This window comes from Microcaecilia unicolor, chromosome 4, assembly GCF_901765095.1.
Source record: "Microcaecilia unicolor chromosome 4, aMicUni1.1, whole genome shotgun sequence".
NCBI lineage: Eukaryota > Metazoa > Chordata > Amphibia > Gymnophiona > Siphonopidae > Microcaecilia > Microcaecilia unicolor.
Window position 1 is genome coordinate 19,233,799 of NC_044034.1, and position 144,179 is coordinate 19,377,977.

Below are 144,179 nucleotides of genomic sequence, written 5' to 3' on the forward strand. Positions count from 1 at the left end.
CCAAGTTTGATTTGTCCCTGCCTTTCTGTGCTCTGAGAAAGGCAGGGACAACTCAAACTCGGGTATACATATAAAGTATCACATACCATGTAAAATGAGTTTATCTTGTTGGGTAGACTAAATGGACCGTACAGGTCTTTATCTGCCGTCATTTACTATGTTACTCTTTGGGGTTCTACATGGAATGTTGCTACTAATTGGGATTCCAGAATCTTCAGAACTTTTAGTACAAGAACAGTGCTGGGCAGACTTACATTTTAAGGGGTTTCGATGTTAGCTTCAGAGCTTAGTAGAAGAACAGTGCTGGGCAGACTTCTACGGTCTGTGCCCTGAGAAAGGCAAGGACAAATCAAACTCGGGTATACATATAAAGTATCGCATACCATGTAAAATGAGTTTATCTTGTTGGGCAGACTGGATGGACCGTACAGGTCTTTATCTGCCATCTTTTACTATGTTACTCTTTGGGGTTCTACATGGAATGTTGCTACTCATTGGGATTCCGGAATCTTGTAACTCTTTAGGATTCCAGAATCTTCAGAACTTTTAGTACAAGAACAGTGCTGGGCAGACTTCTACGGTCTGTGCCCTGAGAAAGGCAAGGACAAATCAAACTCGGGTATAAAGTATCACATACCGTGTAAAATGAGCTTATCTTGTTGGGCAGACTGGATGGACCGTTCAGGTCTTTATCTGCCGTCATTTACTATGCTACTTTGTTACAACGTTACTATGATTTGCGCCCAAATTTGGGCAACTATTGTAGAATCTGGTGGGAAAAGACCAAAAAATGCTAAATGCTGCGGGTTGATTATTGTCCCTGGTTATTTATGGTGTTTGGAAATAAGAGGACTTTTTTTCATATTTAAATAAACTTGGGTTAATTGTTTGGATTAGGACACGGTTATGGGATGTATTAATACATATGGCATAGGGTGTTTGATGTTTTTTTTATTTCTGTAACCTGCCTTGAACCTACACTGGTAAAGCAGGCTCAAAATTATTCTCTGTTATTTCTTTTGAACCTTGCTAAGAGTCTTTTGGAAAAGCTGGATTCTAAGTTGAAAAAATGAATACATATTGGGCTGTTTCTGCAGTCCAGCTCTTTAAATGCACAGGCCTTTTCCCAGGGGGGGGGGGGGGGGGGGGTGTTCCTCTTACTCCAGACTGTCTTTCTGGTTTGTTTGTTTTTTTCTTTCAGCTAGGCACCATGAAAATAATGTCAATTATAAGTACAGCTCTGTGCATGCGGAGGGAAGGGGTACCAGGCAGAGCAAGGCTGAACTGACCATCTGATTCTGCACTCAGGAAGGCAGGATCCCTTAAATGGGAAAACAAGAAGCAACCCTCCTCCTTTTCCTCCAGCAGCTGCCAGCCTGAACTTTGTCTCAGACAGTTGCCTCGCCTCTCCTCTGCACACTGCTGCACCCAGAAGATGCACAAATTTCAATAAAACAACCACCAGGCAGGTAAGTCCGTGATTTTCAGTGATCGGCTGGAAGGGGGGGGGGGGGGTCTTTCTCGCAGCTGGTCTTGTACTTTCTTGATTAGATTTCTTTGGTCTGTTTTATCAACAGAAATCAAACAAAATAAAACATGGAAAAGAAAATAAGATGATACCTTTTTTATTGGACATAACTTAATACATTTCTTGATTAGCTTTCGAAGGTTGCCCTTCTTCCTCAGGGAAATAAGCAAATGTGGTAGCAGATAGTATATATAAGAGAAACATCAAAGCATTACTTTGACAGTCTGACAGAGTGGGGGTGGGTAGGAGGTATGCATGGGGACATCAAAGCATATCATTGATATTCTACTTTGGTCTGTTTTGAAAGAGTTTGATCTTCAGCTGCACAGAGGCCGTGAAATGTCACCTTAACGTAACAAACAGGTAGTGAAAATAAAAATGTCACTGTTCTTTTATAGTGTACATAATATTCCTTTCTCTAGCAGCCTGCTAAAACGTTTCTTAGCCAGCGAAGAAAAGGGTAGGGACCCTGGATCAGCTCCTGTACAACATTTGTCTCTTATTCAGGGAGGAGAAGCGGTCACTTAACTGAGACTTTCTAAAAATGTCATTTTCACATGTAAATGCTGGGTTTTCTCATGGAAATTGTGCATAAGGGCTTCCCAAATGACCCCTTAAGGCTGTTAAAATAACAGCACAGGCTGGTTACAGAGAACCAATGCAGATACCCCAGGGGCCAACTTTTCAAAACAACTGGGAGGGGGGGGGGGGTAGAATGCAACAGAAATGACCACAGTATTGAGGTTGTCTAAGCAGCTACTGTACCCGGGCAGAGCTGCAACCTATGGCTGCCACTGTCATTGTAAGTAGAACTGACATAAAGAGATGCATATTTACTGATATATATATATTTTTTTAATTTTATTTTGCTCATGCTTTTTCAGTAATAGTTCAAGTCCAGTTTCATTTAGGTACAGTAGATATTTCGCCCCCAGCCTTTGCAATCTAACTTCATAGCTGCAAATACATAAAACCAAGCAAATTTGAAGGTAAAATTCTTTTCACATTCCTTCACCATCTATGTAAATTGTATATAAGTGGAAACTCCCTAAGAGCCAGAAGATGCTGGCATGGAGCCCGCCTCTCTGTTTTTCAGAAGAAGAACCATCTGGTTGGATTGCTCTTTCCCATGAACCGGAGAATGGCTGCTGAACCCATCAGATTGTTATTTGCACATCAGTCCGTGGTCTGGTTGCTGCAAACGTGGCTTCTGCTTCCTTTATCTTCATTTTTACTGTAAGCTCCATTGTACTTTGCTAGTTATTATCATGTAAGAAAGCTACTTGTCTGTGAGTGAAGCATCACTTGATTGTGTAAAGATGTGAGGCTCTATATTTAACACGATTTAAATCATGCTACCTGGCCCAAACTCGGATATTTGTACTTGTCCCCTACCGGACTTGGCGAATGCTTTTACGGTACTATACAAGCCACATTGAGCCTGCAAATAGGTGGGAAAATGTGGGATACAAATGTAACAAATAATAATAATAATAATATTCAGCATCACTTTCCCAGATAGTGCCACTATATATCCAATCACTGGGTAAATCTCTCATATCCGCACCCTTCTCCTCCACCACTAACTCCAGACTCCAGACTCCGTTGCTTTTATCTTGCTGCACCATATGCCTGGAACAGACTTCCTGAGCCGGTACGTCAAGCCCCATCTCTGGCCGTCTTCAAATCTAAGCTAAAAGCCCACCTTTTTGATGCTGCTTTTAACTCCTAACCCTTGTTCACTTGTTCAGAACCCTTATTTTATCATCCTCACTTTAATATTCCCTTATCTCTTGTTTGCCCTGTTTGCCTCTCCTGATTAGATTGTAAGGTCTGTGGAGCAGGGACTGTCTCTTCATGTTCAAGTGTACAGCGGTGCGTACGTCTAGTAGCGCTATAGAAATGATAAGTAGTAGTGTTTGGGATTGCGGAATCTTGCTACTGTCTGGGATTCTGCACAGAATCTTGCTACTGTTTGGATTCCGGAATCTTGCTACTCTAGGATTCTGGAATCTTGCTACTCTCTGTCTTTATCCCTTATTTGTCATGTTTGTCTGTCCTAATTAGATTGTAAGCTCTGTGGAGCAGGGACTGTCTCTTCATGTTCAAGTGTACAGCGCTGCGTACATCTAGTAGCACTATAGAAATGATAAGCAGTAGTAGTAGTAGTAGGGGGGGGCAGGGCGGTAAGATTCCCCTGGGCCCAGCCTCCAAGGAGGGCCCGGCGCCAGGGTCTGTCTCTCTTCTGCTCCTGACAGGAGCAGGAGAGAGAAACTCCAGTGCTGGGCCCCCCTTAGAGGCTGGGGAGGAGCAGACACAGGGCTTCGGGGCCTCTGGTTTGGCTGGGGGGGGGTCCTCAAGCTCCGCTAGCAGAAACCTTCCTCCAGTGCTATTCTCTGCCGCATTGCCTGCCCTATGGCTGCTTTTCCCCCTCGCATCACGCATGTGTGGCGTGAGAGGGAAAGCAGCTGCAGAGTAAGCAATGCGGCAAAGAACAGCGCTGGAGGAAGAACCCCCGCGAGCCAAGGTATGTGGATTTGTGGTGGGGTTAGAGAGGTGGGACAAAATATGTCCCACTACTTTGGGCTCCGCCCCCCCCCCCATTTTTGTGGTCTGGCTACGCGGAGGTCTGGGGGTGGTGGTAGTGGCGGTCCTGGGGGAGGGGGCCCAGAGTAATGGCCTTGCGAGTGTGCATCAGAGATTCACTGAGTGTTTTGTTCTAGAATGAAAAAGGTGTGAATCGGATCTATTTAGCAACACTCCTTTTTCTGGAGCCATATGGTAACCCTAGCCTGAGGGGAGACTCAGTCTCTCAGCGGCCCTGCCAATCAGATGGCTGCAGCATTGCTCAGGTAGTGCAGGGGTGGATCTGATGTGGGCCCAGGAGTTTATTTATTTAAAAGATTTCTTAGCCACACAATCCCATAGCACTCGGCGGCAAACAAATTGACATCCATAATAAAAGTATATAAAACAAAACTATTTCAAAACTATGCCATTCACAAAAGATTTCACTGAAACAAATATGTTATTAAATTATGTTTAAACTCAGCGCAATTCTGTAAGCCTCTACTACTTAACATTTCTAGAGCGCTACTAGGGTTAAGCAGCGCTGTACAGTTTAACAAAAAGGACAGTCCCTGCTCAAAAGAGCTTACAATCTAATGGGCGAAATGTCAAGTTGGAGTTGTTTCCTGAATAGAGGTGTGGTGGTTAGGTGCCGAAGGCGACATTGAAGAGGTGGGCTTTGAGCAAGGCTTTGAAGATGGGTAGGGAGGGGGCCTGGCGTATGGGCTCAGGGAGTTTATTCCAGGCATGGGGTGAGGTGAGGCAGAATGGGCGGAGCCTGGAGTTGGCGGTGGTGGAGAAGGGTACTGAAAGGAGGGATTTGTCTTGAGAGCGGAGGTTACGAGTAGGAACGTAAGGGGAGATGAGGGAAGAGAGGTAGGGAGGGGCTGCAGATCGAGTGCATTTGTAGGTTAGGAGGAGAAGCTTGAACTGTATGCGGTAGCTGATCGGAAGCCAGTGAAGTGAGTATATTGGTCCAGGCGGAAGATAAGGCGTGCGGCAGAGTTCTGAACGGACTGAAGGGGGGATAGATGGCAAAGTGGGAGGCCAGTGAGGAGTAGGTTGCAGTAGTCAAGGCAAGAGATAATGAGAGAGTGGATGAGAGTTCAGGTGGTGTGCTCAGAGAGGAAAGGACCCCTCAATGAGGGTGGCAATTCGTTCCAAAGCTTTGGTCCCAAAATCTTAAACACTGAGGACCGGTTCTCCATAAGTCTATTCTGCTTGAAAGATGGACCTTCTAATAAATTTAAATTGACCGATCTAAACGCTCTAACAGGTTGGTAAATTTTCAAAGTTGAAACAATGATGGGTGAACCTAACTTGTTAAGGTCTTTGAACACCAGCAGCCATAAAATTGTGAAAGTGATTCTTCGTTGAATCGGCAGCCAGTGAAGCTCTCTCAAAATCGAAGTAACATGACAAGATTGTGGAAGACCCAAAACAACTCTCGCTGAAGAATTCTGAGCGATTTGCAAAGCTTTCGACCGATTCTTGTTCAAACCCATCAGCAGGCCAACATGGCATCACCGTACTCTGAGGGACAAAGAAAAGCTTGAAGCCTTCGTACTGTCTTCAGTGTCATAAAAACTCACTTTACCACACGCATAACCTGAAGAGAGGAATCAAAGAACACCCCCAGATTATGAACAGTATTCACAATCGGAATTTTAACATCATTAAACTGTTCGGGTACATCTCCACTTGAACGACTAGACAACAAAAATAATTTGAGTTTTTGTTATGTTAAGATTAAATGGTTCTAAATAACCATTGATTAATTGTGCTTAAACAAAGGATTTGCAGTTTATCCTCTGGCGATCTATCAATTGCAATCAAAAACTGAATATCATCTGAATATAATCTGAATGTCAAACCCACTGGCGATATTGAGTGTCGGTGCCTAGATAACTATCCGGGCATGTAGGACCCACAAAAATAAGGGTCATGACTAATGTTTCCTCTAAGGATTGGCCTGGGGTGCAAAAACTTTTTTTCTGTGTGAGTGACAATTTTTTAAAAACTAACAATTTTTTTAAAAACTTGTTTACATCGGGTTGTTTAAAGATTTAGTTTTATCATTTTTGTTTGAAAGAAGGGTCTGTATTTTTCTGTTAGGCGAGTCTATGACCACCAGTGGTTTTCCTTGGTCAGCTGCCACCCGGGGTGGATCGACGCTACGCATCTCCCCTCCTGTGTGCATTGCTCTTACCTCCTGGGTTGCTGGGAACAGTCGCATGGCTGTCGCCTCCGCCGGTTCCCTGCTCCCTCTGCCCCGGGACAGGAAGTAACATCAGAGGAAGCATGGAACCAGCGGAGCCAACAGCCACATGGCTGCTCCTGCACCCCCCTGCAGCGTGCACCCGGGGTGGACCGCCCCGCCCTCGGTACGCCACTGATGCCCACCATGCTGCTACATCTGTCACCATCTTCCCATCTGTGAAATTATTCATACAAGAGCTGTCTCCTTTAAAAAAAACCCCAGAACCTCATCCCCACCAAATAGTCCTTAAATCCCCTCCCACAACCCTCTACTCACTGTTGCCCCACAATTAAGTACTATCACGTAGTAACGTCCCCCTCCCCCCCAATCATCCAATCTCCCTATACCATAAATAGAAAAGTAAAATTCTCATGTATCAGGCAAGGCATTGAGGGAAGGCAGGGTCCAGAGCTTCCTGCCACCAGTCCTTAAGACAAGATCCTTCGGCACGCACGTACCCGGAAGCTGGAGTTGGCCAGCACCGAAGCAGCTGCAGAGACACAGACTACTGCCCTGAGGAAGGTCGCAGGACCCGACAGGAAGGCTTGTCCGGGTTTAAAGATGGATACCGATTCTTAAGTTTACTTTCATAGCATTTTTTCTCATGGGTTAGGTTTGGTGTCCCGACTTTCCAGGTGTGTCGGGGGAGGGACGTGATAGTTTGTGAGCGACCATGTAAAAAATGTGATCGACGCTCTTGAAATGTATGAGCGATCGCTCACGTGCTCACCTTAGAGGGAACGCTGGTCCTGACTTGCTCAGATATGGTCACACCTCTCCTTAAGAAGCCTTCACTTGACCCTACTTGTCCCTCTAATTACCGACCCATCTCCCTCCTTCCTTTTCTCTCCAAATTACTTAAGCGTGCTGTTCACCGCCGCTGCCTTGAGTTTCTCTCCTCACATGCTATTCTTGACCCACTACAATCTGGTTTTCGCCCTCTCCACTCAACCGAAACTGCGCTTACTAAAGTCTCCAATGACCTATTACTGGCTAAATCCAGAGGTCAATATTCCATCCTCATTCTTCTTGATCTTTCCGCTGCTTTTGACACTGTCGATCACAGCATACTTCTCGATACCCTGTCCTCACTTGGATTCCAGGGCTCTGTCCTCTCCTGGTTCTCTTCCTACCTCTCCCTCCGCACCTTTAGTGTTCACTCTGGTGGATCCTACTTCTATCCCTCTGCATGTCAGTGTACCTCAGGGTTCTGTTCTTGGTCCCCTCCTCTTTTCTATCTACACTTCTTCCCTTGGTTCATTAATCTCATCCCATGGCTTTTCCTACCATCTCTATGCTGATGACTCACAAATCTACCTTTCTACCCCTGATATCTCACCTTGCATCCAAACCAAAGTTTCAGCGTGCTTGTCTGACATTGCTGTCTGGATGTCTCAACGCCACCTGAAATTAAATATGACCAAAACCGAGCTTCTCATTTTCCCCTCCAAACCCACATCCCCGCTCCCCCCGTTTTCTATTTCTGTTGATGGCTCTCTCATTCTCCCTGTCTCCTCAGCTCGAAACCTTGGGGTCATCTTTGACTCTTCTCTCTCCTTCTCTGCTCATATCCAGCAGATCGCCAAGACCTGTCGTTTCTTTCTTTACAACATCCGTAAAATCCGCCCCTTTCTTTCTGAGCACTCTACCAAAACCCTCATCCACACCCTTGTCACCTCTCGTTTAGACTACTGCAATCTGCTTCTTGCTGGCCTCCCACTTAGTCACCTCTCCCCTCTCCAGTCGGTTCAAAGCTCTGCTGCCCGTCTCGTCTTCCGCCAGGGTCGCTTTACTCATACTACCCCTCTCCTCAAGACCCTTCACTGGCTCCCTATCCGTTTTCGCATCCTGTTCAAACTTCTTCTACTAACCTATAAATGTACTCACTCTGCTGATCCCCAGTATCTCTCCACACTCGTCCTTCCCTACACCCCTTCCCATGCACTCCGCTCCATGGATAAATCCTTCTTATCTGTTCCCTTTTCCACTACTGCCAACTCCAGACTTCGCGCCTTCTGTCTCGCTGCACCCTACGCCTAGAATAAACTTCCTGAGCCCCTACGTCCTGCCCCATCCTTGGCCACCTTTAAATCTAGACTGAAAGCCCACCTCTTTAACATTGCTTTTGACTCGTAAACACTTGTAACCACTCACCTCCACCTACCCTCCTCTCTTCCTTCCCGTTCACATTAATTGATTTGATTTGCTTACTTTATTTATTTTTTGTCTATTAGATTGTAAGCTCTTTGAGCAGGGACTGTCTTTCTTCTATGTTTGTGCAGCGCTGCGTACGCCTTGTAGCGCTATAGAAATGCTAAATAGTAGTAGTAGTAGTCTCTTGTAACCAGAGCTAATATTGTGATGTCATAATGCCTCAGGCCACCAATAACAGCCAACCTCATCAGTGATGTCACAATGGCTAGATTGTCCTATACTTGGCTCACTTTTATTACATAGCTCTTTGAGCAGGGACTGTCTTTCTTCTATGTTTGTGCAGCGCTGCGTACGCCTTGTAGCGCTATTGAAATGCTAAATAGTAGTAGTAGTAGTAGTAGTAGATATCAATATCAGCTGGCACCCAGATATCTTTCAGCTGTCACAGATGTGGCAGCAGCAGAGCAGCTTGTTCACCATCCCCCTGATTCTATAAAGGTCGCAAAAATTGCACGCGCAAATTTAGGCACGGTTCCAATTTGCTTGTGCATTTTAATTGAATAACAAGCCAATTAGTGCCAATAACTGGCTTTTTAACAAGCAATTATTGGCACGAATTAGATTTAATTGGGTGTTATATACGTAAAGTTAGACACGGGATCCGTGCCTAAAATTTACGTGCGGACCAAAAAAATGGGGTATGGAAAGGGGACAGTCATGGGCATTTTGGGGTGAAATAGGGGCGTGGTTTTGAGTTACGTGCATAATTACAGAATAGGGGTGCTCCGCGTGTAAATTTAGGTGCAGGGCATTTGAACCACATTTTCGTTGGTGCAAATGGTCATGCCTACATTTACGCACGACCGTAACGCTTAAGCACTATTCTATAAACTGCGCCAAACTTTAGGCACAGCTTATAGAATACTGCTTAAGTGGTTTTTTTGTGCCGTTTATTTATTTATTTATTTTTATTTATTTGTTACATTTTATCCCACATTCTCCCACCTATTTGCAGGCTCAATGTGGCTTACATAGTACCGGAGGCATTCGCCAAGAACGGTAGGGGAACAAATACAAGGTGGTATTGTTTACCGAATGTAGCCCCATATGAAAAAGATTTAAGTCAGCCACATAAAAACAGGAAGGATTGACAGATTGCCATTGCAGTGTTGGTCCCCAGTACAAAGTAGGGGACAGGGCATGGCTGTCAAATACAAACATTCAGCTCTTGCTATCTACCTCCAAATTGGGCCAAAAATACATTGGCTGTTAAAAAGTACAAGAAATGCTTGTTACCATTTGCATAAAATTACCACCCTCCCTTCACATCCCTAATGTATTTCATGTGTCTCTGATTAAGCCAGTGCACAACTTTAGGATAGGGACATTACCCCCAGGCCAGTCATTGTAACATAGTAGATGACGGCAGAGAAAGACCTGTACGGTCAATCCAGTCTGCCCAACAAGGTAAACTCATATGTGCTACTTTTTGTGTATACCTGACCTTGATTTGTATCTGTCATTTTCAGGGCACAGACTGTAGAAGTCTGCCCAGCACTAGCCCCGCCTCCAAGCACTAGCCCCACCTCCCACCACCGGCTCTGCCACCCAATCTCGGCTAAGCTTCTGAGGATCCATTCCTTCTGAACAGGATTCCTTTATGTTTATCCCACGCATTTTTAATTCCATTACCGTTTTCATCTCCACCACCTCCCACGGGAGGGCATTCCAAGTATCCACCACTCTCTCCATGAAAAAATACTTCCTGACATTTTTCTTGAGTCTGCCCCCCTTCAATCTCATTTCATGTTCTACCACCGTCCCATCTACGGAAAAGGTTAGTTTCCGGATTAATACCTTTCAAATATTTGAACGTCTGTATCATATCACCCCTGTTTCTCCTTTCCTCCAGGGTATACATGTTCAGGTCAGCATGTCTCTCCTCATATGACTTGTAATGCAAATCCCATACCATTTTTGTAGCTTTTCTTTGCACCGCTTCAATTCTTTTTACTTCCTTAACAAGATACGGCCTCCAAAACTGAACACAATACTCCAGGTGGGGCCTCACCACAACTTACACAGGGAATCCTGAACATGAGATTCAAATTATTTTAGCCTCTTGACACTTCCAAGGCAAATTACAATATTTAGTACACTTGAAAAGATATGAGCCAGAAGAAAAATCCTGGGTTGATGCTACCTTGCCCATGTCAATCAACTTGCTCATTAATCTCATGACCATAATCCTATGATGGCTCCCTGCAGACAAGGAGCTACTGTCACACACTTACCTCTCAGGAGCCAGGCCAGCTCCTTTGAGCATGGACTGTCCTTCTTTGTTAAACTGTACAGCACTGCGTAACCCTAGTAGCGCTATAGAAATGTTAGGTAGTAGTAGTAGGCCCTGCATAGGAAGTGAGCTCAGGCCTCTTACTATCTCTTACATTGTTACTGGTCTCAGCTTTGTTATGTGACACTACATGATTGACCCTTCTGAATAATGATTGGCATCCCTGTGTAACCTACATAACCCTGGAATTCCCAACTATCCTCAGATAGGTCTCTCTTGAGAGCTCCAAATTCCTTCTTCTCTGACTTGTAGAGCCTTAACTTCTAGTTGCTGTTCAGATTTAGTTCTACACCTCCTTCTTCTCCTGCCCCAAAGTCAGCTGTCCAGCCTTTTCTGCTGCTGTCCTGCCATGCAGTCCGTTTGATTGCTGTTTCTTATCTGGGGTGTGTTTGAGTATGTGTTATATTTATTCTCTTTCCTATTTTATTATAAGGCATTCCTTTCTGACATGTTGTTTTTTTTTCAGTTGTAAACCACTCTGCTATGGGTATAGTAAATTCTAGTAAGCCATAAAATATAACACCCTGCTTCAAATCCTGGCAGCTTCTGAGGACTGGAGGGCTCAACCCAAAGGCAGGTCAAGCTTCGCTTCCTAAGAGGCCAGTATTCCCCTAGAGTGAACCTGACCATGACATCATCCATTATGTTGCTGTATAATTCCAGAATTCTCTTCATTATCATTACTGTTCTTATTACCCTCCACTGCTGCAGACAGCTTTCCGCCTCCGACCTGGCAGTGCTGATTCCACATTAGATCCTTCTGGGGTAATACATTTTTTCTGTTTGGCTGTGCTGTCCCTGGCTCCCTCCCTCCTCTTTACAGGCTTTTAATTTCTTCACATCCATGAATTCCCTTTTCTTCTTCCTATCTTTCACATGCCCAAGGGTCGTCTTTTTTTAATATTGCCATATTGAGCTCAGCTTGGTGGTGTATTTTTAATTTACCTTGTCCATCAAACTTTTAAAGAGACTTAACAGCAGGGCTTTTTTTGAGGGGGTAACATAGTAACATAGTAGATGACGGCAGAAAAAGACCTGCATGGTCCATCCAGTCTGCCCAAGACAAACTCATATGTGTATACCTTACCTTGAATTTGTACCTGTCCTTTTCAGGGCACAGACCATATAAGTCTGCCCAGCAGTATTTCCCGCCTCCCAACCACCAGTCCCGCCTCCCATCACCGGCTCTGGTACAGACCGTATAAGTCTGCCCTCCCCTATCCTCGCCTCCCAACCACCACCCCCTCTTCCCCCCAACTGCTCCGCCACCCAATTTCAGCTAAGCTTCTGAGGATCCATTCCTTCTGCACAGGATTCCTCTATGCATATCCCACGCATGTTTGAACTCCGTTACCGTTTTCATCTCCACCACCTCCCGCGGGAGGGCATTCCAAGCGTCCACCACCCTCTCCATGAAAAAATACTTCCTGATATCTTTCCTGAGTCTGCCCCCCTTCAATCTCATTTCATGTCCTCTCGTTCTACCGCCTTCCCATCTCCGGAAAAGATTCGTTTGCGGATTAATACCTTTCAAATATTTGAATGTCTGTATCATATCACCCCTGTTCCTCCTTTCCTCCAGGGTGTACATGTTCAGGTCAGCAAGCCTCTCTTCACATACGTCTTGGAACGTAAATCCCATACCATCCTCGTAGCTTTTCTTTGCACTGCTTCCATTTTTTTAACATCCTTCGCAAGATACGGCCTCCAAAACTGAACACAATACTCCAGGTGGGGCCTCACCAACATCTTATACAGGGGCATTAAAACCTCCTTTCTTCTGCTGGTCACTCCTCTCTCTATACAGCCTAGCAATCTTCTAGCTACTGCCACCGCCTTGTCACACTGTTTCGTCGCCTTCAGGTCCTCAGATACTATCACCCCAAGATCCCTCTCCCCATCCGTGCCTATCAGACTCTCCCCGCCTAACACATACGTCTCCCTTGGATTTCTACTCCCTAAGTGCATCACTTTGCATTTCTTCGCATTGAATTTTAATTGCCAAACGTTAGACCATTCTTCTAGCTTCTTCAGATCTTTTTTCATGTTTTCCACACCCTCCAGGGTGTCCACTCTGTTGGAAATCTTTGTGTCATCCGCAAAAAGGCAAACTTTACCTTGTAACCCTTCGGCAATGTCACTCACAAATATATTGAACAGAATCGGCCCCAGCACCGATCCCTGAGGCACTCCACTACTCACCTTTCCCTCCTCCGAGCGAACTCCATTCACCACCACCCTCTGGCGTCTGTCCGTCAACCAGTTCCTAATCCAGTTCACCACTTCGGGTCCTATCTTCAGGCCGTCTAGTTTATTTAAGAGCCTCCTGTGGGGAACTGTGTCGAAAGCCTTGCTGAAATCTAAGTAGATGACGTCCATAGCACGTCCTTGATTTAATTCTCCTGTCACCCAGTCAAAGAATTCAATGAGATTCGTTTGGCATGATTTCCCTTTGGTGAAACCATGTTGTCTCGGATCTTGCAACTTATTGGCTTCCAGGAAATTCACTATCCTTTCCTTCAGCATGGCTTCCATTACTTTTCCAATAACCGAAGTGAAGCTTACCGGCCTGTAGTTTCCAGCTTCTTCCCTATCACCACTTTTGTGAAGAGGGACCACCTCCGCCGTTCTCCAATCCCTCGGAACCTCTCCCGTCTCCAAGGATTTATTAAACAAGTCTTTAAGAGGACCTGCCAGAACCTCTCTGAGCTCCCTCAGTATTCTGGGGTGGATCCCGTCCGGCCCCATGGCTTTGTCCACCTTTAGCTTTCCAAGTTGTTGATACACACTCTCTTCTGTGAACGGCGCTCTATCCACCTCATTTTCAGGTGTACTTTTGCCAGTCCCTCTCGGTCCTTCCCCAGGGTTTTCTTCAGTGAAAACAGAACAAAAGTATCTATTTAGCAAATTGGCTTTTTCTTCATCATTTTCTACATAGCGTTTTGTTGTATCTTTTAGTCTCACAATTCCCTTTATAGTCTTTCTCCTTTCACTAATATACCTGAGGAAGTTTTTGTCTCCTCTCCTTACATTTCTAGCCATTTGTTCTTGGGGGTACTGAGTGCCGGCACCTTTTCCATTGTGTGCTAAAATTGACTCATGGACCCCAAGTTTTAATGAAAGAGCTCAGGCTCTACACACCAATTCTGCCTTGCCATAGATTCTGTGACTGGTTGCAGGGTCCTGGCTATTGTGGGGTGGGTCCGTCAGTGATCACCCCCACCCCTGAAGAGTTGCCTAGCATTTGAGTACTGGCACCTTTTTTGCTAGAAAAATCACACTTCTTAACAGAGAACAGAAGCAGGCAATGAGAGAAGTATTTTTCATAAAACATAATGCTAAGGAAGTCAGGAGTCCAATCTTTCTAATCTGAGAACGGTTGATATTTACAGGAAGTGCCCTGGCGTATGACACTAAATAGATCTGGTATGTCCTGGTACTCAGGAGAATTACAGTGAATAATTGTAGCAGCAAAGAGTCTGGTGCTGGATGGCACCCCATCTAGTGTTCTCTGTTTTTGGTTACCTCTCCTGGCACAAATGGGTCAGTTTTCAAAAGTTGTTCAGTGCCTAAATTTAGCGTTTGAATTTAAGGAGAGTTTCAGCCACAAAGAAGAACCTCATTTTTTTAATATTGGGTGTTTGGTCTCTTTTTATAACCTTTGTGAGATCTGAAGAAAAACAGAGCCTGATTTATTAAGATATTTTCCACACTGAAAAGACAAACCTTAATTAAACAAGCCAATAAGCATAATAAAAATCATTATAGTCTAAGAGAATCCGGTGGACAGAGAGGGTACGCCAAAGAAACCATTTAAAAAATTCTCACCAGAGGCCTTTTCTTCATATACTTAAGTACTTTTAAACATCATCTCTAATTAAGATCTCATGGGCCGATGCTCAGAACTCCTGCGGTAAGCCAACAGCACAGAAACCATACCACTGGAATAGCGCAGAACCCTAGTTCGCCAATGCTTAAAGGAAATTAAATTTTATTTCTACATTGGACGCCTAACACCTTAGTGGTCTATTAAAAATTAAATTTAAAAAACGGGAACTTATCTGTATCAAAGTATGTTACCTTATCGCTTCACAACTGATTTCAACGCGTTTCAAGGGGAGGCCAATCAGTTGTGAAGCGATAAGATAACATACTTTGATACAGATAAGTTCATGTTTTTAGATTGTAAGCTCGCTTGAGCAGGGACTGTCTCTTCTTCATGTTCAATTGTGAAGCGCTGCGTACGACTAGTAGCGCTATAGAAATGAGTTGTAGTAGTAGCAATAGCACATACAGAAAATTAAGAGACCCGATGAAAGAAGTGCTATACCACTTGGCAAAGAAATGTATTGCCTAAAAAAAGTGGTTTTTGCTGAGGGCTCTCTTTCTCTCTCTCTCACACACACACACACACACACACACATATCTATATCTATCTATCTATCTATATACAAAAAAGCAATTAATATTATTGTTTTGTACACAATAGGAGACATCTGGATCTGTATTGCAATTAGCCAGGGTTATAAGCAGATAACGAGTCTTGGTTTTTTGCTCTTGAGTTTCTCACGGTACCATAGACTCAGGGATTTGTTTTGAGAAATACATATATTCCTATGGGCATCTCTAGCGTTTAGCATGTGCTAGAAATGCTACCGTGCCTTTGTAAAACACCCTCTAAATGCAGCCCATCAGATCTCACGGTAGGCGGGAAACACAAAGTCATAGTGGTCATGGTAAGACTGACGTACAAAAAAATCTAATGTTCTCACCTGCGACTTACTTTTCTTCCTCTTCCTCTTATTTTTCAGAGAGTGTAAACACATGGCCTTATTCAGCCTCTCCACATACCCAAGGTCTAAGCCTGTAGAACAGCGACGTGGTACTTGGTCTATGTTTTAATGCTGTCATCATACAACTGTTTAGGTTTTATTGGCTAGGACCGCTGGGTCCACCACAGCATTTCACACTACACCTGGCCAGTATTTTGCATGTGCAACCTGCTTGTTCACTATACTGCACCAGGTCACTGGGCGAGCATGCCATCTCAATCAACTAGAGAGTCACTGAGTGATGGTGATATTTTGTGAAACTCAATAAACCACCCAGGGCACTCGTTTGAAGGTGTTTATTGTGGGGCCACAGATTAATAGCAGCTGCTAATCAAGCTCTAGAAAATGTATTTACACTTACAGCAGAAGCTCAAGTACGTTCTAACATTTTATATTCTGTTTTTTTTTTTTCAAGTGATAATGACGTCCAGCGTGGCCACATCTGCAGTGCCTGAGAGGACCAAGCTTTTTAAGCTGGAGTTGGACGGAATCACGTACAGGATCCCTGCACTGGTCTACATTGAAACTGAAAAAACCTTTGTAGCCTTTGCCGAAAGGCACAGGAAAGTGAAAGATAAGGATGTGACAGACCTGGTGATGAAGCGCGGCTTCTACAGAAACGGTTATGTCGAGGTACCGCTAACTAAAGCAACAGTGATCTCTGATTGTGGTTTAGAAAATGTGTTATTTCAATTAAAGAATAATGGATGGGGGATTGAGCTGAACCATAATCATTACCACTTGGGGTACAGGTGACATCATTTGGAAGTTGAAGTTTTGGCTCTTATGTGGCCCAGCAATTCTTTCCTGGAGGAGGAGTAGGCCTAATGGTTAGTGCAGCGGACTTTGATCCTGGGGAATTGTGTTTAATTCCAACTGCAGCTCCTTGTGACTCTGGGCAAAGTCACTTAACCCTCCATTACCCCTGGTACAAAATAAGTACCTGAATATATGTAAACCGCTTTGAATGTAGTTGCAAAAACCTCAGAAAGGCGGTATATCAAGTCCCATTTCCCTTTCCCCCTTTCCCTTATGACATCACAATATCAGAAGTGAGCCAAGTATCGGGCAATCAAGCCATTGTGACATCACTGATGAGGTTGGCTCTTATTGGTGGAATGAGTGGAGGAGTTGCCTAGTGGTTAGTGCAGCGGACTTTGATCCTGGGGAACTGAGTTCGATTCCCACTGCAGCTCCTTGTGACTCTGGGCAAGTCACTTAACCGTCCATTTCCCCAGGTACAAATAAGTACCTGTATATACTATGTAACTGTTTTGAATGTAGTTGCAAAAACCACAGAAAGGCGGGATATCAAGTCCCATTCCCTTCCTACTCCATTAGGACATTCACCTCAGGCAGGACCAGCCTTTATTTGCAACTACTCAGATTTTATTCTTTTGTTTTCTATCTCTCCCCAGCCATCACAGCCACCGTCGTTGGTCAAGGGCCTCAAACCATAGCATTCCTAGAATTTATACGCAGTGTTTCAGACTAAATGGTCTAGTCTGCCAAATCATAACTTGTACTGCTGTCACCAAATTACTGATCTGGTCTAGCCCAGTCTTCTATTTTGTAAAATCTAGTATAGTAACGAGTTAGATACAGGGCCTTCCTTGCACTGAGAGGGAGAGAAAGATACAAAGAATGCCAATGTGCTTAAGTAAACTAGATCAGGTCAAGCACTAATGCTTTAGCAATCTCAGTTTGGGAAATGTATACTTTTGTTTACTATAACTCAAATTGTGCTTTCTTGTGTTTCTCAGTGGGAAGGCACCCAAACGTTACATCATGCAGCCATGAAGGACTGTCGCACCAAGAATCCTTGCCCGGTATATGAGGACAGTTATAAAGTGCTATTTCTGTTTTTCAACTGCATACCTAATAAGATTTCCGAGAACCAACAGAAATGTAGGGGCAACTCTACTCAGCTGTGCTACGTGTACAGTAACGACTATGGAGTAACCTGGAGCCTCCCCATTGACTTGACAAATATGGTTAGCAAAGCTTTTCCTAAGCTGGTTACTTTTTCTGTGGGGCCTGGGCACGGTATCCAGATGCAGTCCGGCAAACTTATTTTACCTGCTTATGCTCATGTTGCAAAGTACATGTGCCTGTGTATCTTCCCATGCTACGCCCAATCAAGGTCTTTTTACATTTTCAGTGAAGATTGTGGAAAGACTTGGCACGTATCCAAGGGCATCCAGAAGTTTGAGACCTCAGAGTGCCAAGTGGCAGAAATTGTCAGTAAGGATGGCGAGAGCATGATATACTGCAATGCACGAAGCACAGGCAAAAGCCGGATAGAAGCACTGGGCCAAGTAGTTGGGGCAGAATTCCAGTATGTAGAGAAAAGTAAGAAACTGAAGGAAACAAACACCGGATGCCATGGGAGTGTGATCAGTTTCCTCGGCAAGGAAAAACCAAATCAGGACCCCAAATGTTGGCTGTTATATTCTCATCCCACCACAAAAGATCAACAAGATTTAGGGGTCTGGTTTAACATATCTCCCGAGCGGTCCAAGGGCTGGTCCACGCCTCATATCATTTACCAAGGCCCCAGTGGTTACTCTGACCTGGCTCACTGCAAAGACCCAGACATATTTGCCATCATATTTGAGTGTGGCAGTCAAACGGAGTATGAAGAGATTAGTTTTTGCCTTTTTACACTAAAGGATGTTATGGAAAATGCAAAAAAGAAGAAAGGCTTTTTTGCAAGACTCTGGAAATGATTTATTTTTTAAAAAGTGCATCGTAAGATATTTTTTGAGTGTCCATAATTCTGCCATTTTTATGAATCCTTTGGCACTGATGGAAGATTTAGTGGGGAGCAACTAAGATGTGGATCTTTGGTAAAAGCACAGAAATTAGCCATCAGGATCCTGTCACTCCCACTGATATATAGGATTCTGGGAAGTCACTACTTTCGCTTCCATCCCCATCATTATCCACCCGCTTGCCAACATCACTTGCTCTACAGACTTCAATAAGGTCTCCATCTTTAATACTGCATTTAATCTATTTTAATGTTCTATGTAATGCAGATAAAAATAAAATGTTATTTTGTCATGCTGAGTATCTTGTACTTTTGCTTTGTTCAGACCACACTGTGGTGTCCTAACACATTCAAGCAAAGAGACTGCAGGAGAGGCACATGGGGACACCCTGCTAACTATCGTCACAAACCCATGCTCTCCCAAGGCTTTTGCCCATAACCCATAAATGCAACAAAGTTGTCAATTTAAATGTAGGCATTGGTTCTCTAAGTTTTACAGCACATTAAAAGGCATATTGGGATATCATGAGGGATTGTCTGTTAGTAATGTTCCAAATTTTCATCTACATACAAATCTTCCTCATCCCACCCCAACCCCTTGGCAACCAATAAGACCATCATGCACTTCTAGCAATGATCTGTCTCCTATTGTAGAAGAAACAAGATCCTACAAGTACACCAGAAACTAGCAAAAACATAGGTAACAAGCCTCCTTCCCCCCACCCTCCATAAAGATAGTGCCATCCTAGACTTGGGAACCTAACACACCAGGTTGTGCAACTTCTCCTCCACCCCTGCTACACACTAACTCCCGGATTCTGTAGATGGTGCCAATCCAAGATGTGTGCCCAACTAAACTGGCCAACAAGCCAATTAGTGCCAAACAGTGCTAATTGGCACTAATTTGGATTTGCACACAGAAATCCCATAGAGTGCAACCCAAAAGGGGCATGGTCATGGGAGGTGCATGGGCAGGTCAAGGGCATTCCCAAAATTTGCACGCAGTGTTATAGAATTCTGGGGATGTGCACCCTAATTGGTGGGTTTCAGCAGGTATAAGTCCTGGCACCGAAATTGACACTGAATGAGCTCTCTATATAAAAGGCAAAACCAACGTTCTATGAAGCCTCCAGCCGGAAGTGTGAAGGGGGCGAGATATCCGGTTTCCCTATGAGTGTCTGCCCCGCCCTCTCTGTAACACAGTCAGTGAAGGAAAACAGCAGAGCACGAAATCAAATCGCTGGCTCTGTAACACAAACAGTGAAGGAAAACACAACAAAGCACGAAATCAAATCGCTGTCTCTGTAACAGTGAAGGACTCAGAGGGGGGAGGGAAGAGAGGGCAGAAGCCCTCACTATCTCTGTAACAAACACAGCAGAGCAGGAAACTTAACACTGAAGGACTCGACTCCAAGGGGGGAGGGGACAGACAGCACAGGGGAAGGGAGAGAGGGCAGGGACACACACACTCCCACATGCACACAGAAGAAAACATTGCTAGCCCCTGTTTCATTTGCATCAGAAACGGGGCTTTTTTACTAGTATTCTATAATGGGTGCTCATCTTTAAGTGACTGCCATGTTTTTTTGGCAGATTTTTGAGTCAAAACAGCAACCAAACACAAAAGTGGAGAAACTGGATCCACTATGAGGGGAATACAAGGACAAAGGAGTAGCGTGATCAACAGGACACTTCCAAATACGACCCCGGAGACAAGAGATGGAGGAAATATCCTTTATTGGTGAATAAAATACAGTGGATAAGACTCGACATGGCACCATGTTTCAGCGAACGCCTGCCTCAAGAGTCAGCGAGTTAAAATAAAACAGTAAGTACATAGAGTCATATAAAACAGGATAATATAAATAATAAGAATAAAAATATAAAATAGTCTAAAATGAATTCACATGTATTACATGGATATATAAAACAAGCAACAATCAATGGCAAAATCAACAGAGAGCATATGGAGTAATTCCATGGTAACTAGGACTATGTCAAATGGTGCTGACCTGTATCTGAAGATCACTTGTAGATGCAATAAAGGTGAGCAAACCAGTGATTTTTGAGTGCCATTTACTGAATCTAGCCCTAAATACCCATCTTCAATTATTCTGGCGGATTCAAACCCTAAGTAACAACTTTGTAGTTCTGGCCTTAGGAATTGATTTGAAAGGCTTCTTGTGGTTTTGCAGTAAATAACCTCCCAGCAGGCAGCTGATGGACAAGATGTGAGATCCCTTTAACATTTTATGTCTAGAAATCAGAAAAAGGAGAAGGTGATCCACCTAAGTGGATGAACACTCACTCCCACGTAAATGTAGCAGTGTAAAGAGAGTGGGAAGTGGACCAATGACTCCAGGGAAACGGGATATACGATTTCAGAGTACCACTTTATTAAATGACTCGACACAGAAACTGTGTTTCGGCCACAGGCCTGCCTCAGGAGTCTTGGATGATCCTTGTGGTTCAAAAAAAGAATCTTGAAATAGAGTGGTCTTGGATGATTCGTGTGGTTCAAAACATGGATCTTGAGGTTGAGTGGTCTTGATAAAGACCTTTGTAATTGTCTGCTGGCGTAGTGTCTCAATATAGGCTGTATGATTATACTAATCATACAGTCTATATTGCTTTATACTTAACAAGGACTCTAAACAAAGATCTAATGATAATGAATTCCACAAGGATGGGGCCAAACAACTGAAGGGTTTTTTTTTTTCGAGAAGAGTCCAACCTAAGGTTAGCCATCATAGGGACAACCGTAAGATTGGCTGGGGAAGAGCAAAAAGTGCAGCATAGCTGATATCAAAGAAAAGGGGACAGATAAAAGAGGGATCCCTGTATAATATACACACAATGGGCAAGCATCTGAATGTTAAACCAGATCTTACTGCTAACAGATAACCAATTAGCGGCATGACATGGTCCAGCCTGCACACATGGAACTCTCCATTCATGAAGAGACTAATGATTTTTGTTATTAGTTGTTTTATAATCAAAATGATGCACACAAAAACTCACATTAGATCACGGTAGCATGATTTTAATACAATACAAGGTTATAAAACAGAAAACTGAATGATTCTGAACATGCACATATACAAACGGTGTCAGTCAGTGCTTTGGATCTCTTTCCAGTCCCACACATGCAAAGACCCATCAGATGCTGAAGATAACAATGTCCTGGGCTTACATGGATGCCACACATGAGCAGTGACTAACAAAGCCTCTCCTGGGCAAGTGATGGCATGTCCCTTATGAATGAAGATGGGCTCCACTTCCGCTGCTGACACATGCCAAGCTTTTGAGTCATAGATTTGCACAGTTCCATTGAAACCTTCGACACAAAATAAGAAAAAACACTTTTTAGCATAAACTATAAACTGACAATGTACATATTCTGCTCCCCTTTGACCCCCTTAACCTCATCAAGGAAAAGGAAAACTCAGGCCCACCCCAGCTCTTGAAACCTCCAAACACGTCCATCATCAGGATACCAAAATATTGAAAGTAATCTGGTCATTAGACCAAATATATGCCAGTATTTCGGCACCAGAAAAGCAAACTTGGAACATCGAGGACCACAATTAATGTTTTAAAAACACTAACAAACAAATACTATACTTTTAGGATGCAGAAAAGTGTTACAGTAATAACCTCACATCCAGCTTGTGGTAGAATGTCATGGCATGCTGATAAGATGCACACATTTCCTAATTTATGCCAGGACTGGGCAGCTCCCATCTTTAAGGTTAAATCAATGCACGCCTGTAACTAATTCCTTTCAGATTCATGCTATGGAAAATTATTGCATACAGATTTTGCAACCAGATATGAATTGCTGGTCACTGGTTTACACTTATAAACAGTCAGGAGCAATGCAAATTTGTTTTTTTGGTTTCATGAGGAAAGAGTGAAGATGGAATCAGGGACTCCAAAAATAACAATGTAAAAGTTCCATATGCATCTTGGTTTCTCTTCCGATCCTTTCCCACTTCCTCATTTACAGCAAAAATTGAAAAACAGGTTAGATCAGAAATAACAGGCAAGACCGACCTATTTTTAGTGTGATGTTTAAAATGCTTTACCACATTTGTCTCAGTCACTGCATTTCTCTTCTTGTCATCTGAGGCTTAGACCAGCATTTCCCAAGTCCGGTCCTGCAGGTCCGGTTTTCAGGATATCCAATATGTATAAAAGAAATCTGCTTATAATGGGGACCAATGCAAGTCCAAGTTCATGCATATTCACTGTGTATCCTGAAAACCTGACTGGCAAGAGGTACTCCAGGACCGGACTAGGGAAACACTGGCCTAGACAATGTTACCTGAACACTTACAATAAGAAATGGACCTGGGAAAGCATTGGGCTGTTGATTGTCTGCTGGTAAGGGCTAGATCTGAAAACTTTATTGGGTTACTGCTTCTTTATTGCCCCACAGATCTGAGCAAAGGTACAATGAAGCACCTACAGCAATTGCTCCAGGAGATTAGTTCGAGGTCCCCTGTGCTTGCGGTGACAGCTGATTTTAATCTACATTGATTTACTAAGTTGCACAACTGTCAAGAATTTCCTTTTAACATTACCCTCGTGTCCTCATTCAGACAGTGAATGTCCTCAAACACGTAGGAACTGTCTAGGGAACTGATCATAGGATCTTCCTAAATCAGTACTAAAAGCTTAAATTTGGAGGGGGCCTTAATGGTGCCCTGGTCAGATCATCAAGTGTTTCTCCTTTTCAAATACTATTATAGTAACTCAGATTAAGGGCAGTGGTTTGGAAATTAATAAAAAAGGGAACATTTACACAGATCTTAGGGGGTCCTTTACTAAGCGGTGGTAAGCCCAGCTCTCAAAAGCCCAAACCTGTCAAACACAGGGGCTGGAGGTCCATGGGACCACCAGGCCCCAACTACCCCTGCCCCGAGCAACGGGGGCTGGAGGTCCGGCGGAACTCCGGTCCCCCCGACGATTCCCCCCCCCCAGGTTCAAAGAGGGCTGGAGATCTGGTGGGTTTCCAGCCCCCCCCCCCCAATCCCCCAGCAAAGGGTCCCTGGTGGTCCAGTGATCAATCCGCCCCTCCCCCCTGATCCCTGCCTACCCACCCACCTCCCTACCTTGTGGGTCGTCGGAGGGAGGTAGCCAGCCTGCCTGCCTGCCTCCCTCCTCCGACGCTGCAAAATGGTGGCGCCTAGCCCTGCCCAGTGTATCCTGGGATGCGCTGGGCGGGGCTACACACCATATAAGGTCTGCCGGGCCCCCCTGGACAGCTGCCCTGCAATACAGTTACAAGTAAAGGCTTATGGCACCACTACTCCAGTAGAGATTAACTGTAATTGAATTAAACCCAAAAGGAGCAAGACGTAAATCCATACTAATGTACAAGCAAAAAAAAACAATGCTCATTTTATTATAGCTACCTGAAATAGAAAGGCTGTCATCCAAAAGTGGAGCCCAGGCGATGCACATCAAATCCCAGTTTGAACCGGGCTCTTGAATACTGCAGTTTGCCCTTTTCACAGGAACGGAGAAGTTTCGCACATCCGTCAGTGTCATTCGCCCTTCAGAGGAGAGACTTGCAACCGAGGGCCCAGTTGTGCTCACTCCCTGTAGTTCATGTTTGACTCCCATGCACCACCGTTCTCCTGACAGCGTTGAAGGTGTTGCACGACTTTTCATCACACTTTGTGCTTCTCGTGTATCTGCCAGGTACAGTTGTCCCTTCACGGTGCACACAAGAAACGTGCAACAGTCCAGGAAATTAAGGTTGCTGATGGCATCGCTACTGTTCTCTCCTGAGGACAATGAAAGACGGGGAATGTAAAAAAAATAAAATAAAATACAACCACCAGCACTATGCTGAAATAGATTCAGAATAAAACGGATTCTAAATCTAGCCCCACAGAATACGGCTAGTTGAACTTCATAACAAATGCTAGAAATTCACCATACTTTTATTTGAAAATTAAAAACTGTTTTGACGGCAATTTTCAAAGGGGTCCTTTTACTACGAAGCCTTAGAGGGGCATAATCGAAAGGGACGCCTAAGTTTTCCTGAGGATGTCCTTGCCGGCGAAGTGCTTTACTTGCCACATGGCCAATTCCTGCAGAAAAGCAAGACCTATCTTTTTACCAAGCTGCGGCAAAAGGAGGCCTGCGCTGGCGTGCCGAGGCCCCCTTTTACCGCAGTGGGTAAAAAGATAGGTCTTGCTTTTCTGCAGGAATTGGCCATGTGGCAAGTAAAGCACTTGCCGTGAAGCCATTTCAAGGGGGAGCTCTTATCTCTACCAATTGAGGCGGCAGTAAGGGCTCCTGTGCTAACCTGGCAGTGATTACCGCAGGGTACACACCGGCACTACAAAATATATATTTTTTTGTAGTACCGGATAGCTGCTGCGGTAGCCCGGCGGTTCTTCCTTTTTAGCGAGAGGAAAGCCCGCGTTGGGCCCCACTGCTCTGCTGAGATGTCTGTGTGGCCAGGTTACTAAGAATCCTAGACCAAAAAGATAGACACACTGAGCACAAAAAGAACTAGCAAATGGCCTTCTTTCTAAACAAAAAGATAGATCTTCTTCAGTTTCGAAAATCGCTATATTCCCCACTTGAACTTTGGACATTTTAAGCAAAACAGCCAAAGTTGGATTTAAATGTCATATCGAAAATGCCCCTTCAGATTTATTTATTTAGATTTTGCTCACACCTTTTTCAGTAGTGGCTCAAGGTGAGTTACATTCAGGTACTCTGGATATTTCTCTGTCCAAGGAGGGCTCACAATCTAAGTTTGTCCCTGAGGCAATGGAGGGTTAAGTGACTTGCCTGAGATCACAAGGAGCAGCAGTGGGATTTTGAACTGGCCACCTCTGGATTGCAAGACCAGTGTACTAACCACTAGGCCACTCCTCCACACAACAACATTCCATGTAGAATCTCAAATAGTAGCAACATTCCATGTTCCACTGCACTAACCACTAGGCCACTCCTCCACTATGTACTGCCTATGTCAAAGGCACAATACTCATATGCCTTGAAGATGATTATTATTAGTATTATTACTATTAAGATTTATTTACTCTACCTAAACCATGCCTCTTTCAAATATGTGTACGCCATCAGCATTTTACCTATAACTAGTGGCTTTCCTAAAATTGTCATTATACCTGTGTAGCAATTTACACATGTAAATCAGCTTTTAACTTATGCCATTGCTGCCCAACCATTCCGAAATCACCTTCTGGATGTATCTCTTTACTTACATCACACATCCCTTTAAAAAAAATTCATCTCTGATCCTGAGTTTGCTTTCCAATATTTCTGTTCTAGATTTGTTCTGTGATCTACAGTTAGGATGACAGTCAGAAATACCAGGATCCCAACCGAAACTCATGATGGTGGGAGTAGCTAAGAAGCAGAAGCTTTCAACATTCTTCATCTCTCTTTCGAAAGGAAACACCGTTCAATAAAACAAATTACAGCAACGACTCTTTTAACCACCACCCAAAATAGCTCTGTATTTATTCTCTCTCTGTTTTCAGTCACTGTAGATGGAAGAAGTTTCAGTGTAACCCCATAGTTCATATTAACGGAAGTCTCTAACTGTATCTGTTTGAATCCGTGCTTCAAACATGGGAGGGCTAAACTCCAATCCACACGGGACGGATGAACTCTGGAATAACTTTGCTGGCATCAACAGCATGTTTTTCAAGCTAGCGGCAAACGCATTCGTGTGCGAGCACAGGGAGAAGGAAAAGAGAACAGCAAATGAGGAGAAGGAACTGATAGGAGCCAAAGCCTCAAACAATTTAGAAGCAATACCAGGGTTAGAGGAAATGGCTTCTTTAATCATTCTTTTTACGACTTTGTAATTCTTTATACTATGTAAGCTGCATTGAGCCTGCCATGTGTGGGAAAGCGCGGGGTACAATGTAATAAATAATAATAATAATTCTTTAGTTCCAGGTCAGAAGGATTAGCGTACCCAGCTGACACTTCTCCCGCCTCCTCCCCTTTAATTTCATAAAGCGTTTTACATACAGAAAAGGGCGCTTATAAAACCACGTGGCTGAATAAGTGCACACCAGCTCCTCGTGACCCTGGGCAACTCACTTAGGGGCCCCTTTTACAAAGGGGCGGTAAAAGCCCAGCGCCAATCCGGAGCTACCACCAGCGTAGTTCCAGCCCCACAACGCACTATTTCCCACACTAGCGCAAATATTTAAAAAAAATATTTCTGCAGGTGCTAACCCGGCGGCAATCAAGCAGCGCCATGCGTTACCTGGTTACTGCTGGGTTAGCGCGGGAGTCCTTAACACCACCTCATTGGTGGCATTCTGCTCCCCCCCGTATGGCCATACGGTAAGTGAAATCTTACTGCATGGCTATGTATTTTTTTGGCCTTTTTACCCACTGTATTAAAAAGGGTCTCAGGGCTCGGCAAAAATGGCTCCCGTCACTAGCGCAGGGCCTTTTACCGCAGCTTGTTCCTCCGATCCCATTCCTACTCACCTTCTTAACACCATCTCTCCTGCTCTCACCCCTTTTATCTGTCATATCCTCAATCTTTCACTTTCCACTTTGACCGTTCCTGATGCCTTCAAACATGCCGTAGTCACACCACTCCTTAAGAAACCTTCACTTGACCCTACCTATCCTTCCAACTATCGACCCATCTCCCTCCTCCCCTTCCTCTCCAAGATACTTGAACGTGCTGTTCACCGCCGCTGTCTTGACTTTCTTTCATCTCAATCTGTTCTTGACCCACTTCAATCTGGCTTTTGCCCTCTTCATTCTACTGGAACTGCACTTACAAAAGTTTCCAACGACCTGTTACTGGCCAAATCCAAAGGTCTCTATGCTATCCTCATCCTTCTTGATCTATCCGCCGCTTTTGACACTGCTGATCACAGCTTATTCCTTGATACGTTGTCTTCACTTGGATTCCAGGGCTCTGTTCTTTCCTGGTTCTCCTCCTACCTCTCGCTTCGCACCTTTAGTGTACAGTCTGGTGGATCCTCTTCCACTTCTATCTACTACTACTACTACTATTTAGCATTTCTATAGCGCTACAAGGCATACGCAGCGCTGCACAAACATAGAAGAAAGACAGTCCCTGGTCAAAGAGCTTACAATCTAATAGACAAAAAATAAATAAAGTAAGCAAATCAAATCGATTAATGAGAACGGGAAGGAAGAGAGGAGGGTAGGTGGAGGCGAGTGGTTACAAGTGGTTACGAGTCAAAAGCAATGTTAAAGAGGTGGGCTTTCAGTCTAGATTTAAAGGTGGCCAAGGATGGGGCAAGACGTAGGGGCTCAGGAAGTTTATTCCAGGAGTAGGGTGCAGCGAGACAGAAGGCGCGAAGTCTGGAGTTGGCAGTAGTGGAGAAGGGAACAGATAAGAAGGATTTATCCATGGAGCGGAGTGCACGGGAAGGGGTGTAGGGAAGGACGAGTGTGGAGAGATACTGGGGAGCAGCAGAGTGAATACATTTATAGGTTAGTAGAAGAAGTTTGAACAGGATGCGAAAACGGATAGGGAGCCAGTGAAGGGTCTTGAGGAGAGGGGTAGTATGAGTAAAGCGACCCTGGCGGAAGATGAGACGGGCAGCAGAGTTTTGAACCGACTGGAGAGGGGAGAGGTGACTAAGTGGGAGGCCAGCAAGAAGCAGATTGCAGTAGTCTAAACGAGAGGTGACAAGGGTGTGGATGAGGGTTTTGGTAGAGTGCTCGGAAAGAAAGGGGCGGATTTTGCGGATGTTGTAAAGAAAGAAACGACCAATCGGTGTACCTCAGGGTTCTGTTCTCGGTCCTCTCCTGTTCTCCATCTACACTTCTTCCCTTGGCTCTCTGATATCATCCCATGGCTTTCAATACCATCTCTACCCTGATGACTCCCAGATCTATCTCTCTACCCCCGAAATCTCATCCAGCATTCAGACCAATGTATCAGCCTGCCTATCCGATATCGCTGCCTGGATGTCTCAACGTCATCCGAGACTTAACATTGCCAAAACTGAGCTTCTCATCTTTCCCCCTAAACCCACCTCTCCTCTCCCCCCTTTCTCTATTTCTGTGGATGGCACTCTCATTCTCCCTGTCTCATCAGCTCGTAACCTTAGGGTCATCTTCGACTCCTCTCTCTCCTTCTCTGCTCACATTCAGCAGATTGCCAAAACCTGTCGTTTCTTTCTCTATAACAACATCAGCAAAATCCGTCCCTTCCTCTCCGAGCATTCTACCAGAACCCTTAGCCACACTCTTATCACCTCTCGCCTAGATTATTGCAACCTGCTTCTCACTGGCCTCCCACTTAGCCATCTCTCTCCTCTTCAATCAGTCCAAAACTCTGCTGCGCGACTCATTTTCCACCAGAGTCGCTATGCTCACAGTAGCCCTCTCCTCAAGTCACTTCACTGGCTCCCTATCCGTTTCCGCATTCAATTCAAGCTTCTCTTACTGACCTATAAGTGCATTCACTGTACTGCCCTCCCCAGTACCTCTCCACTCTTGTCTCTCCCTACGCCCCCCCTCGGGTACTCCGTTCTGTGGATAAATCTCTCTTATCTGTCCCCTTCTCCTCTACTGCTAATTCCAGACTCCATTCCTTTTATCTCGCTGCACCTCATGCCTGGAACAGACTTCCCGAGCCTGTACGTCTAGTCCCGTCTTTGGCCGTTTTCAAATCCAGGATAAAACCCCACCTCTTTAACGCTGTTTTGGACTCCTAACCACTATTCACTTGCCCTGTACCCTTTTATCCCCACCTCCTGAATTCCCTTACCTCTTAGTTATTCTGTCTGTGTGCCTATCCCTATTTAGATTGTGAGCTCTTTGAGCAGGGACTGTCTTTTTCATGTATGGTGTACAGCGCTGTGTATGCCTTGTAGCGCTATAGAAATGATAAGTAGTAGTAGTAGCTTGGTAAAAGGATCCCTTAACCCTCCATTGCCCAGGTACAAAACCTTAAGAGTGTAAGTCCACTAGGGACAGAGAAAGTACATGCCTATAATAAACATAAACCACCCACCTTAACTTCAGGAAAACACTAAAAACCAACCTGTTCAAAAAAGCATACCCCACCGACCCAACATAAATACCTACACTCTGCAACACAGCATAACCAAAGCTCGTAATGGATACTATATAACCTTTCCTCTCCTCGATCCCCATTGTACCTCTATTGGACCACAACATCACCTTGTATTTGTTTCTCTACCGGACTTGGCGAACGCCATTACGGTACTATGTAAGCCACATTGAGCCTGCAAATAGGTGGGAAAATGTGGGATACAAATGTAACAAATAAAAAATAAATAAAGGCTGCATATCGAATCCCATGACCTCGCCTTCACCCTTCCCGTGTGTAGGCATTCACAGGGATGCAATCTGGGCAACCACCAGCACAAAATCCGAGCACACAATTATACCTTCAGAGCATGAGCACTGCTGGGATCCAATGTACGTTCGTTTCAGAAAGGCACAGAGGCGCCTATGCTGCCTTTAAAAAAAAATAAACAAATCATTACCCTGTTACATCAGCTTCCCTCAACTTCAAAAAAACAGCTTATGAAACTTCCCTCTATGAGTCTTTGCTAATATTCACAGGGACCAGCTGCCAGCAGATAAGTTTCATAATGTCTTTGATGCTGTGTGCAGTTTAGAAGCTACTGAAGTTGTGAAGATATAAAATTGGACCGATGATGAAGCGACCACAGAAATTCCAACACAAGGGCAAGTAATAAAATACAAAATAAATAAATAAACGTTGACTCAACACAGTTGTGGGATTCGGCGTAAAACACGCCTCCCTCAGGAGTCAATACTATCAAATCAGCAATTTGCAGAACCAATCAGGGAAGAGAGCTATAAATTTAACACCATTGGCAATCCTAACAGCTATTGAATGCTGGATGCCACAAACTGAACCACAAAGATGAGTGGAGGAGTGGCCTAGTGGTTAGGGTGGTGGACTTTGGTCCTGAGGAACTGAGTTCAATTCCCACTTCAGGCACAGGCAGCTCCTTGTGACTCTGGGCAAGTCACTTAACCCTCCATTGCCCCATGTAAGCCGCATTGAGCCTGCCATGAGTGGGAAAGCTCAGGGTACAAATGTAACAAAAATAAATATATTGCTAAAAAGGAATGTGACAAACAAAATCGGAGCAGCGCTGACCCAGCAGCAGAGACTGCGCTGCTCCTTTGAGGATTTTGTTTGTCACACTGCTTTTCAGCAATATACACCTTTGTGGTTCAGTCTGTGGCATCCAGCGTGCGAGGAGTAGCAGCCTAGTGGTTAGTGCAGTGGACTTTGATCCTGGGGAACTGGGTTCAATTCCCACTGCAGGCACAGGCAGCTCCTTGTGACTCTGGGCAAGTCACTTAACCCTCCATTGCCCCAGGTACAAATAAGTAACTGTATATACTATGTAAACTACTTTGAACATATTTGTAAAAATCACAGAAAGGTGGTAAATCAAGTCCCATCCCCCCCCCCCCTTATGTTTACAGATCAATCTTCATGGCTTCAGATAAGGAAACAGCGTCGTTGCATCTGGGTGCAGTGGCCTGAGAAGCAGGGAACCGGGCTCAATTCCCACTGCGGCCCCTTGCGATCGTGCCGACTCCTTAAGCTATGCTCGGCTGGAGCTGTGCCTCGCCGAAGTCAGGAAGGAGAACTCGACTAAAAAGCTCGACACTGCTGCTCTTCGGTGAGGCACAGCTCCAGCAGAGAGTAGCTTAAGGAATCGGCACGATCGCTTATTTGTTCTAAAAACTGCAAGTTCTTTTACCACATTGACATCCTTTAGAAGGCTCCTGAGGCATGCTCGATAGGCCAAAACACAGCTCGTGTCGAGTTTTGGATGTTGTTCAATACGTAGTAACATAGTAGATGACGGCAGAAAAAGACCTGCACGGTCCATCCAGTCTTCCCAACAAGATAAACTCATATGTGCTACTTGTTGTGTATAACTGACCTTGATTTGTTTCTGCCATTTTCAGGGCACAGACCGTAGAAGTCTGCCCAGCACTAGCCCCGCCTCCCAACCACTAGCCCCGCCTCATTAGAAAACATTCTCACCCACTCCTTCCAAAAGTGGTAAACAAAAAGCATATTCCCACTACATATGCACGTAGGTGCCCTCCTGCCACAGTCTCTCCATCACTGACTCTTCCGAGATGGGAAAGTTGGAGCCAATCATGATGGGGACATATATCACCCATAAAGAGATTTTATCACCCATTCTCCACAAAGCTCACAGAGATGGACAGTTGAAAAGTATTCTTGGAGATATGTGACCAGTCTTGATTAGAGAGTGAAAGGCCCAAATCTCTACAAACTTGGGTACAAACTTTGGAACATCATCTGATTATTCTTGGAGTCACCTTCACTGTGCTTGGTTTTGTGACTGTGAAGGCTTCGGTTCGTCTGTATTTTCATCTGTAATGAAAGCAGTCAATGATCCTTCAAATACGGGCTAAAGCGTACCTAACTTATAGACACTCTTCTTGGACTCAAGCTCTGTAATATGTATGTTGTTGACCGCTGAGCCGTGAAGGACACATGATGAATTTGTTGAGGTAGTTGCAATTTTAGTCCAATTGTTCTCCCCTTTACTTTCAGCGTAGATATTACTTATGGGTTTAATAGCATCTATTTGAAAAGAAAAAAAAAAGATGTCAAAACTACATCCTATATAATAATTCTCACCTCCAACGTTCTGAAGTTGACTGGGACCGTGGCTTCCGCCAGAGGTGGTCTGCTTCATGCAGTAGATAACACTGACGTCACTGGCCTGGAAGCATTGAAGAGCGAGTAGGCTCAGCGATTCTGCTGCCTTCCCTTCTGTTCGCTCTGAGCTGTGACTCTGGTCCCATCCTTGCAGAAACAGGAAATGAGGGCAGGACCAGAGTCACAGCTCAGAGTGAACAGAAGGGAAGGCAGCAGACTCGCTGAGCCTACTCGCTCTTCAACGCTGCCGCCGGGACCCCGGTAAGAGAGGGGGAGAGGGGGTTGGCGATTTTGGAGGGGGGGGGCGACATGCATGTTGGGGGATGGGGGGAGGGACGGAGGGGGGCCTGGAACTCAGAGGGAGGACTAGAACTTGGAGGTAGGACAGAGTGAAGGACAGTGACAGAGGGAGGGAGGAAGCGATGGAAATCGGAGGGGAGGAAAGGGGGCCGTGGGACTTGGAGGGGACACAGGGAGAGAGCAAGGGAGGGTGGAGGAAAACCTTGCTACTGCCCGTTTCCTTTCATACAGAAATGGGCCATTTTTTACTAGTATTATATAAAAAGTTTACATTATAGCGAACAACAGGACTTTGAAAGCAGCTTATTCAGAAGGGCTTCTACTCAGAGAACACAATTTAAAACCATTTATACAGGTAAATAGTGATTTATTTCTACACACTTTTATCCCACATTACCCGAATTTATATATCCAGTTCAATGTGGCTAACAATCAATAATAACTTGATGCGCTGGAATTTTAACAGATACACAAAAGTGATGGCATGAAGAAAAAACCCCCCAAGATTTCTAGACAATGGAGAGAATTAGCATTTCTAATTTAACAGTTGCATTAAACATCTTAATATAAGAACTTATTGAAAAGGAAGGCATTCAAGAGCTTCCAGAATGACAAGCAGTTACTAATGAGTCTAACTTCGCTTGGGATAAAATTCCACCATTTAGTACCCAGATGAGAAAAATCTCTAGTCAGTACAGATTTATACTTAATATTTTTGTAACTGGGGAAGTGCAGAGTAAGTTAGTCCCTTGCACCTGGTATAGCAGGTACTTCCCTCGCCCTTAATTGTCTTGTCTGTCTGTAGTTTTAGATTGTAAGCTCTATTGAGCAGGGACTCTCTCTGTGTCAGTTGTTCAGCGCTGCGTGCGTCTGGTAGTGCTATACAAAAGCTAATAAAAATAATAATAGCATTAGAAATGGGAAGTTCTACCATGTCCAGCATGGTAGAACTTCCCAACCCACAGATGATTTTGTAGATGAATGTACAAGTTTTAAAGATAATTCTTGCTTTTATAAGAAGCCAATGCAACGGAGTGGAGGAGTGGCCTAGTGGTTAGGGTGGTGGACTTTGGTCCTGGGGAACTGAGTTTGATTCCCACTTCAGGCACAGGCAGCTCCTTGTGACTCTGGGCAAGTCACTTAACCCTCCATTGCCCATGTAAGCCGCATTGAGCCTGCCATGAGTGGGAAAGCGTGGGGTACAAATGTAACAAAAAAAAAAAAACCAACATGTTCTGGGGCTTTCACACCTGCATTTGGTACAGGTAGATTTAGTTACAATAATATGTGATTACTTTCCCATCCTGCCCAAAACATACCAGTGGAAGTGAATTCCTTAAAAGCATTTAAAGCACATGCAGTGTGGAATGCTGCATGTTTTTAGTTTTATTGAGTGAAGACATTTATCAGATAACTAATTTGCATATGTAAATTAATGATGTAACTAACTATAGACCAGTTGCATCAATTCCCTTGTTTGTGAAAGTCATGGCGGGCTTGGTTGCCAAACATCTAATGGAATACCTCTCCCACTCCTCCTTGTTACATAATTCACAGTCAGGGTTCAGACCATCGTACAGCACTGAAACAGTGCTTACCACACTTTTATCCAAATTCAAAAGAATGGTGAGTACAAGAAGTAAAATCATCATTTTACAATTTGATATGTCTAGTGCGTTCGATATCGTTGATCATGACATATTAACACTGCTGGATGACTTAGGTATCTGTGGGGCTGTCCTTGAATGGTTTGAGGGTTTCCTCAAATCCAGAACTTGTCAAATTAAAATGTCAGGATCTGGTTCTTCAACTTGGTCACCTAATTGTGGAGTACCTCAGTTTCTCCTATCTTCTTCAATATTATGATGGAACCTCTAGGCTGGTTCCTTGAGGCCAAAGATTTCAGTTCATTCATAAACGCAGACGATGCCACCATCTATGTACTGTTTGAAAATCAGATTCAGGATATCCTAAATATGTTTTGTGAGATCCTGGATACGATGGAGGACTGGGCATCTACTTTCCATCTTAAACTAAATAGAGACAAAACTAAATTCCTTATTATATCTAACCCCTATAAGATACTTGAGCATAACAGTTTCACAATTACACAACTTACCCACTTTAGCCTAAACTAAAAATATTAGGGGTCATCATTGATCAGTACCTGTGAAGACCATGAAGGGCATAATCGAAAGGGACGTCCAAGTTTTGTTGAGGACGTCCTCGCAAAACGTCTCGATGGAGGGGTGGGGAAACCGTATTATCGAAACAAGATGGACATCCATCTTTCGTTTCGCTAATACGGTCTGGGATGTCCAAATCTTGAAATTTTGGTTGTCCTTAGAGATGGTCGTCCCTAGACTTGGTCGTTTATGATTTTCGGCGATAATGGAAACCAAGGACGTCCATCTCAGAAACAACCAAATACAAGCCCTTTGGGAGGAGCCAGCATTTTTAGTGCACTGGTCCCCCTGACATGCCAAGACAACAACCAGGCACCCTAGGGGGCACTGCAGTGGACTTCAGAAATTGCTCCCAGGAACATAGCTCCCTTACCTTATCTGCTGAGCCCCCCAACCCCCCCCTAAAACCCACTACCCACAACTGTACACCACTACCGTAGCCCTTATAGATGAAGGGGGGCACCTAGATGTGGGTACAGTGGGTTTCTGGTGGGTTTTGGAGGGCTCGCTGTTTCGTCCCCAAACGTAACAGGTAGGGGGGGATGGGCCTGGGTCTGCCTGTCTGAAGTGCACTGCACCCACTAAAATTGCTCCAGGGACCTGCATACTTCTGTCATGGACCTGAGTATGACATTTGAGGCTGGCATAGAGGCTGGCAAAAAATATTATGAAAGATATTTTTTGAGGGTGGGAAGGGGTTAGTGACCACTGGGGAAGTAAGGAGAGGTTATCCATCCCCGATTCTCTCCAGTGGTGATCTGGTCATTTTGGGGACATTTTTGTGTCTTGGACGTAAGAAAAACACAACCAGGTAAAGTCATCCAAGTGCTCATCAGGGACGCCCTTTTTTTTTCATGATGGGTCGAGGACGTCCATGTGTTAGACACGCCCAAATCCCGCCTTCGCTACGCCTCCGATACGCCCCCTTGAACTTTGGCCGTCCCTGCAACGGAAAGCAGTTGGGGACGTCTAAAATCGGCTTTCGATTATACCAATTTGGACGACCCTGGGAGAAGGACGTCCATCTTCCGATTTGTGTCGAAAGATGGGCAACCTTCTCTTTCGAAAATGAGCCCGCAAGTCAACTCTGTAATCCCCAATGCATTTAAGACCATTGGAGATTAAAGAGAATCAGACTTTTCTTTCCAACCTCTACCTTTCGACTCCTTGTATAAACACTTGGAGGGGCATTTTCGATATTACGTCTAAGTGGGACTTTGGATGTTTTTTGTTAAATGTCCAAAATTGGAATAGGAAATGCAACCATTTTCAAAAAAGCAAAACATCTATCTTTATTTTTTCTCCAAAAATACCGTTTGTAACAAGGTTTTGTGCGCAGTGCATTTATTTGTTTCAGGCCATTTTGGGGAAAAAAAAAAAAGTACAAGTAAAAAATGTAGAAAATCAAGCCATTGGGATGTAGGAGGGGTCACAATTTTTTTTAAGCAGACTGGTCCCCCCAGTCATCCCAGGAGAGCAATGGGGCACCATAGGGGGCACTGCTGTGGACTTCATATAAATGCTCCCATGTACACATCTCACCGTTGCTCCCTTATCTTGTGTGCTGAACCCTCCAAAACCCACCACCCTCAACTGCACAGCACTACAATAGGGGACACCTATATGTGGGTACAGTGGGTTTCTGGTGAGTTTTGGAGGGCTCACAGTTTCCATCACAATTGTAACAGGTAGGGGGAGGTGTGGGCCTGGGTCCACCTGTCTACAGTGCACTTCAGTCACCACTACAGTACTCCAAGGGCCTGTATGCTACTCTAACGGACCTGGCTGTAACATTTGAAGCTGGTGAGTTCTATATTTATTTACATATTTTCAGGGTGCGAGGGGGTCAGTGACCACTGGGGAAGTAAGAAGGAAGTCATCCCTGATTCCCTCCAGTGGTCACTGGGTTATTTAGGGCACCTTTTTGTGCCTTATTTGTTGTGAAAACAGGTCTAGACCAAAACGCTGAAGTTGTCACCCTAGACGTTTCTTCGTTTTGTTCCATTATGACTGTAAAACATCCAAATGTTAGACACGCCCCAATCCCGTCTTCAGAACCCCCCCTAACACACCCCCTTCTGATTTGGACGCATTGCAGACAAAATCTTAGATAAACGTCTGCAAAACAGATTTCAAAAATACCAATTTGGACGTTTTGAGAAGAAATAAATGGTTCTTTATAGCACTTTTTAAACGTTTTTTTTTCTTTTTCGAAAATGAGCCCCTTGTTCTCTCACAATGCAGTGTATCTAGGCACTAAGGAATGACAACTGTAAATACTGCTGCTTGACTGATCTACAGAGTTTATAAATTTTACAGGGCATCTCCACTCCATATTAATTTTTGTTTTGTTACATTTGTACCCCGCGCTTTCCCACTCATGGCAGGCTCAATGCGGCTTACATGGGGCATTGGAGGGTTAAGTGACTTGCCCAGAGTCACAAGGAGCTGCCTGTGCCTGAAGTGGGAATCGAACTCAGTTCCTCAGGACCAAAGTCCACCACCCTAACCACTAGGCCACTCCTCCACTGTTGCTACTATTTCAGATTCTACATGGAATGTTGCTATTCCAACATTCCATGTAGAAGTCGGCCCTTGCAGCTCACCAATGTGGCCGCGCAGGCTTCTGCTTCTGTGACTCACAGAAACAGAAGCCTGCACAGCCTTCTACATGGAATGTTGCTAGTGGAATAGCAACATTCCATGTAGAATCTCCAAGAGTAGCAACATTCCATGTAGAATCTCCAATAGTATCTATTTTATTTTTGTTACATTTGTACCCTGCGCTTTCCCACTCATGGCAGGCTCAATGCGGCTTACATGGGGCAATGGAGGGTTAAGTGACTTGCCCAGAGTCACAAGGAGCTGCCTGTGCCTGAAGTGGGAATCAAACTCAGTTCCTCAGTTCCCCAGGACCAGAGTTCACCACCCTAACCACTAGGCCACTCCTCCACTGTTACTACTATTTGAAGTCGGCCCTTGCAGATCACCAATGTGGCCGCGCAGGCTTCTACATGGAATGTTGCTAGTGCAATAGCACAATAGCAACATTCCCTGTAGAATCTCCAATAGTAGCAACATTCCATGTAGAATCTCCAATAGTATCTATTTTATTTTTGTTACATTTGTACCCTGTGCTTTCCCACTCATGGCAGGCCAATGTGGCTTACATGGGGCAATGGAGGGTTAAGTGACTTGCCCAGAGTCACAAGGAGCTGCCTGTGCCTGAAGTGGGAATCGAACTCAGTTCCTGAGGACCAAAGTCCACCACCCTAACCACTAGGCCACTCCTCCACTGTTGCTACTATTTGAGATTCTACATGAGGACAGTGCTGGACAGACTTTTACGGTCTGTGTTCCACAAATGAGAAGACAAATAGACTAGAGTGGGCTTCGACAGCAACTCCAGCAGTTGGAATATAAGGATAGGGACGGACAGACTTCTATGGTCTATGTCCCAGAAATGCCAAAGAGAGAGCATAATCAACTATATAATATCGCGTTGATTGTCGATCATTAGGCATACTGGATAGACCATTCAGGTCTTTATCCGGCGTCACTTACTAAACTACAATTAATCCTCTCTGCTCCCGGGCTGATGCGCTGACCTCAGCTCTGACAAAGGCACAAGCATCAGATGTCACCTGACCTACTGGAGCGTGCATGTGACAGACCTCTCAGCATACAGTGCCAGTGAATCAGAGACGAGTCTTACATGTGCGCACCAGTGTTCCAACTTCCAACTTCCATTCCTTCCTTGCCTGCAGTGCTGTGGCTCGAACCCACAGAGACTGAAAGAGTCGACTGGAATTTTTTTTTTTTTAATATACCATTAAATTCTTGCCGGACTGGGTGGAAATGGGTTACATTCTTGTGGGGACGGGTTAAATTCTTGCAGAGATGGGTGGGGATGTGTAAGATTCCAGTGGGGACAGGTGGGGATGGGAAAGATTTCTGTCCCCGTGCAACTCTCCACTTTGAAATATTCATTCGTTTAAGTATACATGCAATCTCTTTGAAACTTGATTAAAAGTTTGCAGCCAGTCTGAAAACGGCCCTCTTTATAGATATAAGGAGTTTCAAACTTTATTTATAGTTTAGTTACAGAAACTGCAATGAGAAATTCCTTAGTAAAATGATCACATTCAACAGATTTGTATGACGTCAAAACCATGTTGACAGCCTTATTCTGCTGTGAATCTGCTCAGTCTCACTCACTGTCATTTACTTCCAGGGATATCAGAGGATAAGGTACTAAAGACCTTCTTTCAGGGCCATCAAGCGTTTGCCTCACAATTTAGACCTCTTCCCCTCCTAACCTACACACCATGGCTCCAGTCTCCTGGCTAAGAAGAAATTAATGTGGATGCATTGGAGATGGTACAAGTATGCTCCTGAGGAAACCTATACACATCTATGCAATATGATTGGGGCACTCTACTACTTATCATTTCTATAGGGCCACTAGACATACACAGAGCTGTACTCTGAACATGAAGAGACAGTTCCTGCTCGACAGAGCTTACAATTTAATCAGGTCAGACAAACAGGACAAATAAGGGATAAAGATATAGAGTAGCAAGATTCCGGAATCCCAAAGAATAGCAAGATACTCTGCAGAATCCCAAAGAGTAGCAAAGATTACGGAATCCCAAGACTACTATTACTACTACTTATCATTTCTATAGCGCTACTAGACGTACGCAGCGCTGTACACTGGACATAAAGAGACAGTCCCTGATGGACAGAGCTTACAATCTAATTAGGACAAATAAGGGATAAGGGAATTACTAAGGTGGGAATGACAAAACAGACATGGTTATTGAACAAGTGAGTAAAGAGTTAACCAAGGAGTAGTGCCCCCCGGGTGCACGGAGCCACCACTAACATGGCGCCGTGCCCCGATGGGCATGCGCACAAGTGCCAGCGGGGTGCGAGCTGGGAACGGTACGGAATTTTCCCGCCGTGCAGAAGCACCCCGCTGAGGTGGGTGGGGAGACAAGGGGGGTTTATAACTCCAGGGCGGAGCCCAGACGTCCGGGCTTCTGGGCATCAGCCAGCACCCAGCCCCCCTCCCGAAATGAAGTTGACGTAAACATATCTGTATTATGTCGCAGCTTTGGCGGGGTACCCAAGCCTGAGGGAGTAAGCTAGGCAGCTGGGACAGCTGCGCTTACGGTTGAGCTCCCTTGCTGTGCGGCGGGGAGCTCTGTATATGATTGGTCAGTCTTGCTAATGGCGGCGGACTGGGTTGGCTAGTAAGCTGGAAGGTTTGATTGGCTTGGGTATAACCAGTGGAATGGTGTTTGCATTTATGTGTCAACATTGTTATTGATGATTCCACCTGGTAACACATCCATTAGAGTACATACACAACAAATTGTAAAGCTATCGTTCTTATGTACATTAATCTTAAGTTGCGATCATCAGTTTTTGTTTTTATAACAGTACCCTCTCTTATCCCCCTCCCCCCTTACTACCTTCACTTTTGCCATGTACACTGAAAGAAACAATAGTCAGCATGTTACATTAAACTCAAACCGTAATTCCAGTAGTAACACCTTACATTATTCCGTGATTGAAACCCCTTGTTACTATTATCCCCCCTCCCCTCCCACTCATCCCCTCCCCCCCGTCTTTCTAAAAACTCCATGCTCATTCGTAATCCTTTCATGGTCTAGTCCTAGCCAACCTCTTCATTTTCCTATATTTAATGTGTTGATAAAGGTTCACTGCCTTACTGGTGCTTCTTAAAGCTCTATATACCATTATCCTCTCTGTCTATTGTATTCCTTGTCCACACTTCCCCCCCCCCCCCCCAAAGATACCCTGAGCCTCCCTCTCATGGTGTTTGTATTTAAAATAAAGCTGCAGCCAAGTTGTGCCATGTTAAGAAATACTGTGAGTCCTGTTATTATTTCGTTATCACAAATCCCCGGTAAGCCTGAGGGGTCTCGGCTGCCTATGTTAAAAAGCAGCATCAGAAAGGTGTGCTTTTAGCCTAGATTTGAAGACGGCCAAGATCTGTGATTACTGCCTCCAAAATGCACCCAATCTTCCTGGTCAACATGCAGGAAGGTCTGCTAGGAGACCTGAATCCTGTTTTGTTTTTTTACTTGGTAACGGTGACAGCTGGACAGCGCATGAGCATTTTTATACGGATACCTAAAATTCTGTGACGTAAAAAAATAAATAAATCTGTCAAATCAACATTATAGCTCACTAAATTCTAATAAGAGCTGAGACTTCCAACGACCTCTTTTCTCTTTTACCCACAATCTGTTTTATTTATCTTATTGTTAAAGCCAAATAAGCCAATGCACAGCTTAATTCTGGTATGGGCAAGAGAAAACTTTTCGCAGCTATGTAAATGTTTGTTTTATATCATCATGGTGCTATTTCAGGACACTGCACCAGTATGTTTTACAGCTAGTGTAACTAAAACATGCTCTGTTTAAGACAAAAAAAAAAAACGCTGGATGATAAATAATGACTTCTTACGCCTGCAAAAGGAGCAATGCCTGAAGCTCACCAGTGAAAAGAGGAGGTGGCTGGAACCAAGAGGTATGGAGGGAAGGAGAGAGAGGAATGGGGATGGCTTTTTCAGAAGGACACTATAAATGCTACCAATAATCGCAGTGGTCCTGCGGGGTGCCATTATAGCCTACTGTAGTATGAAAAATAGGAAGAAGGCGGCAGGCATCCTGAATTTGGAGCACCAGTTGCAAAAGGCAAAAAGAATACATCTTCACCACCCCACACCAGTCTCCTTAGAGAATCTAAAAGCCATTCAGGCGGCGTTAAATAGCCTATTACATGAAAAGGAGATGAAGTCCGCCCTGTTTTACAAATATAAGTTGCAGAGGTTTGGTAACCGGGCAGGCAGAATGTTAGGTAGGTTGATTAGAAATTTGGGAGCCCCAAGGACAGTGACTGCATTGAGAGATGCAAAAGGGAACTTAATAACAGATAGTCGAAAGATCGGGCAGGCCTTTACAGAGTACTTTAAAACATTAGACCTGTCGCTTCTTCCTCTATAATATTAGCAAAATTCGCCCATTCCTCTCTGAACAGACCACCCGAACCCTCATCCACTCACTCGTTACCTCTCGTCTTGATTATTGCAACCTTCTCCTCGCTGGCCTCCCGCTTAGCCACCTATCCCCCCTTCAATCTGTCCAAAATTCCGCCGCACGCCTTATCTACCGCATGAACCGATACTCTCATATCACCCCTCTCCTCAAGTCGCTTCACTGGCTCCCGATCCGTTACCGTATACAGTTCAAGCTTCTCCTACTGACCTTCAAGTGCACTCAATCTGCAGCCCCCCTTTACCTCTCTACCCTCCTCCCCGTATGTTCCCACCCGTAACCTCCGCTCTCAGAACAAATCACTCCTATCTGTACCCTTCTCCACCACCGCTAACTCCAGATTCCGCCCCTTCTGCCTCGCATCACCTTATGCCTGGAACAGACTTCCCGAGCCCATACGCCATGCGCCCTCCCTGCCCATCTTCAAGTCCTTACTCAAAGCCCATCTCTTCTCCCTTGCTTTTAGCGCCTAACCACCTTCCCCATTCATGATACCTACACTGACTACATAGTTTGTTACCTTTAGATTGTAAGCTCTCTTGAGCAGGGACTGTCCTTCCCACGTTTAAACTTGTACAGCGCTGCGTAACCCTGGCAGCGCTATAGAAATGCTAAGTAGTAGTAGTGATAATACATCAAGAGACTCTGGAGCGATATCAATGTCGACTCCTTAGATTAGAAGCTTTGCCTCAGTAGGTTTCCCCAGCTTCCCCTTCAGGATTCCAATCCTTCGATAATGTGACTCCGTGGACACAGCACTGGGCCCTCAGTAAACACAGGTTGAAAGGAAAATATTTATTTACAGTGGGGGAAATAAGTATTTGATCCCTTGCTGATTTTGTAAGTTTGCCCACTGACAAAGACATGAGCAGCCCATAATTGAAGGGTAGGTTATTGGTAACAGTGAGAGATAGCACATCACAAATTAAATCCGGAAAATCACATTGTGGAAAGTATATGAATTTATTTGCATTCTGCAGAGGGAAATAAGTATTTGATCCCCCACCAACCAGTAAGAGATCTGGCCCCTACAGACCAGGTAGATGCTCCAAATCAACTCGTTACCTGCATGACAGACAGCTGTCGGCAATGGTCACCTGTATGAAAGACACCTGTCCACAGACTCAGTGAATCAGTCAGACTCTAACCTCTACAAAATGGCCAAGAGCAAGGAGCTGTCTAAGGATGTCAGGGACAAGATCATACACCTGCACAAGGCTGGAATGGGCTACAAAACCATCAGTAAGACGCTGGGCGAGAAGGAGACAACTGTTGGTGCCATAGTAAGAAAATGGAAGAAGTACAAAATGACTGTCAATCGACAAAGATCTGGGGCTCCACGCAAAATCTCACCTCGTGGGGTATCCTTGATCATGAGGAAGGTTAGAAATCAGCCTACAACTACAAGGGGGGAACTTGTCAATGATCTCAAGGCAGCTGGGACCACTGTCACCACGAAAACCATTGGTAACACATTACGACATAACGGATTGCAATCCTGCAGTGCCCGCAAGGTCCCCCTGCTCCGGAAGGCACATGTGACGGCCCGTCTGAAGTTTGCCAGTGAACACCTGGATGATGCCGAGAGTGATTGGGAGAAGGTGCTGTGGTCAGATGAGACAAAAATTGAGCTCTTTGGCATGAACTCAACTCACCGTGTTTGGAGGAAGAGAAATGCTGCCTATGACCCAAAGAACACCGTCCCCACTGTCAAGCATGGAGGTGGAAATGTTATGTTTTGGGGGTGTTTCTCTGCTAAGGGCACAGGACTACTTCACCGCATCAATGGGAGAATGGATGGGGCCATGTACCGTACAATTCTGAGTGACAACCTCCTTCCCTCCGCCAGAGCCTTAAAAATGGGTCGTGGCTGGGTCTTCCAGCACGACAATGACCCAAAACATACAGCCAAGGCAACAAAGGAGTGGCTCAGGAAGAAGCACATTAGGGTCATGGAGTGGCCTAGCCAGTCACCAGACCTTAATCCCATTGAAAACTTATGGAGGGAGCTGAAGCTGCGAGTTGCCAAGCGACAGCCCAGAACTCTTAATGATTTAGAGATGATCTGCAAAGAGGAGTGGACCAAAATTCCTCCTGACATGTGTGCAAACCTCATCATCAACTACAGAAGACGTCTGACCGCTGTGCTTGCCAACAAGGGTTTTGCCACCAAGTATTAGGTCTTGTTTGCCAGAGGGATTAAATACTTATTTCCCTCTGCAGAATGGAAATAAATTCATATACTTTCCACAATGTGATTTTCCGGATTTAATTTGTGATGTGCTATCTCTCACTGTTACCAATAACCTACCCTTCAATTATGGGCTGCTCATGTCTTTGTCAGTGGGCAAACTTACAAAATCAGCAAGGGATCAAATACTTATTTCCCCCACTGTACATGCGGGGAAATGCATAATCCTTTCTCGCCACAGGTCCGCAACCCACTGTACTAACCGTTAGGCCACTCCTCCACCAAGGTAATGTAATGTAATGTGGTGCTGCCCATGGATGTTCCGGAGATGAGGATTTGGATGATCTGTGGGCAGCTGCTTCTAACAGATATCCCAATGAGACCATAAGAACATTGAAAAGGACCGGGGATAGTGAAGAACCCCAGGGAACCTCACAGACTGCATCCCATTTCTCAAGAGTATACTCCCTCCAACTTCACCGAATAGGTTCTTGCTGTAAGAAAGCCTCAGAACCAATTCAAAACATTCCCTGTGATACCTATATTATTTAAGATATGGAATGAGAGGGCATAAGATGAAGTTAAGAGGAAATAGGCTTAGGACGAATCTGAGGAAATACTCTTTCACGGAAAGGATGGTGGATGCGTGGAATGGCCTCCCAGTGGAAGTGGTGGAGACGAAGACTGAGTCAAAAGTTTAAGAAGGCGTGGGACACATGGAATCTCTTAGGAAAAGGAGGAGTTAGTGGTTACTGTGGATGGGCCATATGGCCCTTATCTGCCGTCATGTTCCTATACGATCCACGACATCAAATGCACTAGATCAGTCGAACTGGATTATAAGGGCCTGTTTTCCCTCACAATAATAATGTACATAATAATGTCTCTGTACTGAAGTTAGATCGAAATCCTAATTGCGAATAATGCAAGATACTGAATTTATCTAAGTACAATGTCAATTGAGTGGTAACTATAGTCTCCATAACCTTGATGAAAAATGGAATTGAAGCAACATGTCTGTAGTTACTAGCCCTTGCTTGGGATTCCGCTTTATTTTTAAGAATGGGAGTTAAGATGATGTCACCCAAATAATAAGGGGAAAGAACCACTGTAAATGTACCCACTGGTCCCCAGGTTCAGGGTAAACCTCTAACACCAAGCTCACTGGGTGGTTACTTTTCACAGTGATGTCCGTCACTCCTTCTATGGTGCTGGTGTCATCTTCCAGAAGCACCTCATTCAACAAGTCAGCTAACTGCGTCTCCACCTCTGGGGTATTGAATTGACTATCCAGTATCCGTCAGGTTTCACACTTCCTGACCTGATACTTTCAGTTCCGGTAGGCCAGGCAAGGTCTATGCTGGGTGAACTAAATAGGTTTTGTGCTGTGTCTGACATTTATGCATTCTGCGCTGGACACGTGTTGGAGCTGATATACAAAGGAGGTATTCAGCCAATGGCACTTGGCCTGAACAGTTGCAGAGCTGACATGCTTACCTTTTTTCAAGCACTTTGGAAGAGGTTGATAAAGCCATCTTTACATCAGGCACTCAAAGAATGGATACAATGAATGCCTAGAAACCTCTGAGGAAGCACGTACCAGTTTTAATGACACTTAGAGGCTCATTTTCAAAGCACTTAGCCTCCCAAAGTTCCATAGAAACCTATGGAACTTAGCCTCCCAAAGTGCTTTGAAAATATGCCTCTTGGTAGTCTTCGAGTATGACTCAACTTTTGAAGCCACTGGGGGTTCGGGGTCATTCTACAGAAAATTCTAGACTTGTATGGAGAGAACTTGAAGATCCCCTTTTCATCCTTCTGCATTTAAAGCAACCTTTTAGCATCATAGTGATGAGAGAGGCAATCTGCTCCTGCTCTAAAAGGCATCCAAGCATAATATTTGTATTTGCTCTATTTATGGTCCGCACCCAAGCAAATTAAGCACTTGAAGTGGCGTCAAAGCTCTGGATCTTTCCGCCATGTTTTGGGCATGGACAGAATCTATAGATTTTGGAGCCATACAACTTATAAAACAAAACAAAAAACAACAGATAAAGTTTTAATCTGAAGACAAAAAAATTGTCAAGAGAGCTTTGTTTAGTATCTGTTCGACTAAGTGGAAAAATAAAAACTGAGGAGCTGAAGGGACTGATGAACGCAGGAAGGGCCATGTATCCTCAGGACTTTACACCAAGTTCTGAACTGTGGGAGAGTTAAGCCTTCCCAGTGACAACTGAGGAGATCATTCAGTTGTACCTGATTCAATCCTGCTTGTTGATGGAAAAGAGAAGAGAAATGGGGTCAGGCATGGGAGTGGAAAAGAAAGTGGTGCATAATGTAGTCAGGCCTTTGGAGGTGGAAGGTGAAGAGTGCTGGTTTTGACCTGCATGGTGGGATGGAGTGGAAGCCTGGGAGGAGAGTGCTGGGGGTCAGACCTTGGGGTGTGGAAGAGGTAGAATGCTGTTTGGGGTTTATGGAAGGAAGAGTGCTCTAGGTTCAGACTGGAGTGAGGGAAGGCAAAAGTGCTGCCATCAGGCCTTGGGGAGAGAAGAAAAGAGAAAATGGGAGGGGGTGGATGAGTGTTCTGGAAGATGGTGAGAAAGGGGGCGTGAATGAGTGTTGGGGAAGATGGTGAGAAAGGGGGAAGGTGAATGAGTGTTGGGGAAGATGGTGAGAAAGAGGGGGGGTGAATGAGTGTTGGGGAACATGGTGAGAAAGGGGGGGTGAATGAGTGTTGGGGAAGATGGTGAGAAAGGGGGGGTGAATGAGTGTTGGAGAAGATGGTGAGAAAGGGGGGGTGAATGAGTGTTGGAGAAGATGGTGAGAAAGGGGGTGAATGAGTGTTGGGGAAGATGGTGAGAAAGAGGGGGGAATGAGTGTTGGGGATTATGGTGAGAAAGGGGGGGGTGAATGAGTGTTGGAGAAGATGGTGAGAAAGGGGGGTGAATGAGTGTTGGGGAAGATGGTGAGAAAGAGGGGGGGTGAATGAGTGTTGGGGAACATGGTGAGAAGGGGGGTGAATGAGTGTTGGGGAAGATGGTGAGAAAGGGGGGTGAATGAGTGTTGGGGAAGATAGTGAGAAAGGGGGGTGAATGAGTGTTGGGGAAGATGGTGAGAAAGGGGGGGTGAATGAGTGTTGGAGAACATGGTGAGAAAGGGGGGTGAATGAGTGTTGGGGAACATGGTGAGAAAGGGGGGAGTGAATGAGTGTTGGGGAACATGGTGAGAAAGGGGGGGGTGAATGAGTGTTGGGGAATATGGTGAGAAAGGGGGGTGAATGAGTGTTGGGGAGGATGGTGAGAAAGGGGGGGGGGGGTGAACACCCTCATCCTCCCCGTCTCATCTGCCCGCAACCTCTGAGTCATCTTTGACTCCTCTCTCTCCTTCTCTGCGCATATCCAGCAGATAGCCAAGACCTGTCGCTTCTTCCTCTTTAACATCAGCAAAATTCGCCCTTTCCTCTCTGAACACACCACCCGAACTCTCGTCCACGCTCTCATTACCTCTCGCCTGGACTACTGCAACTTACTCCTCACCGGCCTCCCACTTAGCCATCTATCCCCCCTTCAATCTGTTCAGAACTCTGCTGCACGTCTCATATTCCGCCAGAACTGATATACTCATATCACCCCTCTCCTCAGGTCACTTCACTGGCTTCCGATCAGATACCGCATTCAATTCAAGCTTCTCCTTCTTACCTACAAATGCACTCAGTCTGCTGCCCCTCACTATCTTTCTACCCTCACCTCCCCTTACGTTCCCGCCCGTAACCTCCGTTCACAGGATAAATCCCTCCTCTCAGTACCCTTCTCCACCACCGCCAACTCCAGGCTCCGCTCATTCTGCCTCGCCTCACCCTATGCTTGGAACAACCTTCCTGAGCCCTTACGCCAAGCCCCCTCCCTGCCCGTCTTCAAGTCTTTGCTTAAAGCCCACCTCTTCAATGCTGCGTTTGGCACCTAACCCTTACCGTTCAGTGAATCCAGACTGCCCCAATTTGACTGCCCCTATCGGACCGACCGTTCACTTGTCTATTAGATTGTAAGCTCTTTGAGCAGGGACTGTCTCTCTTTGTTAAATTGTACAGCGCTGCGTAACCCTAGTAGCGCTCTAGAAATGTTAAGTAGTAGTAGTATCAAACCTATAAATGGCAAGTGACCAACTCACCTGCAAATGCGCAGTAGAGACTTCCCTCTCTGTCCCGCCCCCGCGTCAAGACGGGATGACGGGGGAAGGGGGGCGGGACAGAGAGGGAAACTGCGCTGAAGGGGAGGGAGGGAACCGCTGACGTCGCTACCGCTCCCCCCCCCCCCAAGGTAGCTGCTACCGCCCCCCCCACCCCCGGAGTCGCCACCACCCCCCTTCACCCGGCCCGGGCCCTCTCTTCGTTATTGAACTTACAGCAGCGCCGAAACAGCAGCAAGCAGCTCAGCTTCAGCTCCCGTCGGCCTTCCTTCCCTGCCTGTGCCCCGCCCTCGCCGACGTGACGTCACACGAGGGCGAGGCACAGGCAGTGAAGGAAGGCCAACGGGAGCTGCTGCTTGCTGCTGTTTCGGCGCTGCTGTAAGTTGAATAACGAAGAGAGGGCCCGGGCAGGGTGAAGGGGGGGGGGGTGGTGGCGACTCCGGCGTGGGGGGGGGGGGGGGGCGGGTAGCGGCTACCTTGGGGGGGGGGAGGGGACATGGGACGTCTCAGAAGGAGAGGGGCCTTGGAGCTGGGAGGGAGGGAGGGAGGGAAGGGGGCCTTGGGAGCTGGGAGGGAGGGAGGGAGGGAAGGGGGCCTTGGGAGCTGGGAGGGAGGGAGGGAAGGGGGCCTTGGGAGCTGGGGGGGCCTGGGGCCTTGGAACTGGGAGGGAGGGCGGGGGGCCTTGCAGCTGGGAAGGGGGGGAGGACTGGAGCCTTGGAGATGGGAGAGAGGGCAGGGGGGCCCTTACAGTTGTGAGGGAGAGCAGGGGGCCTTGGAACTGGGAGGGAGGGAGCTGGGGGGGCCTTGGAACTGGGAGGGAGGGAGGGCGGGGGGCCTTGCAGCTGGGAAGGGGGGAGGACTGGAGCCTTGGAGCTGGAGGGCAGGGGGGCTGTTACAGTTGTGAGGGAGAGCAGGGGGCCTTGGAACTGGGAGGGCGGGAGGGAAGGGGGCCTTGGGAGCTGGGGGGGAGGGCCTGGGGCCTTGGAACTGGGAGGGAGGGAGGGCAGGGGGCCTTTGGAGCTGGGGGGGAGGGCCTGGGGCCTTGGAACTGGGAGGGAGGGAGGGCGGGCAGGCAGGGGGCCTTGCAGCTGGGAAGGGGGGAGGACTGGAGCCTTGGAGCTGGGAGGGAGGGCAGGGGGGCCCTTACAGTTGTGAGGGAATGGGGCCCCTTACAGTTGTGAGGGAGAGCAGGGGGCCTTGGAACTGGGAGGGAGGGAAGGGGGCCTTGGGAGCTGGGGGGGAGGGCCTGGGGCCTTGGAACTGGGAGGGAGGGCAGGGGGCCTTGCAGCTGGGAAGGGGGGAGGACTGGAGCCTTGGAGCTGGGAGGGAGGGACAGAGGGGGCCTTGGAGCTGGCAGGGAAGGAGGATGGCAGGGGCTTTGCAGCTGCAACGGGAGGGGGGCCTTGGGGAAAAAAACATTCCAATACCCGCCCGTTTTTACGGGCTTAACGGCTAGTATGCACATATAACAGCTCATACATACTTACCACTATCTTCTGCTGCTGTTTCCCAGACTTGGATGGAATTCTCTGCTGGCCCACTTGTTAGTAACAAACTACAGACAAAAACAGAATAGGTCCCACATATCAAACAGAAATTACGTCAAGCTCCATCCCTGGCCGCCTTCAAATCCGGGCTAAAGGCCTACCTGTTTGATGCTGCTTTTAATTCCTAACTTGTCACCTGCTCATAATCTTTATCTTGTCTTCCTCTCTTCAATAGTCCCCTTTCCCTATGTGTCCTATCTGTCTGTCCTACCCTTATCCCTTATTGGTCCTGTCTGTCCTGATTTAGATTGTAAGCTCTTTTGAGCAGGGACTGTCTTTTCTTCATGTTCAATTGTGAAGCGCTGCGTACGACTGGTAGTGCTGTAGAAATGATTTGCAGTAGTCGTAGTAGTAGAAATTACTACTTGGTAGGTTTCTAAAAAAGCCCTCGGCAAACAAATTATAGGTAATGTTTTGCTGACTCAAAAATATACTTCTAAATACATCTATGCATATCTACGGCTGGTAGACCTGTAATAAGGAAGATATGCCCCTGGTTGATGCTTCTGGTGTCATGTTTGTTTTTCACTGGACATTCTCCCTGAAGAAGCCTTGTCCGTGAAGTCATGTTGTTGGAGAACATTTCAAGGAGTTTGTTCTGCCTGGTACCAATCTTGAATGGGGATTTTTTTTGAGACTGCAAGAACCACAAGTTCTTGGGAATGAAGACGGACATTGAGCTGCGATGGGCACAAGTTTTTATCTTATTTTTGGAAAAAGGTTATTTCTTGCAAGTGATTAAAAGTGATGACTTAGCAGTTAACTATTATTCCAATGTTGTCATTAGTCCAAGTATATTTTTATTTTTGATGGTAAAATTTATGAAATAATTTATCAAAATGTGTATATATATTATGAGAGATTTATACTGCCACCCGCCTTGTTGCCTTCCCAGATACAGTACTTATTATTCTATAACAGTCATCTCTTCAGGGAGAATAAAATTTATTACCATAAAAACGTAAAAATCAGACCAATGGTCCATCCAGCCCAGTATCCTGTTTCCAGCAGTGGCCAATCCAGGTCACATGTACCAGACAGAAACCCAAATATTGGAATCATTCCATGCTACCAATCCCGGGGCAAGCAGTACTTTCCCCATGTCTGTCTCAATAGCAGACTATGAATTTTTCCTCCAGAAACCTGTCCAAACCTTTTTTAAAACCCAGATACACTAATCGCTGATACCATATCCTCTGGCAACAAGTTTCAGAGCTTAACTATTTGTTGAGTGAAAAAATATTTTCTCCTATTTGTTTTAAAAGTATTTCCATGTAACGTCATTGAATGTCCCCTAGTCTTTGTACTTTTTGAAAGAATAAAAAAATCCATCAGACTTTCCCCTCATTTCCCCTCTTCCATCACCCATTTATAATGTCATTACCACTGACCCCAGTCCCAAAAAAGTAACACAATGTTCTCCTAGCCCAGGGGTTCTTAACCAAAGGGATGTGGAAATCTGAGGCAATTTACTGAAACTTTCTAGATAAGGCAACTATTAGGACAGTTTTCAAAGAATTTGGGAAAATTGCTTGGGCTGAAAATGTTAGCAGTCAACATTATTAGTGGCTAACTGTGATATATGTAGGTGTCAACAGCCACCTAGTGGATATTTGGTTTAGGAAGGGGGTGTGAGGGTTTTATTGATCAGCTAAAGGGGTGATGAACCAAAAAAGGTTAAGAACCCCTGCTCTAATCCAGGGGCGTAGCCAGACCTCAATGTTTGGGGGTCCGGAGCCCAAAGTGGGGGGGGGGCACAGTTTGGCCTAGTTCTCTGCCACAACCACTGCAATTCCACATATCGTGGAGGTTCCCAATTCCCACCAGCTGAAGCCTTTCTCCAGCGCTGTTCTCTGCACATTGCCTGCCCTGCTTTTCTCTCATGTTGCGTGCATGCTCGGTTTTAGTGAAATTTAGCATGCGCGACCGCTGGAGAAAGGCTTCAGCTGGTGGGGTTGGGGACCCCCGCCAGCCAAACCAGGGGCCATGGATACAATTTGGGGGGGGCCCAGGCCCCCCGTAGCTATGCCACTGCTCTAATCTCAATGCTGCTGATTAGCACTCGGTAGGACTACCAATGAAAAACAGTGCTTGGGGTACAAATTTGGAGACCCTTATAAACATTTCACTGAGTGACCCTAAACAAATGGCAACTTCCCTCTGCTCAAAACTTCTTTCCTAACTCCTTTGGAGACAGAAATGGGGAGGAACAGCCTAATGGTTAGCACAGTGGGGAACTGGGTTCGATTTCCATGGTGGCTCCTTATGATCCTGGGCAAATTACTTAACACTCCATTGCCCCAGATACAAAAACTTAGATTGTGAGGCCACTAGGGACAGAGAACTTAGCTATATATAATAAAAATGTATACCGCTTTGGTTGTACCACAGAAAGGCAGTATATCGAATGCATGACCCTTGACTTCATTAGGTAACATAGTAGATGACAGCAGATAAAGACTTGTACGGTCCATCCAGCCTGCCCAACGGGAAAAACTCATATGTGCTACTTGATTTGTCCTTGCCATTTTCAGGGCACAGGCCGTAGAAGTCTGCCCAGCACTAGCTTTGCTTCCCAGTTACCGGTGTTGCCACCCCATCTCCGCTAAGCTTCTGTGGATCCGTTCCTTCTGAACAGGATTCCTTTGACTTCCGTTACCGTTTTCATCTCCACCTCTATGTGTGTTCAGGGATAGAGTTTGGGTGGTCATAATGTGCGTATTGTTTATAAAATATATGTATACTTTGCGCATAAACATTTATGCCTGTTTTTGAGCAGATGCAGTAAATGGCGCTCAATGCTATTATTAATTTATTTACTTACAAACATTTATAATCCGCCCATCCAAAAAATCTGGGCAGAGTACAATAAAACAAACTCAATCGGATCACATAAAACACCATCAATACACTCAATAAACATAAACAGAACCTCAATATGAGCACTCATTATAGAATGACACTAGGACGTAATCCTGCTGAAATCAGGTGTAATTCCCGGTGCCCAAGTTGGGCGCACATCCCCAGTATTCTAGAACACTGCGCGCAAATTTTACGAATGCTCCTAGCCCACCCATGCCCCTTTTATAAAAGACACCACCTATGTCTAAAGGTGCTTATTATAAAATTACCCCCCATCCCCCAGATTCTAGATATAGGCGCCAAAATCGGCATGGATTCTATAACACCACATGTAACTTAATTGGCTTGACAAGCTGAGCGCTGATAACAGCACTTAATCAATCATGAGCACTAACTGGCACTGATTAGAATTTAGGCGCACAACTCGCTAAGCGTATTCTGTAACAATGTGCACTGAACTTCTAACGCATGCAGGCAAAAAGAGGAGGCGTGGATATGGGCGGGGTCATGGGCGTTTCATGGGCGTTCCAAAATGTAGGTGCCCAGTTATAAATCTACGCGCTGAGATTTACACCAGGTTTTTGTTGGCGTATAGAATACATTTAGTTGGCACCGATTTAAGCGCCAATTTTTGAGGCGCCATATACAGAATCTCCTCCCATGTGTGTACCAGTATGCACCATCTTGTCGGTGCACGTATTTATTAAACTGCATAGCTGAATATGCGTACTTAAGAACCATGCTTCACACACAGGAAATGAGCCTAAAGCAGGGGTGAACATGTTCAATCCTCAAGGGCTGCTTACAGATCGTTTCTAAGCTATCCCTAATGAATATGCATGAGGTAAATTTGCATGCATACTACCCTCTTATGCATTGCTCTCAAGATTTTCTTAAGCACATGCATATTCTTAAAACCTGGCCTGTTTGTGGCCTTGAGGACTGAACTGGCTCACCTGGGATCCATACTGAACCCAAACTTATTTGGGATAATGTGGGATACAAATGTCATAAATAAATAAATAAAGGTTCACAGTTTAAGTATTAGAGAGAAATGGGGCCAAAAAAGTACACAGTATATAAAGTCAGTTTACTTCTATAAATTTGAAATAGAGAATCTTTGGTTTAGGAATCTAATTTCCTGCAACTTCAGGTCAGGAATGAAATCCTCAGAAAGATACTGGCAAGCAAAAACTTCTTCAAAATGACTGTGGAACTTTTGCCTGAAAGTACTGTATTTAAGACTCGGACAAATGTTCTAAAGTTCTTTAAGAAGATGTTCTTTGTATGATTAATTTTATACATTTTATTTCCTTTCCAGAAGTTGAAGGAAATTAAGGTCCCAATTCACAGAGGCCCCCCCCACCCGAGGTCACCCCCTCCACCCGCCATCGGGCCCTCTCTCCACCCCCGGGCCCTCTGCACTGACCTTAAGCGCCTCACCTTCGAAAGCGCAGCAAGCAGCGGCAGACCACTCCTTCCTTCCGTGTCCCGCCCTCGCGGAAGTTACATCAGGCGAGGGCGGGACACGGAAGGAAGGAGTGGTCTGCCGCTGCTTGCTGCACTTTCGAAGGTGAGGCGCTTAAATTCAATGCCAGGGAGCGACGGAGGGCGGGCGGGTCGGACTGCGGCGGTGGCGCCGGCCCCCCCCCCCCCCCGGAGGCCCGGGCCTGAGGAATTTTGTCCCCCCCTCTCGGCAGCCCTGCCTAATACAGGCATTTTCTTTTTTTTTACCTCAAACGCTACAGAAAGCGGAGGTGCTTACCTGTAACAGAGGCTGCTACCGAGAGCAGGGGAAATGCAGCCACAGCTTTCTTACGCATCTTTCCATTTTTTTCTAATTGGTGGATGTGCTAAGATAAGGACTGACGTGAAAGGCAAGGAGCTGCGATTTGCATGACAGCACCTGTGCATGCTCTGGGACCTTTCAAACAGCACCGCACACAGATCTGTCCAGAGGACATCAATAGCAAGTATGCCCTGCATATCCCCCTCGTCAACGGAGAGCTAATTATGGAGTCCTTTTACTAAGCCGCGTAAGCGTCTACGTGCACCAAAATGAAGTTACCGCCCGACTACCGCATGACTCTTGCGGTAATTTCATTGTTGACGCCAGGGGCGTATCTGGAATCCGGCGGTAGGGGGGGCCAGAGCCAGAGAGGGGGGGCACATTTTTGCCTCCCTCCCCCCCCCCCGCCGCCGCCGCCTCTCTCCACCCCCTCCCCGCCGTCAACCCTCCCCCGCTGCTTACTTTTGCCAGCCGAGGTCCGACCCGCAATCTCCATATTTCGTCTTCCTCCGTGGCCATGTGCTTCAAGGAAGTAACGCTGCAGTGCTGATTGGTTGAATCCAGTTCGGCGTCTGACATCGCAGCGACGTCAGACGCCGAACTGGATTCAACCAATCAGCACTGCAGGCTGCAGCGTTACTTCCTTGAAGCACATGGCCACGGAGGAAGACGAAATATGGAGATTGCGGGTCGGACCTCGGCTGGCAAAAGTAAGCAGCGGGGGAGGGTGGACGGCGGGGAGGGGGGCCAGGGCGAAATCTGCGGGGGCCCAGGCCCCTGTGGCCCCACGCAGATACGCCCCTGGTTGACGCGCATCCGATACGCGCATCTGAAAAATCATGTTTATTTTCGGACACACGTAACGGACGCGTGCCAAATGGCATCTGACGCGCATAGGTCCTTACCGCCCAAATTCTTTACTGCTAGGTCTATGGCTAACGGTAAGGTCAGAGACCCAAAATGAACGCGCAGCAATTTTGATTTTGCCGCACGTCCATTTTTGAGGGGGAAAAAAAGAGGTCTTTTTTTTACAGGCGGCCTGAAAAATGATTCTGCACACGCCCAAATCCCACACCTACACTACTGCAAGCCACTTCTCCCTCTGGCTGGCATTTTGCAAAAACTGTTTCTTCTGCACTCTGGGTCCAACCCCAGTCTGAGGAGCACAAATCTAAGCTGAAAATCATTTAGACATCCTGTACTGGACTATATATATATCAAAGTATCTAGCTGATCCCTTAACTTTTCAGAGGCTGCCAAGAACTGTCCTTCACTATCAAAGTTTATCTACCAAAAATAAGTCACCTGCAACTAGTTTCCTGCCTTTTCTTTCCACAAACAAAAGGGTCCATAAAGTTTCTAAAGTGAAAGGAAGCTGTCTGTTTAGAGCTGACCTTTCCTGTGTGTAAAATCTTGGATATGGAACAGAGTGTTTGTGTACAGCAGGTCTGTGCTTACAGCTTCTGGTTACTGTGGATATCCAGTGCTCAATTTAACCCTTGGCGTCTAGAGTAATGACTGGCAAAGGCATTGTGATGTTAATGTACTAATGCTCTAATTGACTTTTAATATACAGTGGCTACAGAAAGTTTACAACCCTTTCCAAAATGTTCACCTTTTTTTTTTTTTTTGCTTTATGGCTTGGGATGTAAAAACACAATTTTTAATGTATCTATACCTATTTTATCCCATAAAAGCCAAGGGAAAATATATTCTAGAAATCTTTAGAAAATGAAATAGGGGGAAAAAAAAAAAAGCATGCACCAGTTTGGCCTCAAAAGTGTCCATCCGCTCGTATTTCTGCAAACAATCCTAAATATTTTGCAATCTAGTGCAACCAACTGCCTTCAAAAAAACATATCAATTCAACTGGGCCTGCCAGTGTTAACATTTGTTGACTCACATGATGCAAAGCGTGGTTGTTTACTGACTAAATAATCCAATAAACAGTAAAAAAAAAAAAAAAAAGGTAAATTTAGCAGTTCCTGTTGATTCTCTCTGCAAGGTAGTGAGTGCATTTCAGGAATAAAAGACCCAACCATAAGCACCAAAGAGCTGGAAAAAAAAACTTTACAGTGCCGTTGCGCGGGTGGAGGGATGGCTGAGAGACCGATGGGAGTGGTTTGTCGTTTTTTGAGGGGGGGGGTGACGTGCAGGGGCATCTGTGAGAGTAAGACAGGGGGGGGGGTTGGATTTTGGAGGGGGGGGGGGCGACGCGTAGGTACTGTATGGGAATGACGGCTGCGTTGGGGAGTGGAAAGAGCTTGTGTTCATTATGACCCGCCCTCGACGTCATAATGTTGTGACGTGAGGGCGGGGCACAGATAGATGGTTACTAAAAGTGGTTACAGAGCTTCGAACTTACGAACCCTGAAGCCACAAAGTGAGCCTTAGGACGTTGAGGTTGCTTTTTATGTGCAGATGGGGCGTGGCTGAGGGCGGGTCTATGAGTGAGGGTGATAGCCTAGCCTACAAACAGTACAGGAGTTCAGTGCTTCACTGTCAGGGAGTGAGGTTCAGAACGTTTGAGGGGGGATTTGAGCTTCAGAACGTTTGAGGGGGGATTTTATTTATATAGATCTGTGATTTGCACCGATTACCTGCCTAAGGTTCATGTGATCCATGCGAACAAGACATTGCTCTTTACTGAACCCAATAACCTTAAAGCGTCTGTAGAACGCCTGCCTTGAGAAAAGGGCACCAGACAACGGACTGCTCCTATTTTTTGTGGCTCTTTGCCAGTTTTTTTACTGTTTCATTTTGTTTGCGCAGTGCCTTTCCAGAGAGGACTGGGATCTTCTTCTCCAACACCTTAAGGAGTAATGACTTTATTTTCAAATTAATGCGGCTGGATTTTACCACGAGGATGCGATAATATACTAGGAATTACGCTCCCCTGCTGATCACCCATCAGTGGGCACTGTGTTCTATCTGGGCATGAAGGAGGACCGTGGCACGCTATCTCAATGTGTGAGACATCTAGCAGGAGCAATTGATTTTTGTCGCTGATCTATATAATGGGGAACGTGTAATATCTTGAAAAGAGGGATTTATTAACCGCCACTGGACCATCCCTAGGATTTCTCCCTTGCTTCCAGACTGATATGGTTATACAGCTATTCGGCTTCTGCTTGTTAAGCAATTCCTATATCATTTACTATCAGCTGGGTTCACATATACCTTCGTCAGGCCTTGGCTTAATTAACTAAGTGAAAAACAATATGGAAGACGTGGCCTAGAGTGTATTGGGAGGCGGTTAAGGCATTAATCAGGGGTAAAATAATTGCCTTTACTGTGCAGACCTCAATAAGAGAGAAAAAGGAATAACAAATTTATCATCTAAACTTAAACAAGCTCGGAAACATTTTGCTTAAACCCCTCAGAACAAAATCGATTAGATTATTTTGACACTAAAAAGCAGATGCTCAAACCTTAATAGATCAAAGGGCCCTTTAGAGCAATGTTTCCCAAGTCCAGTCCTGGAGTACCCCCCCTTCCAGTCAGGTTTTCAGGATATCCACAATGAATAAGCATGAACTTGATTTGCATACACTGCTTCCATTATATGCAAATCTCATTCATGCATATTTATTACAGATATCCTGAAAACCTGCCTGGCAAGGGGTACTCCAGGACTGGACTTGGGAAACACTGCTTTGGAGTATAAAGTTATACAAGTACTGCCTACATCGATGCGGTAAGAGAACGGGCAAGCTGCTGGCATCTTTAGTGAAACAAAGATCAGCCAAGAGCTATATTGGGAAGATCAAAGGGGTGACAGGGCTAGCACGCTCATCGGTATCCGATATTCAGGATGAGTCTGTACATTTCTACGAGTCCCTGTATGACAAGGACACTTTTTCTGAGGTATATTATTCTTCTGATCGTTGAACTTCCCTCTTTGTCCCAAGGTCAGCTTGAGCAGTTGAATGCCCCTTTATCTGGATGGGAAATCCAAATGGTTATAAAACAATTAAAATTGGCTAGGGTACCTGGACCAATATTATTGTAAACCCTTTCATTCTAATGTGCAACGACAATCGGACTGTGCAGGAAATGGACCCCAAGAACTGGTTGGATCTTACCGACCGATTTCACTCCTGAACCAGGACATAAGGATCCTCCCCAGGTATAAGGGGATCAGCTCCAGAATCCTCTAAATTGTCTGCCTGAGAAAACTCCTGTTCCTCCAAGGCAGGCATCTCCTGATCTGGGTCAGACAATATGTCCTCCTCCAGAGCCCAGGATTCCCTGGACCTCTTAGCAGTCACTAGCTGTCCTTCTGAAGGCCTTTTCCCTGGAACTACAGGAGGAGGATTTGATTGCTGCAACATGAATGCCTTATACATTTGCAGTACAAATTCTGGAGGGAAACCCCCCACAAGCTGGTGGGCCAACAGTCTTAGGTTTTTATTGCGCTCATCGATCACTCAGCCGGTGGCTGAAAACGGATATAAGATGTTATACTGGTGGTACTATACACCAATGCGCCTTCATAAGATCTATCCAAATGTATCTAGGAATTGCTGGTGAAATTGTGGAGGTCAGGGAACATTTTTACACATATGGTGGGAATGCCCCAAGGTGTGTACATTCTGGGAACAGATAGTAGGAGTGGTTAACAGCTTGGGTAAAGGGGGCTACACACGCCAGATAGAATATTGTCTACTTCATGCCCGCCCTAAAAAAACGAGGGTGCAGGAACATAAGCTTGTGGTTCAAATATTTGCTGCGGCCAAAATGCAGTTGGCGAGGGCTTGGAAGTCATTGGAGACACCCCCCCTTGCAGAGGGTAGGCTACAAAGTAGAGTATATTTATCAAATGGCTAAATTGACTGCAATACGGAAAGGCTTAATAGCGATGTTTCAAAAAATTTGGGACCCCTACGAGAAGAAACGAGAGGGAATCTGGCTTCCAGGGGGGGGAGATGGAAATGAGAGGGGGGGGGAGGGGGGAAGGGGAATCTGGAAAAGATGTGAAGAGGGAAATTTATATTGCTTGTTTGTTATGATAAGTGACGCCATGTTGTTGTAAGCAAGTCCTTATGTGACTGTATGGTCATAGATGTTTCCAGTTTTTTGTAAAATAAAAATCAATAAAATATGTTTTAAAAAAAAAAAATTCTGGAGGGAAACCCCAATCCAGCCATGTAGGTAAGAGGGAAAGACGATCCGAAGGTGGCTGGACTGAAAGAGCCGGCAGAGAAGCAGGCTGCTCCGCCTGCCCAGCAGCAGCAGACAAAACGGCGGCGGTTCCCGCTGAAATCGGGACCGTCGATTCTTCCTTCCCCAGTGCCGAGTCTTTGCCCTCCGCTGACAGAGCCTGAAAAAGCGCAGCTGAGGGACCTGCCTCCGAGAAGCTGTCGATGGCTCTGCAGTACTTGCAGCAGCTGCTAGCGCCTAAACTGCGCTGCTGACTGACAGACAGAACAGTGATGGAATTTTCGTCCATCACAGAGTAAACGGCGGTGTAGTGCTTTTTTTTTTTTTTAGAAACAGCTGCCTCCCCCTGCCTAGACACTCTTCCCTTGAAGAGGCTGAGGCAAAATCACAGAACAGCAGTTAGAGACGCTGTAACAGGAAGCATCGGGGAGGGGGGGGAGGGACCCAGCCACCCGGGTGTAACACCCCCAAAGCTGGAATAGATTCCTGCGGACCTCAGCTTCCACAGAACAGGTTTAAAAAAAGACCTCAGGTGCACAGAAAGAAAAGAACTACTCACAAAAAAAACCTAGAAGAATAAATTTACAGAGAAGGAAATAGAAGACAATTAGAGAGACTGAAGGGCTCACCACCTTCCACCTGCTGGAGACTGAGAATACTGAATCTCTCTATCTAGCCAGGGCTCTTATTGGCTCACTCTGTAGAGTCAGAATTCTCAGTCTCCATCTGCTGGAAGGTATGCCCAACCCATCAGTCATAATCTGGGCCGGTCCGGAGGGAAGCTAAGGAAAGAACAGTTGCCCAGGATATTCACACATGCCTGATGTCAAGGTAATCTGGAAAGTTCCATCTAAAGCACAGGCATCTCAGCATGGATGTTCCTCAAGTGCCACCCCCTAAGCATAGACAGGCATAGCCATCTCCTACATCATCAGTGGCATCAGAGAAGGTCCAATCTAACAGCAACTCTACAAGGCTCCTGTCTGTCTCCTCCTCTTGCTTGGAATGAATCTCCCTATGAAGATGTTTCTTTAAGGTTAATTAAGTAGGTAACACTAGGTGGGGCAGTAAGGTATTTAAGTGGATAAAGCCCTTCTGGTGTGTGCCACTTTTTGCCTCCTTACAGAAAGCCAGTGTTTTGGATGATAGTTTGTAAGTATTTGAAATGTATGTTTAAGATAGGTATAATTGTGGTTTGGTTGATGGTTTTGAGATATGTGTATGTAGGTGGTTTTTAAGGTTAATTTAGCAGGTAGCACTGGGTGGGGCAGTAAGGTATTTAAGTGGACAAAGCCCTTCTGGTGTGTGCTATCTTTTGCTTCCACACACAGAGTTAGTAGTCTGGAAGGTAGTCTGTAAGTATTTGGAATTTTGGTTTGGGTGGAGTGGGTCCTTGTTCTTTCAGTGTGTTTAATTAATTGTGCTTTATGTTGTAGGTAAGATTGTCCAGTTGTCAAAGTACGGTCATGCTGAGGGTCCCCCCGTTTGCCCCTGAAGAAGCCCTGTGTTGGTGAAACGGGTCCATTGGGCAGGGAAGCCCGATGGCGACCGCTTTGCAGCTAAGTGATGTTTAACATTATGGGCAATGCAGCTTTTGATATTTAATATTTGATTTGTTTGTTACAAAATTTGAGCACGTAGGAGGATGGTGAGAAAAGTGACCAGTGATTGATTTGTAGTGACGCTCATGTAGAGCACAACTCGTTCAGCATTATTGCTGTATGTCACTTATCTGAGGTCCTTTCCACTTTTCCTTATCACTATTTTTGAACAGGGTTCCCAATCATTCAAACCCGCTCTTTTCTTGTTTGATATTTTGGATTTTTTGAGCAGTAGTTCCCCTGCTGAGTATTGTTACCTGGATGTTTCTTATCCAACATCTCTCACAAATATCAAGGTAAACTGAATTTTGCCTTGGGATCCATCAAAACTACTCGGTGTATGTAGTCAGATACTGGCTAGAAACATGGATACCCACACCCAAATTTAAATGTGAAACATCTAACTCTCTCTATAGCTATTTCTGGATATGTTTGTATCCCAAACATATCCAAAAATAGACCAAAAATGACAGCTATGTGCTTCTGGATAACTTCAAAGCAAGCTCTCTTGAAACGGACCTAAACAAAGAGTCAAGGAAAGTAAATTAAAAATCAGCCTTTCATCTTCTCATTCCCTTTTTTAATGCTTATGGAAAATTAAATTTGCCCACTGAAATAATCCAGTTTCAGGTCCCTAATTTTTCTGGACAAATGGATGCAGCGCAAGTGTCACATTTTGAAGAAGTTTTACTGTTCTCCAGTATAGTAAAGCACCAGGAAATCAGTGTCACTGCTCCCAAAAACAATTTTATTATACAAGAAGTGGATCTGACTGGTGTTACCCTGGATTAGCCACTGTCATAAAGAGGATGCTGGGCACGATGAACCGCAGGCCTGACTCACCTCTCTACTTTAAGGAGGAGGCAAAATTTGAACCTAGGTGCCCTTTGATCTAATGTTCTATTCACAAATGTGAACCATCTTGATTGAAAAAAAAAAAAAAAAGCTACCATATAAAAAGTTTTTAAATAAGTACGGGGAACATTATCTTGGCAAAGCCAATCTACTAGCTCCAACTCAAACGGCCATCAGAACATATACCAGTGCGTGGGATAAACATAAAGGAATCCTGTTCAGAAGGAATGGATCCTTAGAAGCTTAGCAGAGATTGGGTCGAAGCAACGGTGGTTGGGAGGCGGGGCTAGTACTGAGCAGACTTCTACGATCTCTGCCCTGAAAACGGCAGATACAAATCAAGGTCAGGTATACATATAAAGTAACGCATATGAGTTTATCTTGTTGGGCAGACTGGATGGACCGTACAGGTCTTTTCTGCCGTCACCTACTATGTTACTATGTTAATCATGAAAAAGTAGCACCTGAGAACAGTGCCAGATACAACTCTGGCCACCTTGATGGGCAGGCTGGATGTGCAGCTCTTTAGCTACCGACATTTACTATTTTACTATGTTACTATCAGGCTCATTTTCAAAAGAGATAGACGTCCAAAAAGTGACATAAATCAACATAGTAGATGACGGCAGAAAAAAACGAGGGAAAAATAGAGCGCGTGCTCTCTCTTTATCTTTTCTTTTTTTGAAAAGAAATTCGGAGCGCGCGGCAATCAAACTAAACGAAAAATAAACAGAATTCGCGTAAACGCGACGGCTTTCCGGGGCTGACGAAGAGAGAGCGGCAGTAGCACGACTCTCTCCAGGCGCGGAAAGAAAAGGACTGGCGGGAACGGTCGCGCACGGGCGGGAAGACGGCCGCGCATGCGCGGTGGACGTGCCCTGTGTGCGGACCGCCCGCGAAGCTTCTTCCGGTTGGTGGGGGCTGACGCGGACGTCACCCAGTCGTGAGAACAAGCAGCCTGCTTGTCCTCGGAGAAAGACCTATATGGTCCATCCAGTCTGCTGAGGAGGAAGGAGGTGTTTTAGAGAGCTCTGCTGACTTCCAGTGGAAAGGGAGTGAAACCTAGCTCCCTCCCCAAAGATGAGGAGGGTCCCTGGGGAGAAGGCCTCAGGAAAGTCCCAGGCTGTGGGGCCTCCTGGGGCCCGGGACCAGAAGGCCGAAAGGAGTGGCTCTCTCCCTGGTTTGACTACCGGGAGAAGGGAAAGGAGTCCAGTGGACCGAAGGGAGAAGCAGCCCGGTGGAGGCCACAAGAGCATTTCCCCCTCCATGGCCCAGCTTGCGGAAGGTAAGCGAGAAGACAGTGGAGGGGGGAGGAAAATAGTACAGGCCCCAGAAGGGCGCTTTCAAGGAAGGGAGAAGGAAGAGGCGATGGAAGTTTGCCAGAAGCCTATGCTGGAGGCAGATGAGAGTGAGAGTGAGGAGAGTGGATCGTCAGATGAGGAGTTCCTTGAAGTGAGCTATGACCCTGATGATCCAGCAAGTAGTGTGGTAAATATTGTAAGACGAATTAAGCTGGTGGAAAAAGAAGTAGTGGAGCTAGGAAAACGTCTGAAAATGGCAAGAACTATGTGTAAATTTGCCCCAGCGGAGCACAGACAAATGTATGTTAAAGAGGAAGCCCGGATATCGAAGTTGTTGGGGAAAAAAGAACACTTGTTGAACTGTTTAAAAAAGGGCTCTGTGAATCCTTTGAGGGAGCTCTATGTTAACCGAGAAAGGATGGCTTCTATACCACAGTCTGGGGGTTCAGGAACACTACAGTTGCAGCAAGCTTCAGTGTCTTCAGCAGCATTAGAATCTAAAGAGTTGTCTGGGTTCAGAGGTGACCCCACTTTAAAATACATGAGACAGTTGGCAACACAGTCCAGAGCACTTACCCCGCAGCCAGAGGATAAGGAGGCAGCGGCAGGACATGGCTCTGAGGTGGGGGCTGGAGCGGAGATCCTACCTGTGGAGGGGAGGACAGAACTCAGTACATTGTCAAAACTCCAGATAATGGAGGCAGCAGAGGGAGACGCAGGTAGCAGCCTGTTTTCTACAGAAGTGGTGGTCGAAGTCTCAGAGGGCTTACCTGCAGTTGTGCAAACAGCAGAGACAGTTGCCGTGAAGGAGGCCCTGTTGGAAAAGGGTCAGCAGAGGCAGACTCCGGTATTTTTGGCCGGGTCTGCAATGACTGAAGTGGAAACCGAAGCAGCATGGCATCTGGAGAAGCCCCGCCCACGAAGTCCGGGAGCAGGGGAGGTCTTCCCTGAGCATGGAGTAGCTGGCGGTTTACAGGAGAGGGGTCGGAGAGAGAGGAATAGGAGCGGGCAGCAGCTGGGAGCTCATTTGACCAGCTGTCCATTACAAGAGGTGAATCGGGGGGTGCTAACAGCCAGCCTGTGGCGGTATCAGGAACAGACAAGCCATGCCCCCGGGAAGCGCCAGCCATTGGGAGAACGCAGGACGGACTGCACCAGAAGCAAGGGGGAAGTAACCCGATTGTTGAGAGACTGTCGTTGAATAGAGAAGTGGACATGGCAAGTCCAACAGATGTGCAGCGGGTGGTGGAGCGGACCTGCCAGCAGGACGGCTGGGAGCGAGGAGCCAAGGGGAGCGGCGGAGTTCCGGAGGCTTCGCCCCTGGTGCCGGAGGTTGGAGGGAGTTCAGGGGCGGAGCGAGCAGGGAGTCTGGTATCGCCAGCTGCAGACCTGACTGGACAGGAGCCAGAGTATCGCCAGGAGACAGAGGAGAGGAGGCGATTAGCCCAGAGGCTGGAGCCTGCAGTGGCAGGGATGAGCAGGGACGTTCCAGGAAGTGGAGATGGGCAGGACAATCAGTTGGAGGCAGCCCAAGCAGCAGAACTGACTATGGACGTTGCTGGATGTTTGTCTGAGAGGGAAGGGGTCGGGGGACAGCGGGAGGGGGAGGGGGCTGTGGAGATTGAGGAAGGGAGAGGGATGAGGGGAGGGGCAGAGGGACAGAAGGGGGGGGAGGCAGAGGGAAGGGCTGGAACAAGTGTGGAGGGGGGCGGTGGGGGCTGGGGTCCAAGTCCTTTGCGGCAGTAGTCCAGGGAGGGGGAAGGAAGGAGGGGGGGAGATCGGGTGGTTTTGAGGGCCCAGGGAGGGGTTGGGGGGGAGCAGGGACAGGGGGTGGACAGCTGCCTAAGCGGCGAAATGTGGTACAGCTCAAATAGATAGGGGAGGGGGCAATGCCCTCCAGGGATCGGGTCTTGAGGCTGGTGATGGGGATGGGGTTTATACCCGAGGACTTTTACGCGTGTATACACCCCATCAACATCCCAGAATATGACTTGAGCTTCATGACCCAGAGGGGGATGGAAATATTCTGGGAAAGGTACGAGGGGGTGAGGGGAAAGGGGGAGTGGCGGGACCTCAGGGCCATTCCAATCAGCAAGCCGGACCTGGTGCAGGTCACCCTGCTCGTGAGAAATGAGTCTATCTCTGGGGCAGATTTAGCCTACTGGCTACAGAGGTACGCGGAGCTGAGATCCCCGCTTACAAAGTTACCGGATCCAAGCAGGGTTTGGGCAGGAGGTTGGGGAGCCCTGGTCAAATTGAGACAGGAGAGCCATGTGGTCCAGCACATTCCTTCGGCTGCCTTTATCGGTCGCGACAGGATACTGTGCTTTTACAAGGGGCAGCCGCGGCAGTGCTTCAGATGTGGTTCGTTTAGGCACTTCAGCATGTCATGCCCAGTGGTAAAGTGTGGAAGATGCGGGGATCAGCACGCCACAGAGGACTGCACCGCAATCAGGTGCAACCTCTGCGGCGGGTTAGGCCATGCATATCGGAACTGCCCTAGGGCGGCCCATAACGAGTGGGATATGTGGGGGAAGGGACAGGGAGGGGGGGTAAGGGAGGAGGGGATAGGGCAGGGGGTGATAGGCAGGGAGGGGCAAGGGGGGGAGAAGGAGGGGATGCAGGAGGGGGGGCGGCAGGGGGCTGGGTTAGGAGTGGAGCAGGGGGGAGAGGGGGAGTGGGTACAAGTGCCACAGAGGAAAGGGAAGTTTCGGAGGGGGGGGAAACTAGGGGTGGGCGGGGAGGGGTCGCTGCAGGGGAAGAGGGGGGGGAACAGATTTCAGGTGTTGGAGGAGGAGGAGGAAGATAGGGAGGTTGGGAGGGAGGAGGAAGAACAGGGGGAAGGAGAAGAGGTGGAGTTAATGGAGGAAGAGGGGGCGGCAGGGGGGATTGGAGAGGGCAAACGGAAATATGAGGATGCACTGGAGGAGGGTACTGGTGGTAGGAAGAAGGGCGGGGAAGGCTCTGGGGGGAGGGGGAGGGGGGAGGGAGGAGGAAGAGGGAAGGGAGGGAGGGAGGGGAAAGGGGAGTAAGAGGAAAGCTGAGGGGGCTGGGCAGGTGGTGAAGGCCCAAGTGCAAGCTTGGGGGGACAGAGTGGAGCTAGAGGAGGATCTGGAGGACCTGGAGGACTTGGGAGAGGTGGAGGACTCGGAGGAGGAGGTAGGGGGTGGGGGGGGGAGAGGGGAGAGGGAGGGTTCAGGGGGTGGGTCCGGATAGAGCAAAGAAGAAAGGAAGGAAGAAAGGGGGAGGGGGGGGTAAGGTGCAGACAGGACGGCTGCGGGGGGGGGAGGGGGATCTGGCAGGGGATGACGTAGACCGCATAGCAGAGGACCTGCTTCAGGGTAAGAAGGGGGTATCCCAGGAGATAAGGAAAGAAGGTGGGAGTGAGCAGACTCGTGACTCGCAATAAGGATGGCAGGCTTAGTGTTGACATTTGCCACGCTGAATGTGGCCAGCATCGCCTCTCCGAAGAAGCAGGGTTTAGCCTATGACTGGTTCGCGAGGGTCCAAGCAGATTGCTTCCTGCTCCAGGAGACTCGGCTGCGGTCCATTGAGGTGATCAGGCGGGCGAGGCGGGCCTGGAAGTGGGGGTCCCTCGGTGTGGGGGTTGGGGGGGGAGAGGTATGGTGGGGTGGGGATCTTATTTAAGTCCCACCGGGTGAATATTCAGCGAGTGGTGGAGCTGGGGGTGGGGAGATGTCTTGTTGTGGATGTGATTGGGGAGGATAGAGCACTGAGGGTGGTGAATGTGTACGGGCCCCAAAGCAAGAAGGAAAGGGTGCTCCTCTTTGGGAAGATCAAGCCCTACCTATACACTTCGCGCCAAGTAGTCTGGGGGGGAGATTTTAACACCATATTGCGGAAAAAGGATAGTGGGGGACGATCGGTACAGGTGGGCTATGACGGGGTGAGGCTGGCAGGGATCATGCGGGAGGCGGAGCTGGTAGACGCGCACGTGGCCTTCTGTGAGGAACAGGAGGGGTTCACGTTCTTTCGAGGGCAGTGTAAGAGTAGAATCGATAGATTCCTGGTAAAGAAGGGAGTTTGTCTGGGGGGTCCACGAAACGTGGACGTGGACTTTTCAGACCACCACATGGTCCTCCTTCAGGTGGGGGGGGCGGCAGCGCAGAGGCCAGGGAGGGGGTTATGGCGACTGAATTAAAGTGGTTAGGTAGCGAGCAGGTGCGGGAGGAGTACCGCCGGTTTTTGGAAGATCAGGTGTCAGTGCAGGGGGCATTTCAGTCATTAGGGGAGTGGTGGGATACAGTGAAAAGACGAACGCGGGGATTCTTTCTCAGACAGGCGAGAAGGGAGGGGAGGGAAAGGACAAAGTTGGGCATGGCGATAAAGAAAAAGAGGGACACACTGATTTCACAAGGGGGGAGGGAGGAAGAAATACATGATCTCCAAGCACTCCTGGAACAGGTACAGTACAACCGCTACACCTCCTTGGTGTACGAGCGGGACTTCGGGAAAATGTGTAGCCCGGACCCCTTCGCATGCTGCCGGGAGCGGAGGGCGCGCAGGGTGATGGAGGGGGTGCGGGACGCACAGGGGGTCCTGCAGGACACCAGGGAGGGGATTCTGGGGGCAGTGAGGGACCACTTTGCGGCTTTCCTTTCAGCCCAGCAGATTGATATAGAGCAGATGGAGTGTTATGTGGAAGAAACCCCGGGGATAGGTCACGGGGGACCCCAGCTTCAGGCCCTCTTGAACCCGTGGACAGAACAGGAGGTGGAGGAAGCCATCGGGGCGCTCCACAGGAAGACCTCGCCCGGGCCGGATGGGCTAACAACTGAGTTCTACCAGGCCTTTAAGGAGCAGCTGGTGCCGATCCTGGTGAGGGTATGGGGGGCAGCCCAGTTGGAGGGTTCCTTGCCTAGGTCCCTGACAGAGGCGGCTCTTATCCTACTAAGTAAGGGGAAGGACCCGGCGATGCTGGCCAACTGGCGGCCTATAGCATTGCTTAATACAGATCGGAAAATTTTTGCGCGAATGCTATTCCAGAGAATGAGGCAGGTGTCTGGGGATTTGCTGGCAGCCTCACAAGCATGTGGGGTTAAAGGGAGAGGGGTCTTGGAAGCGGCAGCGTGGGTGCGGGAGGGGGTAGAACGCAGTAGAGTGGGAGGGCATGGTAGGCTGTTGGTAACACTCGACCAGGAAAAAGCGTTTGATAGAGTGCAGTGGGGTGTCCTATGGAGCATTTTGGAGCGCTATGGGTTTCCGAAGGGCTGGATAGAGCAATTACAGCTACTCTATCGGCATGCGGGGTGTTTTCCCCTGGTTAACGGGTGGAGAGGGCAGGGGTTTGAGGTAGGGGCAGGGGTCCGGCAGGGGTGCCCGCTCAGCCCGCTGTTGTATGCATACGCCATCGACCCTTTTATAAGACGGCTGGAGAAGGGGGGGGCGGAGGGGCTGGAAGGGGTGGAGGTGGGGGACAATAGCCAGTTAAGGGTCGTGGCGTATGCAGATGACGTTACAGTGTGGGTAGCGGACCAGAGGGAGGGAGGTAGATTGCAGAACCTGATCCAGGAATACTCGCAGGCAACAGCGTCCCAGGTCAATTTTCAAAAGTCCAATAGCCTGTGGGTTGGGGATCAGGGGCTGCAGTTTGAGTTGGGAGGTAGGTTTCCTACAGCTGTGGAACGTATACGGGTCTTGGGAATATACTTTGAGAAGGGGGATTATAGGCTCTACAACTGGGATAGGTGTCTCCATGAAGCGAAGGGGAGGGTGGATAGATGGAAGGGGTGGAAAATGACCATGGGGGAGCGGGTACAACTCATCAAGGCACACTTAGTTCCTTTGTTTCTGTTCGTCAGTTACATCTGCTTGCTGCCAGACAGCCGGTACGCGGCCTTGTATGGGGTGTTCTTCCGGCTGCTCTGGGGCAACAGGACGAATCCGGTAAAACGGAATGTTACATATCTGCCTAGGAGGGAGGGGGGGGGTGGGCATGATAAACCCAGTCCTGTTTTTCAGCGCTTTGTTCCTGCAGTTCAATCTGGGGAGGGCGGTAGGGCGGGAGCCACCGGGGTGGGCTAGGAGTGTCCTGCAGTGGTGGCCGAGATATTGGGACCTATGGCGGGAGGGGGGGGAGGGTAGTGGCACTGCGAAGGGGGGCCCCGGGGGGGGTGAGTTATTGCAAGACCCTAGTGAAATTGGTGAGGGTGTGGGGGCTGACGGTGGGGGAGGTGAAGGCAGGACAACGGGGGGTCTGGATGGACAGAGTACGGGCGCAGGTGTTCTCAGCTCCTCTGGCGCTGAGGGACGCGCCGGCCCCACGGATGCAGCAGGGGTTACGGTTGATTGCTTCGAACCGCATCCCGGTGAAGTATAAAGACCTGGCGTGGCTGTCCTTTCACGGTAGACTGTACGTCCGAGGAAATTTGAAATATCGCAATGTGCGAGATAGAGGGTGCCCACGGGAGGAATGTGCTGGAACTGAAGAGACGATGGAGCATTTCCTGGTGAGGTGCCCATTTACAGTCCAGGTCTCTGACCGGGTTTCCTCATTGCTGCAGATCCCCAGTTTCCGCAACTACAGCTATGCGGACTGGGTGTACGGCCCAGAGGGTGGAGGGGGACGCAGGGATCCGGTAACACGCTTTCTGATTTCGGTGATATTGCGGTACTGCCTCTGGATGGCGCGCTGCAGGGTGTCCCTGTACCAGGAGGTTCGGCCGGCGGAGGTAGTCAGCTGGGATGTGGTAAGGGCAGTGCAGGAAGCGGCGAAGTGGGAAAGGGTGGAAAAAGGGGTGGGGGTGGCTTCGAGGTGGTGGAGACACGTGAGGCTTAAGCCGCCATGAGGGGACATGCTACCCAGGGGATTGTGTGCCAGTTGTCTGAAGGGGTTTGGGGGGGGGGGGGGGGGGTCGGGGGGTTGATTCATTGTATTATTGAGGAGGGGGAGGGGGTGTATATAGATAGGCAGACCATGTCTAGCTAGGAGCCTGGGGTTTGATTTGCATGTCCGGTTTTTTTTTGTTTTGTTTTTTTTCTTTGGTTTTTCTAATAAACAGTTTCCACTGTACTATTGAGGAGGGGGAGGGGGTGTACATAGATAGGAGGACCGTGTATAGCTAGGGGCTTGTTTTTGATTTGTATGTTATTTGTTTTTAGTTTTTTCCAATAAAAAGAGTTTTCCAGTCTGCCCAAGATAAACTCATATGTGTATACCTTACCTTGATTTGTACCTGTCTTTTTCAGGGCACAGACCATACAAGTCTGCCCAGCAGTATTCCCCGCCTCCCAACCACCAGTCCCGTCTCCCATCACCGGCTCTGGCACAGACCGTAGAAGTCTGCCCTCCACTATCCACACCTCCCAACCACCAACCCTCTTCCCCCCACCTGCTCCGCCACCCAATTTTAGCTAAGGTTCTGAGGATCCATTCCTTCTGCACAGGATTCCTTTATGCATATCCCACACATGTTTGAATTCCGTTACCGTTTTCATCTCCACCACCTCCCGCGGGAGGGCATTCCAAGCGTCCACCACCCTCTCCATGAAAAAATACTTCCTGACATCTTTCCTGAGTCTGCCCCCCTTCAATCTCATTTCATGTCCTCTCGCTTTACCGCCTTCCCATCTCCGGAAAAGATTCGTTTGCGGATTAATACCTTTCAAATATTTGAACGTCTGTATCATATCACCCCTGTTCCTCCTTTCCTCCAGGGTGTACATGTTCAGGTCAGCAAGCCTCTCTTCATACGTCTTGGAACGCAAATCCCATACCATCCTCGTATCTTTTCTTTGCACCGCTTCCATTTTTTTAACATCCTTCGCAAGGTACGGCCTCCAAAACTGAACACAATACTGAACAGAAACATCCAAATCAGTATTATCAAAAGCAAACCTGTTTTTGGACGTCTTTCTCTGAAGTCCGTCAGAAGGACGTCCAAATCTCAAGGGGGCGTGCTAGGGGCGTGTTTAAGGCAGGACTTGGGCGTTCCTAAGACATGGACGTCCTTTCAGCAATAATGGAACAAAACAAAGATGTCTAAGACAAAAACTTAGACGTTTTGAGCTAGACCTTTGAGCTAGACCTGCTTTTATAATGAATAGCTGCAAGCATTAGGGTGTTCTGGACAGCTCTCTCCCGGTTTATGACTTGGGTTTTGCGAAGTCAGGTGGATTTTGCCTTTGAACGGGTGATGTTCAGTTCGGTTGCAATATGGGATCAGGGGTCCCGAGAGGAAAAAAGTTTTTCTTTGTAAGGCCTGCATTCTGGGGGGAAAACAATGCTTCTTAAACCATTGGGTTTCAGACAGGGCACCATCATACTGGTCTTGGAGGAATCGACTCCACGAGCTTATGTTATGGGAACTGCGTGATGCCCGGCACACACCGAAACGCAGGCAGAGATTCATTAGAGCATGGGGGGCTTATTTGAATAGAATATCCCCACGGGCACGAAGTCAGGTCTTGAATACACTGGGATAAGTTACTGAGGATGAGTGGAATAGGGAGAGAAGGTATAGACAGTGGCGTAGGAAGGGGGGGTCGGTGGGGCGGTCCGCCCCGGGTGCACGCCGCTGGGGGGTGTCGGCGCCTCGCTGGTTCCTTGCTCTCTCTGCCCCAGAACAGGTTACTTCCGGGGCAGAGAGAGCAAGGAACCAGCGAGGCGCCGACACCCCCCCAGCGGCGTGCTCTCGGCGGATTGGCCCTCCCACCCGCCCCTCACCGCCTTCCAGGTATGTTCTCGCGGGCGGGGGGGGGGGGGGGTTGCGCTATGGAGGGGGGAGGGTGCGTCGCGCTGCACCCGGGGGGGGGGGGGTGCTCAGCGGCGACCCGCCCCGGGTGTCAGCTGCCCTCGCGACGCCACTGGATATAGACACTGGAGCTACGGAGAAAGTTCTTGCTCTTGGGTTAATAGAACCAATACTGAAGGGGGGAAGTTTGGAGTGGGGGGGGGGGAGGTAGTGGGGGGGGGGAGTTTATAGTAGAAATTGATGTTGAAGACATTGTAGAAGAGTGGTTAAATATGTTTATAAACTATGTAACTCTAGTTATGAAGATATTCATGTACAAAGGGGGGGGGTTGAAGAGAATAGCGATGGGAGATGACTGAATAGTTTATCTGAGAAACAGTGGGGATAAAAATTAAAAGTTTGATGGCATTGCATTTTCTTTTTGTATCTGTTCTTGTGATTATTTACCTTGCATTACATGTATGTTTTTGGATATAACATGTCATCAATAAGAAAGTTAAAACATAATGAATCGCTACAGTGGGAATTGAACCCACTTTCCCAGGATCAAAGTCTACTGCACTAACCACTAGGCTACTCCTCTACTCCACACAAGAGGTGCCCCAAATGACCAGATGACCACTGGAGGGACTCAGGGATCACCTCCCCTTACTCCCCCAAATCACAAAACATTTTTCCAAACAGCACTTTCAAAAGGAAAAGATAGACTTTTTTTTTTTGTAGAAAATTACCTTTCCTATTCTGATTTTGAACATTTTACAAAAAAAGTCCAAATTTAGACTTAGATGTCATATCCAAAAATGCTCCTTGTGCATCTGACTTGCCCAAAAGCAGTGGCGTAGGAAGGGGGGGGGGGGCGGTGGGGCGGTCCGTCCCGGGTGCACGCCGCTGGGGGGTGTCGGCGCCTCGCTGGTTCCTTGCTCTCTCTGCCCCAGAACAGGTTACTTCCTGTTCCGGGGCAGACAGAGCAAGGAACCAGTGAGGCGCCGACACCCCCCCAGCGGCGTGCTCTCGGCGGATTGGCCCTCCCACCCGCCCCTCACCGCCTTCCAGGTATGTTCTTGCGGGCGGGGCAGGGGGGGGTGTTGCGCTATGGAGGGGGGAGGGTGCGTCGCGCTGCACCCGGGGGGGGGGGGGTGCGCAGCGGCAACCCGCCCCGGGTGTCAGCTGCCCTCGCGACGCCACTGCCCAAAAGTCACAAGGAGCAGCAGTGGGAATTGAACCCATGTTGCCAGGATCAAAGCCCACTGCACTAACCATTAAACCACTCTACTACTACTACTATTTAGCATTTCTATAGCGCTACAAGGTGTACGCAGCGCTGCACAAACATAGAAGAAAGACAGTCCCTGCTCAAAGAGCTTACAATCTAATAGACAAAAAATAAAGTAAGCAAATCAAATCAATTAATGTGTACAGGAAGGAGGAGAGGAGGGTAGGTGGAGGCGAGTGGTTACGAGTCAAAAGCAATGTTAAAGAGGTGGGCTTTCAGTCTAGATTTAAAGGTGGCCAAGGAAGGGGCAAGACGTAGGGGCTCAGGAAGTTTATTCCAGGCGTAGGGTGCAGCGAGACAGAAGGCGCGAAGTCTGGAGCTGGCAGTAGTGGAGAAGGGAACAGATAAGAAGGATTTATCCATGGAGCGGAGTGCACGGGAAGGGGTGTAGGGAAGGACGAGTGTGGAGAGATACTGGGGAGCAGCAGAGTGAGTACATTTATAGGTTAGTAGAAGAAGTTTGAACAGGATACGAAAACGGATAAGGAGCCAGTGAAGCGACTTGAGGAGAGGGGTAGTATGAGTAAAGCGACCCTGGCGGAAGACGAGACGGGCAGCAGAGTTTTGAACCAATTGGAGAGGGGAGAGGTGACTAAGGGGGAGGCCAGCAAGAAGCAGACTGCAGTAGTCTAAACGAGAGATGACAAGGGTGTGGATGAGGGTTTTGGTAGAGTGCTCGGAAAGAAAGGGGCGGATTTTACGGATGTTGTAAAGAAAGAAACGACAGGTCTTGGCGATCTGCTGGATATGATCAGAGAAGGAGAGAGACGAGTCAAAGATGACCCCAAGGTTTCGAGCTGAGGAGACATGGAGAATGAGAGAGCCATCAACAGAAATAGAAAATGGGGGGAGCGGGGAGGTGGGTTTGGGGGGAAAAATGAGAAGCTCGGTTTTGGTCATGTTGCATTTGGACGTCTTTGTGTTCGAAAATGGCCGAAATCCAAGGACGTCCATGGTATTTTCGTAAACAAAGACGGACGTCCATCTTTTTTCGAAAACGACCTTTTTCCCGCCTCCAAGTTTGGACGTTTTACACAGGCGTCCAAATTCCAACTTAGACGTTTCTTTCGAAAATGCCCCTCTATGTGTATGTAATGAGGCCAAATTTCCAGAAATCATTTACACAGGTAAAATGGGCTATATGAAAACTGCTCATTCCATCTGCAAATGAAAGTAGATGCTATGGCTTCTTTGTGGCTGTCAGGATTTATTGTTTTGTTTTGGCTGCCGTTCCTCTTTGTCATCTCTTAGAAGCTGCTGCCCTAGCCGACCACCTAATCTTGCCCAATTGTCAAGCCAGCCCTGCCTGTACGCTTATCATGGGTTTCAAAAGATTAGCGCATAGGAATGCCTCCAGCAAATTTTTAATAAGCTTGTGTTTAAAGTGCAAAGCTGTTGCTAGGACAATACTGGCGCCTACCCTGATGTAAGACTCCTGAAAGCCAGATGACGAGGCTTGTTTGGCAGGAAATAGTCCATGGGCCATAGGTTTTGACACCTCTAGGCTATCACATTCTGGGGTTGCAAATGAAGAAGAAACCTAGAGAACTTCAGCTTACCAAATAGTTCAGCCTGGGTTAGAAACCAAAGAGGCGTATTTTCAAAGCAGTTAGACTTACAAAGTTCCATAGTAACCTAAGTGCTTTGAAAATGGGCCCCGTTGGAGGGGCATAATCGAAAGGGACGCCCAAGTTTTGCTGAGGACATCCTCGCAAAACGTCCCGGTGGAGGGGCAGGGAAACCCGTATTATCGAAACAAGATGGACGTCCGTCTTTCGTTTCGATAATACGGCCGGGGACGGCCAAATCTTGAAATTTATGTCGTCCTTGGAGATAGTCGTCCCTAGACTTGGTCGTTTCTGATTTTCGGCGATAATGGAAACCAAGGACGCCCATCTCAGAAACGACTAAATGCAAGCCCTTTGGTTGTGGGAGGAGCCAGCATTTGTAGTGCACTGGTCCCCCTGATATGCCAGGACACCAACTGGGCACCCTAGGGGGCATTGCAGTGGACTTCACAAATTGCCCTCAGGTACATAGCTCCCTTACCTTGTGTGCTGAGCCCCCCAAAAACCCACTACCCACAACTGTACACCACTACCATAGCTCTTACGGGTAAAGGGGGGCACCTAGATGTGGGTACAGTGGGTTTCTGGTGGGTTTTGGAGGGCTCACATTTACCACCACAAGTGTAACAGGTAGAGGGGAATGGGGCCTGGGTCCGTCTGCCTGAAGTTCACTGCACCCACTAAAACTTCTCCAGGGACCTGCATTCTTCTGTGATGGACCTGCGTATGACATTTGAGGCTGGCACAAAATATTTTAACAGATATTTTGCGTTACAAGACATATGAGCAGAGACTTGCTGACCTGAACATGTATACTCTGGAGGAAAGGAGAAACAGGGGTGATATGATACAGACGTTCAAATATTTGAAAGGTATTAATCCGCAAACAAACCTTTTCCGGAGATGCGAAGGCGGTAGAACGAGAGGACATGAAATGAGATTGAAGGGGGGCAGACTCAAGACTCTTTTCACAGAGAGAGTAGTGGATGCTTGGAATGCCCTCCCGCGGCAGGTGGTGGAAATGAAAACGGTAACGGAATTCAACATGCGTGGGATAAACATAAAGGAATCCTGTTCTGAAGGAATGGATCCTAAGGAGCTTAGCCGAGATTGGGTGGCAGAGCCGGTGGCGGGAGGCGGGGATGGTGCTGGGCAGACTTATACGGTCTGTGCCAAAGCCGGTGGTGGGAGGCGGGACTGGTGGTTGGGAGGCGGGGATAGTGCTTGGCAGACTTATACGGTCTGTGCCCTGAAAAGGACAGGTACAAATCAAGGTAAGGTATACACAAAAAGTAGCACATATGAGTTTATCTTGTTGGGCAGACTGGATGGACCGTGCAGGTCTTTTTCTGCCGTCATCTACTATGTTACTATGTTACTGTCAGGCATATTTTCAAAGCACTTAGCCTTCCAAAGTTCCATAGAAACCTATGGAACTTTGGAAGGCTAAGTGCTTTGAAAATCTGCCTCTATGTTTTTTAACGGTGGGATGGGGTTAGTGACCACTGGGGGAGTAAGGGGAGGTCATCCCTGATTCTTTCCGGTGGTCATCTAGTCAGTTCTGGTACCTTTTTGTGCCTTGGTCGTAAGAAAAACAGGACCAGGTAAAGTTGTCCAAGTGCGCCCCCTCTGCCACGCCCCTGGGAACTTTGGTCATCCCCACAACGGAAAGAAGATGGGGACGCCCAAAATTGGCTTTCGATTATGCCGATTTGGGCGACCCTGTGAGAAGGACGCCCATCTTCCGATTTGTGTCGAAAGATGGGCGTCCTTCTCTTTCGAAAATGAGCCTGATAGTGTGTCACTTCACATCCTGCCTATGTGACATTCTTAACGAGCACTAAAAAACTCGAAAAAGTATAAAATATGCTGTACCTGGTGTTTGGAAGGTGCTTTAAGCTGTAAACAGGACAGTCTGAAAATCCTCCATGTTCTACCTTAAAATCTCTTTCTGGACACAAGCCCTTTAAAAAAAAACACACACACAAACATATACACTATATGAAACCATTCTCCTACTGCCTAATTTAGGACTGTTGTTTACAAGGGGAAAAAGGCTTAAAGCAGAGGTATCAAACTCATTTTGATGCCAGGAAGTATTAGAGAAAAATGAACAGTAAGTGGGCTAATGTGGGGGAAGGGGTTAGGGTGGATATATATATGTATGCATATATTTGCATACTAAGGGACCCTTTTACTAAGGAATGCTAGCAGATTTAGCGCACGTTAAAAATTAGTGTGCACTGAACACTAAGATGCCCATAAAATCCGCTAGCACACCTTAGTAAAAGGGGCCCTAAATTAACTGCATTTTAATTTTTGTTAAGTCTTTATCTGATATTACTCATGCATCCAATTAACTTGGCCTGCCTCTTCTCTCCTTCCCTGGGTCCACCCTTCAGAAACTCCATGATTAACAGAACACCTGGACTCAGGCACCAACACAAAACATAGACAGACCCTCACCAAATACAGAGAATACCCAGGATGGACTGGGTGGGCTCATGTATTTCATCCTTGACTCTCCCCTTCCCCCAGCATTAAAAATTAATACCTTGGCTGGTGCGGATCCCCAAGCCTCGCCAACTGAAGACGTCGTCCACTGGAACCCCCACTAGACAATATGAACACTGGACAAGTTGGCAGCCCCACGTATACTCAGTTCATCTGGTTGGCAGATTGAAGCATGCTGCCGACTTCCCAAGCATTCACAAGGCCCAGGGCTTCCGGTAGAGGACATTTTCAGCTGGCGAGACAGGGAACTAACAAGGCTGTGGAGCCGAAGATGGAAGCAATTTTGAGTGGAGTCTGAGTTGGTAAAAATGTACTGACCCCAACTCGAGCTTTTTATTTTTTTTTGTTTGATTTCTATTGATAACCAAAAAATAAAAAATAAAACAAAAAAAACCTGATAAATTTATTATTTTATATTTATATATGCATATCTTTGTCCTGGATCTAAAGTTATATTTACCAGTACTTTAGATCCAGAACAAAAAATTTAGGGATCTTTTTACATAGGCACGCTAGTGTTTTTAGCGTGTACATTAAATACGAGTGCGCTAAATGCTAGAGATGCCCATATATTCTTATGGGCGTCTCTAGCGTTTAGCATGCCTTTGTAAAAGCACCCCTTAAAACCTAGTACCAGCAGGAGTCTGAGTTGAACAGAGGAAAAATAGCTGGAGTCGAAGGTTTGGTGTACCAACACCACAGCTCTGGGAGCTACACCAAGAATGAGTGCCACCACTGGGTGGGCCTGAGCCCAAAGTGGATAGGCTCCTTCCATCTGTGGCTATGCTACTGCCACACACAAAAATTAAACTGAGACCACAAAAGCCAAACTCTGAATGCAATCCATTTCCTCTTGTACTGTGCAAAATACAAAAAAAGAACGCAGCAGCAGACATGCATTCTAAAAACCCACATAAGTACATAAGTACATAAGTAGTGCCATACTGGGAAAGACCAAAGGTCCATCTAGCCCAGCATCCTGTCACCGACAGTGGCCAATCCAGGTCAAGGGCACCTGGCACGCTCCCCAAACGTAAAAACATTCCAGACAAGTTATACCTAAAAATGAGGAATTTTTCCAGTCCATTTAATAGCGGTCTATGGACTTGTCCTTTAGGAATCTATCTAACCCCTTTTTAAACTCCGTCAAGCTAACCGCCCGTACCACGTTCTCCGGCAATGAATTCCAGAGTCTAATTACACGTTGGGTGAAGAAAAATTTTCTCCGATTCGTTTTAAATTTACCACACTGTAGCTTCAACTCATGCCCTCTAGTCCTAGTATTTTTGGATAGCGTGAACAGTCGCTTCACATCCACCCGATCCATTCCACTCATTATTTTATACACTTCTATCATATCTCCCCTCAGCCGTCTCTTCTCCAAGCTGAAAAGCCCTAGCCTTCTCAGCCTCTCTTCATAGGAAAGTCGTCCCATCCCCACTATCATTTTCGTCGCCCTTCGCTGTACCTTTTCCAATTCTACTATATCTTTTTTGAGATACGGAGACCAGTACTGAACACAATACTCCAGGTGCGGTCGCACCATGGAGCGATACAACGGCATTATAACATCCGCACACCTGGACTCCATACCCTTCCTAATAACACCCAACATTCTATTCGCTTTCCTAGCCGCAGCAGCACACTGAGCAGAAGGTTTCAGCGTATCATCGACGACGACACCCAGATCCCTTTCTTGATCCGTAACTCCTAACGCGGAACCTTGCAAGACGTAGCTATAATTCGGGTTCCTCTTACCCACATGCATCACTTTGCACTTGTCAACATTGAACTTCATCTGCCACTTGCACGCCCATTCTCCCAGTCTCGCAAGGTCCTCCTGTAATCGTTCACATTCCTCCTGCGACTTGACGACCCTGAATAATTTTGTGTCATCGGCGAATTTAATTACCTCACTAGTTATTCCCATCTCTAGGTCATTTATAAATACATTAAAAAGCAACGGACCCAGCACAGACCCCTCTACCTTTGTTGTCTGGTCCCTTTTATTTATGTACTACTAATAAAGCCCCGTTTCTGATGCAAATGAAACGGGGGCTAGCAAGGTTTTCTTCTGTGTGCATGTGGGAGTGTGTGTGTCCCTGCCCTCTGCCCTCTCTCCCTTCCCCTGTGCTGTCTGTCCTCTCTATCCCCTCCCTCCTCGGAGTCGAGTTCTTCAGTGTTAAGTTTCCTGCTCTGCTGTGTTTGTGTTACAGAGATAGTGAGGGCTTCTACTACTACTACTATTTAGCATTTCTATAGCTCTACAAGGCGTACGCAGCACTGCACAAACATAGAAGAAAGACAGTCCCTGCTCAAAGAGCTTACAATCTAATAGGTGGCCAAGGATGGGGCAAGACTTAGGGGGGCTCAGGAAGTTTATTCCAGGCGTAGGGTGCAGCGAGACAGAAGGAGCGAAGTCTGGAGTTGGCAGTAGTGGAGAAGGGAACAGATAAGAAGGATTTATCCATGGAGCGGAGTGCACGGGAAGGGGTGTAGGGAAGGACAAGTGTGGAGAGATACTGGGGAGCAGCAGAGTGAGTACATTTATAGGTTAGTAGAAGAAGTTTGAACAGGATGCGAAAACGGATAGGGAGCCAGTGAAGCGACTTGAGGAGAGGAGTAGTATGAGTAAAGCGACCCTGGCGGAAGATGAGACGGGCAGCAGAGTTTTGAACCGACTGGAGAGGGGAGAGGTGACTAAGTGGGAGGCCAGCAAGAAGCAGATTGCAGTAGTCTAAACGAGAGGTGACAAGGGTGTGGATGAGGGTTCTGCCCTCTCTCCCCTCCCCCCTCTGTCCTTTACTGTTACAGAGAGAGCGATTTGATTTCGTGCTTTGCTGTGTTTTCCTTCACTGTTTGTGTTACAGAGAGAGCGAGGGCGGGGCAGACACTCATGGGGAAACCGGATATCTCTCCCCCTTCACACTTCCGGCTGGAGGCTTCATTTAGAACGTTGGTGGTGCCTTTTATATATAGAGATGTATTTATTTATATAAACGTTAACTTTGTTGGTCCCAGTCTCTGATTTCTGTTTTCCTCTGTCTTAAATCTCTTCAGGGTCTCCTGTCCATTTGATGTTTCTTTTCTCTCCTATTTTCACTTCCTCTCCTAAACTCCTCCATAATATTTATCTTTGCCCTTCAGCTTTCTTATTTTCTGCTTCTCTATCCACAACCCTTTTGTTTCCATCCACTCCTCAATTTCCTGCTTTTAATTTCACATCTACCTAAAGCTTTCCACCTCTTTCTCCTTCCCCAATGTCTTATTCCCCAGTCTCTAAAGCTTCTCCTTTACGATCCAGCATTTTCCCTCCCACCCAATCCTCCAGATCCCTTCTTGGTGTAGCAGCTTCCTTCCACTGGATCCACCCCCCCCCCCCGCTTTTTTTTTCCACTACTGCAACCTGAGACATGCTGCAATAAAACTAAACCAAACTTGCTAGGATTTTAAGCCCTGATGCTTCCACCTCTCAAAAACAGGAAGTCTTAAATGGAGGGGTGGAAGCAGCAGGGCTCAAAAGTCTAGTATTCTTACTGATTTACTGCCACAGGCCAGAGGATTAGAGAAAGAAGCTGCAGGAAAGGGTGGGGTGGGCATACTGAACACAGACAAGCTCCAGTAGTGTCCTTTTTCAGTGAGACAGACTTCTACAGGCCAGATAAAGAGGCTCACTGGGCCAGAAATGGTCCAGAAGCCTTATATTTTAACACCCCAGCTTAAAGGGATTTAACTTCCTTTTCGTTGTTCTGAATCTCTAAACTGGATAAAGTTCAGTAAGTAAGTAGGAATAAGCACATGCTAATGTAATAAGCAGGCACAAAGGATATGGATATGTTTATTAAAATAACATAGTAGATGACGGCAGAAAAAGACCTTCATGGTCCATCCAGTCTGCCCAACAAGATAAACTCATATGTGTATACCTTACCTTGATTTGTACCTGCCTTTTTCAGGGCACAGACCGTACAAGTCTGCCCAGCAGTATTTCCCGCCTCCCAACCACCAGTCCCGCCTCCCATCACCAGCTCTGGCACAGACCCTATAAGTCTGCCCTCCACTATCCTCGCCTCCCAACCCCTCTTCCCCCACCTGCTCCGCCACCCAATTTTGGCTAAGCTTCTGAGGATCCATTCCTACTGCACAGGATTCCTTTATGCATATCCCACGCATGTTTGAATTCCGTTACCGTTTTCATCTCCACCACCTCCCGTGGGAGGGCATTCCAAGCATCCACCACCCTCTCTGTGAAAAAATACTTCCTGACATCTTTCCTGAGTCTGCCCCCCTTCAATCTCATTTCATGTCCTCTCGTTCTACCGCCTTCCCATCTCCGGAAAAGATTTTTTTGCGGATTAATACCTTTCAAGTATTTGAACGTCTGTATCATATCACCCCTGTTCCTTCTTTCCTCCAGGGTATACATGTTCAGGTCAGCAAGTCTCGGAACGCAAATCCCATACCATTCTCGTAGCTTTTCTCTGCACCGCTTCCATTTTTTTAACATCCTTCGCAAGGTACGGCCTCCAAAACTGAACACAATACTATAGAGGGGCATAATCGAACGGCGCCATATTATTGGAAACCTTATTTCTCTGAACCTCCAATCCAATCTGGCCCAATTTTGAACCTGATATATCTTTTCACTGGTTAAATTTCATTCCATTACATTTTTTGCAGATTACTTTATCCCCTGACATACCTTCTTGATTTCTTACGGCTAATTCTTGTCAACATGCATTAGGTTGGAAAGAATAAAAAGTAAGGCAGCTGGTGAATTTCAGACTACTATAAAAGACTATTATGAATATCTTATCACCTCTAAGCACATCACTGCACAGTGCAGTGTACATCTAGTAGCACTACACAAAAATATTATAACTGATGTTACCTGATTTTCTTTTGCATAAAGCTTTTGAGGTAGTAGGAGCTGGAGGATTTCATTTCTTTTAAAGCTTTCATATCCTGCCACGCAAATATCTAAAAAGTTAAAGATGGAAGTTTTATTTATTTATTGGAATTTATTAACCGCCTTTATGAAGAGATTTATTCAAGGCGGTGTACAGTAGGTACAGTTTAACATAAAACTTATAATTCTAACAGAATAACAGTAACATAACCAAGAATAAACATCAAACATATAAACGGCGAGTGACCATACTCACTCGCAAATGCGCAGTAGAGACCTTCTCTGCCCCACCCCCGCGTCAATACGTGATGACGGGGGGCGGAACACAGAGGGTCTGTACTGCGCATTGCTGAGGGAGGGACACCGCCGTCTAACGCTCCCCCCACCCGAGTCGCCGCCGCCACCCACCTTCTACCCAGTCGGGCCCTCGCTCCACTATTGAAACAGCGAGGGTCCGGGAACGCAGCACTGAGCTCTGCTGAGCTGCCGACATCGCCCTTCCTTCTTCTTCTCTGCCTCTGTCCCGCCCTCGACGACGTTACGTCACACGAGGGCGGGACAGGCAGAGAAGAAGAACGAAGGCCGACGTCGGCAGCTCAGCAGAGCTCAGTGCTGAGTTCCCGGACCCTCGCTGTTTCAATAGCGGAGCGAGGGCCCGGCCGGGTGGAAGGTGGGTGGTGACGGCTCGGTGGGGGGGGGGCGCGAACTCGGAGGGGGAGGGGCAGCGGCGAACTCGGCGGTGGGGGCGGGCCTTTCAACCCCCCCTTCCTATAATAGCCCGTTTTTACGGGCTCAAAGTCTAGTAAATACAATAAATGAGGTAAACTTGAAAACAGTAAATTGAAACCTAATAATAGAACTACCATGAAACAGTATAAAAAATATAAACATTTAACAGCACTGGAATTCAAACATCAGAGATATAATACAGCTAGCTGTTCCTGCTGGCGTTGCTCAGCAATAAGTTTGTAATTGAGAAACGAAAGGTTTGTGTGTAATAACACTGTATAAGTATGTATTTTTAACTCGTTTATGATGGTTGTTACATTTTGTTTGATGTCTTTAATGTGAGAAATTAAACGTAAAGAATAGGTATAGCTGTATTTACATATGTTTTTATTTCTACAAACAGATATAGAACACACAGTAGATAAATATTAAATATGTTTAATATAATTTGCAATACGTTTTCATTCGAGCGCATTTTGATAAACAACATTTTTTGTTTTTTAATTTGGAGCACATATTATAAAGACTTATTTGAGCCAACTCATGAACAGGAAACATATAATTGGCAATGTGAAAAACATGGGTTTTATAAGTTGACAGCTGTGACAAACATTTGACCATGATCATTATTTATCGACATTGCAAAGGCTAGTTGAACTGGAAACGGCAGTCTTTTCAAGTGTATCTGATGGAATAAGAGGAATTTTAGGTATAAAAATGTGCTGTCCTTTGGCACAACCTGTCAAGATTGTAGCTTCAATAACGTGTGGCATTAGAGTTTTAAGATCTAAACGTGTGCCATTACATTGCTTTGGAGCATTTAGATTTCGTAGAAGTATGATTGGTGAACCAATTTTTTTGGAGCTAGAATTGCTCATTCGCATAACTATTTGTTGTTTTGATAATAATTTGCAATGTTTGGAAATATTTTTTTTTCCTTTAAACTATTAATTCCTTCTACAATGTTGCATAAATCTGGAGTTAAAGTTATTTGTCCATCAGCTTCACATTTTATTTTACCTTCTCCTAACTCCAGAAGCTTTATGAAAATAGTTCAATAGATTCGTTGCCTAAAGTTTTTGTTCACATATTTTTGGTCAGTTTAAAATGCTGCACAGAAGTCCAAAGGGTGGAGGACTTGAGGCAAGCTTTGAGTTCATTGTGCATCGTACCTTTTTGAATGACAGGCAATGTTTGTCGAAAGTCACCACAAAGGACTGTAACAATTCCTCCCATCAAATTGTCATTACTTCTCAAGTTTTGTAGGCTTCTGTTGACTGCTTCTAGAGCGTGCATATGAGCCATGGTGCATTCATCCCAAACAATGAGGCTACATTGTTGTAATAGCTTGGCTAGGCCTATTCCTTTGTTTATTTGACAAGCTGAGTTCTCAGTATGAGCTAAGTTAAGAGGCAATTTAAAAACTGAGTGAGCAATATATCTACATTATGGCAGAATAAATGGGAATGTGAACCAACGCTATTATTTGGTCAACTAAAACTTAGACATCCGATTCCAAAAGGATACAAAAACTTCATCAATAAAGCTATTGTGGTTGCCAGACAGGTCATTTTGAAAGAATGGCTGACACACAAATATCCCACAGCGACACAATGGCGAACACAGATGATACACTTGATGCGTATGGAACGAATTGGAATCAAGGACATGGACTCGAGTGCAGGGGAAGAATTGCAACAAATATGGTCCCCTTTTTGGAACACTTTGTCAGCACCGGCCAGGAGTTACCTACTGAATTTATAGAGACTTAAGATAGAGGACGAGAGGGATGGAGGGTTAGGGAGGGGTGAAGGGGATGGGGAGGGAAGATGTCTGGGGGGGAAGGGGTTAAAGGGGTAGGTAAGGAGAGAGATGGGAGAGGGGGTTGACGAAAGGGGGGAAGGGATTTTGAAAGAGTTGAATAGATTAATACAAGTTATGTTGTGAAGTCGCATTATAAATTATTGAATATATCAAGTTAACAGTAGGTGGCATAGGGAGGGAGGAAGGGAGAAAACGAAAATGATAATAATCTCTGCAGTTATACTTTACCTGCTGGGTTTAGTTTCTCGAATTACTTTTGGTTTTATACACTATGTTGACAAATGTCTCAAAATTTATGTTGTTGTTTACCAATAAAAAGATTTAAACATAATAAAAAAAAAAAACTGAGTGAGTGGTTCGGCCTCCTTGAAGTAATGTGGCAGCTATACTAGAAGCAACGGCAATAGCGGTTTTGCCTTTGTTTCTAACCTTGGCTAGTAAAAGATTTATGAGAAACGTTTTGCCTGTTTCAATTGATGCCTCAAGAAAGAAGAGACCCCCGTCTATTTCATTGTCTTGTTAGTTTTCAATACTCCTTATTCGAGCTTGCCTTTCCCTTTGGTGCAAAAGTCATCTTTGATTTTCAACTGGCACTTCATCGACTCTTAGTTTAGCCTGCCTTTTTCACTGATCTGCAAGCAGTATTTCATTTTCCTTTGTAGTTTCAACCACCCTGGATAGAAAACAAACTATTTAGTATCTGGATCCATGACTGGCCCAAAAACTATGGTCTGCTTTAAATATATTCTACTTTAACACTGACAGTGCTGAGGGGTGTGTGAAAATGGATGAGTGAGGGTGTACTGCTGAGAGTGAACGGGTATATTAGAATGGGTGAGTGTGGGTGAGGGTGTGCTACTGAGGAGTTGTACTGTTGAAAGGTGTGAGAATGAATGCGTGTGAATGTGGGTGTAATGGTAAAGAGGGTTTGAGTAGGGGGTTTTACTGAGAGGTGTGTGAAAATGGGTGTTTTGCTGAGTGTGTGCGAGAACGGATGAATGTGAGTGGGATGTTTTGCTGAGGGTGTGTGAGTGGGGGATGTACTGCTGAGGGATGAGTGTGCGTGGAGGTGTGCTATTCTGGGGTGTGTGATTCGGGTTGTTTTGCTGAGGGGTGTATGAGAACAGGTGAGTGTGAGTGGGCTGTTTTGCTGAATGCTGCATTAGAATGGGTGAGTGTGAGAATGGCCCTCACCCTGTCCCAAGCAGTTTGTTGCTTAGCAACAACAAGAAAGAACTTTCCGACCTGTAGCCTATTCATTTAATGGATGGACATGGACAAACAAACACACGTCTGTTTTATATATACAGATAGATGTTAGCATAATACTGATGTAAGCCACATTGAACTAGAGTCACTCTCGGGCTAATTTGGGGTAAAAAAAAGTCATAAATAAATAAGATGCGTGGTACAGAGTCAGTTGGGATAACTTGATGGTTAGTTAAACTCAAAGCAAGTTTGTTGTATAGTCAAGCAAGGGAACTGATCTAAGTTACGATGTGTGTTGCAAGCTAATCCAGGTGCAGAATGAGTGAATAGTCAATCACCCTATGTATTAAAGGCTTGGGAGAAGAGCCAGGCTTTCACCTGCTTCCTGAAGTAGATGTAGTCTCGAATTATATGTAGCCACTCTGGGAGTAAATTCCAGAGCATGAGGGCTACACTCCTGAGAAGGTTCACTGGTGGGTATCACATCGTACAATTTCTTTTGACGAAGGTACAGATAGTGATGATACTTGAGAGCACCTTAGGTCTTAAAAGGTGTGTAAAAGGCTAACTTATTCTTTAAGTACTCTGGCCCATTTTGTCGGAGGACCTTGAAAAACAAATATAGAGTTTTAAATTTAGCCCTATAAGGTAGCCAGTGTAGCTTTTGCAGGAAGAGCGTGATGTGGTTAAGTCACTTGCAGCCTTCTATCAGACGTGCTGTAATCTTCTGAATTAATTGGAGCTGATACAAACTCTTTTTGGTCTGGCCAGTGTACAGGGTATTAGAGTAGTCTAGTCGTCATGTTATCATGACATGGAGCACTGTGCTCAGACTTGTCTTTTCAATATAGGGAGAGAGATTTCGTAGCTGCCATAGATGATAGAGACAATTTTTGAAGGTTGTTTGAATTTGTGGGATCAGAGTGAGTGATGAGTCTAGCAATATCCCAAGATTCCTGACCTGTGATTTTAGGGAAAGTTCATACTTCACAAAATGTATTTTGAAATCAGGTATTTGTCCACTTGTGTTTGGTACCCAAAGAATCTGTGTTTCATTTAGGTTCAGACAAGTTTGTTGTTGTTTGCCCATTCCTCAGTTGTAGTAAGGCAGGCAGTAAGTTTACTCAGAGCTGTGAGTAGATCTCGTTCAATGGGTATGAGTAGTTGCACATAATCAGCACAGATATAGAATTTTGTGTCCATTGACGCAGCAGCTCAGCCAGAGGCTTGCAGTAGATATTAAATAAAATGGGAGACAATATGGATCCCTGTGGCACCCCACAGTCTAGTGCCCAAGGTGATGATGTGCTATTGCTTAATAGAACTGATTGTTATCTATCTGACAGACAAGAGTGGAGGAGTGGCTTAGTGGTTAGAGCACTGATAAATTATTTGAGATTCTGTTGCTACTATTTGAGATTCTATATGGAAGGTTGATATTATCTAAGATTCTACATGGAATGTTGCTACTATTTGAAATTCTACACAGAATGTTGCTAGTGGAGGAGTGGCTTAGTGGTTAGAGCACTGATCTTGCAATCCAGAGGTGGCCGGATCAAATCCCGCTACTGCTCCTTGTGATCTTGGGCAAGTCACTTAACTCTCCATTGCCTCAGGTACAAACTTAAATTGTGAGCCCTCCTCAGACAGAGAAATATCCAGAGTACCTGAATGTAACTCACCTTGAGCTACTACTGAAAAAGGTGTGAGCAAAATCCAAATAAATTATTTGAGATTCTGTTGCTACTATTTGAGATTCTATATGGAAGGTTGATATTATCTAAGATTCTACATGGAATGTTGCTACTATTTGAAATTCTACACAGAATGTTGCTAGTGGAGGAGTGGCCTAGTGGTTAGAGCACTGGTCTTGCAATCCAGAGGTGGCCAGTTCAAATCCCACCACTGCTCCTTGTGATCTTGGGCAAGTCACTTAACCCTCCATTGCCTCAGGTACAAACTTAGATTGTGAGCCCTCCTGGGACAGAGAAATATCCAGAGTACCTGAATGTAACTCACCTTGAGCTACTACTGAAAAAGGTGTGAGCAAAATATAAATAAATTAAATAAAGATTTGAACCAAGTACTGTGCCACTAATACCTGTTTCAGCCAGTCTTGTAAGCATTTGATCCAAGGTGTCAAAGACTGCCACGAAATCGAGCAACACTAGTATCGAGGCAGATCCCCTGTCAAGGCTTCTGTGCAGATCAAGAAGAGACACAAGAACTGTCTCTGTTCCGTTTCCAGGTCTGAAGCTAGATTGACTTGGGTCTCGCCCATTACTTTCAATTAGCCAGTCGTTGAGTTGACTGCAGACTGTCCATTCTATACGTTTTTCCAGGAAAGGAGACTGGTTGGTAGTTTTTGAGCTTGTCCTGGTCCAGTGAGATCCTTTTCAGTAGGGGGTGTACCACAGCTCTTTTTAGTGTTGTTGGCAGCTGCCCTTTCATAAGAGAGGAGTTAACAATTTTAGCGGCCCCCTTCAATGAGGCCTGTGCTCGCTCATTTTACAATCTTTGCTGGGCAGGGATCAAGAAGGCAGGTTGTTGGCCGTAGACCTTTCAGGATATTTTCAAGAGCTTCCTCTGTGACCTAGTTGAACGAGTCCCACATGGTTGTGCATGGGGGGGTCGGGGGGGAGGGAAGAGGGAGTGCTCTCTTCATTCGCTGGTAGGAACTTTGATGGGACTGTCTGTAGGTCCCGATGGAGATCTTCAACTTTGCTGGCAAAATAAGTGGCAAAACCTCATTGCTGGTTAATTGTGACTTGGGAAGGCTGGTTCTGTTGTGGGGTTTGCAGTAGGCTGTTTACTATCTTAAATAGCTGCTTGGTTGAATTTGCAGCTTGTTCTATGTGTTGAGAAAAATATTGTTTTTTGGCTGTTTGTCATGTGTTTCTTACAGTTGAGACTGTCTTCATCTAGGATGAGATTTTCTCCATTTTCTTTCAAGTTGACATCCTTGACGCTTATTACATCAAATAAACCAACATTTATACAGATGCACAGAGCATTCTTTTGCAGATTTAAGGGGAAAGGGAACCATGTTATTATAAATCCTAGTTCATTCAGCTTTTATATCTCGCACTATTCCTGTGTGTACAGCAAAGACCTGATCCCTGCGAGTGTTGCACTCTATGCCCCTAGTATTCAGGTGACCAAATTGAAGAAATACCATGCTTACATGCTACATACAGTAGCACACATGATCACACATCCTAATCTATGTTTGAGGGAAACAACTTGTGCTGTTAAGAGAGATTTAAAAGGGATGATAGAATGAAATAGTTAAATTCATGACAGTGATTACCAAAGGTACATTACCATATTTGTTTTAATATGATTTTTCACATTTACTCAGCTGGGTGCCCAAGGCTTAAGAGGGCCCAGTGGGCCATAGACAGAAAACCTAGCTAAAGAAAACTACCAGATAAAGGCCCTGCTCATTTACAAACATTGAATTTTTTTCTTCATCTATTGTGCAATGACAAACTGTTTTGAAGTAAAGAAAAAAGAACACACGTCTCATATTTCTCTGCAGTAAAAACAAAAAAAAACAAAAAACAAAACTGAGTTGGTCCCATGCAACAGCGATAGGCGGGAGGTGTGCACTTGCATGGGGAATGCTTCCCACATGGGCTCCGTCAGATGACATCCTCCAAGAGTTAAGAATATCTGCATTCTGTTTGTCACGGAGAAAAACAGCCCCATTAGTGAACAAATTTATACCTGTTATGAGGGTTTAAATGTGTGCAAGTACAGTACACATGTATTTTTATAGAAATGGTTTATGGTTTATTAAATTTACTATACCACTTAAGCTACAAAAAATAACAGCGGTTTACAATTGAAATAATAGCCAAATGGCAACAAAAAACAACAATGGACCACAAAAACCAGAACTCCATTAAAAATAGGATAGAATGAAGATAGAAACATGACAGCAGATAAAGGCCACATGACCCATCCAGTCTGCCCATCCTCTGTAACCCCTAATTCTTCCTGTTCCTAAGCGATCCCACATGCTTATCCCATGCCTTTTTAAATTCTGGAACAGTTCTTGACTCCACCACCTCCACCGGGAGGCCATTCCACACCTCCACCACCCTTTCTGTGAAATAGTACTTCCTTAGATTACTCCTAAGCCTATTCCCTCTTAACTTCGTCATATGCCCCCCTCATTCCAGAGCTCTCCTTCATTTGAAAAAGGCTCTCTTCCTGTACATAAATGCCCTTGAGATATTTAAACATTTCTATCATGTCTCCTCTCTCCCAGCGTATACATGTTGAGGTTCATAAGCCTGTCCCTATAATTTTTGCAGTCAAGACCTCTTACTAATTTCATAGCCGCCCTCTGGACTGACTCCATCCTGTTTATATCTTTCCGTAGATGCGGTCTCTAGAACTGCACGCAGTACTCCAAATGAGGCCTCACCAGAGACTTATACAAATCACCTCCATTTTCCTGCTGGTCATGCATCCTTCTGGCTTTGGCCGTCTCTTTATCTGTTTGATAGCTTTAAGCTCGTCAGACACAATCACCCCCCAAGTCCCACTCTTCCTTCGCACACTGAAGCACTACACCCCCTATACTGTACCGTTCCCTCGGATTTTTGCGACCCAAGTGCAAGACCGTGCATTTTTTGGGATTAAACCTTAGTTGCCAAATATCGGTCCATTCCTCCAGCTTCGCTAGGTCCTTCCTCATGTCATTCACACCCTCCAGGGTGTCCACCCTGTTGCAGAGTTTAGTATCATCCACAAAGAGACAAACCTTACCAGACAGCCCTTCCGTAATATCGCTCACAAAGATGTTAAAAAGAGCCGGCCCTAGGACCGATCCCTGCGGTACTCTATTGACGACATCCTTTTCTTCAGAGCAAGCTCCATTTACCACCACCCTCTGTCTCCTACCATTCAACCAATTTTTTACCAATACATATTCATCACAACTCATCCAAAGTATGCCACCAGGAATGCCTTCATATGGTCCACGTAAAAGCAACTTTTTTCCACATGTAAAACATTTTACACACAGAAAACACTATATAATTACCCCACAAAGTCAAATTGGCAAGGATCTTACTTTTTTCACCTGTCCATTCAATGACTCTGGTGGGATCCTGGAGTTCAAACACATGCAGATCTTTATACCTAAGGAAATAAGGGACTGCAGCTGTAAAAACAGGTTTCCTATCAAAACCAACCATTCATTTCTTATTGAAAGACTATATATGTACAAAATAATACAGAATACAAGTTGCATTGTTTAAAACATACTTTTTTTCCCCAACCACCTTGCCCCAAACAAATTTCAAATTCAGACTCCTATACCTCTCAACTTCTTTTATGAACTATAATGGCCCTATCTACAATTCTAATGTCCAAGAACTATTTAATTTTGTGTTCATTATAGCATGCTTCAGTGGTTCTCAACACAGTTCTCGGGATCTACCTAGCCAGTCAGATTTTCAGGATACCTACAATGAATATGCATGAGAGACTGGCATAGAAAAGAGGTAATGCATCCAAATTTCTCATGCATGTTCATTGTGGATACTCTGAAAACCTGATTGGCCGAGTGCGTCCCAAAGACTGGGTTGAGAATCCCTGCTTCTGATGAATTTGGTGAAGAGTATAATCATGTGAAATAAATAATCTGTGGAAAAGAGAAACAACTGAATGACAGCGAAGTGTAAAATTTTTCAACAGAAAACATACCAACCATTCCTACTTATCTAAAGGTTTTTGAAGCGTTTGTTATAAGGCATAATCTTTTCTAAAGGAAGTATTCTTTCTAGAAGTTGTAGCTGGACGGCGAAAGCTAATACCAAGGGCTGAATCTATTACATCCCTCTTCTCATTATGTTTGCCTTCACATTAAATTCAAGCTTCTCTTACCGTAATCACCTATAAATGCATTCACGCTGTAGCTCCCAACGACCTCTCCTTTATTCTCTCTCTATACCCTTCCTCGTTAAACTTATTGATTGGCCAAGTTGCCGTTGGATGAGAAGGATACAGACAAAAGCAACTCTCAACTTGATCTCCACCTTCCTGTGCCAGATGCCTGGAATGGACTTCCTGAATTGATGCATTAAGCTCCTTTTCTGGCCATATTTAAATTCAAAATTGTAGCATTGCCCAGGATCAGTTACTTAGTATATCAATGCCGTATCTCCTAAGCTATACTATATAGTGTGTTATTGTGAAGGAGGAAAAAGCCTTAACAGACTCCTGAACCTCAGCTCAAGGCTTAACAATGTTCACCAGAGTTCTATCTGTCATCACCGGCTTAAAAAAACCTCCTCTCCCTGTTTTCAATTCTTTGAGAGTCAAAACTTGTACTTATCTTGGCTTTGACTGTAGCTCTTGTGACGGCCGTGGCAAGGAAAGACTGAGAATCACAAGAGCAACAGTAGTAATTGCCAAGGTAAGTACAAGTTTTGACTCTCAAATAAAGAATTGAAAACAGGGAGAGGAGGTTTTTTAAGCCGGTACAGATTAAAACAGATATCTAATGGACTACATATAACCCAATTCCCAGTCCCTCAAGGAAGCTCATAAACCCTATGTTGAATAGATCATAAGCTTCATAAAACAAGGACTACACATATCTAGAGTACTGTGCATCTCAGTAGGGCTTTAGAAATATGTAGCACTGGGGCCAACGAACTTTTCTTGTCCAAAAGAATAATCAGTCATGCAAAAACTTGGGAAGGTCAGGATTTTTCCACTTCATTCAAGAGAGGCGTTGTCAAAGAGATCAAGTGGGTTAACTAAGAGCTAACTGGCTAGATTCACCCACCCAGCAAATACGTCAACTCAGTTTCACTACTGTGGCAAATACTAATAAAACATACTGCTTGACAACAGACTAAACTATTCTGAGGAAGTCCTCCTCAACGTATTTACTTTACTTTGAAGTAACAATATTTCTGACTCTTTCCATAAAGGCTGTGACGTAGGGGTGTTTTTTTTTCAATCATAACAGTACAATCATTGGTTTGCCTGAAGCCACCTGTCTTGTTTGTGCACTGTAAACAACATTGAGCCGTGATGATCTTTCGCGTGTTATCAGCAGTGGTGTTTATTTAGGATCCTGTTCATGCAGAAAATATATACACCTACCAATCTACCGATTCACCACATTCAGGAGCTCATACTACTGCAATGACCCACCTCCCACTTCCAGTGCTGAACATTCATACGGAATTAAAGTCTCATTAACAGTCCTGTGCCTGTTACGACTGCTTTTCTAAGGATTGTTAATGGATTATTTTCGGTGTAGAATATTCAGATTCTTGCTGGAGACTCACAGAGACTTTCCCATTAAATGAATTGAAGGACATTACAAATGCTGGGCAGACCAGGCAGGGAAGCTAAAGTAATAAACACTTAATAATAATAATAGTAGTCAGTGCTTTTTTTTCTAGCAAAAAAAGTGCCGGTACTCAAATGCCAGGCCACCCTTCAGGGGTGGGGTGATCACTGAGGGACCCACCCCACAATAGCCAGGCCCCCTGCAACCAGTCACAGAATCTACGACAAGGCAGAATTGCTGTGTAGAGCCTGAGCTCTTTCATTAAAACTTGGGGACCATGGGTCAGTTTTAGCAGACAATAGAAAAGCTGCCGGTACTCAGTACCCCCAAGTACACTACTACTACTACTATTTAACATTTCTAAAGCGCTGCTAGGGTTACGCAGCGCTGTACAATTAACAAAGAAGGCCAGTCCCTGCTCAAAGGAGCTTACAATCTAATGGACAACATGTGAAGTCAGCTTACAATCTAATGGACATACCTCCTACCCACCCCCATCCTCCCACCCTGTCAGACTGTCATAATAATGCTTGAATGTTTTCACTTATATACACTGTCAGCTAGCACATTTGCTTATTTCCGATCTGACGAAGAAGGGCAACCTTCGAAAGCTAATCAAGAAATGTATTAAGTTATGTCCAATAAAAAAGGTATCATCTTATTTTCTTTTCCATGTTTTATTTTGTTTGATGTCTATAGATTCTACATGGAATGTTGCTATTCCACTAGCAACATTCCATGTAGAAGTCGGCCCTTGTGGATCACCAATGTGGCCGCGCAGGCTTCTGCTTCTGTGAGTCTGACGTCCTGCACGTCAGACTCACAGAAACAGAAGCCTGCGCAGCCTTCTACATGGAATGTTGCTAGTGGAATAGCAACATTCCATGTAGAATCTCCAATAGTAGCAACATTCCATGTAGAATCTCCAATGGTATCTATTTTACTGTCATAGTAATGCTTGAATGTTTTCACTTATATACACTGTCAGCTAGCACATTTGCTTATTTCCGATCTGATGAAGAAGGGCAACCTTCGAAAGCTAATCAAGAAATGTATTAAGTTATGTCCAATAAAAAAGGTATCATCTTATTTTCTTTTCCATGTTTTCTTTTGTTTGATTTCTATTGATAACCTTAAGAGTGGACTAACACGGCTACCACACTCCTCTACTGGGTAGAGGTGAAATGGTTAGGTGTCGAAGGTGACATTGAAGAGATGGGCTGGTAGTAATAGTCATAATATTGCAGGGCAACCCCCCCCCCCCCCCCCAAAAAAAAAAAACACCTTTAGACAGCGGCTTATAGAATAAAGCCAGGATAGACCAACCAGAGAGAAAGACTTCTTTTTACTGCTCTCAGACAACACGGAGAAAAGAAACCTCCCACTCCTCAGAGTCCATCTATTGAACTTGTTATTTTTACGTTTCAACGATTTTTATGGAACAAAAAGAAATGCAAAAATAGTACAAACAGTTCACCAATTTCAATTCAACTGATAGGACACCCCGCCCCTCCCCCTCCCAGCCGAAAACACACAATCCTCTCCTCATCTAAGTCCCTCAACCCCTCTCTCTGACTTGTCAGTTTTATCACAACAACGTCTCTCACAGCTTTATAGACTCCAGGAACCACTCATCCTCCCAATCCCATTCAGCCATGGCGCGCCCGGCTGGAAGACCCCAGTGACGCCACAATTGCATCACTTCCGGGGAGGTAGGAAAGACGCAAAACTTCCGGGCTCGAGAAGTGGCCGTGTTTTTTAATAGACAGAAGTGAAAGTGAGCCTATCTAGTCCACTGTAAGCGAGGAAGCCAATTTGGTTAATCTCAGTTTCCACTCCCTCCCGCGCCGCCGTCATTGCCATACACTCAAAACAAAGCAAGCAAAGCATCCACGCTTTTTTTTTTTATTGTTGGTCCATCTGTAACAAATCTAAAGCTGTTTCAGTTGGATAGGCAGTGCCTTACGAAATAACAATTGAATATCAGCCTCAAAAATTATGGTAGCTGGTAGAAACAGCAATTCTGAACTCTGTAGTTTGTGCTCATTTTTCTTCACTGTTCTTCTATACAATACAGATGGCCAGATTTCAGTGACGATATCCTGTTTCCTGATGGGTTCATCCATATGGCTCCAGAAAAAGGAGGACAGATTGAGCCAGCTGGGTTTTACTTCCATTGCTTTCAATGAAAAACAATGGAAGTAAAACCCAGCTGGCTCAATTACTTCCATTGAAAGCAATGGAAGTAAAACCCAGCTGGCTCAATCTGTCCTCCTTTTTCTGGAGCCATATGGTAACCCTAAACTGTTGTAATCTGCCTTGGGAAGCTTAGAGGCTCATTTTCAAAGCACTTAGCCTCCCAAAGTTCCATAGAAACCTATGGAACTTAGCCTCCTAAAGTGCTTTGAAAATATGCCTCCTGGTGTTATAAAGATGATGGAATATATTATGAAATGGAAGTAGAATTAAACTATCCTTTCATTGGGGCACATGGAATCTCATCGTCATCTGTTTTGTAGAAGTTTACCTTTTAGAAGGATTATTCTGTTTTGAACATGTTTCAGAAGCAAGTGATTTTATAAATCAAAATACATATTTTGTTTCATGCAGATCTCTGTTGTTTAAAAAGTCCAAAATACCACAAAGGCACCAGGAGCCTTCACAAATGGGACACGGTTCTTTATTAATAACTGTCACTATTCCAAAATAGACCTGACACGGGCCGTGTTTTGGCGCTCAGCGACTGCGTCAGGAGTCTATATTGAACATACATAAACATATCAATCAGAACAACAACACTGAAATACAAACATAACATAAAATAAAAACATGTAAATTTAGATTATCTAAAACAACAATTAAAAAAACAATTTTAATGTAGAGCATATTGACCATTCTATTGTAAAAGTGTGTAAAAGATATGAATTACAAGTTAAAATTACACAAAAAATATATATGATCAATTATATTGACATGATAAAATCATGCAGATCTCTGTTGTTTAAACATAAATGGGCTATAAGTCCCTCATGCAACCCATTGGTTTTCTTATATTTTGTTCTTGTGATGACTTATACTGTGCCAAAGCTGAAAACTCTTATCTCTATCTGGTCAATAATAAAAGGCGCTCATTGTGAACACTATCCACCCTAAAAGGTGGTTTTGTGTCTGTACATAAGGAATTGTGATATTGAATAAAATAAGTGTATGTTTGTGTCCCTAGTCATGCATCCAATTTGCTAAATAGATACTTTTGTTCTGTTTTTACTGAAGAAAATCCTGGGGAAGGACCAAGAGGGACTGGCAAAAGTACACCTGAGAATGAAGTGGATAGAGCACCGTTCACGGAAGAGAGTGTGTATGAACAACTTGGAAAGCTAAAGGTGGACAAAGCCATGGGGCCGGACGGGATCCACCCCAAAATACTGAGGGAGCTCAGAGAGGTTCTGGCGGGTCCTCTTAAAGATTTGTTTAATAAATCCTTGGAGACGGGAGAGGTTCCGAGGGATTGGAGAACGGCGGAGGTGGTCCTGAAACAGGTGGGAAATCAGGAGACGAAAGGCAAATTTTGGTTCCAAACAAGGCAACTTTATTGCTAGCAAGTGAACAGCACCGAGTAGCCTCGGGACACTGTGTGTCATAAATCATCTGACGCTTACATTTATACTTCCCTACTGGGCCTGCGCATTTGGCCCCTTACACGTCATACCTGTCATGCGCAGTAAACATTTGTAGTTCTTACAGTACAAAATTGTAGTCCCAGTACGTACACACGTCATAACACTGAAATGATACTGGCAAGAAAAACGAAACTTAGCAGCTTATTCTGTACACACACAATGCTCCTTTCTAGCACAGGAGATAAGGTGCGGCTCAGGAATGCAGGGGGGGTGTCAGCACCCTCCAAGGTCGCCTATTCAGATGGCGTTGCTACGTGCAAGCTGGTCTTGTATAGGCCTTGCAAACTACTGTTACAAGCTATATATCTAATAGCCCTGCATTCTGTCTGTACATTAGTAAACAGCAAACTTGTCTTGTTAGTAAACAGTAAAACTGGATAAGGCACAAATGTCCAGTGCAGTAATAAGGTGTGGCCAAACAGCCAAAAGCAGAGGTAGAGTGCATAAGTAAAAATCCATCAGTAGGCACAAAACATGAGGTTGTCCTGTTGCTCAGTAGTATTCAGGTAGTACCGGCGTTCCACTCCTTCATTCCCCCCTTTTGATACTTGAACATCCATTCTGGTGGAGAGTATCACCTCCATGAACCCTGAAAAGGAAAGAAAGGACAAGGATAGTTAGCGAGGGAGGCAACAAGCGAGCCCTAAGCCCTTGCGCAGCCGTTGGTTGCTTCGCCGGGGTTGAGACGGAGGGCCCCTAGTGGAATCCCCCCCCCTTTGTAGCCGGTCTTTTGCTGGCACAAGGGTGATGGCCCATTGAGTGACTCAGGGGGTTCAAAGTGCATATCAGCCACAAGGTGCTTCATCGTCAGCTTCATCAGACTGGGGAATGGGGGAGTACATCTGGAGAGCCATAAGTTGGGCAGCAGCACGGCGGTCAGCGATGCTTTCCATGGTGGAGCGGAGACACCTGAAAACTAAGGGGAGAGACAAAGGTATTATTAGGCAGGACAGCAAAAACAGGCCACCCATGACGAGGAGGCCTTGCAGGCTCCCGGAGGTTGGGAGCCAGCTGGTGAGGGAGGAAGTCCAATCCCACGCACTGTTCCAGGTCTGGACGGGGACGTGGGCTAGTTTGACCATCCGGTCAGTTATCTCCCTGATGACATGGCTCTGGTCATCAATCTGTAAGCAGCAATTACTGAGGTTAAACTTGCCACACACCCCGCCCTCCTGGGCTAAGAGGTAGTCAAGAGCCAAGCGATTTTGGTAGACGGCGGTAATGAGCTTAGTGTTCTGTCGAGCTAGGATATTGAGGGCCAGGGCAGAATCGTTAGTAAGGATTTCGAGTACGGCCTGTAGGCGAATAATGCGATTCAGCATGTAGATAGGGGTGCGGTACCCGTATGTACCATCTTCAGCCCATGTGGCCGGTCCATAGTAGTGAATGATACGTTCAGGCGGCCACTCGTTGTCCTTCCAGTCTCCAATCTGTACTTTGGGCTTGATGATTGGGAAAGACCGTTTTCGTCGGGTAGGGTTATCAGGCCCCTTTTCCACGTATAGGGGGATTCCCAAAGTTTCGCCGACTTGTATGGGCAGAAGGAAAAAACTAGGTCGGACCGTGCCCAAGAGGCAGGTACCGTACCAGCGGGTCGGGAGTTGTTCATAGGCCCTGCGTCCGCAGATATAATAGTAGCCCGCCGGGGCTACCCACTTGAGGGAGGCGTTCCCTCCGTATGTCCATGTCGTGTTCAAGGTGGGTTCTGTCCAGATAGGCTCCGGGGCGGGCAGGTTGTCCGTTTGCCACCAGGTCGTCCGGCTGCCATTATACTGAAGAACCCCCGTACAAGCAGAGTCTCCCACTGGTACAGAGTAACGCTTCGATGGCGCTCGACTAGCGCAGAGGGTACCTATGATATTTGTTCTCAGGGCCCATTCGTACGGCTTCGGCCGTTGGGGAAAGGTAATGTTAGTGGTGTTGAGTGCATCCCATGTGTGTTGTCGGATCTCTCTCGCTTCCCAGGGCCATTGTTCACCCATGTCGGTACCTCCACAGACGAAACAGTTGGCAATCCCGAGGGAGAGGGCGATGTTTTCAGCCAAATTGAGGAACATATTTCGGGCTTCTGGGGAAATGGGGAATTTAGTCTCGGTCTGCTCAGCACGAGCAATTTCATCAAATACGTCTTGGTAGCCGACAACAGTAGTCTGGTAGTGCGTAGGAGGCTTCGTTTCGAGACTCTGATATATGGTAATATATGTCAACGGATCCATTCCTCCGCCGTCAATGCCGAGGCCCCACGTTCCTCTCCAGGGCATGTCGTGTCCTCGGATGGGCCAGTCTAGGGACACATAGTTACCAGAACCTCGACGAAATTCGCCCAGGCCGGCGCATCCGGCATATCCTCCTCCCGTATAAGCACATACTCGGTCCCAGCCCGAGGCTCGAGTGTCGCCGGCGCATGGGAGCCACACCCACGGGGAGCAGCATCTCATGTCTGGACTGAAGGGGCAGACATACTTGTGGTCCTTAACGTATGCCTCACGCCAACTCTGGCTACCACACTTGCGAGACCAAGGGTGCTTGTCCATGGCGGCACAGACGTCGAAGGTGAGGGTTGCTACAGTTTGGATGCCACCGACAAGGATACGAGTAGAATTAATGTAATACAGAATGCCATCTCCCTCGACTCCCGGAGGTCCGGCCACATACACAGGGAGTCCTACGCTGAGGGTGACATTGTAGTATCTTGGTTTGGTAGGGCTGTGGCAGATAGTGAGATTTCCTTGGAGGCATCTGTGGAACTGTTGGAGGCCATTCGGAGTGATGAGGGCACAAGTCGGGAGAAACTGGCAATCGCCTTCCGGGGGCTGCGTCTGGTGAATGAGGGTAGTGACTAGGTGATATCCTCCCTCTATACGGTGGCGCACGAGGCGCAAACATTCAGTGCAATTCAGGCTCAGGGTGGCAGGATGATAGCTCGGAACTGCACACAGGAGAAGGAAAATGGTCAGCATTATATATGTGGTGGGAGGTATCCGAGCTTTTGCAGCAAGAAGATAATGAGGCCCACGATGAAGGCTGCGATAAAGAGAGAGCCAAAAACGCAGTGGGTCCAGAAACTGAGTTCCTGTTGCTGGGCAGGCATGAATCTGGTGGTTCACGTCTTTCTTAGAGTCAGCCGTAATGGAGCGTCAGGATGTTGGTGCGCAGTCCAACGCTTCAGGGTGCTGCTAGTGGGAGCAGCAGGCTTCAATCGGGTCCAATGTATCCACACTGGGCTTCCTGCAATTTTAACAGCGGTGGAGGTCGTTAGGAGAACAAGGGAGGGCCCCTTCCATTTTGGCTTTAGGCAGTCAGATTCATCCCACTCTTTTACCCAGACCTCGTCTCCCACCCTGAACCTGTGCGTAGGATTGGTGAGGACCAAGGGAGCTACTCTTTCAGTGTACTGCTGGATGTCTTGCACTACCTGGTGTAAGGCTCTCATCTGTTTCACTAAGGAACTCTCACCCTGTATCTGCAAGGAGTCGGGAAAGGAGGGTAGTGGTGGTGGTCTAGCATACATCATCTCGTAGGGAGTAAGGCCGGTAGCCTTGGGGGTACACCTAAGATGCAGCAAGGCCAGTGGAAGCAGGTCGGGCCATTTGGCTTTTGCTTCTTGGCATAGCTTGGCTAGCTGGTTCTTCAGGGATCGGTTAGCCCTCTCCACTACTCCACTGCTTTGGGGTCTCCAGGCACAATGCAACTTCCAATCGAGGCCCAGTCTGGTACTGAGCTGTTGTGTTACTTCGCTAGCGAAGGCGGGACCGTTGTCAGAGTTTATTTGCTTGGGGAGGCCGTATCTGGGTAGGATTTGATGAAGCAGTAGGGAGGTAACTTCTTTAGCCATTTCCGTTCTAGTAGGCTGGGCTTCAATCCATCCGGTGTAGGTACACACGGCGACGAGGATAGCTTTGTAGCCGCGCGCCGGGGGCATGTGTGTGAAGTCAATCTGGCACACGTGGAAAGGGCTGGTGCCTCGGAGAACATGTCCTGGCATAGGGCCGGGCCCCGTTCGAGGGTTGTTCCGGGCACAAGTCGCGCATCGGCTGGAAGCGTTTTTGGTCCACAGGGATAGTTTGTTGATGTAGTAGGTCTTCTCAAGTAAGCGCCCCAGGGCGTCCCTTCCCAGGTGGGTGCGGTCGTGAGCCTCCTTGGCCACCGTCCAGGCCAAGGCTTCGGGTATCCATATGCGCCCATCCTGTAGTATCCACCAGCCATTGCGTGACTGTAGACCCTCTTGTTGGGCCCATTCCGTTTCTTGGGGGGTGTAAATAGGGGTCTCCGTAGGGAGCTGGACGACGAGTACGGGGTCAGGAGGGTGAGAGGAGTAGGGGAGCTGACTTGCCCTTTTTGCAGCGTCGTCTGCCCGCTGATTTCCCCGGGCGATAGGGTCTGTTCTTCCAGTGTGGGCCCTGCAGTGCATCACAGCCACCTTCTTCGGCTTCCATACCGACTCGAGTAATTGGCAGATCTCAGCGGCATTTGCAAGTCCTTTCCCTTCAGCTGTCAGAAATCCCCTCTCCTTGTACAAGGCTCCGTGCACCTGGAGGGTGAGGAAAGCGTATTTGGAGTCGGTGTAAATGTTGACAACTTTTCCTTCAGCCCACAGGAGGGCTCTGGTGAGGGCGATTAGCTCCGCTTTCTGGGCTGATGTTCCGGGTGTCAGAGCCATAGCCTCAATCACATGGTCCTCAGATACCACCGCATAGCCAGCTCTTCGAATTCCCTCTATCACCTGGCTGCTTCCATCGGTAAAAAGGGTGATGCCCCCTTGCCAGGGTTGATCCTTCAGGTCAGGTCTGCTCGAGTGCACAGTGGCCATTACCTCTTCACAGTCGTGGAGTGGTGGTTCAGGGGCCGGAAGGAGGGTGGCAGGATTGAGGTTGGTCGTGTCCAGGATCCGCACCTCCGGATTTTCGCACAGGAGGGCTTGGTATTTGACCAATCGGGAGTTGGTCATCCATCTGGGTCCGTGGCTCTCGAGTAGGCCGCGGATGGTGTGGGGTGTGGTCACAAAAAGTGTTTGGCCGAATGTGAGTTTATTGGCCTCGTGTATCAGGAGACAAGCAGCCGCAATGCTTCGTAGGCAGCCCGGCCATCCTCGTGCCACGTTGTCCATGCTCTTGGAGAGGTATGCTACAGGGCGTTGCCAGGTACCGACCAGTTGGGTGAGGACTCCAAGTGCCAATCCCTTCTTTTCGTCGATGAACAAGTGGAACGGCTTAGTCACATCTGGCAGTCCGAGCGCTGGTGGAGCCGCAAGGGCATCCTTAAGGTCCTGAAGGGCTTTCAGTTCGCTTTTCTCCCACTGGAGATCCTGGCCCTCGAGTTCAGGCCCCTTCAGCTTGGCGTACAAACTGTGGGTCAGGATGGCAAAATTGATAATCCAAATGCGGCAATATCCAGCGGCTCCGAGGAGTGCCCGTAGTTCCTTCTTATTTGCAGGAGTGGGTTGGTTGCGGATGGCTTGGGTTCGGGGGATACCGAGCCTTCGGGTTCCTTCTCGGAGGCGAAACCCCAGATACTCGACTTCGATCTCGCATATCTGTGCCTTCTTGCGACTGGCCCGGTACCCCTGGGCTTCCAGGGTCTTCAAGAGGTAAAAGGTAGCTTCTGCACAGTCCGTGTACGTTTCACGGGCCACCAACAGGTCATCCACGTATTGGACGACCGGCCCATACTCGTCCTGGTACGTCTTCAGGTCCTGGGCGAGTTGGTCGCCGAAGAGGGTAGGCGAGTTCTTGAACCCCTGGGGAAGACGGGTCCATGTATATTGCTGCTTGGTTCCCGTCTGCAAGTCTTCCCACGTGAAGGCAAACAACTTTTGGCTGTCAACAGCAAGAGGGATGGAGAAGAAGGCGTCCTTCAAATCAATGACACTGTACCACTTGGTCTGAGATGGCACTTGGGCTAGGATGGAGTATGGATTTGGTACGAGGGCAACTATGTCGGCTACCTGGTTGTTGACTTTCCTCAGGTCCTGGACGGGTCTGTACTCGGATGTTCCTGGTTTCTTAACGGGCAACAATGGGGTGTTCCATGCGGATCTGATTGGTTTAAGGACTCCCTGTTGAAGGAGTTTCTGTAGATGTGTATGCATACTATGCCGGGCTGCATAGGGGATGTGGTATTGTCCTTGGTTGACAACTTGAGCATTTGGTTTGAGCTCAATCCAGATGGGGATAGCGTTAACGGCCAGTCCGCCGGGGTTCAATTCTGCCCATACATCAGGCACTTCATCCATTATGGCTCGCCTCTGCTGGGCGAAAGGGGTGTTCTGGTCGTACCGGCAGTCGCCGGGTCCTACAGTTGGGGGAACGTGTAGTCTCCATTCTTCTCTTACTGGACAGATAAGTGTCACTGGCCGATCTTCAAAGCGAGCTTCCACTTCACCCGTAGTCTTGAACTTCAAGGTGGCCTGGAGCTTACAGAGTAGGTCTCGACCAATCAAGGGGACCGGGCATCCAGGGATGTGTATGAACTGATGGGACACCATCGTCCCTCCGATCTGGACTTGGCGCTCTTTGAGGAGGGGGGCCGCAAGGGATTTCCCGGAGGCTCCCACAATTGGTATAGTTTCTTTCGTGGCTGGGGCTATGGCTGTGGTGATAACAGATCGCTGGGCCCCTGTGTCTAGTAAGGCCTTCATAGATTCTGTCCCCACCCGAATTTCCACCAGAGGGTCAGTGGGGACTCTGCCCTCCCGGTTTCTTCATGCTGTGCCGTCTCGGGTAGCGTCCACAGCCATCTGCCATTCCCTCCGGTCATCCCGTCCTCTCTCTCTTCGGCCCCTTCCACGGCCTCGCCTAGGGGCCCCCGTGCGGTCGCCGGTCTCCTCCTCTCTCTGCCGGTCCCATGATTCCTCTTCTCTCGGGTTGTCCCGTATCTCCTCTGGACAATCAGCCCACCAGTGTCCTTCTTGTCGGCAATTTGCACACTGGTTACGCCCTATGGGGGACCGCGTTCCTCTTGTTCTCCTGCCCCTCCCCTTTGGTCTAGACCTCATTCGTTCTTCCAGCACCGTGGCCAACACATCTGCCTTCTCCCGCATCCGTCTGGTCGATTCCTTCCGGGCCTCCACCTTCTCCTCCTGGTCGCGATATCCGAATACGCGATCAGCTATAGCTTTCAGTTGGCTTAGGCTCATCCCTTCGAACCCCTCCGTTCTCTGTAGCTTTCTTCGTATATCCGGTGCTGACTGGCTAACAAAACTCATAACCACGGTTGGGAGGTTCTTAGGGTCTTCGGGATTTATCGGGCTGTGCCTTCTGAATGCTTCCATAAGTCGTTCAAGGAAGTCCCCTGGACTCTCGTCCTTTTGTTGGACTACACTGTGGATTTTTCCCATGTTGGTAACCTTCTGCTTCCCCTTCTTTAAGGCGGCCAGGTACGCCTGTTGGTATCGGCGGATAAAGGTTTGGCCCTCGGCGGTTCGGTAATCCCACGTGGGGGCAGCGATAGGCGCCTCCGTTTCTAGTAGGTTCTGTAAATTGGCATGGGCCGGATTCGCATCCCGGATGGCTTGCTCCATATTTTGTTGTAAAAGGCGGCGTTCTTCAGAGGTCAGGATGTGGGCGCTCAACTGCCTAAGGTCGGCCCAAGTTGGATTGTAGCTGTATATAATGCCTTCCACCAGCTCTATCAGCTGCTCGGGTTTCTGGTCGTAGGACGGCCCATGGAATTTCCAGTTATACAAATCGGCACTTGAGAAGGGAACGTGACTATAGACTGTTGATTCGATGGGCTGGCCCCCCCCCTCTGCCGGGTTAGGGGTATAGGTGGTAGACTGTCGGACTGGGAATAAGTGAGAGGTTCCCCCTTTTCGGCTGGACGGAAGGGCCTGTTGCGGACTCGATTGGGGGAACCGAGTAATGTTCTTCACAACCCGTTTACTCTTCCGTGTGGTTGCGAGGCCAGGTGACTCAGGTGAGGCTGGGCGGGACGTCTCCCCGGCATCCGACTCTGACCCGGAAGTCTCGGCGTCAGCGGGGCCTTCTGCTAGGCCCGTAAGGTCAGGGTACATAGGAGCATAGGGCGGCGGCGCAATGTCGTCTTCGTATGCCTCCGCCGTAGCAAGTATCGGGGCTTTTGGAGGCTTCTTCTCGGCCGAACCCTGAACTTTCCCTGCGGTTTTCTTTGGGGGTTTTTTTCTAGAAAGTGTGTTGGTAGTACTGGGCGTAGTTCCTGCCTTGACTCTGGTAGCAGGGGGCGTGGCCTCAGTGGCTTCAGTGCTAGGGGCGGTAGGCCGTATGGGGGCGGTCCCTGCGGCCTTCGGGACTGTTGGATTATTTGTAGTAAATAATTAGCAGAATTTTAGTACACACAGCTTCAGCTTTAGAAATGTTAATTTCTTTCTTCATCTCTCTCTCATTCACCCCAGAATAATTCACTGCTGAGTCACTTTAAAGTTGAAGTAACAAAACATCTGTTTACTCACAGTTTGTAGTTAGATTATAATCAGACAGGCTTATATATACATATTACTATACATTTGTCTTATCAGCTCCTTCCATGTGCTTAGATGGTAATGGATGCTCACACCACCATAGATCCTCTCAGGTTAGGAGAGATCATGAGCTCCATGTGCTCCATGTGCTGCATGTGCTGCATCTGCTGTGTCTGACCCCCACAGGAAGTTGCATAGCTATGTGACCTCTCTAAGTAATTCACATCAGAGGTCACAGAGTAATCACAGAGAAATAATAGGTGACAGGCAATGCATGTAAAATACAATTACATTCCAACAAACCCCTTCTCATGCATAACTGTCATGCAATTATTTATTCATACAAAGTCCAAGCTTTATACGCAGATTCACAAAATGTTCTCTGGGTAACGGTTTGGTCATGATGTCAGCTGTCATCTCACTGGTGTGACAATAGTGTAGACTGATGACCCCTTCTTTCACCAACTCTCGCACGTTGTGGTATTTCGTTGCGATGTGCTTGGTGCGTGACTGAACCTTGTCATTCTGTGACAGTCGGATGCAGCTCTGATTATCTTCCATTATCTGGATTGGTCTTTTTTCAGCTATTCCGAAATCCAGCAAAAGTTTTTCAATCCACATCAGTTCTCTGCACGCTTCCGATACGGCCACGTATTCAGCTTCTGTAGAAGACAGACTCACAATACTTTGTTTATGACTGGCCCATGAAATGTGTACATTTCCATACATAAACACATATCCACTTGTGGATTTATAATCAGAATGATCCCCTGCCCAATCTGAATCACAGTAACATATTAGTTTTGGATTACTATTGGCTGAAATCTTTAATTTACAATCAATGGTACCCTTTAAATACCTTACCATCCTTTTAACTGCAGTCCAATCTGATTTGGTAGGTGAGCTAACCCTTCTGCTCAAAATTCCTACTGCATTTGCTATATCAGCCCTGTATGTGGTAGCTAGATATAAAAGCTTACCTATGGCTGATCTATATTGGATGTTATCTGGTAAAGGTTCTCTTACTGTTTCATCCTTCAGAAAATCAGTGATCATGGGAGTGCTTACAACTTGGGCATCTTGCATACCTAAACTTTCAATAAGCTCATTTATTTTCTGCTTCTGGCTTAGAAGATAAGAACCATCATTTTGTTTCTCAATTTCTATACCAAGATAGTATGACACATTACCAAGTTCTTTTATCTCAACATTGAGGTTTAAACACTTTACAATGTCCTTGTACTCTTGCTCACTTTTGCTTGCAATGAGCAGATCATCAACAAAAGCCAAAATGTATGCATATTGTCCATTTGTGCACCTAGTGTACAAGCATTTATCTGCTTCACCTTGCTTAAATCCTAAATTTGTCAATATTTCATGCAATTTTTCATTCCAACATTTTGCACTTTGCTTTAATCCATAAAGACCTTTGTTTAATTTACACACTAGCTGTCTTTGTTTTGTATTTATGAAACCTGTTGGCTGTTCCATGTACAAGTCTTCAGTTATTTCTCCATGAAGAAATGCTGTTTTCACATCAATGTGTTTGACTTGCATGCCTTTTGAGACTGCAATGCTCAGAAGTGTTCTGATTGTCGTGTGTTTCACTACAGGTGCAAACACTTCATCAAAATCTTCTCCATATTTTTGAAGATATCCCTTTGCCACTAATCTGGCTTTATACCTTTCCACTTTTCCTTGTGCATTCCTTTTTAACTTGAATACCCATTTGCATCCTATAGCTTTCTTGCCAGGAGGTAATTTTGTAAGAATCCAAGTATTATTTTTATCCAATGCATCAATTTCTTCTTGTGCAGCTTTATGCCATTCAGCAGCTTCTTCTGCTGGCATTTTCTCAATCTCATCCCATGTTAAGGGCTCTTGAGCTTCTGCTGACTTTGTTAAGTAAGACAGTCTTGGGGGTGGAACACCTTTGTTTTCCCTGGATGAGCGTCTGACAACAGGTTGGTCTGACCTTTTCGCATCCTCTAAATCTGAGAGTCCTTCTCCAATTGATTCCCCTTCTCCAACTGTACTGTCTTCTTCAATGATCCTTTCTGTGTCTGTTTCCTCTGCCTGTTCCTCGTTAGATACAGGTGAGTTGCTTTCAGACATCTGCCTTGGTATGGCATTTATATACACTGGCATGTCTATTATGGTTCTAGTTTCATATTCTGGATGATAAGGCTCATCTGGGATAATCCAGCCTTTATCAACCCTTTTGTTTTCATCAAAATATGTAACATGTCTTATGCCAACAATGCCAGTTTTCAGATTCAAAATTCTATATCCTTTGTGTCCTGGAGCATAGCCAACTAAAATGCCCCTTTCTGTTGTGGAATCCAGCTTATGCCTTCTTTGCTTTGGTACATGAGCATATGCTGTACTTCCAAATGTTCTTATGTGTGACAGGTTTGGCTTCCTACCATGCCATGTCTCATGTGGTGTGCGCTCAGCGCCTTTAGTTGGCATTCTGTTTTGTAGGTACACTGCTGTGAGAATGGTTTCCCCCCATAGTCTTTTAGGGAGATTTCTATCTGACAGCATACATCTGGTCATTTCCACAAGTGACCTAAATTTTCTCTCTGCAACAGAATTTTGCTCTGGTGTATAAGCTACTGTTGTGATATGTTGAATGCCTTCTTGTTCTAGAAATGTGTGCATGCTTTGTGAAGTGAACTCACCACCATTGTCGGTCTGAAGAACCTTTGGTTTTCTTTCAAATTTATTGCTCACCATGGCTACGTATTTCTTCAGCATGTCTGTGACTTGACTTTTCTCTTTCAGCAAATAGGCCACACAATATCTAGAGAAATCATCCAAGAATATTAGCACAAATCTGTTATTTCCCAATGATGGGATATTAAACGGTCCACATAAGTCACTGTGTATTAAGTCCAGTACTTTATTACTCCTATTTCCTGTGTATGCAGGAAATGAGGGTCTCACACCTTTTTGAGTAACACAGTCTATGCATTTCTCCATTTTACCAGCATCTGCACTTATCTGAATGCCGGTGGCCAGTTGCTTACTGTAAAGATCCTGGATCACCTTAGAATCACGATGTCCCAGGCGGCGGTGCCAGATTTCCAGACTACATTTACCATCATCCTTCCTTACTTGCGCCATATGTGAGGCTTCACCTGAAATGCTCAGTTTATAAACATCATTATGCATAAAAGCTTCAGCATACACTTCATCATTTTTAGAGATTGTGCACTTACTGTTTTCAAAATGAATCGCAAATCCCTTCTTATCTAATGTAGATACACTAAGCATATTGCAAACTGCTTGGGGAATATACAAGACATCACTTACAGGAATTTCTTTAACTTCATTAGACACTTTGCATTTTAAGAATCCAATACCTTTTGCTTGGATCTTAGCAGTCCCTGCGTTTGCAGTTTTAAGAATACCTTCCTCTGGACACATTTCCTGAAAGAAATTCTTACAATTGGTTAAATGGCATGTGCTCCCTGAATCCAAAATCCAAGTACTTTCATTTGAATTATTATTTACCATAGTCAAAGATTTTTCTGCCATTAGAAAGCCCTTGTGTTTATCTTTGTCCTTCATACATTTCCTGGTTTGAAAATTCTTTAGTTCCATTGGCTTAGGTGAGCTAGAGGGAGTGTTTTGTGTTTCCTTACACCATTTAGATACATGTCCCTCCTTTCCACATGAGTAGCAAATCAGCTTGCCCTTGGGTGGAGTTTTCCCATAGCTCCGCCTTCCTCTGTTCTTTGCCAAGAAATTTGTTTCATTTCTCTCTGACTTGCTTTGAGAACACATCTCCTCAGAATCATTTATTATGCATTCCTGCCTTAGTTTTGATGTTGTCTGTTCAAAAGATTGCCCTTCAATGGCCTCATTTACAGACCTAAAAACATCAAACTTCTTTGATAGTGAGGTAAAAAGAAATGCTCTTTTCAATGCATCACACATGGGAATTCCAGAAAGTTCTAGCTTTTGAAATGAAGACATAAGATGCATAATGTGATCATTACATTTACTTTTATCCCTTAATTTGGTTTCATTCAACTCTGCCAGCCAAATTGGTTGCTGCTTTGCATATGTAGTTGCATACATAGTTCTCAGTTTATATAAAATGTCCTTTGGTGTATCTTTTCCCTCCACTAATATGGCTTGTTTCTCTGAGAGAGCTTCCAAAAGCATGCACTTCACATAATAGTTTGCATTGTCCCATTCAGCCATATTTTCAGCTGTTCTGTCTTGGTCTAAGCATATATCTAATCTTTTTGCTCGAAGGAAACATATGAATCTTAATTCCCACTGCTGATAATTAAACTCAGTTAATCTAGGCACCTTGAGAGAATAGAACAATGGTGAATTTCTTCCCTCAGCCATTTTCTTAGCCTTCTGTCTGCTGTGTGGGGGGAGAGAGAGACAGACTGAATCTTTCCTTTAAAACTTAAGAGAAAAATGTGGCCTTTTTTTCTGCCTGGTAATATTTCTCTTCTTTTTCAATTCCTGGACCCTGGGCCCATAACCCTTTTGTTGGATTATTTGTAGTAAATAATTAGCAGAATTTTAGTACACACAGCTTCAGCTTTAGAAATGTTAATTTCTTTCTTCATCTCTCTCTCATTCACCCCAGAATAATTCACTGCTGAGTCACTTTAAAGTTGAAGTAACAAAACATCTGTTTACTCACAGTTTGTAGTTAGATTATAATCAGACAGGCTTATATATACATATTACTATACATTTGTCTTATCAGCTCCTTCCATGTGCTTAGATGGTAATGGATGCTCACACCACCATAGATCCTCTCAGGTTAGGAGAGATCATGAGCTCCATGTGCTCCATGTGCTGCATGTGCTGCATCTGCTGTGTCTGACCCCCACAGGAAGTTGCATAGCTATGTGACCTCTCTAAGTAATTCACATCAGAGGTCACAGAGTAATCACAGAGAAATAATAGGTGACAGGCAATGCATGTAAAATACAATTACATTCCAACAGGGACGGCAACGGTTGCCGAGCTTTGGAGAGCGAAGGCATGGGTCGGCAGGGTTCTAAGTTTGGTTTTCCGGCCTTTTCTCTGCTTTACCAACATAAGGGCGGCCTTTTCTACCTTCCGTTGGGCCCAAGCCGGCGGATCCCGGACTACATCCAACCACGCTTCTATGTATGGAATGTCCTCGGGGCAGCCTGGGTTCCCCTCAATTATAACAATATTCATGACCGCCGCCACTTTTTCATACTCGAATGACCCTTCCGGGGGCCATCCAGCAATTCCTAGCCCTGGCCACATAAATTGACATCTCTGTATCATCCCGGCCCTGCTACATTTATCTAGGTCGAACACTTCGCTAAAGTGTTCCGTCATTAAATCTAACGGTGAAGACCCACCCCCGCCCATCCTAACCTGAGTGCCAAAGGACAGGTGACGGACAAAGGGGGAAAAGGGAGGTGGAGGAGTAAGGGGTCTCGTTCCACCAGACACAGAAGGGTCAACACTCGGCCTGACCAGGACGCGGTCGCCCGGCCTGGAACTGCAAGCCCACTCACACACTTTCATACGCCACAAGAAACCCCCCCGTTCGTTCGCCGCTCGGTTTCGTCGCCGGAGCCTAGTGAGTTTCGGGACCTAGTCGGATACCAATAGTCCGTATTAGTCACTGGCTAAAAGAGGGTGATCACGCCTCTTCTTCGGTCCTTACTGGGCCGGTCACTACGTAGAGTATACTCGCTTGTCCACCGGGGTCGCAGGCTGCGCCGTCGTACGCTTCTCTCTGAAATGGAAAAAGGTGCCTTATCGGAACCACACAGCCCCCTCTACAGTCAGGCGGAGTGGATCGGCCCTCCTCCGGGAGATGGACGCTGAAATCAGCGGTGGCCACTCACCACCTTCTCAGGTGGGGGTCGATGACCCGATCCGACCGCAGTGGGGGAGGGGAAGAATATAATCCGATTCCCCTTTCTACTTCTGTCCCATCTGGGGTGCCAATGAAACAGGTGGGAAATCAGGAGACGAAAGGCAAATTTTGGTTCCAAACAAGGCAACTTTATTGCTAGCAAGTGAACAGCACCGAGTAGCCTCGGGACACTGTGTGTCATAAATCATCTGACGCTTACATTTATACTTCCCTACTGGGCCTGCGCATTTGGCCCCTTACACGTCATACCTGTCATGCGCAGTAAACATTTGTAGTTCTTACAGTACAAAATTGTAGTCCCAGTACGTACACACGTCATAACACTGAAATGATACTGGCAAGAAAAACGAAACTTAGCAGCTTATTCTGTACACACACAATGCTCCTTTCTAGCACAGGAGATAAGGTGCGGCTCAGGAATGCAGGGGGGGTGTCAGCACCCTCCAAGGTCGCCTATTCAGATGGCGTTGCTACGTGCAAGCTGGTCTTGTATAGGCCTTGCAAACTACTGTTACAAGCTATATCTAATAGCCCTGCATTCTGTCTGTACATTAGTAAACAGCAAACTTGTCTTGTTAGTAAACAGTAAAACTGGATAAGGCACAAATGTCCAGTGCAGTAATAAGGTGTGGCCAAACAGCCAAAAGCAGAGGTAGAGTGCATAAGTAAAAATCCATCAGTAGGCACAAAACATGAGGTTGTCCTGTTGCTCAGTAGTATTCAGGTAGTACCGGCGTTCCACTCCTTCAGTCCCTCTTCACAAAAGTGGTGATAGGGAAGAAGCTGGAAACTACAGGCCGGTAAGCCTCACTTCGGTTATTGGAAAAGTAATGGAAGCCATGCTGAAGGAAAGGATAGTGAATTTCCTGGAAGCCAATAAGTTGCAAGATCCGAGACAACATGGTTTCACCAAAGGGAAATCGTGCCAAACGAATCTCATTGAATTATTTGACTGGGTGACAGGAGAATTAAATCAAGGACGTGCTATGGACGTCATCTACTTAGATTTCAGCAAGACTTTTGACACGGTTCCCCACAGGAGGCTCTTGAATAAACTAGAAGGGCTGAAGATAGGACCCGAAGTGGTGAACTGGATTAGGAACTGGTTGACGGGCAGACGCCAGAGGGTGGTAGTAAATGGAGTTCGCTCGGAGGAGGGAAAGGTGAGTAGTGGAGTGCCTCAGGGATCGGTGCTGGGGCCCATTCTGTTCAATATATTTGTGAGTGACATTGCCGAAGGGTTACAAGGTAAAGTTTGCCTTTTTGCGGATGACACTAAGATTTCCAACAGAGTGGACACCCCGGAGGGAGTGGAAAACATGAAAAAAGATCTGAAGAAGCTGGAAAAATGGTCTTAACGTTTGGCAATTAAAATTCAATGCGAAGAAATGCAAAGTGATGCACTTAGGGAGTAGAAATCCAAGGGAGGCGTATGTGTTAGGTGGGGAGAGCCTGATAGACACGGATGGGGAGAGGGATCTTGGGGTGATAGTATCTGAGGACATGAAGGCGATGAAACAGTGCGACAAGGCGGTGGCCGTAGCGAGAAGGTTGCTAGGCTGTATAGAGAGAGGTGTGACCAGCAGAAGAAAGGAGGTTTTAATGCCCCTGTATAAGACATTGGTGAGGCCCCACCTGGAGTATTGTGTTCAGTTTTGGAGGCCGTACCTTGCGAAGGATGTTTAAAAAATGGAAGCGGTGCAAAGAAAAGCTACGAGGATGGTATGGGAGTTGCGTTCCAAGACGTATGAAGAGAGACTTGCTGACCTGAACAGGTATACTCTGGAGGAAAGGAGGAACAGGGGTGATATGATACAGACGTTCAAATATTTGAAAGGTATTAATCCGCAAACGAATCTTTTCCGGAGATGGGAAGGCGGTAGAACGAGAGGACATGAAATGAGATTGAAGGGGGGCAGACTCAGGAAAGATGTCAGGAAGTATTTCTTCACGGAGAGGGTGGTGAACGCTTGGAATGCCCTCCCACGGGAGGTGGTGGAGATGAAAACGGTAACGGAATTCAAACATGCGTGGGATAGGCATAAAGGAATCCTGTGCAGAAGGAATGGATCCACAGAAGCTTAGCTGAAATTGGGTGGCGGGGGGAAGAGGGGTTGGTGGTTGAGAGGCTAGGATAGGGGAGGGCAGACTTATACGGGGTCTGTGCCAGAGCCGGTGATGGGAGGCGGGACTGGTGGTTGGGAGGCGGGAAATACTGCTGGACAGACTTATACAGTCTGTGCCCTGAAAAAGACAGGTACAAATCAAGGTAAGGTATACATATATGAGTTTATCGTGGGCAGACTAGATGGACCGTGCAGGTCTTTTTCTGCCGTCATCTACTATGTTACTATGTTACTATATAATCCTTTCACGAAATCCAGATAATCATTTAACATTAGTGGAATATAACGACAGAGGCATGGTATGGTCGCTTTTTCAATATGGTGATACTAGGGCCCAGCTAAGGAACAGGTTATTATGAGTTAGTCTTCACTAGACCAAACTTGCTTTCCTTGTGCCATCACTATCCAGCAGGTGGGCAGTGTCTTAAAATGTGGACGATAAAGGATTTTTTTTTTACATTTATATCACACATTATCCCAAGCAAAGTTGGGTTCAATGTGGTTTACATTTGAAAATATAGTGAGACAGAATAATAGAATTCAGTTATATCATGGGAACAAATAGATGGATACTACCGATTGTATCTAAGATCCTGTCATGACTATGTCATAACAACACTCTGTAAGCCACATTGAGCCTGCAAATAGGTGGGATAATGTGGGATACAAATGCAATAAATAAATGAATAAATAAAATATGTCTGAAACATTTAACAAAGTTACGATTAGCATATATACTCAACTGGGCATTTAAAAAGTTTGTCCTTTAATTATACCACATATTCAGAAATCATAGCCATAAGTATAGGCAGTTATTCAAAGATTATCACATGCACACACCAGAACAGGCATCCACATTACAAATGTAAACAAATAGAGTACATCCAAAATTTAATTTTTATTTCCTTATTTCCATCATCCAAAATTCCAGACAGCAGGTGTACAGATCAGTAAAGTCAGAAACAACACAATTTACACCTAATTGTTCTACCACCCTTAGGATTCACCTTTGGATTTAAAAAGCAAAACCATGTGCATGTAAGGTCTGGATAAACAAATTAAAACAAAGTTTAAAGCAAATGCCCATAATATGTAATATGTGATAGCAATAATGAAATATCAAAAATTACATGAAGAAAAGAATCACTAACAATGTAGCTTTCACTTAATTCCAAGAAATAGTGATCCAAATCCCCCCTGTTAGCTTGTCCAGGGAATTGAAATCAACAAAAAGTATCTTATGAGTAGAGGACAACGAGCCTCAGTTGGTGCCGCCACCTAGAACATGTTCAAAAAGAACTGTACTGCAACCTTCCTTGGATTGGCTAAGATCGATCTTAGGCTCACCCAAAAAATCTCCAAAAACCCATTGTATCATTATATAAATTTTTATGTCTTTTTGTTATTATTTTCACATTTTTATCTTGTTCATGTTATCTTTTGTCATCCTGAACAGAACCAACAAGTAAAGTTAACATCCAATTCTCTGTCAATCATTCTTATTCTATGTAGTGAGTATTAAAGGGACTGCAAGAGACTTATCTTAATCTTGTTTTCAGACTAACCCCGAAAACAAAATTAAGATAAGTCTCTCTCAGTCTTTCGCAGTCCCTTTAATGCTCACTACATCATGGAATAAGAATAATTGACGTGGAGGGGCATAATCAAACGTAAACGCCTATCTCCATGGGCGTTTATCTCCGAGAATGGGTCCGTGAAGGGGCGGGCCAAACCGTATTTTCGAAAAAATGGACATTTTTGAGCTGGGCGTTTGTTTTTTTAGCGATAATGGAAACTAAAAACGCCCAGCTCAAAAACGTCCTAATCCGAGCCATTTGGTCATGGGAGGGGCCAGGATTCGTAGTACACTGGCCCCCCTGATATGCCAGGACACCAATTGGGCACCCTAGGTCAGTGCGGAGGACTTCAGAAAAAGCTCCCACATGCATAGGTCCCTTAACACGGGTGCTGAGCTCCCAACCCCCCTCCCCCAAAACCATTACCCACAAATGTACAACACTACCATAGCTCTTAGGGGTGAAGGGGGCACCTACATATGGGTACAGTGGGTTTTGGATGCCACCCATTTACCAGCACAAGTGTTACAGGTAGGGGGGGATGGTCCTGGGTCCACCTGACTGAAGTGCACTGCGGTATCCACTAAAAGTGCTCCAGGTACCTGCATACATGCAGGCCTCTAGGACTTGTTGCTGCTGTATAACATTGGCACACCAGTTGACACCTGAAGACTAATCTCTCCGAAAACGTCCTTTATTGGAATAAGCACGTTTACTCACAGTTAACTGCAGAGGTTGTGCCCCACTGGCAACGAGTCTCCCTGGTACTGAGATTAGCAGTAGGTCAGAGCTGGCAGAATGGTGTACAATGCCCTCTTTCAGCCACATTCAAGGTAAGAACTAAGTTGTCTAACGTGGCTAACACAGGAAAGGGAACTAAAACTGGCTTACAAAAATGGCCACTACCGAATGGACTACAACAGGAAACACAACAGGGCATACTCTGACCCAGTAGGCAGGGGGAAAAGCACCATGGGAGAAGAGCCTACCAATTACCAACATCGTGAGACTGTAACACAAGCTAATGAAATCACGGAGCCCAATACCCTACACCCACCACAATGCAATGCTGATGTGACCCTGTAGTGCACCCGAGAGCTACATCTGACCCAGGGAAGGCTGTGAGAGGATCGAACACATTCTGCTGTCATGGAGGTGGGTACGGCATTTGAGGCTGGCATACAGGCTGGGAAAAAAGTTTTTAAAGTGGGGTTTTTTTTGGTGGGAGGGGGTTAGTGACCACTGGGGGAGTCCGGGGACGTCATCCCCGATTCCCTCCAGTGGTCATCTGGGCAGTTGGGGCACTTTTTTGGGACTTGTTCGTGAAAAAAAAAGGGTCAAAAAAAGTGACCCAAAATCGCAGTAAAAACGCCTTTTTTTTTTTCCAATTATCAGCTACAGATGCCCATCTCTCCTCGGCTGATAACCATGCCCCAGTCCCGCCTCCGACACGCCCCCGTCAACTTTATTCGTTTCCGCAATGGAGTGCAGTTGGAAACGCCCAAAATTGCCTTTCGATTATATCGATTTGGGCGCCTTTGCGAGAAAAACGCCCATCTCCCAATTTGGGTCGAAATATAGGCGTTTTTCTCTTTCGATTATAAGTTGGATAGGGTGACATAGATTGGCAAGTGAAACATGGAATGTGTTATGGATGCATAAGATAGAAGATAACTTCAGCTGGTCGGTTACTTGACCTACTTGTAGAACCACAAGGTAGGACCAATGAACCGAGGGGCGAACTTGACAAAGTCTTAAGTCATAAGTTCTGTGTGGACAACCAGACCAGATCTCCAGAGCAAAGCTGAGGAGCTGGGCATCTCTTTTTATCCACCTGCTGCTTGTACCTCTTTATCGCTTCTACCAGCAGTTCCTGAGTGGACTCCACTGTGGCATCCACAGCTGGTACTGTGGGCCTAAGGGGCACCAGATGACACCCCTACTGTAGGTCTAAGGGGCATCAAATGACACCCAAACACAATCTTGAAGGGCGAGGACCTAGAAGAGGCACGTAGTTGTTATGACAGAACTCCGCCCAAGGCAACAGCTGTGGCCAGTTGTTCTACTGGGCAGACACATAACTTCATAAGAAGGACTTCAGGATCTGGTTGACCCTCTCTATCTGGCCGTTGGTCTGAGGGTGGTATCCGGAAGAGTAATTCAGTTTAATCCATAGTGTGCCACACAACCTCTTCCAGAATCTTACATAAGTACATAAGTACATAAGTAGTGCCATACTGGGAAAGACCAAAGGTCCATCTAGCCCAGCATCCTGTCACCGACAGTGGCCAATCCAGGTCAAGGGCACCTGGCACGCTCCCCAAACGTAAAAACATTCCAGACAAGTTATACCTAAAAATGCGGAATTTTTCCAAGTCCATTTAATAGCGGTCTATGGACTTGTCCTTTAGGAATCTATCTAACCCCTTTTTAAACTCCGTCAAGCTAACCGCCCGTACCACGTTCTCCGGCAACGAATTCCAGAGTCTAATTACACGTTGGGTGAAGAAAAATTTTCTCCGATTCGTTTTAAATTTACCACACTGTAGCTTCAACTCATGCCCTCTAGTCCTAGTATTTTTGGATAGCGTGAACAGTCGCTTCACATCCACCCGATCCATTCCACTCATTATTTTATACACTTCTATCATATCTCCCCTCAGCCGTCTCTTCTCCAAGCTGAAAAGCCCTAGCCTTCTCAGCCTCTCTTCATAGGAAAGTCGTCCCATCCCCACTATCATTTTCGTCGCCCTTCGCTTTTCCAATTCTACTATATCTTTTTTGAGATACGGAGACCAGTACTGAACACAATACTCCAGGTGCGGTCGCACCATGGAGCGATACAACGGCATTATAACATCCGCACACCTGGACTCCATACCCTTCCTAATAATTCCCAACATTCTATTCGCTTTCCTAGCCGCAGCAGCACACTGAGCAGAAGGTTTCAGCGTATCATCGACGACGACACCCAGATCCCTTTCTTGATCCGTAACTCCTAACGTGGAACCTTGCAAGACGTAGCTATAATTCGGGTTCCTCTTACCCATATGCATCACTTTGCACTTGTCAACATTGAACTTCATCTGCCACTTGCACGCCCATTCTCCCAGTCTCGCAAGGTCCTCCTGTAATCGTTCACATTCCTCCTGCGACTTGACGACCCTGAATAATTTTGTGTCATCGGCGAATTTAATTACCTCACTAGTTATTCCCATCTCTAGGTCATTTATAAATACATTAAAAAGCAACGGACCCAGCACAGACCCCTGTGGGACTCCACTACTACTACTATACTACTATTTAACATTTCTAGAGCGCTACAAAGTGTACGCAGCGCTGTACAAACACAGAAGAAAGACAGTCCCTGCTCAAAGAGCTTACAATCTAATAGACAAAAAGTAAAGCATTTAAATTTAAAATATTTAAGCAGTCAAGCACAAGAGAACAGTCACAGAAGGACAGAAGATGTTGAAGGGTGGTCAGTGTGATTAGGTGTAACTCTGGTTGGAGTAGTGGGAGAAGGTGATAGAAGAATAGAAATGGGTGAGGTAAAGTAATGAGTGGGTTGATAGGGAGGTTATATAAGACATGTCACTCTAGGGGTGGGTGGGTAGAGGGGTAGGGTGGGTGGAAGCAGGAGAAGGTATTCTCTGCAGCCTATCTGTGAGATGGAAAATGCTCTCTGAAGCTGCTGCTATAAGTTGTTAGTTTTCTCTCCCTGAAAGAGATCCAAGCCACACCCACGAAGTTCAAACTGTCAGTGGGGAGGGTGAGGGGAGGAAATGGCAGTGCTTGATGAAAAAGAGAGCTCAGTTTGATAGGAGATATACTATAGGATGTCATTCTGAGGCCAGGCTAAGTCTAAAGCAGGAGAAGGTATTCTCTGCAGCCTATCTGTGAGATGGAAAATGCTCTCTGAAGCTGCTGCTATAAGTTGTTAGTTTTCTCTCCCTGAAAGAGATCCAAGCCACACCCACGAAGTTCAAACTGTCAGTGGGGAGGGTGAGGGGAGGAAATGGCAGTGCTTGATGAAAAAGAGAGCTCAGTTTGATAGGAGATATACTATAGGATGTCATTCTGAGGCCAGGCTAAGTCTAAAGCAGGAGAAGGTATTCTCTGCAGCCTATCTGTGAGATGGAAAATGCTCTCTGAAGCTGCTGCTATAAGTTGTTAGTTTTCTCTCCCTGAAAGAGATCCAAGCCACACCCACGAAGTTCAAACTGTCAGTGGGGAGGGTGAAGGGAGGAAATGGCAGTGCTTGATGAAAAAGAGAGCTCAGTTTGATAGGAGATATACTATAGGATGTCATTCTGAGGCCAGGCTAAGTCTAAAGCAGGAGAAGGTATTCTCTGCAGCCTATCTGTGAGATGGAAAATGCTCTCTGAAGCTGCTGCTATAAGTTGTTAGTTTTCTCTCCCTGAAAGAGATCCAAGCCACACCCACTAACTACCCTCCTCCACTGAGAATACTGGCCACGCAATCCTACTCTCTGCTTCCTATCTTTCAACCAGTTCTTAATCCATAATAATACCCTACCTCCGATTCCATGACTCTGCAATTTCTTCAGGACTCTTTCGTGCGGCACTTTGTCAAACGCCTTCTGAAAATCCAGATATACAATATCAACCGGCTCCCCATTGTCCACATGTTTGCTTACCCCCTCAAAAAAATGCATTAGATTGGTGAGGCAAGACTTCCCTTCACTAAATCCGTGCTGACTTTGTCTCATCAGTCCATGTTTTTGTATATGCTCTGCAATTTTATTCTTAATAATAGCCTCCACCATCTTGCCCGGCACCGACGTCAGACTCACCGGTCTATAATTTCCCGGATCTCCTCTGGAACCTTCTTAAAAATCGGAGTAACATTGGCTACCCTCCAGTCTTCCGGTATTACACTCGATTTTAGGGACAGATTGCATATTTCTAACAGTAGCTCCGCAAGTTCATTTTTTAGTTCTATTAATACTCTGGGATGAATACCATCAGGTCCCGGTGATTTACTACTCTTCAGCTTGCTGAACTGACCCATTACATCCTCCAAGGTTACAGAGAATTTGTTTAGTTTCTCCGACTCCCCCGCTTCAAATATTCTTTCCGGCACCGGTGTCCCCCCCAAATCCTCCTCGGTGAAGACCGAAGCAAAGAATTCATTTAATTTCTCCGCTACGGCTTTGTCCTCCTTGATCGCCCCTTTAACACCATTTTCGTCCAGCGGCCCAACCGACTCTTTGGCCGGTTTCCTGCTTTTAATGTATCTAAAAAAGTTTTTACTATGTATTTTTGCTTCCAACGCTAATTTCTTCTCAAAGTCCTTTTTTGCCCTCCTTATCTCCGCTTTGCATTTGGCTTGGCATTCCTTATGATCTATCCTGTTACTTTCAGTTGGTTCTCTTCTCCACTTTCTGAAGGATTGTTTTTTGGCTCTAATGATTTCCTTTATCTTACTGTTTAGCCACGCCGGCTGACGTTTAGTCTTTTTTCCCTTTTTTCTAATACGTGGAATATATTTGTCCTGAACCTCCAGGATGGTGTTTTTAAACAGCATCCACGCCTGATGCAAGTTTTTTACTCTGCGAGCTGCTCCTTTCAGTCTTTTTTTCACCATTTTTCTCATTTTGTCGTAATCACCTTTTCTATAGTTAAACGCTAGCGTACTTGATTTCCTAGTTTCACTTCCTTCAATGCCAATATCAAAACCGATCATATTATGATCACTGTTATCAAGCGGCCCTCGTATCGTTACCCCCTGCACTAGATCATGAGCACCACTAAGGACTAAGTCTAGTATTTTTCCTTCTCTTGTCGGCTCCTGAACTAGCTGTTCCATGAAGCTGTCCTTGATTTCATCAAGAAATCTTTTGTCCCTTGCGTGTACAGATGTTACATTAACCCAGTCTATATGCGGGTAATTGAAATCCCCCATTATTATTGTGTTGCCCAGTTTGTTTGCGTCCCTGATTTCCTTTAACATTTCTGCATCCGTCTGTTCGTCCTGGCCAGGCGGACGGTAGTACACTCCTATCACTATCCTTTTCCCCTTTGCACATGGAATTTCAATCCACAGTGATTCCAAGGAGTGTTTTGTTTCCTGCAGAATTTTCAATCTATTTGATTCAAGGCTCTCGTTAATATACAATGCTACCCCTCCACCAATCCGATTCACCCTATCACTACGATATAATTTGTACCCCGGTATGACAGTGTCCCACTGGTTATCCTCCTTCCACCAGGTCTCAGAGATGCCTATTATATCTAATTTTTCATTTAGTGCAATATATTCTAACTCCCCCATCTTATTTCTTAGGCTCCTGGCATTCGCATATAGACATTTCAAACTATGTTTGTTGTTCCTAAGTACATCATGCTTAGTACTTGACAGTATTAATTGGCAATCTTTTGTCTGATTTTTATTGTTATTTAAAGATACCCGATCTACTACAATCTCTTTTGCAACCTCACTATCAGGATACTCTATCTTCCCTGTTATGGTGATATCTTTGAAAGATACCTTATCCCGAACCATGCTCTTTTGAGCGACTGTCGGCCTTCCCCCCAGCCCCCCGGCCTTCTCTGTCAGACACGATGGACTCAGGGAGACCATGTAATCGAAAGAATTCCTTGAAAAAGTGCCGGGCTAATGCTGGTGAAGAGGGAAGCCTGGGCAAGGGAATAAAGTGGGTCATTTTAGAGAACCGGTCCACCACGACCCATTTGGTTGTAAATCTGGCAGACTCCAGGAGGTCATTGATGAAATCCATGGCTATATGAGACCCATGGAGTTGCTGGTACCGACAGCGGTTGGAGAAGCCCCCAAGGATAGGAGTGAGATGGGACGACATCCCTAAGAGGAAAAGGCTAAAGTGGCTAGGGCTCTTTTCAGCTTGGCGAAAAGATGGCAGAGGGGAGATATGACAGAAGTCTATAAAATAATGAGTGGTGTGGAAAGTGTAGACGTGAATCACTTGTTTACTCTTTATTTTTTTAACTCATAGATATGTGCTGGGTGTTGGCCCTCCTGAGTTTCTCCTCTCTTTCACTGTAACAGATTGACTATACCACCTGGTCTTGAAACAGGGACATGCTGGAAATATGTTCCATGCTACAGTGTCTTATTATTATTTGGGTTTTCATCCAGTGACTGACCCCTGTTTGATGTGGTGGATCATTTCCTTTCTCTGTTTGTGTGCTCTTTTTGAAATACTGATTATTGTGTAATTAATGCTTTGCACTTTGCTGCTGTCAGCGTCTTTCTTGCCAATTCTCTCAAAGCCATAATGTGCTCAACGAGCAACTTGGAACGCTCTTTGTTTGCTCCAGCTGCTTGTTTTAAACATGTGCCCAATAACTTTTGCAGTCTCTCATTTCTTATCAAAATATTTACTCAGATTCCCAGAACAAAAATAATGTCTCTAGGTGATCTGTTCAGATTCTTGTGGGGGGTGAGGGAGGGAGACCGCCCGAGGGACTGGCAGAACATTACTTTTCAGGGCTCTAGTTTGCTGTACCTACACTCCACACTCCCAGTATCTCTCTACTGGGGAATTCAAAATAATGAACAAAATTTGTCTTATTTCACAGATAAAAGGCAAAATAGAATAGCAAATATAGAACCAGGGGCAGATTGCAAGAAAATACTGGCCAAGGAGGAGTTTGCTTTTGATATTTGAGCTTCTGTCTGTGTGAACTGATTCTTGTCTTTAACATCTGGCCTGTTTCTCCAATATAGCACCCTTCTTCAAATTTTCTGCATTGAATAATATATACTACATTTGAGAATGACTAACAGTGGGATCCCTTTATGTTGCATGCTTCTCCCACGTGGTTATCTGTGGAATCCTGTGATATGTACTGGCACAATTTTCAGCTTGATATATTGCAGGTACGTGCGCCGTTCTCTTCTTTTTGACCTTCCGTTGGGAGCTTGCTTTTCACTGTCCAATTGGTGGCTGTGGATAGTCGCTGGATTCTCCTTCCTTCCATTCCTCATACTTTTCTTCTCTCTTTAGACTCTGTGTCCTTTCTTTGTGGCCTATGAGAACACAGACCTCCAAATTCCTTCTCTATAAGGAATTCCTCTCCCTGTATGCAAGACCATCTTCTTGGCCTCAGCCTCCACTTCCAGAGTCTGGGATGCTTCTTCTGGCCCCTAGCAAGCAGGACAGAGCCCATTCTCTAGGCACACCCACATTACTCAATGTGTCTCTCTTAAAACTCCATTTATGCCCCTTGTCTTTCTTTGCAGATCAGAGATTATATTCTTATTTTTATTTATTTTTGTTACATTTGTACCCCGCGCTTTCCCACTCATAGCAGGTGCAATGCGGCTTACACATTATATACAGGTACTTATTTGTACCTGGGGCAATGGAGGGTTAAGTGACTTGCCCAGAGTCACAAGGAGCTGCCTGTGCCTGCAGTGGGAATCATCTCTATATCATTCTAACACAGTGCTTCCCAATCTTTTTTTGTGGTTGTGACCACTATTCCCTCTAAACTCAGCGGGATTTCTCCAACTGCCTTGAATGACCTTGGCCACTAAGGAAGTATATAAGCTTTTATATGCTAAGAGGACCTGTTACTAAAGCTTAGTCTGTGCTAAATGCTTAAAAATCTGTAGATATAAATTAGGCTTCTTATCATTTAGCGTGTGCTAAGCTTTAGTAAAAGGCCCATAAGGGATTCATTCAAATAGGATTTAACTAGGTAGGAAGGATATTCAGTGGCTGTGTCCAGATATGCTGTAACGCTGAATATCTGGCCAATCAAAGCCCATGGCAGCTGGTGTTTAAAACACCGCTTACCACTACAGGCTGAATATTTATTCATAAATAAATAAATACATAAATATTTCCTAGGAGTCTTATGTCTTCAAGGCCAGGGCTTCTCAAGCCATTCCTGGAATACCTCCTAGTCAGCCTGGATTTCAGCATATCCACAATGGATATGCATGACAGATATTTGTATGCAAAATCTATCTCATGCATATTCATTGTACTGTACATGTCTTGAAAATCAGACTGGCTCTGGGGTAATTCAGGATCAGCTCGAGTAACACTGCTCTAGGCTGCACACAGCAGTAATCACCTTCTAGCAATTAAAAGTATTACTACTTAACCATTTTTCATAGAGTTCTTTAAGTTGCTGCTCTCTTGTAATGTCCCAGAAATCGTGGAGCCAACCCTGTTTGGACCGGACTTCAGAAGGAATGGGGTCAGATTGATTCGCTTAGTGTATGTGAGATTTCATTTGTGACATCACAGCTATTACGGACCAAAAGGATCTAGCCAGGTTCCCAAACCTGGTCCTGGAGGCACCCCAGCCAGTCAGGTTTTCTAGATATCTGCAATGAATATTCATGAGAGAGATTTGCATGCAGTGGAGGCAGTGCATGCAAATCTCTCTCATGAATATTCATTGTGGGTATCCTGAAAACCTGACTGGCTGGGGTGCCTCCAGGACCAGGTTTTGGAACCACTGATCTAGTGAGTTCAAAGTCATTATGACACTTGAAAGCATGGCTAATCCCACAGAGATGAAGGAGAGATGGTCAGAGAATTTCAAAATAACAGCCAAGTTGGATAATTGCAGGCTTTTTGTAACCAAGCATTGTGAAGGATGTTAAAAAAATGGAAGCGGTGCAAAGAAAAGCTACGAGAATGGTATGGGATTTGCGTTGCAAGACGTATGAGGAGAGACTTGTTGACCTGAACATGTATACCCTGGAAGAAAGGAGAAACAGGGGTGATATGATACAGACGTTCAAATATTTGAAAGGTATTAATCCGCAAACGAACCTTTTCCGGAGAGGGGAAGGCGGTAGAACTAGAGGACATAAAATGAGATTGAAGGGGGGCAGACTCAAGAAAAATGTCAGGAAGTATTTTTTCACGGAGAGAGTGGTGAATGCTTGGAATGCCCTCCCGCAAGAGGTGGTGGAGAGGAAAACGGTAACGGAATTCAAACATATGTGGGATAAACATAAAGGAATCCTGCTCAGAAGAAAGGGATCCCCAGAAGCTTAGCCGGTGGTGGGAGGCAGGGCTGGTGGTTGGGAGGTGGGGATAGTGCTGGGCAGACTTACACGGTCTATGCCAGAGCCGGTGGTGGGAGGCGGGGCGGGTGGTTGGGAGGCGGGGATAGTGCTGGGCAGACTTATATGGTCTGTGCCCTGAAAAAGACAGGTACAAATCAAGGTGAGGTATACAGAAAAAAATAGCACATATGAGTTTATCTTGTTGGGCAGACTGGATGGACCATGAAGGTCTTTTTCTGCCGTCATCTACTATGTTACTATGTTACACGTGCTCTGTAACAGTAGTGTTTGGGTTAAGAAGCCTCACACACAATATAAACCAATGTTTTCATACCATAGGAGGAGATCATTCCAAGTAAAGTTATTTTGTTTTTTTAAATTTGTAATGCTCTAAATAGGAACAAGAATCTAAAACAATGATAAGTAGATGAGGACCTCCTGTGATGTCCTTATTTTAACCTTCGGGGGTGAATAAAACAGGAAAAGTGGTGATTTCAGCTTGGATTGAATACAATGGAAATTTGGAAGCATTAGCTAAGAAAAGCAAAAGATAACTGAGGAACCCAGTAACCTTTTTCCCTCCTCTCCACAAAGCCAAAATCTCTAAATTAAAAAAAAAAAAACCTGAGATTTTGCAATGTATATACAGAGTGGAGGAGTGGCCTAGTAGTTAGGGTGGTGGACTTTGGTCCTGGGGAACTGAGGAACTGAGTTCGATTCCCACTTCAGGCACAGGCAGCTCCTTGTGACTCTGGGCAAGTCACTTAACCCTCCATTGCCCCATGTAAGCCGCATTGAGCCTGCCATGAGTGGGAAAGCGCAGGGTACAAATGTAACAAAAATAAAATAGATACTATTGGAGATTCTACATGGAATGTTGCTACTATTGGAGATTCTGCATGGAATGTTGCTATTCCACTAGCAACATTCCATGTAGAAGGCTGCGCAGGCTTCTGTTTCTGTGAGTCTGACGTCCTGCACGTACGTGCAGGACGTCAGACTCACAGAAGCAGAAGCCTGCGCGGCCACATTGGTGATCTGCAAGGGCCGACTTCTACATGGAATGTTGCTAGTGGAATCTCAAATAGTAGCAACAGTGGAGGAGTGGCCTAGTGGTTAGGGTGGTGGACTTTGGTCCTGGGGAACTGAGGAACTGAGTTTGATTCCCACTTCAGGCACAGGCAGCTACTTGTGACTCTGGGCAAGTCACTTAACCCTCCATTGCCCCATGTAAGCCGCATTGAGCCTGCCATGAGTGGGAAAGTGCGCGGGGTACAAATATAACAAAAAAAAAACTATATAATGAATAGTCTTATTCTCAATGATCATGTGACTGAACGCTTTGATGTATGCTTATGACTCACAAACAGCAGAAATTTGGAAATGTAGCAATAAGTGCACACACTACTGGGAGCCCTTTAGTTTAAAAGTCATTCAAGGTATGAACAGAAACTCTGTGCCCGACAAAGACGAGTATAGGAATTGGATACATTAGCATCTACCTGACTAAAATGATGAAAGCCACGAAATGCAAACAGATAAGACAGTCTAATAAAAATAAAACATAATAAGGGAGATTTAAATTACTCTTGTATTGACTTAGCCAAATGACTTTAACAGGGCTTGCTCCGGAGTTTAAGTTTCTAGACATCTTTAACCAGGGATGGCCAACTGTTTTTTTGCAAGCTGCATGAAACTTGAGGAAACTCAAATGATGGCTGATTGAACACAAGCATCGGTGGTATTGTCATCAGCCACATGGACCAAAAACAGGAGCAGCAGTGAAGATAGTACAGGTTATAAATAGTGGTGAATGAAATTCACTCTGAAGAAAAGAGTGTTACCAGTGGTGTGCCACAGGGATTAGTTCTTGGTCTGGTTCTTTTTAGTATTTTTGTAAGCAATGTTGCAGAAGGGCTATCTGGTAAGGTTTGCCTCTTTATGGAAGGTACCAAAACATGTAGGGTACACATTCTGGATAGCAGGAGCAGGGATCTAGCCAAGTTTGAAGAATGGTCTAGAATTTAGCAGTTAAGATGTCATGATAAAAAATCAAGATTGTGCATTTGGGCTGCAAAAACCCAAGGGAACAGTGCAGTTATTTATTTATTTATTTATTTGTTGCATTTATACCCCGCTCTTTCCCGCTCGAAAGCAGGTTCAGTGCGGCTTACAAATTATGGGTTACAGAGTATCACAGAAATAACACAGTTGAAGGATAGAAGGGTTATGGTGTGGTTATATAGTGTAGGACAAGAGGAAGCGATGTGGAGGGGGGATGAGGTATAGGTAATATTAGTGGTGTGGATTAGGTTCGTAAATTAAGTCGGGTCGTTTGGATAGGCTTGTTTGAAGAGGTAGGTTTTCAGCAGCTTTCGGAAGGGTAGATGATCGTTGGTTGTTCGGATGGATCTTGGTATGGCATTCCAGAGTTGGCTACCTATAACGGAGAAGTTGGATGCGTAGAAGTTGGATGCGTAATATAAGGAGTGAACTACTTCAGGGTTTGTTTGGTTTTTTTTTACAAAGGCACACTAGCATTTTTTAGGGCGCACTAAATGCTAGCAACACCCATAGAAATATATGGGCGACTCTAACGTTTAGCGAGTGCTAAAAACGCTAGCATGCTTTTGTAAAAGGTCCCCTCAGTGCACAAAAGAAGAGTGGACTTAGGAGACATCATCTGATGATCTCAAAATGGCTGAACAGGCAAAAAAGGTGAAGGCAGAAGCCTGCCAGAAAGATGCTTAGGTACATAGAGAGAGGAATGGTAAGCAGGACAAAGGAGGTGACAGTATCTCTGTTTAAGTTTCTAGTAAGGCCTCATTTGGAGTACTGGGTACAATTATGGAGACTTCACCTTCAAAAAGACACAAACAGAATGGAGTTGGTCCAGAGGGCAGTTACCAGAATGTCAGTGGTCTTCGTTATAAAGCGAATGGAGACAGGCTTAAAGATCTCAATATGTATACTTTGGAAGAAAGGCGGGAGAGGGAAAATATGGTAGAGTCATTTAAATACCTCCATGATATAACTACACCGGAGAGGGGTCTCTTTCAATTGAAAGGAAGCTCTGGAACAAGGAGGCATAGGATGAAGGGAAAGAAGGACAGGCTCAGTAGTAATCTAAGGAAATCTTAGGTAATCTTAGGTAATCTTCATGAAAAGGGTGGTGAATTTGTTGAACAGCCTCCCGATGGAGGTGGACTGTATCTGAATTTAAAAAAGCATGGGACAGACAGAGGATCTCTAAGGGAGAGGAAAGGATAGTGGAGGAGTTGCCTAGTGGTCAGAGTGGTGGACTTTGGTCCTGGGTAACTGGGTTCGATTCCCACTGCAGGCACAGGCAGCTCCTTGTGACTCTGGGCAAGTCACTTAACCCTCCATTGCCCCAGGTACAAATAAGTACCTGTATATAATATGTAAGCCGCATTGAACCTGCTATGAGTGGGAAAGCGCGGGGTACAAATGTAAGAAAAAAAAATAGTAGAGATTAGTAGTTTGTATAGATGGGCAGACTGGATAGGTCATACAGAGGCGTATTTTCAAAGCACTTAGACTTACAAAGTTATGTGGAAGGGCATTTTCGATAGTGTGCCTCAGTTGGACTTTGGACATTTTGCTCTAAGCATAAAGTTTAACAGGTAGAAGGAGGTATGGACCTGGGCCCACCTGTCTACAGTGCACTGGACCCACCATTACACTACTCCGGGGACCTGCATGCTTCTCTAATGGACCTGGCTATAACATCTGATATTATCATAGAGGCTGGCGAGTAATATTTTATTCACATTTTGGGGGAGTGGGAGGAGGTCATCTGGTCATTGAGAGCACCTTTTTGTGTCTTATTCATTAGAAAAACAGGTCTAGACCAAAACGTTGATGCTTTCGCTCTAGACGTTTTGGTTTTGTTCCATTAGGCTGTAAAATGTCCAAGAATAAGGCACGCTGTAATCCCACCTTCAAACGCCCCCCGGACACAAATTCCTCAAGAGAAAGCCTAATCAAGGCAAGAAGATAGAAGTTATTAGAGGTAAAGAGCTAATGAATGTAGGCTAGCTTGTTGAAACCCAGTGGGTGTTCCAAAGGGAACATGAGAAAAATAGGAAGGGGGATGGAAATAAGACTGGAGGGCTAATGGTTGATGTACACAGGTGATGGTTAGACTTGGGATTGATATACCCAAATGAGACGAAAAGGTGAAGAAGAGAAGTGGAGGTCTGGTGGTAGTGATGAAGATGAGATACTTAGAGGAAGAGTGGAGATGACTGAATGAGAGGAAGAAAATCTGAAAAGAAATGAATAAGGCAGACTACAAAATAGCTAGTGTGTTGAAGAATGTGGAGAAGGGGAATCACTGGCCTTGATGTTCGTAGTGGTTTATAGTAAGGAATAGGAGTGTGGTAGCCGTGTTAGTCCACTCTTAAGGTTATCAATAGAAATCAAACAAAATAAAACATGGAAAAGAAAATAAGATTATACCTTTTTTATTGAACATAACTTAATACATTTCTTGATTAGCTTTCGAAGGTTGCCCTTCTTCGTCAGATCGGAAATAAGCAAATGTGCTAGCTGACAGTGTATATAAGTGAAAACATTCAAGCATTACTATGACAGTCTGACAGGGTGGAAGGATGGGGGTGGGTCGGAGGTATGCATGGGGACATCAAAGCATATCATTGATATTCTAACAGGATGGGTGTGGATAGGTGAGGGGTGGGGTGATCAACAGAGACATACAGCTTTATGGTTTATAATGGGCTAGGAACCCCAGATCCTTGTTAAGTTCTTTCTGTTGGGTGTTAAAATATTCAATCATTCTGACTTCAAAGGTCTTACGTTCTTGTATGGTTTTAAAGTTACCTTTCAGGATTCTCACTGTGAAGTCACTGGTACAGTGGTATATATCATTCAGTGTAAAAAAATGTAATGAAGGATGCTATATTGGAGAAACAGGCCAGATGCTTAAGACAAGATTCAATTTACATAGACATCACATGAACAATACAGCCAGCAGGGCCCCCACCCCGGTGGGAAAGCACTTCACAGAACCAGGACACTGTACCAGTGATTTCACAGTGAGAATACTGAAAGGTAACTTTAAAACCATACAAGAACGTAAGACCTTTGAAGTCAGAATGATTGAATATTTTAACACCCAACAGAAAGGACTTAACAAGGATCTGGGGTTCCTAACCCATTATAAACCATAAAGCTGTATGTCTCTGTTGATCACCCCACCCCTCACCTATCCACACCCATCCTGTTAGAATATCAATGATATGCTTTCATGTCCCCATGCATACCTCCGACCCACCCCCATCTTCCCACCCTGTCATAGTAATGCTTGAATGTTTTCACTTATATACACTGTCAGCTAGCATATTTGCTTATTTCCGATCTGAGGAAGAAGGGCAACCTTCGAAAGCTAATCAAGAAATGAATTAAGTTATGTCCAATAAAAAAGGTATCATCTTATTTTCTTTGCCATGTTTTATTTTGTTTGATTTCTATTTGATAGTAAGGAATACAACTGGGAGGATTCCCAGCAGAAAGAGAAAATGTAGAGGTGCCATAACAGACAGAGGAATAATACTAGTTTGAGGTAATGTGCCTTTTGGCCAACTGCTGGAAGATACGCAAGGTGGGCAACAGCCCAGACTCATCTGAGTTGGGATAACCTCAGGAACTCACCAGGAGTCAGCTTGGAGGAGTATACAGTCGAGCTGCAACCTCCAGTTTATGAGTTAAAAAAAGTCCCATTACCCTCTTGATTAGGAAACCAATTATTAAGACAGCAGACAAGAGGTAACAAATTCTACATCACCCAAAGGTCTGATTTAATAGGCTGTCACAGGAGCTCTGAGGCCCTTTAAGGTTTTGCCTAGCATTCTTCTTCACATCCCTAATTAGCATTAATTTGCTACAGGTCTTCTGCCATGTATAATCTGGGTTCTTCATTTTCCACAATTCTCTTAGGGTCATGATTCTAATGCTTTTTCAGTACACTGATTTTGCAATGCTTACAGAGTTTCCAATGAATGAGGCGCACCATGTTGTATATAAATACATAAAAGGGCATCAGATAATATGACTTAACAAAAAAAAAAAAAAAAAAAAGACGACACAACTTTATGCACCCTAATTGTATAAAGCATTTAAAGGCAACAACACATCATTCAGAAATACAGAAAAACCAAGATTACATACCCAGCAGGAGTAGTCCAATATTTTCCCTGTCTGGTTAGTGCTAAAAATATAAATTTATTTATTTTTTGTTACATTTGTACCCCGCGCTTTCCCACTCATGGCAGGCTCAATGCGGCTTACATGGGGCAACGGAGGGTTAAGTGACTTGCCCAGAATCACAAGGAGCTGCCTGTGCCTGAAGTGGGAATCAAACTCAGTTCCTCAGGACCAAAGTCCACCACCCTAACCACTAGGCCACTCCTCCACTGTTGCTACTATTTGAGATTCTACATGGAATGTTGCTATTCCACTAGAAGTTGGCCCTTGCAGATCACCAATGTGGCCGCGCAGGCTTCTACATGGAATGTTGCTAGTGGAATAGCAACATTCCATGTAGAATCTTCAATAGTAGCAACATTCCATGTAGAATCTCCAATAGTATCTATTTTATTTTTGTTACATTTGTACCCTGCGCTTTCCCACTCATGGCAGGCTCAATGCGGCTTACATGGGGCAATGGGGGGTTAAGTGACTTGCCTAGAGTCACAAGGAGCTGCCTGTGCCTGAAGTGGGAATCCAACTCAGTTCCTCAGGACCAAAGTCCACCACCCTAACCACTAGGCCACTCCTCCATAGGATTCAATAAATTAAAAGGATCCCATAAAACAGCTAAAATACATAGCCCATTATGACTCAAAGATCAAAGTGGATTAGCACCGCTGTCTCTTTAAGAAAAAAAAAATGCACCTGTCCTTGCAAAAAAAAAAAAAAAAGTTGTCTTTTCTGAAATCTGAATAAATATCGCCACCTTGAGGCTTCTGTGGGAACTGCTGGTCTATATTTCGTATGGGTTCCATTTTTCTTGGGTTTTTAATTTAGGGAGTCTTTTACTAAATATTAGGCCAAGTTATCTGTAGCAGGGCCCATACGAATAAATGGGACCCGCTGCAGATAGCTCGAGCTGACCTTTAGTAAAAGACCGCTTTAATGAAATACAAAACGAGAAATAGCAGGAATCAAGGACAGCTTACCACAAGGACCATTCTGTCTTCCCACTTTCCCTTCCTGTTGCAGTACTGTACTAGAAAACACACTTGATTTCCGACTTTGTTCTGACTGCGTTACTACTAAATGCATATACTAAGAGGCTCATTTTCAAAGCACTTAGCCTCCCAAAGTTCCATAGAAACCTATGGAACTTAGCCTCCCAAAGTGCTTTGAAAATATGCCTCAAAGAATGTTCTTGCCCAATGCCTTCTTTTTTTTTAACTGATTTTATTTTTCCCTCCACTGTACGGACCACCACCCTTTCTTTGAAGAACTTGTGGCCTTCTGTTACTCCAGAGTCTACCTCTGTTCAGCCTTATGCAATGACCTCTTCTAGAAAATGCAGTTCTTCTTAGCATTATTTATACTTCCTTTGAAGTACTTGCATACCTCCAGGGACTCCAGTATCTACTGTGAGGAACAAGGTCTCAGCCTGCACCAGTGCAGTGATTGTCTGGTACAAGTGGGTAAAGCAGATAAACCATGGCTCATAGAATTCTTTTCAACCTGTGTGTTTGTGGAGGTGGGAGGAGAGAAGTACAACTCCACTCCCCCTGCCCCTCCTCTCTCCCCTCCAGGACAGACACACACACACACACACAAACATCCCAATGTTTTGGAAAGAATAATAACTGAAATGAATTGTGATATATCACTAGATGTCACAGAGGGGCATAATCGAACGGGGACGACCATCTCTAAGGGCGCTCATCTCTAAGGACGTCCTGGCGAAGGGGCGGGGAAACCGCTATTATCGAAACAAGATGGGCGGCCATCTTTTGTTTCGATAAATCTCAACATTTAGGTCGACCTTAGAAATGGTCGTCCTTAGAGATGGTCATCCCCGGTTTTCGGCGATAATGGAAACCGAGGACGCCCATCTCAAAAACAACCAAATCCAAGGCATTTGGTCGTGGGAGGAGCCAGCATTTGTAGTGCACTGGTCCCCCTCACATGCCAGGACTCCGGGCACCCTAGGGGTACTGCAGTGGACTTCACAAATTGCTCCCAGGTGCGTAGCTCCCTTACCTTCGGTGCTGAGCCCCCCAACCCCCCCCCCCCCCAAAACCCACTCCCCACAACTGTACACCACTACCATAGCCCTAAGGGGTGAAGGGGGGCACCTACATGTGGGTACAGTGGGTTTCGGGTGGGTTTTGAAGGGCTCACATTTACCACCACAAGTGTAACAGGTGTGAGGGGGGCCTGGTTCCGCCTGCCTGAAGTGCACTGCACCCACTAAAACTGCTCCAGGGACCTGCATACTGCTGTCAGAGAGCTGGGTATAACATTTGAGGCTGGCATATAGAGGCTGGCAAAAAATATTTTTCAATTATTTTTTTAGGGTGGGAGGGGGTTTGTGACCACTGGGGGAGTAAGGGGAGGTCATCCCCGATTCTCTCCGGTGGTCATCTGGTCAGTTTGGGTACCTTTTTGTGCCTTGGTCGTAAGAAAAACAGGACCAGGTAAAGTCGTCCAAGTGCTCATCAGGGACACCCTTTTTTTTCCATTATGGGTCGTGTAATCCGTTGGGTTGGTCGTGAGCCCTTGGGCCCTGGCCGAGGCCAGCAGGGCGCCGACCCAGGCCAAGGGGAGACCGACCCACCACCGCACACCCCAGCTACACAATACCCCCTAAGCTACCCCTCCCCCCAGTCCCTCAGGAAAAAGGGAAATAGGCATACAGGCGGGCCTCGCGGCCGAACCGGAACCCACGCAGACAGAGCCACTCATGCGAGCCTCACGGCTGAACTGGAACCCAATCACACACAGGGAGGGGTGAAAGAACCCAGAGGGCCCCAAGATGCCAGACACGCGCTGAACACCAGCAATAGGGCAGAGGGGGAAACAAAGGACCAGAGCGGGCCACGCCCACGCAGGGGACTAGCGCAGGACAGGGGAACTAACACAGCAACCCCCTCCCCACCAGGGTAGGAGCCCCAGGCAGAAGCCAGAGGAACCAAACACAAAGGAAGGCAGAAAGCCTTTGCCTCAAACCCACTGTAGACAGAGGCACACAGAACATAAAGGGTTAAGCTTGTAGAGCCAGCAGAGAGACAGTGCCATAAATCAACAAACAATCAGAGAGAATGCTTCCCCTCCCGAGAGGGAGTGGGGCCCATCCAAACAAACACACTGGCAGAGGCAGGAATACAATACACACAGTACACAAAGGGTTAAACTCACTGAGCCAGCAGGCCAGGACACTGGGAAGAGAAATCCTTAAACCAAACAAACAAAGGAGAACGCTCTCACTCAGCCCAGAGCCCCGGAGGCTGAGCAATGCCCAGCCCCCACTAAACAAACGAGCAGCTGACCCTGATTACAGAGCTACGCACACACACACACACACAGCAGCAGCTAACCCAGAGGGAAGGAAAAGAATACTCTAAATCAACACAGATCCCTGTCAGAACCTAGAGCACGTTCTGAGAGAAACCTATCAGGCTTTCCTGTTACCACCAGATAAGTAACGCAAAAGCAGAGAAACTCTTCAGCTGCAGGCTAAAGTACTATCCCCTGACGTCAGCACAACCCCTGGCAGCCAATCAGAAGAGACGTCCCCCCTCCCCCTCAGCCAAACCGGCAGAATCATAACATCACCCCCCCTTCAAGGGCCCCCCCTACCCCGTCCACGAGGTTTAGGTTTGTGAGGGAAAAGGCGATGGAACCGTCTGACTAGGATTGGCGCGTGGACATGAGTAGCGTCCTCCCAGGAATTGTCTGCCGGTCCATATCCCATCCACGCAATGAGATACTGGAGATGTCCCCGGAAGCGCCTTGCATCCAAGACATCCCGGACTTCGTATTCCCCCTGGGAGGCTGAGATGGCTGGACTAGCAGGCAACGTGGGCAAAGCCCCTTTTCTCAGAATCACAGGCTTCAGCAAGGACACATGAAAGGTGTTATGTACCCGTAATGTAGGTGGTAACTTTAGCTGATAACAGACCCGATTCACTTGCCTCACAATGGGATACGGGCCCACAAATCGAGGTGCAAAGCGGGAGGAGGGAATCTTCAGACGAAGATTACGCGTGGACAACCACACCAAGTCGCCAGGCTGGAAGTGCGGTTCCACTCTGCGAGACCGATCCGCTTGGCGTTTCATACGAGTGGAGGTCACTCGCAGCGCTTTCTGAACTGATGACCAAATTGCTTGGAGCGAGGTCACCGCATCAACCGCTGCCGGGACATCCAAGTTGGTTTTCAAGGGGGCTGGTATCCGCGGGTGTCGTCCATATACGATGTAAAAGGGCGACGCACCCGTGGCCGAGCTCACTCGGTTGTTATGAGCGAATTCTGCCCAAGGCAGCAGCTGACTCCAGTTGTTGTGGTGCTCATTGACATACATCCGTAGGAACTGCTTCAAGCATTGGTTCACTCGTTCTGTTTGGCCATTGGATTGTGGGTGATATCCCGACGAAAAGTTCAGCTTTACTTCAAGGGCCCGATTCAGGGCTCTCCAGAACTTTGAGACAAACTGTACTCCTCGATCAGAGGTAATAGATTCTGGCAGACCATGGAGACGAAAAATAGAGCTGATGAAATACTGTGCCAGCTTCACCGCCGAAGGAAGGGTAGGCATGGGTATGAAGTGGGCCATTTTAGAAAACCGGTCCACCACTACCAAGACAACTGTGTGCCCTTCAGAGTTAGGCAGATCCGTAACAAAGTCCATGGCAATGTGGGTCCACGGTCTCTCAGGTACCGGTAAAGGCATCAGCAACCCCTGGGGTCTCCGACGGTCAGCCTTATGCTGGGCGCACTCAGGACACGCAGCCACAAACTCCTGCACATCCCGATCAAGTGAAGGCCACCAATACTGCTGGGAGATGAACCGCTTGGTTCCCAGGATCCTGGGATGTCCTGCCATTCGAGAGGCATGCCCCCATTGGAGTGTCTTTTCTCTCAGCCGGGGTGGCACAAAGGTCATACCTGCAGGTACTGCTAGCGTCATCGCGGGCACAATGACATCAGGTTTAATTACATACTGCAGGGGTTCTTCCTCCAGGTCAGCCTCCATGGACCTGGAGATGGCATCTGCCTTGATGTTCTTCTCCGCTGGACGATAGGTCAGAATGAAATCAAAGCGGGAGAAGAATAGTGCCCACCGGGCCTGGCGAGGATTCAGCCTTCTCGCTTCTCGTAAATAAGTCAGGTTTTTATGGTCCGTGAACACCGTGAAGGGCTCCTGCGCCCCTTCCAGCAGATGACGCCATTCTTCCAGGGCCAATTTAATGGCTAATAGCTCCTGATCCCCGATGGCATAATTCTTCTCGGCAGGGGTATACTTTTTAGAGAAGAATGCACATGGGAGAATTTTCCCACTGGGGTGGGCCTGGAACAGCACTGCTCCTACGCCAACCGATGATGCATCCACTTCCACGAAAAATTTATTTGTCGGGTTGGGATGGCGCAACACTGGAGCTCCAACAAATGCCTGTTTCAGATTCTCAAAGGCCTGACACGCCTCAGGCGACCAGTTGCGAGCGTCAGCGTTCTTCTTAGTCAAGGCAGTAAGAGGGGCAGTCAGGGACGAGTAATTCCAAATAAACTGCCTATAGTAGTTGGCAAAACCTAAGAAGCGCTGTAGAGCCTTACGCCCCGTAGGTTGCTGCCAGTGCAGGATGGCTGTCAGCTTACTGGGGTCCATACGCAGCCCGTGGTTAGAAATGATGTACCCCAGGAAGAGCAGTTCGGAGCGATGGAATTCACATTTTTCCAATTTCACATAGAGGTGGTTCTCCCTCAACCGCTGCAATACGGTCTTCAGGTGCTCCTGGTGCTCTTCCTCAGCCCTTGAAAAAAATCAAAATATCGTCCAAGTAGACCATCACAAACTTATACAGGAGATCCCTGAAGATGTCATTCATGAAGGCTTGGAAGACGGCTGGAGCATTAGCAAGTCCAAAGGGCATTACCAGATATTCGTAATGCCCGTCGCGGGTGTTAAACGCCGTCTTCCACTCATCCCCCTCCTTGATCCGCACAAGGTTGTAGGCCCCCCTGAGATCGAGCTTGGAGAAGATCTGGGCCCCCTGGAGGCGGTCAAACATCTCAGAAATCAAGGGAAGGGGGTATTTGTCCTTCCGCGTGATGGCATTGAGTCCCCTGTAGTCAATACAGGGGCGCAAACCCCCATCCTTCTTCTCCACGAAGAAGAATCCAGCCCCCGCGGGTGATTTAGAGGGCCGGATGAAGCCTCGAGCTAGGTTCTCTCGAATATACTGGGACATGGCTTCCGTCTCTGGCCGGGATAGGGGGTATACGCGGCCACGGGGAGGTTCAGTGCCAGGTAGTAGCTCTATGGCACAGTCATAGGAGCGATGAGGAGGCAGAATCTCTGCTTGCTGTTTGGAAAAAACATCTCCAAAGGATCTGTAGGGCCCCGGTAACATAACATTGGCTCGATCCAAAGGAAGCGTCACTGGGGCTGGCGAGACCTTATCCAAACAGACCTTGTGGCAGCCCGGGCCCCACGCCGTCAATTCACCCCGGGCCCAATCAATGCAAGGGTTATGCAGGCGAAGCCAGGGTAATCCCAGGATTATGGCCTCAGTGGCCGACGGAAGGACGTAGAAGGAGATAACTTCTTTGTGTAAGACTCCTACCCGTATGGTCATAGGCACGGTTCTGGAGCGGAGAACTCCCCGAACCAGTCCCCAAGCCGCTGAGACGGTGATGGGCTGAGGTAACTCCATCGTAGGAATTTGATGAACCCGCACCAGGTCCGCGCTGATAAAGTTGCCTCCCGCCCCCGAGTCAACTAGCGCCTCAAAACAAGGGGTATCCTTAATCGCCAGTAGAACTGGCACCAAAACCTGCATCCAAGGGGAGAAGGACTTTGGCCCTGACCCGGTCTCCCTAGCCGGTATCAGGGCTGCTGGTTTCCCGACTTCTTTCTCTTCGGGCACTCACGGACAAAGTGCCCTTTCACTCCACAATGCAGGCACAGCCCCTTAGAGCGTCTCCGCTGTCTCTCCCGGGCCACCCGGTCAACCTGCATAGGTTCAGACCCATCGGGCACACCCAGCGACGGGGAAGCAGGGCTCTTGTGCGAGCTCCTCGAGTTAGCCCCTGCAACCTGCTGACCAGCGCGACGTTCACAGGCCCGCTCCCTGAACCGGATGTCCACCTGGGTACAGAGACGGATGAGGTCATTCAGATCTGAGGGCAGCTCCCGGCCTGTGAGTTCGTCCTTAATGTTGGCCGAGACACCATGCCAAAATACCGCAGTCAGGCTTGGGTTATCCCAACCTAGCTCTGCGGCCAAAGTCCGAAACTGGATGGCGTACTCACCCAGAGAGAGTCGCCCCTGATGTAGGTTCAACAGCTGAGTCGCCGCCGAGGAGGGCTTCCTGGGTTCCTCAAAGATGAGCCGAAATTGTTTCAAAAACTCTGCCAAATTATCCAGGAGGGGATCCTTCTTCTCCCATAAGGGCGAGGCCCAGGCCAGAGCGGGGCCTGCCAGTAGAGAGATAATATAAGCCACCTTCGCCTGATCCGAAGGAAAATCCCGGGCCTGCAACTCGAAGACAATTTGGCATAGATTGAGGAACCCCCGGCAGGTCTTACTGTCGCCCTCGTACCTCGGGGGCGTAGCCACCCGAATCCCTCGGCCACATGCGTGGGAACTAGGCGGAGTAGCTGCTGGCGGGACCTCCGCAGCCCCCGTGACAGTCAGCGAGTCTACCCGTTGAGACAGTGCGTTCACGACTCCCGATACCTGTTGTAGCTGAGCATGCAATTGCTGGAGCAGCTGCATGGGGGATGGATCGGTCGAGCTCATGGCTTTTGCGTTCTGTAATCCGTTGGGTTGGTCGTGAGCCCTTGGGCCCTGGCCGAGGCCAGCAGGGCGCCGACCCAGGCCAAGGGGAGACCGACCCACCACCGCACACCCCAGCTACACAATACCCCCTAAGCTACCCCTCCCCCCAGTCCCTCAGGAAGAAGGGAAATAGGCATACAGGCGGGCCTCGCGGCCGAACCGGAACCCACGCAGACAGAGCCACTCATGCGAGCCTCACGGCTGAACTGGAACCCAATCACACACAGGGAGGGGTGAAAGAACCCAGAGGGCCCCAAGATGCCAGACACGCGCTGAACACCAGCAATAGGGCAGAGGGGGAAACAAAGGACCAGAGCGGGCCACGCCCACGCAGGGGACTAGCGCAGGACAGGGGAACTAACACAGCAACCCCCTCCCCACCAGAGTAGGAGCCCCAGGCAGAAGCCAGAGGAACCAAACACAAAGGAAGGCAGAAAGCCTTTGCCTCAAACCCACTGATTACAGAGCTACGCACACACACACACACACAGCAGCAGCTAACCCAGAGGGAAGGAAAAGAATACTCTAAATCAACACAGATCCCTGTCAGAACCTAGAGCACGTTCTGAGAGAAACCTATCAGGCTTTCCTGTTACCACCAGATAAGTAACGCAAAAGCAGAGAAACTCTTCAGCTGCAGGCTAAAGTACTATCCCCTGACGTCAGCACAACCCCTGGCAGCCAATCAGAAGAGACGTCCCCCCTCCCCCTCAGCCAAACCGGCAGAATCATAACAGGTCGAGGATGTCCATATGTTAGGCACGCCCCAGTCCCGCCTTCGCTACGCCTCCGACATGCCCCTGTGAACTTTGGTTGTCCCCACGATGGACTGCAGTTGAGGATGGCCAAAATCGGCTAATGATTATGCCGATTTGGGCGACCCTGAGAGAAGGACGCCCATCTCCCGATTTGTGTCGGAAGATGGGCACCATTTTCTTTCGAAAATGCCCGACAGTCAACAGATTTCGAAGGATAGATTTTACAGTTTATCCACAGGGTGCCACCATTCCCTGGCAACACAAACTAGCTTCTCCGCTACTACTAAGCAATACATACAACAGCCACTAGCAACAGCCACTAGCAAACTACACAGTTCAGTCACTAGACCCCAAATTCTATAAATAGCGCTTAAGATTGTGTCACAAATTTGAACCTGTGCCTAATTTGCGCACGCAATTTAACTAAATAACAAGCCAATTAGTGCCAATAATTGAGTGCAAATGATCAATTATTGGTGCTAATTGGCATTAATTAAAAGATACATGCATATTGTTACAGAATTAGGGGATCTGCACCTAATTTAGGCACAAGCAGGGCCAGCCCAAGGCAAGATGCCACCTGAGGCGGAGCTAGGATGCCGCCTCCACTCCTCTGGCCGAGATGCCACCCCCCTTCCTACCTCTGTTCTCGGCGTTACCCTGCCGCCGGCACCCACCTCTTCCATTTACTGTGGCTGCCTGAGCGTCTGATGAAACAGGAAGTTACATCAGAGAGGCGGCCGCAGTAAAGGGAAGAGGTTTTCAAATTCAAATGTGTCTTTTCACTGGTTTCCAGCCATGTTGAATGATAGACAGACACACAGACAGAAAGATATTCTCAACCCCTTACCTACAGTTTATTTCCAACAGTTCATTTGGTTGGAAAGAAACAAGTGGGGAAAGCATGCAGAATATGGCTCATAGAATTCTTTCCTAGCCCTCTGTAAGTGCCCCTACGTCTTGCCCCATCCTTGGCCACCTTTAAATCTAGACTGAAAGCCCACCTCTTTAACATTGCTTTTGACTGGTAACCACTTGTAACCACTCGCCTCCACCTACCCTCCTCTCTTCCTTCCCGTTCACATTAATTGATTTGATTTGCTTACTTTATTTTTTGTCTATTAGATTGTAAGCTCTTTGTGCAGGGACTGTCTTTCTTCTATGTTTGTGCAGCGCTGCGTACGCCTTGTAGCACTATAGAAATGCTAAATAGTAGTAGTAGTAGTAGTAGTAGTCTCTTGTAACCAGAGCTAATATTGTGATGTCATAATGCCTCAGTCCACCAATAAGAGCCAACCTCATCAGTGATGTCACAATGGCTTGATTGTCCTATACTTGGCTCACTTTTATTACATAGCTCTTTGAGCAGGGACTGTCTTTCTTCTATGTTTGTGCAGCGCTGCGTATGCTTTGTAGCGCTATAGAAATGCTAAATAGTAGTAGTAGTAGTAGGTTTTGGAGGTGGGGAAGTCTGTGGGTGATAGAATGGTTTCAGGGGCTAGTTGGGGGTAGTGCAGTTTGCACAGTGATAGGGCAATTGCGGGGGTAGTCTTTGGGAGTGGTGTAGTTTGTGGGGTAGATTTGTGACGTGGCTGGATAGTTACGACGGGGAAGTTTTTAGGGGTAGGCAATTTGCAGATTGGTAGAGCAAGTGTGGGGGTAGTTTTTGGTGGGGGCAGTTGCAGGAGAATAGTTTTCAGGGGTAGGAGCATTTTAGTAGGGATAGGGTAGTTGCAGGGAGGCTGTTTTGAGGGTGGGTGATTTTGGGAGGTTAGAAGAAAAAAGTTTTAAAAAGCTGCATTAGATTTGCAGTTAACTCGCAGGAAAATCCCGTGTTAATTAATCACAAGCTTTAGATAAAGGGGTCCCTCAGTCTATTCCATGCTAGATTGGCAACAGAATAGCAACAGTCTCTTTCTTTGAGCTGGGTCAGGGTGGAAAGTCTTTCCCCGGATTGGGTCAGCGCACGAGGCAGAGTCAAAACCTTTCTTGAGAAGGGGGAGAGGAAGCTGAGGGTCCCTTTTACTAAGATGCGCTGAAAAATGGCCTGCGGTAGTGTAGACGCTTGTTTTGGGCAAGCGCAGAATCATTTTTCAGCGCATCTGTAAAAAAAGGCCTTTTTAAAATTTTTGCCGAAAATGGACGCGCGTCAAAATGACAACTGCCACATGTCCATATGGTCTGAGACCATACCGCCAGCCATTGATCTAGCGGCAAAGTCTCACACGGTAACCGGGTGGTAATGGTCTACGCATTTAAAATACCGATTACCACCCGATTACTGCCCGCACGCCAGAAAATAAAAATATTTTCCGGCGTGCGTAGTGGACGTGCATCAAAAATGAAATTACCGCAAGGGCCACGTGGTAGCCGGGCGGTAACTCAAAACTGACGGAAGCACCTATGCGGCTTAGTAAAAGGGCCTCTGAGGCAGGAGGAAATAGGAAAGTCTTGTGCTAAATGGGACAAGACAGGAGGAAGCCTCAAATTCTTTACTTTGATTGAACCAGGTTGTGAAACAGCAGCAGGCCTTTCCCCAGACCAAGCAAAGGCAGGAGACAGTTTTTCTCTAACGTAGTAACATAGTAGATGACGGCAGAAAAAGACCTGTACAGCCCGTCCAGTCTGTCAAACAAGATAACTCAACACATAAAGTATGATGTGAATTACATATATAATTTGATCTTGATTTGCTCTTGTCATTTTCAGGGCATAGACCATAGAAGTCTGCCCAGCACTGGCCTTGTTCTCCAGCTACTGAAGCTCAATCTGTCCAGCCATGATCAGGTCACAGATTGTAGAAGTCTGCCCAGCACTGGCTTTCCTTCCCAATTACCAATGCCGTAGCGAGGGCGGCTGACACCCGGGGCGTGTCGCCGCTGCGCACCCCCCCGGGTGCAGCACGGCGCCCCCCCCTTCGGAGCGCACCCTCCCCCCCCGGAGCGCATTTTTAATTGATTTAAAAGTGAGAGGCGGGCGGGCCCCCGAGTCCACGTCGCTGGGAGGTGCGTCGGCAGGAAGTAACCTGTTTCGGGGCAGAAGGAGCAAGGAACCAACAGAGCAGACACCCCCCCAGTCAGTGTTGCCAGGTGGGCGGTTTTACCGCCCAATTGGGCGGTTTTCTGCGACCCGCCGCGGGAAATTTTTGTCCGCGGCGGGTTGCGGTTTTTTGGGCTTCTTTTTTTTCTTTTGGGCGGTTTTCAGGTGGTTTTTTTGGCCACGGGGGGCGGGGTTAGTGACGTTTTGGGCGGGGCCGATGATGGGGGCGGGGCCAATGACGAGGGAGGCGGGGTCTGTGACGGGGGAGGCGGGGCCGATGACGGCGAGGGCGGGGTTGATGACGGCGGAGGCGGGGGTGATGATGCGGGGGTGGGGGTGTCAGGGGCAGGGTTTGAGTTTGGGCGGGTTTTGGGCTGGATTTAGGCTGGTTTGGGTGGGAAAAAAATTTTCCACCTGGCAACCTTGCCCCCAGTGGCGTGCACCCGGGGCGGACCGCACCTCCGCCCCCCCTTCCTACGCCACTGCCAATTACTCTAGGGTATAAAGGAAGTGGTATACACTTTCCCAGGCTGATATCAGGGTTGAATTCTGGACTGGGGTAACCGGAGGGGCTTGAAGATTCTACACTGAAGGGCATTTCTCCAGGAAAACTGCAGATCATGGTGCTGTGTTTTGCTCAGGTATGTGGTAATAGTAATACTATCAGACCTCAAACAATAGTCCAGCAACAAAATGAACTGTTCCTTTGCACTGGCAACAAACAACCTAAATTAAGGTAATTTACTTAACTTGTCAAGGAAACACCAGGCACAACAGCGGATGCAACAAGTTCTGTTCTACTACATTTCACAGAATCCTTGATCGCCACCTAGGGAGCAAAGAGCAAACTACAATTGCATTCGGTGGAAGAAAATTCTCATAGATCAGCTTCTACTCCAATTGATTTTCCAAGGTTTAATCGGTTCACAGAGCTATGCAGTTTTGAAAGATCCTGGACAATAACATTTCTGGGTAATTCGTATCTATATAAATAATTCCCACCTCTGAAGCTCACTCTGTGCTACTGAAGCAAGCCCCCCTGAAGCCCCCCCCCTATAGTGTTCGTAGGGTGCCCTGCCCACCCCCGACATAATTCGCAACTCCAATGTTCTGAAGCTCACGCCGTGGCTTCAGTGCAGGGACCAGGGTTCCTGGGTTCGTGATGGTGTAGATTTCCATCTCTGGCCATCTGTCTCTGCCCCGCCCTCGCGTCACAACGTGATGACGTCGAGGG

The 144,179-nt window shown here is 46.3% G+C and overlaps 2 protein-coding genes across 5 annotated transcripts; one reads left to right on the top strand and one right to left on the bottom strand.

Moving 5' to 3' along the window:
• The first annotated feature begins 1,335 nt into the window (after nucleotides 1–1,335).
• On the top strand, nucleotides 1,336–18,767 carry LOC115468355 (sialidase-3-like). Of its 2 annotated transcripts, XM_030199999.1 has the most exons (4): nucleotides 1,336–1,469; nucleotides 15,675–15,745; nucleotides 16,111–16,328; nucleotides 17,459–18,767. In XM_030199999.1, exons 2-4 carry the CDS (start codon nucleotides 15,688–15,690, stop codon nucleotides 18,422–18,424), a joined length of 1,242 nt encoding a protein of 413 aa, XP_030055859.1. In that variant the 5' UTR covers nucleotides 1,336–1,469; nucleotides 15,675–15,687; the 3' UTR covers nucleotides 18,425–18,767. The 2 variants fall into 2 exon arrangements, with proteins under 2 accessions (XP_030055859.1, XP_030055860.1); XM_030200000.1 differs by lacking the exon at nucleotides 15,675–15,745.
• A 1,421-nt stretch (nucleotides 18,768–20,188) lies between these two features.
• Nucleotides 20,189–95,028, bottom strand: WDR73 (WD repeat domain 73). 3 transcript variants are annotated; one of them, XM_030200003.1, is made up of 8 exons: nucleotides 94,934–95,005; nucleotides 91,089–91,156; nucleotides 82,223–82,311; nucleotides 76,693–76,781; nucleotides 49,632–49,699; nucleotides 31,949–32,113; nucleotides 23,889–24,263; nucleotides 20,189–21,805 (listed from the first exon to the last, which is right to left on the bottom strand). In XM_030200003.1, exons 1-8 carry the CDS (start codon nucleotides 94,981–94,983, stop codon nucleotides 21,579–21,581), a joined length of 1,131 nt encoding a protein of 376 aa, XP_030055863.1. In that variant the 5' UTR covers nucleotides 94,984–95,005; the 3' UTR covers nucleotides 20,189–21,578. The 3 variants fall into 3 exon arrangements, with proteins under 3 accessions (XP_030055863.1, XP_030055865.1, XP_030055864.1); XM_030200005.1 differs by lacking the exon at nucleotides 82,223–82,311 and having other exon boundaries at nucleotides 94,934–95,028; XM_030200004.1 differs by lacking the exon at nucleotides 76,693–76,781 and having other exon boundaries at nucleotides 94,934–95,028.
• Nucleotides 95,029–144,179: the final 49,151 nt, after the last annotated feature.

What these genes read in the sequence shown, in the direction of transcription:
- LOC115468355 (XM_030199999.1), top strand. Translation starts at nt 15,688, where the DNA reads ATGGCCTTATTCAGCCTCTCCACATACCCAAGGTCTAAGCCTGTAGAA. An exon ending in GCCTGTAGAACAGCGACGTG is followed by an intron (nt 15,746 to 16,110) that starts GTACTTGGTCTA and finishes TTTTTTTTCAAG; the next exon opens with TGATAATGACGTCCAGCGTG. An exon ending in ACAGAAACGGTTATGTCGAG is followed by an intron (nt 16,329 to 17,458) that starts GTACCGCTAACT and finishes TGTGTTTCTCAG; the next exon opens with TGGGAAGGCACCCAAACGTT.
- WDR73 (XM_030200003.1), bottom strand. Translation starts at nt 94,983, where the DNA reads ATGGCTGAATGGGATTGGGAGGATGAGTGGTTCCTGGAGTCTATAAAG. An exon ending in TTCCTGGAGTCTATAAAGCT is followed by an intron (nt 91,157 to 94,933) that starts GTGAGAGACGTT and finishes TTATTTCCTTAG; the next exon opens with GTATAAAGATCTGCATGTGT. An exon ending in TGAATGGACAGGTGAAAAAA is followed by an intron (nt 82,312 to 91,088) that starts GTAAGATCCTTG and finishes TTAACTTTTTAG; the next exon opens with ATATTTGCGTGGCAGGATAT.